Source organism: Anolis carolinensis, unplaced genomic scaffold, assembly GCF_035594765.1.
Source record: "Anolis carolinensis isolate JA03-04 unplaced genomic scaffold, rAnoCar3.1.pri scaffold_7, whole genome shotgun sequence".
In the NCBI taxonomy this organism is placed as follows: domain Eukaryota; kingdom Metazoa; phylum Chordata; class Lepidosauria; order Squamata; family Dactyloidae; genus Anolis; species Anolis carolinensis.
In genome coordinates this window covers 28,365,822-28,510,000 of record NW_026943818.1, presented here as the reverse complement: position 1 = coordinate 28,510,000, position 144,179 = coordinate 28,365,822, and the positions used below count along the sequence as shown (strand labels likewise).

The 144,179-nt window shown below is 35.5% G+C and overlaps 5 protein-coding genes across 12 annotated transcripts in view; 2 read left to right on the top strand and 3 right to left on the bottom strand.

Moving 5' to 3' along the window:
* The window catches only part of trpv2 (transient receptor potential cation channel subfamily V member 2), a 52,957-nt gene extending 535 nt beyond the window's left edge, over positions 1-52,422 (bottom strand). The window contains exons 1-15 of one of the 3 annotated variants that reach the window (XM_062960355.1): positions 52,206-52,422; positions 37,624-37,822; positions 34,419-34,552; positions 28,008-28,160; positions 24,363-24,503; positions 14,909-15,207; positions 14,649-14,825; positions 11,668-11,826; positions 11,398-11,493; positions 9,711-9,781; positions 5,676-5,841; positions 5,489-5,555; positions 4,346-4,659; positions 4,126-4,247; positions 2,182-2,270 (exon numbers count right to left, since the gene is read on the bottom strand). In XM_062960355.1, the coding sequence (XP_062816425.1) occupies positions 2,182-2,270; positions 4,126-4,247; positions 4,346-4,659; positions 5,489-5,555; positions 5,676-5,841; positions 9,711-9,781; positions 11,398-11,493; positions 11,668-11,826; positions 14,649-14,825; positions 14,909-15,207; positions 24,363-24,503; positions 28,008-28,160; positions 34,419-34,552; positions 37,624-37,799 (2,164 nt within the window). In that variant the 5' untranslated portion in view covers positions 37,800-37,822; positions 52,206-52,422. Of the gene's footprint in view, positions 1-2,181; positions 2,271-4,125; positions 4,248-4,345; positions 4,660-5,488; positions 5,556-5,675; positions 5,842-9,710; positions 9,782-11,397; positions 11,494-11,667; positions 11,827-14,648; positions 14,826-14,908; positions 15,208-24,362; positions 24,504-28,007; positions 28,161-34,418; positions 34,553-37,623; positions 37,823-44,157; positions 44,660-52,205 lie in introns of those variants that run through there. The other 2 variants (XM_062960354.1, XM_062960356.1) reach the window with 2 other exon arrangements.
* A 13,966-nt stretch (positions 52,423-66,388) lies between these two features.
* Positions 66,389-73,628, bottom strand: ubb (ubiquitin B). Its single transcript, XM_062960351.1, has 2 exons — positions 73,471-73,628; positions 66,389-68,601 (listed from the first exon to the last, which is right to left on the bottom strand). The coding sequence occupies exon 2, from the start codon at positions 68,594-68,596 to the stop codon at positions 66,539-66,541; it is 2,058 nt and encodes a 685-aa protein (XP_062816421.1). The 5' UTR covers positions 68,597-68,601; positions 73,471-73,628; the 3' UTR covers positions 66,389-66,538.
* Positions 73,629-74,052: 424 nt separating this feature from the next.
* cenpv (centromere protein V) lies at positions 74,053-114,645 on the top strand. 3 transcript variants are annotated; one of them, XR_010000280.1, is made up of 6 exons: positions 74,053-74,227; positions 80,449-80,548; positions 88,623-88,723; positions 105,322-105,420; positions 107,183-107,297; positions 114,450-114,467. XR_010000280.1 is itself a non-coding variant. In XM_062960353.1 (5 exons), the coding sequence occupies exons 1-5, from the start codon at positions 97,732-97,734 to the stop codon at positions 114,614-114,616; spliced, it is 504 nt and encodes a 167-aa protein (XP_062816423.1). In that variant the 5' UTR covers positions 97,591-97,731; the 3' UTR covers positions 114,617-114,645. The 3 variants fall into 3 exon arrangements, 1 of the variants encoding a protein (XP_062816423.1); XR_010000281.1 differs by lacking the exon at positions 105,322-105,420 and having other exon boundaries at positions 74,064-74,227; positions 114,450-114,473; XM_062960353.1 differs by lacking the exons at positions 74,053-74,227; positions 80,449-80,548; positions 88,623-88,723 and adding exons at positions 97,591-97,784; positions 105,589-105,658 and having other exon boundaries at positions 114,450-114,645.
* A 2,262-nt stretch (positions 114,646-116,907) lies between these two features.
* Positions 116,908-136,581, bottom strand: pigl (phosphatidylinositol glycan anchor biosynthesis class L). The gene is made up of 7 exons (XM_062960352.1): positions 135,988-136,581; positions 133,457-133,556; positions 131,427-131,517; positions 128,578-128,645; positions 122,694-122,725; positions 122,393-122,526; positions 116,908-118,082 (listed from the first exon to the last, which is right to left on the bottom strand). The coding sequence occupies exons 1-7, from the start codon at positions 136,325-136,327 to the stop codon at positions 117,984-117,986; spliced, it is 864 nt and encodes a 287-aa protein (XP_062816422.1). The 5' UTR covers positions 136,328-136,581; the 3' UTR covers positions 116,908-117,983.
* A 1,954-nt stretch (positions 136,582-138,535) lies between these two features.
* Positions 138,536-144,179, top strand: part of ncor1 (nuclear receptor corepressor 1) — a 129,183-nt gene continuing 123,539 nt past the window's right edge. For all 4 annotated transcript variants that reach the window (XM_062960721.1, XM_062960720.1, XM_062960719.1 and 1 more), the window contains exon 1: positions 138,536-138,640. The gene's annotated coding sequence lies outside the window, so the exon portion shown is untranslated. The remainder of the gene's footprint in view (positions 138,641-144,179) is intronic.

Here is a 144,179-nt window from a genome sequence, read left to right as displayed (position 1 = left end):
AGTGGTAAATTTCAGAGATAAAAATAGATACCGATAAAATTACATTACCGTATATACTCGAGTATAAGCCGACCCGAATATAAGCCGAGGCATCTAATAAACTGGGAAAACATTTACTCCAATATAAGCCGAGGGTGGTAAGTTTCAGAAATAAAAATAGATACCGATAAAATCACATTACCGTATATACTCGAGTATAAGTCGACCCGAATACAAGCCAAGGCACCTAATTTTACCACCAAAAAAACTGGGAAAACATTGACTCCAGTATAAGCCGAGGGTGGTAAGTTTCAGAAATAAAAATAGATACCGATAAAATGAAATTACCATATATACTCAAGTATAAGCCGACCCGAACATAAGCCAAGGCATCTAATAAACTGGGAAAACATTGACTCCAATATAAGACGAGATTAGAAAATTTCAGAAATAAAAATAGATACCGATAAAATCACATTACCGTATATACTCGAGTATAAGCCGACCCGAATATAAGCCGAGGCATCTAATTTTACCACCAAAAAACTGGGAAAACATTGACTCCAGTATAAGACGAGATTAGAAAATTTCAGAAATAAAAATAGATACCGATAAAATCACATTACCGTATATACTCGAGTATAAGCCGACCCGAATATAAGCCGAGGCATCTAATTTTACCACCAAAAAACTGGGAAAACATTGACTCCAGTATAAGACGAGATTAGAAAATTTCAGAAATAAAAATAGATACCGATAAAATCACATTACCGTATATACTCGAGTATAAGCCTACCCGAATATAAGCCAAGGCATCTAATAAACTGGGAAAACATTGACTCCAATATAAGCGGAGGGTGGTAAATTTCAGAAATAAAAATAGATACCGATAAAATGACATTACCGTATATACTCGGGTATAAGCCGATCCGAATATAAGCCGAGGCACCTAATTTTACCACAAAAAAACTGGGAAAACATTGACTCCAGTATAAGTCGAGGGTGGTAAGTTTCAGAAATAAAAATAGATACCGATAAAATTACATTAATTGAGGCATCAGTAGGTTAAATGTTTTTGAATATTTACATCAAGCTCAAATTTAAGATAAGACTGTCCGGCTTTAAGGTAAGACTGTCGAACTCTGATCAAATTCTCATTTTCTTCAATGTAAATGTTCTTATGTATCCTTTTAATAACAATAGAGTAAAATAATAAATGCGATAATAATAAGATGAGAGTGAAATAATAAATGTATTATTAATAATAATAAATACAGGAAAATAATACATGTAATAATAATAATAATAATAACAACAACAACAATAATAGAGTTTAATAATGCATGTAATAATAACAACAACAACAATAATAGAGTAAAATAATACATGTAATAATAATAATAATAAAGACAGGAAAATAATACGTGTAATAATAAATAGAGTAAAATAATACATGTAATAATAATAATAAGATCCGAGTGAAATAATAAATGTATTATTAATAATAATAAATACAAGAAAATAATACATTTAATAATAATAATAATACTAATAACAACAACAATAATAAAAATAATACATGTAATAATAATAATAATAAATACAGGAAAATAATACGTGTTATAACAAATAGAGTAAAATAATACATGTAATAATAATAATAAGATCAGAGTGAAATAATAAATGTATTAATAAAAATAAAATAAAATAAATGTAATAGTAGCAACAGTAATAGAGAAAATAATAAATGTAATAATACCAATAATAATAGAGAAAAATAATAAATGTACCATATATTCTCGAGTATAAGCTGACCCAAATATAAGCCAACCAGGACCCTCACCCGAGTATAAGCCGAGGGGGGCTTTTTCAGTCTTAACAAAAGGGCCGAAAAACTAGGCTTATACTTGAGTATATACAGTAATTCTGCAAGGCACTTTGGTTTTTCGGTTGTTAGACTGTTCTCTGAAGAGGTGTTTTTCTGTCGCCCAAAAATACATCCACTTTCCCATAGAACAGCTTGTTTTACATCATTCACTCAAGAGACAAAACCAAATTGACTTTGGTTAAAAAAAAATAACGTATTTGGTTTACTCACAACCTTCATGTGTTCAGCATATGTTGGAAATAGCAACGTTTCCCAAAAGCGTCAATATAATTATTATAAAAACCCAGCCTGTGTACTGAGAAGAACGCACTCACTTTTTTCACTCGAAAACCCAGAATCCGCCGGGTCTTCTTTCAGGACGCCCAACTCTTTCTTCCAGTCCGCCCAGTTCAGCTCCTCGACCCTAGAACACAGACGAAAAAAACGAGTAGTGACCGATTTCTGCCACGCAAGTTGTGTGTTAATACGAATGCAATATACCACAATTGTTTTTGGGCAACAACTCCCATCATCCCGGATCGCCACGAGCCTTGGCTTCTCGGAGCCGACTTCCGGGAAACTTCCTCAAAATATCCGGCGAGAGCAAATCTGGCATTTCCGGTGAGTTAACGGCAAAAATACAATTCAGGACAGACAACAGATCGAGGTATTTGTCGGCATTTTCCCAACTTCGGCGTCCTGGAGGTTGTGCTCGATTCCGCCGTCTATGACGACCACGATGAGCTCCTGATCATGTTGGTAAAATGTAGTGATTCCCAAAGTGGGAATACAGTTAAGGGTCTTCAGGAAAGGAAGAGCCGAGAACTATATTGTGAACTCTATAGTTTAAAATGTTGCTGGCTACTATACAGATAGGACTGCATATTATACAGACCAAAATACTACTGAATTCTATTTCAGTTAGGGCTTGGAATTCAGACTGTTAGGAACTGTGTTTTGAAAAGGAAGCCTCTTTGAGGAAATACAGTTAAAGGCCTTCAGTAAAGGAAGAGCTGAGAACTATATTGTGAACTCTATAGTTTAAAGTGTTGCTGGCTACTATACAGATAGGGCTGCATATTATCCTGACCAGCGGGTCCTCAAAATACTAATGAATTCTATTTCGGTTAGGGCTTGGAATTCAGACTGTTTTGAAAAGGAAGCCTCTTTGAGGAAATACAATTAAAGGTCTTCAGGAAAGGAAGAGCTGAGAACTATATTGTGTATTGTGAACTCTATAGTCTAGACTTTCGTCTAGAGCAGTGATTCCCAAAGTGGGCGCTACCGCCCCCTGGTGGGCGCTGCAGTGATCCAGGGGGGCGGGGATGGCACCTATTAGGACACAGGGGCGGGGCCAGGGGAGGGGCGTGGCTTCTTCCCAAGAGCCCGAGACAGGGCTGAGCACCTGAGGCGCCCGTTAGGACATGGGAGCGGAGCTAGTGGGCGTGGCTTCTTCCCAAGAACCTGAGACAGGGCTGAGCCTCTATACCTCTCCTGAAGTGCTTGTTAGGACACAGAGGGCGGAGCTAGGGAAGGGGGCGGGGCCTCTTCCAAGAGCCTGAGACAGGGCTGAGCCTCTATCCCTCTCCTGAGAGGCCTTTTAGGACTAAAGGGCGGGGCTAGAGAAGGGGGCGGGGCCTCTTCCCAAGAGCCTGAGACAGGGCTGAGCCTCTATACCTCTCCTGAGGCGCTTGTTGGGACACAGAGGGCGGAGCTAGGGAAGGGGGCGGGGCCTCTTCCAAGACCCTGAGACAGGGCTGAGCCTCTATACCTCTCCTCAGAGGGCGGAGCTAGAGGAGTGGGCGTGGCTTCTTCCCAAGAGCCCGAGACAGGGCTGAGCCTCTATACCTCTCCTCAGAGGGCGGAGCTAGAGGAGTGGGCGTGGCTTCTTCCCAAGAGCCCGAGACAGGGCTGAGCCTCTATACCTCTCCTGAGGTGCTTGTTGGGACACAGAGGGCGGAGCTAGGGAAGGGGCGGGGCCTCTTCCAAGAGCCTGAGACAGGGCTGAGCCTCTATACCTCTCCTCAGAGGGCGGAGCTAGAGGAGTGGGCGTGGCTTCTTCCCAAGAGCCCGAGACAGGGCTGAGCCTCTATACCTCTCCTGAGGTGCTTGTTGGGACACAGAGGGCGGAGCTAGGGAAGGGGCGGGGCCTCTTCCAAGAGCCTGAGACAGGGCTGAGCCTCTATACCTCGCCTGAAGTGCTTCTTGGGACTCAGAGGGCGGAGCTAGGGAAGGGGGCGGGGCTTATTTTATATTGGAGCTGCTCAGAATCCACTTACCGGAAACACCACCGCCGGTCTTTCTTCCCGTCCGAGCCGACGGCGACGAAACACCCGGCTCTCGGCGCCTTCTTCCAGAACCAGAACCAGTTCTTCTCGATCTCCAGAATGGCGATCGCTCTCTGCAGTTACACAAGGGAGGAAAGCGAGAGTAGTCACGTCTTGGCCTCCAACGTTTTGGGCCTGCCTTGATCGCGGCAACGAGGGCAGCCCGACTCGCCTGGAGCTTCCAGACGCTTTGGCTGAAGCCGGAGACGTTGGTGACGGTCTCGCTCATGAGTGCGATGAGCATGTTGAGCAGGAGGATGTAGGTCAGGACCACGAAGAGGAGCAGCAGCAGCATCACCAGGTACTTGAAGCGGACGTTCTCGTGGAACTCCAGCTCGCCCATCCCGATGGTGAACTTGAAGAGCTCCAAGGACGTCGTGAGCAGCCCGGTGTAGCGAACTTTGTCTCCGTCGTCACCGCCGGCCGGGACGAGCGACGCGTTTGGGGCTGCTCCATGGGGAGCCGTCCCGGTGAGGATGACGAGGGCTGGGAGGAGGAGACAAACATTTAGTGGCCTCTCCTACAACACCATGGATAATGTGGACGAGGGGTTGGCTCCGGAACTAGAACCCAATTGGTGAAAAAATGGCTCAAAGTCGGGATCAGCCATGAAAGCTGTGCAATTTGGTGGTTGGATTTTATTTATTTATTTTAAAATAATTTTTATTACTGCATTTTCTTAATAGTGGTAGGTTAAGGATAAAAATGGAGAGGAAAAAAAACCCATGAATATTAAATACTAGCTGTGCCTGACCACGCGTTGCGGTGGCGTAGTCTGGTAGTATGAAAAATAAAGTATATTTTTGAAAGCTTAAGAAGGGGAAAGCTGCTGAAATACTCGTATGCCTTCCAAGGGTGGAAGCAGGGGCCATTCCGCGCATGCGCACATAGCTTTTTTTGGATTCTGGGATTTTGAGGGACATGGACTTGGAATTGTGTTTCGGTTTTGTCGTCTAAACACAGAAGGGAGGACCATGTGTTTTGTTGCCAAGTTTCGTGGTTCTGAGTTTTGTAGTTTCGCTGTTTTCATTAAGGTAGAAATGGACAGAACAGATTTATATATATATATAGATTGACAATACACAGCGATGAAAAAAAATTCTAAGAAAATCAAGAAGAAGAAAAAACCAACAAAAAAGGGGGAAGAAAGAAGAATAAAATAATAAAAAGGGAGTATAATTTTTAATCAGCTCCCAGTCTTATTTTTGTCTTTTTCTATGTCTAGCATTCCTAGAAGGAAAATATTTGGGATCGGATATTATTTTGACCAGAAAATTGCGCTGAACCCTCCTTGACAAAACGAGTCGTGACTGACCTGTGGCGAAGCCGAAAAGGAAGATGACATAGACCATCAGGAAGTGGAGGAGATCCCTGAGGATGGCCTGGAAGGGAGAGCACAACGAACTGGATTCACAAATCCTTCCACAACGACATTTTGTGCCACCCGTTTTCTGTCGAGCTGGAGGATTTTAGTAGGGATTTGGTTTCCCTCAACGACTCACCTTCTGTATCATGACGATGTAGATCCCCGTCTGCTGGAAACCACGCGTGTAATACAACATGTTGACCCAGCCCAGCAGCAGAGAGAACACCATCAACGGGACGTATTCCTCCAACCCGGAGAGGTACGTAATGGCCGAAAGGAGCAAGGCCAGCGATTGCAGAAACCTGGAACAAGGAGGAGAAAGCTTCCTTACCACCATCAACCATAGTTTGTATTAACCATAGTTCGTTGTTACTCGTCTTCCCATTCACTGAATAACATTCCTTGCGAGACGAGTATTTTGCGCTGAATAGCATTCCTTGGAAGGAGAGCGTTTTGCATTAATTGTTGTGATTGGTATGTATTTCATATTGTTGTATTTTATTGTATACTAGCTGTGCCCGGCCACGCGTTACTGTGGCGAAGTCTGGTGGTATGAGAAATAAACTATTGAGGAATTGGTGGTAGTTAAGGTCAAGGGTAAAGGTTTTCCCCGGACATTAAGTCCATTATAAATGGGTTATATAGCTGTGTGGAAGGGCCTTGAGTCTACACTGCCATATAATCCAGTTAAAATAAGATAATTTGTGGAAGAGGCCTAAGTGAGGCCTAACTCTGCCTGTCCCCTGGGCTGAGTGGGTTGCAAGGAGCCCAAGTGGGCGGAGCTTAGCCTTCTAACTGGCAGCAATTGGATAAAAACAAGTCTTCCTCTCCCTCTAATTAGGACTTTATTTTTCTTTTCTTTTTGTTGTATCAACCTAGAGGCGTGGATAATGGGTTGTGTTGTCAATTTTCGAGGTTGTGGGGTGTTTAGTTTTGTTGTTTTGGTGGTCGCCAGGATTCCATCACTCTTTTATATATATAGATGGTTGGGCCTGATCCTGATGTGGGTCACCCCAAGTTCCACCGGGGAGATGGTGCGGGATACAAGAATAACGTTATTATTATTATTATTATTATTATTATTATTATTATTATTATTATTTCACTGAATAGCATTCCTTGGAAGGAGAGTGTTTTGCATTAATTGTTGTGATTGGTATGTATTTCATATTGTTGTATTTTATTGTATACTAGCTGTGCCCGGCCACGCGTTGCTGTGTCTGAGTCTGGTGGTGTTGGTCAGTCTACATTCGGTTGTATTGATGCTGTGACCTCCACCCTTCGTTATATTCACATTAGTAGTAGTATTTGAAGTCTGTTACCTTCTTCAATTTTTGTGTTGATTGATCATTGCGTGATAATTCCAATATACTAGCTGTGCCCGGCCACGCGTTGCTGTGGCGAAGTATGGTGGTATGGGAAATAAAGTATTGAGGATGTGATGTCTCAGGTACCTTTGGCCCCTGACCCCGCAGCCATTACTGATCAAGCGGCTGAGGACTTTTCCCCAGCCCAACAAGTCTCTCTCTGTCGGGTTCTCTTCTCCCAGTTGTGTTGTGGGTCCGTCTTCCAAAGAAAAGCAACAAGACACACGCGGGTAGATTCCAACAGGAATTAAAATATTATCATTAGAAGGAAGCGATCTGCGATGGGGATGGCACGGCTACTTGTGGCTAGACAAAGCTAGAATAGATAAACAATTTGGCAACCATTTTATCAGAGCGGCACTATTGGCAACTTGGCAAAAATACAAGAGATCTTTTTATGAGAAAACTCCACTCTGGTTGTGTCCGTTAGAGGCAACGCAACGTAGATTACTTGGCTGGCAAAAATGGCCGACGTACTCGGAAATTATTAAGAAAACAGAGGCGGGGATGTCTATACCCCCTATGAAAGATTGGGAGGATATTAAAAAAGAATACAAGAATGTTACATGGCTACAATATCACCAATTAAAAGAATATTACAAAAAAGATAAAATATTAGGTTTCAGTACAAATTTCTGGGACAATCTGCTGAAAAGGGAGAAAAAAATTATAACAATCCTTTATAAAAAAAATTGCTTGAATGGATTCCAACAGGTTTTTATTGTACCGAATGCCAGAACCTTCTTTTGTCCCACATATATAGGGGCTCCCACACACCAGAGGGTAATTGATGTTTTATGGCTGGCATCTGTTCCTTGTCAGCCAACCAGAGATGTCAAGGATTGGAGATCATGACACTCTCCCTTTCCAGATGCCATCGATTGGTGTTGTGCCAAATCCAATTAAGACCGGCCTTGAGCCAGAGGCAACTCTCTCAGATTCTCCGGAGAACTCAGTGTTTGATAGGAGACTTTCTTTTCAAACAGATTGGTCTCGGAGGCAGACTCTCCGCAGGAGTGCTAGATTAGCAGAACGGAGTGATTGTGTTTGAATCCACAAACTGAGCCTATTCCCTTGGGAAGATTAAGAGAGGCTGACATTCTGGCAGGTTGTTGTTACCAGTTCATTCTCTTGGGAAAATGGGGAGTCAAGCACCTGTTTCGGGGAGCTCGTGAACTTCCATAAACGTTCTGTGCACAGGTTACCTGTGGCGGAGTCAACGTGACTGTTGGATAGCAAACTTCGAGTCTTGTTCCTGCCTGCCGGCGCGCTTACTCTTGAGAAGACCGGGAGTTGCGTCCCCATACTTGCCAAGTGTGGACTGCGTTTAGATCCACCACGAACAACCTTGCCTTGCCTTGAAACCATGCTCTGGACATTTATTCCAAGAACTTCCCTGGAAGACTTTGCTCATTCCCCACTCAAACTGCCTGAGAGTTTGAGTGTGTTTCGGTTATTGGATTTAAAACTTTGAACTCTAATACTGGACATTGAATCTCATCTTATCGGATTATATTTCACCTTTCCTCAAAGGACAATAGCTGGACTACATACTCTGCTTAATTTTGTTTGTTTCTTTTATTTCTTTAATAAAAATATTAGATGGTTTATTGGCCTACGAGTTGATTTCCAGTGTTCGCACAGCCTAGAGGTGTTACAGAGGATAAAGGTGTGGAGTCCAGATAATCCAGTTAAAGCAGATAATATAAGATTATAAATGGGTTATATAGCTGTGTGGAAGGGTCTTGAGTCTACACTGCCATCTAATCCAGTTAAAATCTGATAATGTTTATTTTATAGGCAGTGTGGAAGAGGCCTAAGTGAGGCCTAACTGTGCTTGTCCCCTGGGCTGAGTAGGTTGCTAGTGGGTGGAGCTTAGCCTTCTAACTGGCAGCAATTGGATAAAAACAATTATTCCTCCCCCTCTAATTAGGACTTTATTTTTCTTTTCTTTTTGTTGTATCAACCTAGAGGCGTGGATGATGGGTTGTGTTGTCAATTTTCGAGGTTGTGGGGTGTTTAGTTTTGTTGTTTTGGTGGTCGCCAGGATTCCATCACTCTTTTATATATATAGATTGTTGGGCCTGATCCTGATGTGGGTCACCCCAAGTCCCACTGGGGAGATAGTGCGGGATACAAGAATAAAGTTATTATTATTATTATTATTATTATTATTATTATTATTATTATTTCACTGAATAGCATTCATTGGAAGGAGAGCGTTTTGCACTGAATCGCATTCCTTGCGAGACGAGTGTTTTGCGCTGAATAGTTGGGCCTGGTCCCCCAGTTGCCTCGGGGAGATGGGGCGGGATACAAGAATAAAGTTATTATTATTATTATTATTATTATTATTATTATTATTATTATAGCATTCGTTGGAAGGAGAGCATTTTGCACTGAATAGCATTTCTTGCAAGACGAGTGTTTGCACTTAATAGCATTCATGGGTAAAATCGTGTATTGCACCGAATAGCATTTGATGGAAGGAGTGTTTTGCACTGAATAACATTCCTTGGAAGGAGAGTATTTTGCACTGAATAACATTCCCTGGAAGGAGAGTATTTTGCACTGAATAGCATTTGTTGCAAAACAAGCTCTATTCCTGGCTCTGAACGTCACACCAACCCATCATTTTAACAAACCACGGGTCATGATCAGAGGAAGGTTCGTGCCTCAAAACAAAATGGATTTCAATTTTGAAAAAGAGGGATTTCTTTGCAAAGTACGAATACGATCAGAAAGAGCGAGCTTTCATATCTGGAATCACCTCCTCCCAGGTACGAATCGCCCAATGAACTTACAAAAATATGTCAATACAGCCGTCCATCAGAAGGCTTTTCCACAACCGCCGTCTCCTCCACAAGTAAAGACTCTGAAAGGGAACAAACTAAAATTAAAATTAGATCAGGACACAGGGAGATTCCCAGAAGACCCGAACGGCTAAGGATCCTGGAAGGCAATGTTCAATATAGACATAAAATTATGCTGTTTTCCCTAACTACCTGATAACGGCTTCTTTTCTGCCATCAATTTACAAAGGGGATTATCAACTCTTGCCACCACTATTTGGAAGATTTAGCCACGAGCTACTTAGAGAGGAGACTTTTATTTTTCTTCCTTCTTCTTGTTTATTCTTAATGCGTGTATATATGACAGACTGAGATGTTTGAGAGAACAATAACAAGTTTATTCAGGCACAAGCTTAATGGTTACAATAACTTCTCTTCTTGTTTGAGGCACGTTACTGAACAGTTGCAAAACTATATTGAGGTGTTCCAAACTTCTTAAAATGTCAGTTCTTTCTCCACTAGCAGACTACCTTAAAATAAGTCACCAAACTTATTTTATTCCTGATCCCCTAACTTAGAATCAGCCTTCCTTGAGCTTCAACAGAGCCCAGACTACCTAAAATAAGTCACCAAACTTATTTTAGAATTGACTCAAAATCCCACATTTGAGCCACCCTGATCCTCCAACTGAGAATCAGACTTCCCTGTACCTTATCAGGGCACAGACTACCTAAAATAAGTCACCAAACTTATTTTAGAATGGACTCAAATCCCAAATGTGAGCCACCCTGATCCTCCAACTGAGAATCAGACTTCCCTGTACCTTATCAGAGCACAGACTACCTAAAATAAGTCACCAAACTTATTTTAGAATTGACTCAAAATCCCACATTTGAGCCACCCTGATCCTCCAACTGAGAATCAGACTTCCCTGTACCTTATCAGAGCACAGACTACCTAAAATAAGTCACCATTTATTTTAAAATCGACTCAATTAAACTCTTGAGTCTCCCTGATCCCCTCAACTGAGAATCAGACTTCCCTGTACCTCATCAGAGCCCAGGCTACCTAAAATAAGTCACCAAACTTATTTTAGAATTGACTCAAAATCCCACATGTGAGCCACCCTGATCCTCCAACTGAGAATCAGACTTCCCTGTACCTCATCAGAGCCCAGGCTACCTAAAATAAGTCACCAAACTTATTTTAGAATTGACTCAAAATCCCACATTTGAGCCACCGTGATCCTCCAACTGAGAATCAGACTTCCCTGTGGTTCGCTGACCACAGACACTGACTGACTTTCCCTCCAAATTCTGCTCTCTTCAGCTAACCCAGTTGGCTCCGCCCCCTTCTCCAAGGCTGAGTAACTGAAATATTAACCCTTTTTAAAACACAGTTAAGCATGGCTTCTATAACTTTTTAAAAAAACCACACTTCATTACAACAGGGTAATCACCTTCAGGGCTTAAAATCTTGTGCTGGCTCACAGGCCTAGCGGTGCCATGATCCGCTTCCTCGTTGACATTGGGAGCAGGCACAATCATGTCCAATACACGTGGACACGTTTACCGCAAGGGTTTAAAAATCGCCCAACTATATCTGGCTCAAGACTTACAGGGGTTCCCATTGCAAAAATGGTACATTGTTACGGACTGCAAGTCCCAGAAGGCTGAGGATCACACCCAGGATACTTTACCTGAGCCAAGAAGAGGTAGATGCCTCCAAAGAGGACGAGCAGTTGTCCGAGGAGCCACCAAATATCCCCGGCCCTTGGTGTCACCGGAAACGGGGGCTGAGAAAAGACAAGAGCGGCGAGAAAGTGAGGAGATACCATAGGTGCGATTTCACAGAGACCATGACAAAGAAAGTGAACAGAACGTCAACTATTCCGGGAGAATGGCATCAATGTCGGGGAAGAACGAGCCCCGGGACTCCATAGTCGTGTCTTCTCGGCCTCGGATCTTACCTTCCCTTCCAGCGGGCGGTGGTAAGCGATGGCCGAGAAGACCGCCATGAACACCGTGTAAGAGAAGAAGCTGATGTAGAAGCGCCAGGCGGCAAAGGAATCCCATTTGTGCTGCAGGAGCTTGTTCACCGGCTCCAGGACCACCATCTTGTACCGGTTCTGCAGGTCGGAAAAATATTTATTTATTTACAGTATTTATATTCCGCCCTTCTTTCTCACCCCGAAGGGGACTCAGGGCGGATTACAATGAACACATATATGGCAAACATTCAATGCCAACAGACAAACAACATACATTAGACAGACTCAGAGGCATTTTTTAAAAAACATTTTTCCAGCTTCACGATTCCGGCCACAAGGGGAGCTGTTGCTTCACCGTCCAGTAGTGGCTGTACTTCCTCATTCCTTTCCTCGTGTTTTGTTGGCAGTTTTATGGTGTTGTAAATATCAATTGAAATGCCGCACAGCAGTTGATACTGTCAGGGGATGATGGGTAGCAGAGTGTAGTCCAAAAAATTCACCATCCTTCTCCAGACTGTCTCCTGGTGTGGAAAAACAGCACTAGACAAACACACTCCAGCAGACGAGGGTTCGGTTGGAAATCCAACGGCAATATATCTTTATTTACATGACTATATACAAACAGAGCAAATCAGTCCTTCTCTCCATGAGTGCCCTTGCCGAAGTGACTCATGCACACACAGACACACTGCTCTACTGCTCTCGGAAAACTCCTCTGCATTCCACAGGACAAGAAAGAAAGTCCCGGTCAAAACAAACTTGACCCCATTGGTCCTGTGATACGTCAATCATAGCAGACTCTCATTAACTCCATAACTGCTGAAATGCCTTGCCGAAAAAACTAACACATAAGGTATTTCTAATAACCCAGATTGATTTTAACATTTCACAAAACACAATACCCTGACAGACACTTGTACACTGACACACATATATATATATATATATATATATATATATATATATATATATATATATTAGCTGTGCCCGGCCACGCGTTGCTGTGGCAAAGTGGTGGTGGTATTGGTTAAAAATTGTTGTGTAATTTTTATTTGACGTTATTTGCATTTTTTATTAATTTTATTGTAAGTTATATTTTTATTTATTATATTTTATTATTTTCTTGTCTTATTTTTAGTTATTTTCTGTTATTATAGTATTTTATTGTATCAATTTTTAGTGTTCTTTTTATTATTTTTTAATTGGGTTGCTAGGAGACCAAGTTGGAGGAGCTTAGCCTTCTAACTGGCAGCAATTGGATAAAAGCAATTATTTCTCTCTCTCTAATTAGGACTTTATTTTTCTTTTCTTTTTGTTGAATCAACCGAGAGGCGTAGATGATGGGTTGTGTTGTCAAATTTCGAGGTTGGGGGGCCTGTAGTTTTGTTGTTTTGTGGGTCGCCGTGATGCCATCACTCTTTTATATATATATATATATATATATATATATATATATATATATGACCATTCTTGTACCGGTTTGCACCTTTTACCTTTGTCAACTCGATATAGACACAGGGTCTATTCCCATCCCAATTTGCACTTCCAGAATTTGCAGCACTTTATCAGTCACCTTGTGTCTACAATATTTATATGGTGCACTTTACCCAGTCTACTTTTACAATCTCTCAGTTTTAATCCATGTTTTTATTAGTTCTTGTTTTTTATTGGCTAATGTTTAATTTTTTTTATTGTGCAAGTTGTTGTCTATTGCTGTGTTTTATACTGCTACTGTTTTTATTCGGGCTTGGCTCCATGTAAGCCGCCCTGAGTCCCCTCCGGGGAGATGGAGGCGGGGTATAAAAATAAAGTTATTATTATTATTATTATTATTATTATTATTATTATATATATATATATACTAGCTGTGCCCGGCCACGCGTTGCTGTGGCAAAGTGGTGGTGGTATTGGTTAAAAGTTGTGGAATTTTTATTTGACATTATTTGTATTTCTTTAATTAATTTTATTGTAACTTATCTTTTTTATTTATTATATTTTATTATTTTGTTGTATTATTTTTAGTTATTTTGTTATAGTATTTTATTGTATTAATTTTTTAGTGTTTTTAATTATTTTATTTTTATTATTTTTTATTGTATTATTTGTATTTATTTTATTTTTTATTCTTTTATTAACACTGGGCTGTGTGGGTTGCTAGGAGACCAAGTGGGCGGAGCTTAGCCTTCTAAATTGGCAGCAATTGGATAAAAGCAATTATTTCTCTCTCTCTAATTAGGACTTTATTTTTCTTTTCTTTTTTGTTGTATCAACCTAGAGGCGTGGATGATGGGTTGTGTTGTCAAATTTCGAGGTTGGGGGGCCTGTAGTTTTGTTGTTTTGTGGGTCGCCGTGATGCCATCACTCTTTTATATATATAGATGGATAAAAGCAATTATTCCTCTCTCTCTAATTAGGATTTTATTTTTCTTCTCTTTTTGTTGTATCAACCTAGAGGCGTGGATGATGGGTTGTGTTGTCAAATTTCGAGGTTGGGGGGTCTGTAGTTTTGTTGTTTTGTGGGTCGCCGTGATGCCATCACTCTTTTATATATATAGATGGATAAAAGCAATTATTCCTCTCTCTCTAATTAGGATTTTATTTTTCTTCTCTTTTTTTTGTATCAACCTAGAGGCGTGGATGATGGGTTGTGTTGTCAAATTTCGAGGTTGGGGGGTCTGTAGTTTTGTTGTTTTGTGGGTCGCCGTGATGCCATCACTCTTTTATATATATAGATGGATAAAAGCAATTATTCCTCTCTCTCTAATTAGGATTTTATTTTTCTTCTCTTTTTTTTGTATCAACCTAGAGGCGTGGATGATGGGTTGTGTTGTCAAATTTCGAGGTTGGGGGGCCTGTAGTTTTGTTGTTTTGTGGGTCGCCGTGATGCCATCACTCTTTTATATATATATATATATATATATATATATATATATATATATATATGAGAGAGATGCTCTCACCGGTGTATCGCTGCTGTAGGCGAGGATTTCCAGCACGGAGTTTTTCTCGAAGCTGTCGATGGAAGACAAGTCGTAGAGCGAGACCTGAACCGGCCCGTAGGTCCATTCGGTGAACTTGCGCGAAAGGTGCCGGAACTCGGGATCCGTGACTTCCCGTTGGATGATGTGCTTGAAGATCTAGGGAAAGAGAACCCTTGAGGGTCACCACCCTCAGTCCGAAAGACTAAGGCCGCTTACGTAGCGAAACAACTCTCGCTCACCTCCACCTTCCCGGTCTTGACGGCCATCTTGAGAGGGGTCATCCCTTCCAGGTTGACCACTTCCTCCAGCCGCAGGGAAGGGTCGGCCCGGGCTCCTTCCCGAAGGAGGGCGTCGTACATCCGGACCACCATCTCCGTGTTGCGCTCCGTGTCGTCGGCCACCATCACCAAGGCGTGGAGGACCGTGTTGCCCAGAGAGTCCTGAGCGGTCAGTTGGGCCTCTTGGTGCCCGTGGTGGAGGAGGAAGCGGATCACGTCCAGCTGGTTGGTGCAGGCCGCCAAGGAGAGGGGAAGCTCACCTGGACAAGGAGGGAGGTGTAAAGAAGTGTGATTTTTTTTAGTTTACAGATAATAATAATAATAATAAAACTTTATTTATACCCCGCCACCATCTCCCCAATGGGGACTCGGGGCGGCTTACGTGGGGCCATGCCCGGGAAAAATACAATATAACACAATATAAAAACAACATATCATAATACAATTACAACAATACAATAAAGAATCATATACAGTACAACACAAAATCCAAAGAGCAGTATAACAGGGCAGGCCGCACTGACACTCAGTTAAAACTCGGGGTGAGAAAAGGATAAGAAAAAGGATAAGAATAAAACCACAGGGAACTAGGAAAAGATAGCAGACAGTCTAGATCAGGGGTCCCCAAACTTTTTAAGCCGAGGGCCGGTCCACAATCCTTCAGACTGTGGAGGGGCCGGATTATCATTTGAAAAAAAAATACAAACAAATTCCTATGCATACTGCATATGTCTTATTTGTAGTGCAAAAACAACAACGAAAGAACAATACAATAATTAAAAATAAAAACAATTTTAACCAATGGATTTCCCTATTAGGATTTCAATGGAAAGTGTGGGCCTGCTTCTGGCCAATGAGATAGTCAAGTTAATTAGGATTGTTGTTGTTGTGTGCCTTCAAGTCATTTCAGACTTTGGGCGAGCCTAAGTCTAAAATTTATTATTTATTTATTTACTGCATTTATTTACTACATTTGTATCCCACCCTTCTCACCCCAAAGGGGACTCAGAGTGGCTTACAAATTATATGTACATACAATATATTATATTATTAGCATAGCACAATATTAGCATTATATATTACTATATTGAACGATACCACTATACTGTAATATTATTAGTAATATTATATGTAATATAGAATATATAATTAATATTATTATATGGTATTATTATTAGTGTTATATTGTATTACATTATAATATTATTATCAATATTATATGTACATACAATATATTATATTATTAGCATAGCACAATATTAGCATTATATATTACTCTATTGAATGATACCACTATACTGTAATATTATTAGTAATATTATATGTAATATAGAATATATAATTAATATTATTATATGGTATTATTATTAGTGTTATATTGTATTACATTATAATATTATTATCAATATTATATGTACATACAATATATTATATTATTAGCATAGCACAATATTAGCATTATATATTACTCTATTGAACGATACCACTATACTGTAATATTATTAGTAATATTATATGTAATATAGAATATATAATTAATATTATTATATGGTATTATTATTAGTGTTATATTGTATTACATTATAATATTATTATCAATATTATATGTACATACAATATATTATATTATTAGCATAGCACAATATTAGCATTATATATTACTCTATTGAACTATACCACTATACTGTAATATTATTAGTAATATTATATGTAATATAGAATATATAATTAATATTATTATATGGTATTATTATTAGTGTTATATTGTATTACATTATAATATTATTATCAATATTATATGTACATACAATATATTATATTATTAGCATAGCACAATATTAGCATTATATATTACTATATTGAATGATACCACTATACTGTAATATTATTAGTAATATTATATGTAATATAGAATATATAATTAATATTATTATATGGTATTATTATTAGTGTTATATTGTATTACATTATAATATTATTATCAATATTATATGTACATACAATATATTATATTATTAGCATAGCACAATATTAGCATTATATATTACTCTATTGAACTATACCACTATACTGTAATATTATTAGTAATATTATATGTAATATAGAATATATAATTAATATTATTATATGGTATTATTATTAGTGTTATATTGTATTACATTATAATATTATTATCAATATTATATGTACATACAATATATTATATTATTAGCATAGCACAATATTAGCATTATATATTACTCTATTGAACGATACCACTATACTGTAATATTATTAGTAATATTATATGTAATATAGAATATATAATTAATATTATTATATGGTATTATTATTAGTGTTATATTGTATTACATTATAATATTATTATCAATATTATATGTACATACAATATATTATATTATTAGCATAGCACAATATTAGCATTATATATTACTATATTGAACTATACCACTATACTGTAATATTATTAGTAATATTATATGTAATATAGAATATATAATTAATATTATTATATGGTATTATTATTAGTGTTATATTGTATTACATTATAATATTATTATCAATATTATATGTACATACAATATATTATATTATTAGCATAGCACAATATTAGCATTATATATTACTATATTGAATGATACCACTATACTGTAATATTATTAGTAATATTATATGTAATATAGAATATATAATTAATATTATTATATGGTATTATTATTAGTGTTATATTGTATTACATTATAATATTATTATCAATATTATATGTACATACAATATATTATATTATTAGCATAGCACAATATTAGCATTATATATTACTATATTGAACGATACCACTATACTGTAATATTATTAGTAATATTATATGTAATATAGAATATATAATTAATATTATTATATGGTATTATTATTAGTGTTATATTGTATTACATTATAATATTATTATCAATATTATATGTACATACAATATATTATATTATTAGCATAGCACAATATTAGCATTATATATTACTATATTGAACTATACCACTATACTGTAATATTATTAGTAATATTATATGTAATATAGAATATATAATTAATATTATTATATGGTATTATTATTAGTGTTATATTGTATTACATTATAATATTATTATCAATATTATATGTACATACAATATATTATATTATTAGCATAGCACAATATTAGCATTATATATTACTCTATTGAACTATACCACTATACTGTAATATTATTAGTAATATTATATGTAATATAGAATATATAATTAATATTATTATATGGTATTATTATTAGTGTTATATTGTATTACATTATAATATTATTATCAATATTATATGTACATACAATATATTATATTATTAGCATAGCACAATATTAGCATTATATATTACTCTATTGAACGATACCACTATACTGTAATATTATTAGTAATATTATATGTAATATAGAATATATAATTAATATTATTATATGGTATTATTATTAGTGTTATATTGTATTACATTATAATATTATTATCAATATTATATGTACATACAATATATTATATTATTAGCATAGCACAATATTAGCATTATATATTACTCTATTGAACTATACCACTATACTGTAATATTATTAGTAATATTATATGTAATATAGAATATATAATTAATATTATTATATGGTATTATTATTAGTGTTATATTGTATTACATTATAATATTATTATCAATATTATATGTACATACAATATATTATATTATTAGCATAGCACAATATTAGCATTATATATTACTATATTGAATGATACCACTATACTGTAATATTATTAGTAATATTATATGTAATATAGAATATATAATTAATATTATTATATGGTATTATTATTAGTGTTATATTGTATTACATTATAATATTATTATCAATATTATATGTACATACAATATATTATATTATTAGCATAGCACAATATTAGCATTATATATTACTATATTGAACGATACCACTATACTGTAATATTATTAGTAATATTATATGTAATATAGAATATATAATTAATATTATTATATGGTATTATTATTAGTGTTATATTGTATTACATTATAATATTATTATCAATATTATATGTACATACAATATATTATATTATTAGCATAGCACAATATTAGCATTATATATTACTATATTGAACGATACCACTATACTGTAATATTATTAGTAATATTATATGTAATATAGAATATATAATTAATATTATTATATGGTATTATTATTAGTGTTATATTGTATTACATTATAATATTATTATCAATATTATATGTACATACAATATATTATATTATTAGCATAGCACAATATTAGCATTATATATTACTATATTGAACGATACCACTATACTGTAATATTATTAGTAATATTATATGTAATATAGAATATATAATTAATATTATTATATGGTATTATTATTAGTGTTATATTGTATTACATTATAATATTATTATCAATATTATATGTACATACAATATATTATATTATTAGCATAGCACAATATTAGCATTATATATTACTATATTGAACTATACCACTATACTGTAATATTATTAGTAATATTATATGTAATATAGAATATATAATTAATATTATTATATGGTATTATTATTAGTGTTATATTGTATTACATTATAATATTATTATCAATATTATATGTACATACAATATATTATATTATTAGCATAGCACAATATTAGCATTATATATTACTATATTGAACTATACCACTATACTGTAATATTATTAGTAATATTATATGTAATATAGAATATATAATTAATATTATTATATGGTATTATTATTAGTGTTATATTGTATTACATTATAATATTATTATCAATATTATATGTACATACAATATATTATATTATTAGCATAGCACAATATTAGCATTATATATTACTCTATTGAACTATACCACTATACTGTAATATTATTAGTAATATTATATGTAATATAGAATATATAATTAATATTATTATATGGTATTATTATTAGTGTTATATTGTATTACATTATAATATTATTATCAATATTATATGTACATACAATATATTATATTATTAGCATAGCACAATATTAGCATTATATGTTACTATATTGAACGATACCACTATACTGTAATATTATTAGTAATATTATATGTAATATAGAATATATAATTAATATTATTATATGGTATTATTATTAGTGTTATATTGTATTACATTATAATATTATTATCAATATTATATGTACATACAATATATTATATTATTAGCATAGCACAATATTAGCATTATATATTACTCTATTGAACGATACCACTATACTGTAATATTATTAGTAATATTATATGTAATATAGAATATATAATTAATATTATTATATGGTATTATTATTAGTGTTATATTGTATTACATTATAATATTATTATCAATATTATATGTACATACAATATATTATATTATTAGCATAGCACAATATTAGCATTATATATTACTATATTGAATGATACCACTATACTGTAATATTATTAGTAATATTATATGTAATATAGAATATATAATTAATATTATTATATGGTATTATTATTAGTGTTATATTGTATTACATTATAATATTATTATCAATATTATATGTACATACAATATATTATATTATTAGCATAGCACAATATTAGCATTATATATTACTCTATTGAACTATACCACTATACTGTAATATTATTAGTAATATTATATGTAATATAGAATATATAATTAATATTATTATATGGTATTATTATTAGTGTTATATTGTATTACATTATAATATTATTATCAATATTATATGTATATACAATATATTATATTATAAAACTGAGGGCGGGGGCCAGGTAAATGACCTCGGAGGGCCGCATCCGGCCCCCGGGCCTTAGTTTGGGGACCCCTGGTCTAGAGGATAAATAATGGGGTGTAACAAAAGCATGTAACAGTTACTCTCCGAAAGCACATCGGAAGAGCCATGTTTTTAGATCTTTCCTAAAGTCTGAAAGAGTGGGGGCTTGCCTGATTTCAATGGGCAATGAGTTCCATAAACGGGGGGCCACAGCAGAAAAGGCCCTCTCCCTTGTTCCCACAAGGCGGGTCTGGGATACAGGCAGTGGCGACAGGAGGGCCTCCCCTGACGATCGCAGAGATCGGGCAGGTTTATGGTAGGAGATACGGTCACGAAGGTAGGTGGGTCCCAAACCGTTTAGGGCTTTATATATGATGGTCTGCACCTTGAATTGGGATCGGAACATGAACGGAAGCTATAGATAAGCTTGTGGTTGCAATATATAGACGTTTCAGGATCTTGAGTTACAGTGCAGTCTTATTTGTATGAATATTTCTTAAACAACTTCTCTTCAAACAACAGTGATCTAACTATCACTTTAACAATCAAGCCGTGGATTGATCTTTTTTCTTTTTTTTTTTTTGACCGAATCCCTCTTGACTAAACTCCCAGTCAGCTTATATCCTCAGCCTTTCCCTGAATGACAATAAGCTGCCGTCTGCTTGTGTGAACAAGCCTTAATTTCCCAGCTTTTCTAAGCTGTCAAAGAGCAACCTCTCTTCAGCTGATTCAAACAGCCACTAACTTCTTCAAAAGTCGAACAGCAACTAACTTTTTTTTAAAAAGGGTTTAAGCTTTAACTGCCAACTAAGCCACGCCCCCTTCTCCAGAGAGAGGCTATGTTGCTATGGCAACCTGTTGTATACTGTTTCCAGCTGGCTTCTATGCGAATATAATATATAACTCCTTCTTTTTTTTTTAACAAACAAATAAAATCATATTAATAATAATTTCTGTTAACTCATAACATCCTTACAGTCTGTGTTTGTAATTCACAGTTTGTAATTGCAGTTAAGACTGATTCTCAGTTGGAGAATCGGGGTGGCTCAAAGGTTGGATTTGAGTCAGTTTAAAATAAGTTTGGTGACTTATTTTAAGGTAGTCTGTAATTGGAGGAATTGCAGTTAAGACTGATTCTCAGTTGGAGAATCAGGGTGGCTCAAAGGTTGGATTTGAGTCAGTTTAAAATAAGTTTGGTGACTTATTTTAAGGTAGTCTGTAATTGGAGGAATTGCAGTTAAGACTGATTCTCAGTTGGAGAATCAGGGTGGCTCAAAGGTTGGATTTGAGTCAGTTTAAAATAAGTTTGGTGACTTATTTTAAGGTAGTCTGTAATTGGATGAATTGCAGTTAAGACTGATTCTCAGTTGGAGAATCGGGGTGGCTCAAAGGTTGGATTTGAGTCAGTTTAAAATAAGTTTGGTGACTTATTTTAAGGTAGTCTGTAATTGGATGAATTGCAGTTAAGACTGATTCTCAGTTGGAGAATCGGGGTGGCTCAAAGGTTGGATTTGAGTCAGTTTAAAATAAGTTTGGTGACTTGTTTTAAGGTAGTCTGTTTTCAGATAAGGAACAGATAGTCTGTGGTTGTAATTCACAGGGTGAAAGCAGTATAGAAAGAAGTGGAGAAAGGAGTGACATTTTAGGAAGCTTGAATCACCTCATTCTGTTATTGCAACTGTTAAGGAAAGTGCCTCTAAGTGAGAATTGTAGCTATTAAGCTTGTGCCTGAATAAACTTGTTGTTGTTCTCTCAAACATCTCAGTCTCTGTCATACATACACACATCATGTCAGGGGATGATGGGATGCAGAGTGAATTCCAAAATTCATCATCCCGGTCTCACCTCCTTCTCCAGACTGTCGGAGAAACAGCACTGGTCAAACAAACACTCCAGCAGGCGAAGTCCAACTGTTGATTAACTTTATTTACATGTCTATTTACAGTTTGCATTTCTCGGCTTCAGGGCATAGCATTCATAGTCCATCTTCAGCGAATGCTCAAGCCGAACTCCACAGATAAGATAAACAACATTCCTCAGTCCGGAGGAAGGCCGGAAATCAAACCTCATAGGTCACCGTAATCAACAACAGGCTGTCAGTCAAAACTAGCCTGCTGTTAACTATTTCATTACTGAAAATACACACTCTAGCTCATCAGCAGTAAACACTTGATTTACATTTCATACAAATACAACCATACTCCAACACATCAAGAATAAACAAGGAGAAAAATAAAGGAAGAGGAGGAAGGAAAGAGTGAAAGAAAGCAAAACAGAAGGGAAGAAGAAAGGAAGGAAGAGCGGACAGGAAGGAAAGAAGGAAAAAGGAAGAAGGAGAAAGAAGGAATTATTATTATTATTATTATTATTATTATTATTATTATTATTCATACTTTTCTGTTTTGTTCTGAAAAGAACTAGAGCTAGGACAGTGTTTCCCAAAGTCCAGGGGGGCGGTGATGGCACCTATTAGGACACAGGGGCGGAGCTAAGGAAGGGGGCGGGGCCTCTTCCCAAGAGCCTGAGACAGGGCTGAGCCTCTATCCCTCTCCCGAGAGGCCTTTTAGGACTAAAGGGTGGGGCTAGGGGTGGGGGCGGGGCCTCTTCCCAAGAGCACGAGACAGGGCTGAGCCTCTATACCTCTCCCGAGAGGCCTTTTAGGACTAAAGGGCGGGGCTAGAGAAGGGGGCGGGGCCTCTTCTCAAGAGCCTGAGACAGGGCTGAGCCTCTATCCCTCTCCCGAGAGGCCTTTTAGGACTAAAGGGCGGGGCTAGGGGAGGGGGCGGGGCCTCTTCCCAAGAGCCTGAGACAGGGCTGAGCCTCTACATTTCTCCTGAGAGGCCTTTTAGGACTAAAGGGCGGGGCTAGGGGTGGGGGCGGGGCCTCTTCCCAAGAGCCTGAGACAGGGCTGAGCCTCTACATTTCTCCCGAGAGGCCTTTTAGGACTAAAGGGCGGGGCTAGAGAAGGGGGCGGGGCCTCTTCCCAAGAGCCTGAGACAGGGCTGAGCCTCTACATTTCTCCTGAGAGGCCTTTTAGGACTAAAGGGCGGGGCTAGGGGTGGGGGCGGGGCCTCTTCCCAAGAGCCTGAGACAGGGCTGAGCCTCTACATTTCTCCTGAGAGGCCTTTTAGGACTAAAGGGCGGGGCTAGGAGTGGGGGCGGGGCCTCTTCCCAAGAGCCTGAGACAGGGCTGAGCCTCTACATTTCTCCTGAGAGGCCTTTTAGGACTAAAGGGCGGGGCTAGGAGTGGGGGAGGGGCCTCCTTCCAAGAGCCTGAGATAGGGCTGAGCCTCTATATTTCTCCTGAGAGGCCTTTTAGGACTAAAGGGCGGGGCTAGGGTTGGGGGCGGGGCCTCTTCCCAAGAGCCTGAGACAGGGCTGAGCCTCTTGTTAGAACACGGGGCGGAGTATAGAGGCCCCGCCCCCTCCTCTAGCCCCGCCTCCTGTGTCCAGGACAGAGGTAGAAGCTCAGCCCTGCCTCAGAGCTCGTAACTCCGCCCATCCCAGTTTACGTACCGAAGTAGAAGCAGGCGCCCTTCTCCTTCCGGTGGAAGAACTGGCCGCAGGCTTTGGCGTGGACGTCGGCCCCGTTCTCCACCAGCAGCTGGACCAAGGCCAGGCTCCGCTTCTCGATGGCGATGTGGAGCGGCGTGTGGCCTGCGGAGACCAGACAGGCATCGTCACCCTCCTTGTTCCTGCCTTATCCCTGTCGTTTCCCAATTGGTTCTATCATCAAAACATGGGACCGCAAGGTCAAGAGTTGGAGCCAGCCCGGGTCGGAGTAAGCTCCTGACCATTGGTAGTCTAGCTTGCCGCCCACCTAAGCAGCTCAAAATCAGATGTGTCTAGGTCCCGCTTTATGAGGGGAGGCTAATTTAGCTTCATTTACGGCACTATAACACTGCCGGTGAGCGAGTGAAGAGCTCCCGACCATTAATAGTCTAGCTTGTGGTTGACCTATACAGCTGAAAGACCACTTCATGCGGGTGGAAATCAGATGTGTCTAGGTACCGCTTTATGAGGGGAGACTAATTTAGCTTCATTTAGGACACCGTAACCTAAGCAGCTCGGAATCAGATATGCGTAGGTACCACTTTATGAGGGGAGGCTAATTTAACTTCATAACCTAAGCAGCTTTAAATCAGATGTGTCTAGGTACTGCTTTATGAGGGGAGGCTAATTTAACTTCATAACCTAAGCAGCTTGAAATCAGAGGTGTCTAGGTCCCGCTTTATGAGGGGAGGCTAATTTAACTTCATAACCTAAGCAGCTCGGAATCAGATGTGTCTAGGTACCGCTTTATGAGGGGAGGCTAATTTAGCTTCATTTAGGACACCATAACCTCAGCAGCTCGAAATCAGATATGTCTAGGTCCCGCTTTATGAGGGGAGGCTAATTTAGCTTCATTTAGGACACCATAAAACTGCCGGTGAGCGAGTGAAGAGCTCCTGACTGTTTAATAGTCTAGCTTGCTGCCAACCTAAGCAGCTCAAAATCACTTTATGAGGGGAGGCTAATTTAACTTCACTTAGGACACCGTAACCTAAGCAGATCGAAATCAGATATGCGTAGGTACCACTTTATGAGGGGAGGCTAATTTAACTTCATAACCTAAGCAGCTTGAAATCAGATGTGTCTAGGTACTGCTTTATGAGGGGAGGCTAATTTAGCTTCATTTAGTACACCATAACCTAAGCAGCTCGGAATCAGATGTGTCTAGGTCCCGCTTTATGAGGGGAGGCTAATTTAGCTTCATTTAGGTCACCATAGTCTGATTCTCAGTTGGAGGATCAGGGTGGCTCACATGTGGGATTTGAGTCCATTCTAAAATACGTTTGGTGACTTATTGTAAGCAGTCTGTGCTCTGATGAGGTACAGGGAAGTCTGATTCTCAGTTGGAGGATCAGGGTGGCTCACATTTGGGATTTGAGTCCATTCTGAAATAAGTTTGGTGACTTATTGTAAGCAGTCTGTGCTCTGATGAGGTACAGGGAAGTCTGATTCTCAGTTGGAGGATCAGGGTGGCTCACATGTGGGATTTGAGTCCATTCTAAAATAAGTTTGGTGACTTATTGTAAGCAGTCTGTGCTCTGATGAGGTGCAGGGAAGTCTCATTCTCAGTTGAGGGAATCAGGGAGGCTCAAGAGTTTAATTGAGTCAGTTTAAAATCAGTTTGGTGGCTTATTTTAAGTTGAGAAAGCAGTGACATTTTAGGAATCTTGAATCACCTCATTCTGTTATTGCAACTTTTTCAGTAACGTGCCTCAAACAAGAAGAAAAGTTATTGTAACCATTAAGCTTGTGCCTGAATAAACGTGTTATTGTTCTCTCAAACATCTCAGTCTGTCATATATACACACATCAAGAATAAACAAGAAGAAGAAAGAAAAATAAAAGTCTCCTAGTGGCTACGTATTCTATAGTGGTGGCAAGAATTGATCATCCCCTTAACATCTGATGGCCGCATTATAAACATTTTTACCTCTGGCGGCAGCGTTTAATAAATGGTGGCAGCGGATATAGTTATCTATATATATAAAATGATAAAGTTGTTTGCGCAGTGACTATAACAACAAAACTAAACATCCCAGAAATACGAAATTTCGCAACACAATGCAAAAGGCTTGCCTCCAGGTTACAACAACACAACCACACCACAAAACCACAATCCAGACCCACAACACTCACAACAACGCATCATGCAATAACAACACAACTAAACGCCCCAGAAATACAAAACTTGGCAACACAATGCAAAAGCCTTGCCTCCCAGTTGTAACAACACAACCACACCACAAAATCACACAGGACCCACAAAACTCACAACAACGCATCGTGACTATAACAACACAACTAAACACCTCAGAAATACGAAACTTGGCAACACAACGCAAAAGCCTTCCCTCCAGGTTGTAACAACACAACCACACCACAAAACCACAATCCGGACCCATAAAACTCACAACAACGCATCGTGACTATAACAACACAACTAAACACCTCAGAAATACGAAACTTGGCAACACAACGCAAAAGCCTTCCCTCCAGGTTGTAACAACACAACCACACCACAAAACCACAATCCGGACCCATAAAACTCACAACAACGCATCGTGACTATAACAACACAACTAAACGCCCCAGAAATACGAAACTTGGCACACAACTAAACGCCCCAGAAACATAAAACTTAACAACACAACGCAAAAGCCTTGCCTCCCGGTTGTAACAACACAACCACACCACAAAACCACAATCCGGACTCACAAAACTCACAACCATGCATCGTGACTATAACAACACAACTAAACGCCCCAGAAATATAAAACTTGACAACACAACGCAAAAACCTTGCCTCCCAGTTGTAACAACACAACCACACCACAAAACCACAATCCAGACCCACAAAACTTACAACAACGCATTGTGACGATAACAAATACAAAATTTGACAACACAACTCATCCACCTCCCCAATCCCTACATTCACACTTGGCCTCCAAAAAAACAATGACAATAATAACAATGACAACAACAACAACAACAAGAATCAACACCATCACAGGCAAGAAACAGCCAGGCACTGAGGCTGAGAGGCCAGTCAGTGCTACACTGGGCCTCCAAAAAACAATACAGTAGCATCTCACTTATCCAACCTTCATGACCACAACAACAACAATAATAATAATAAACACCTACACAGGCAAAACAAAAAAAGGACTATTGTAGCACAATAAAAATATAAACCGCACTCAGCAGAATCAGACATTACAATTAACAACAAACCAAAGACAATAGGGATCTCAAGCAATTATCAATCAACACAAAAATTGAAGAAGGAAACAGACTTCAAATACTACTGCTAATGTGAGTATAAAGAAGGTGGAGGCCACAGCATCAATACAACCTCATGTAGACTGACCAACACCACCAGACTCAGACACAGCAACGCCTGCCCGGGCACAGCTAGTAAATATATATAGTTAAATAATTAAAAACAACCTCCATCTCCACATCTCCACAAATTGGTGGCAGAGGTGGGATTAGAAAAGGATTCCCCCCTGCCTGAGTTCACCACAATTAGTGGGAAGAGAGAGCTGGGCTTACGGTCTAACAACCGAAAACCGCCCAGGGTCATCAGCATAGCCGTGTCATCCTCACCTTTGTAGTAGTTGTCGGTGCAGGCGGTGTTGATCAGCGGGCGCGGGTTCTGCATCTCCCGGTCGATTTTTAGCAGCAACGGGATGGTGGGGTTGTCCCCGTTCCGCAGGTTCAGCAGGGCCTTCATCAGGCAGGTCTTGCCCGTCTTGCCGTCTGGGAGGGAGACAAGATCCCGACATTGCTCTGACCCGTGTTTGTTGTGTGTACGTTTACAACGGAGTCTGTGGCGGCTTTCTGATTGGCCACCTGTCAAGATCGCCAATCTTTGACATCTCCGGTCAGCTGACAAAGAACAGATGCCAGCCATAAAACCTCAATTTCCCTCTGGTATGTGAGAGCCCCCATATAAATGGCCCAAAGAGAAGGTTCTGCTATTCTGTACAATAAAAACCTGTTGGAATCTATCAGCGTGTGTCTTGGTGCTTTCTTCTAGTGGAAGACTTACCCACAGCACAATTGGGAGAAGAGAACCTAACAATCCATAAAACCTCAATGACCCTCTGCTATGTGAGAGCCCCTATATAAATGGGCCAAAGAGAAGGTACAATAAAGCCTGTTGGGATATACCAGCATGTGTCTTGGTGCTTTCTTCTAGTGGAAGACTGACCCACAGCAAAACTGGGAGAAGGGAACCTAACAATCCATAAAACCTCAATGACCCTCTGGTATGTGAGAGCCCCTATATAAATGGGCCAAAGAGAAGGTACAATAAAGCCTGTTGGGATCTACCAGCGTGTGTCTTGGTGCTTTCTTCGAGTGGAAGACTTACCCACAGCACAACTGGAAGAAGAGAACCTAACAATCCAGAAAACCTCAATGACCCTCTGGTATGTGAGAGCCCCTATATAAATGGGCCAAAGAGAAGGTTCTGCTATTCTGTACAATAAAAACCTGTGGGAATCTACCAGCGTGTGTCTTGGTGCTTTCTTCTAGTGGAAGACTGACCCACAGCACAACTGGAAGAAGAGAACCTAACAATCCATAAAATCTCAATGACCCTCTGGTATGTGAGAGCCCCTATATAAATGGGCCAAAGAGAAGGTACAATAAAACCTGTTGGAATCTACCAGCGTGTGTCTTGGTGCTTTCTTCTAGTGGAAGACTGACCCACAGCACAACTGGAAGAAGAGAACCTAACAATCCATAAAACCTCAATGACCCTCTGCTATGTGAGAGCCCCTATATAAATGGGCCAAAGAGAAGGTACAATAAAACCTGTTGGAATCTACCAGCGTGTGTCTTGGTGCTTTCTTCTAGTGGAAGACTGACCCACAGCACAACTGGAAGAAGAGAACCTAACAATCCATCAAACCTCAATGACCCTCTGGTATGTGAGAGCCCCTATATAAATGGGCCAAAGAGAAGGTACAATAAAACCTGTTGGAATCTACCAGCGTGTGTCTTGGTGCTTTCTTCTAGTGGAAGACTTACCCACAGCACAACTGGAAGAAGAGAACCTAACAATCCAGAAAACCTCAATGACCCTCTGGTATGTGAGAGCCCCTATATAAATGGACCAAAGAGAAGGTTCTGGTATTCTGTACAATAAAAACCTGTGGGAATCTACCAGCGTGTGTTTTGGTGCTTTCTTCTAGTGGAAGACTGACCCACAGCACAACTGGAAGAAGAGAACCTAACAATCCATAAAATCTCAATGACCCTCTGGTATGTGAGAGCCCCTATATAAATGGGCTACAGAGAAGATTCTGGTATTCTGTACAATAAAAACCTGTGGGAATCTACCAGCGTGTGCCTTGGTGCTTTCTTCTAGTGGAAGAATTACCCACAGCACAACTGGAAGAAGAGAACCTAACAATCCATCAAACCTCAATGACCCTCTGGTATGTGAGAGCCCCTATATAAATGGGCCAAAGAGAAGGTTTTGGTATTCTGTACAAATTGTCGGGTTCTCTTCTCCCAGTTGTGCTGTGGGTAAGTCAAGACCAGAAAAAGCACCAAGACACACGCTGGTCAGATTCCAACAGGTTTTATTGTACAGAATACCAGAACTTTCTCTTTGGCCCATTTATATAGGGGCTCTCACATACCAGAGGGTCATTGAGGTTTTATGGCTGGCATCTGTTCTTTGTCAGCCGGATTGGAGATCATGACAGACCACCAGGAATGACGGACCTGGCCCAAACTTGGCACACTTCACCCCCATGACCCATTTTATGTCCTGGTGCCGTTTGGGGATGATGGGCCATGGATGATGGGATTTGCAGTACTTTCTAACGCTTCACCTCCCACAGACCACTGCGACCCCCACCAATGACTGATCAAGACCAAACTTGGCACACAGAGCCCTCATGACCCACTCTACATCCTGGTGCGGTTTGGAAGGCTTCGGACCATGGATGATGGGACTTGCAGTATCCTGACTCACTTCCCGAGACCACTGTGACCCCCACCAATGACTGATCAACCTCAAACTTGGCACACAGAGCCCCCATGACCCACTCTACATCCTGGTCTGGTTTGCAAGACTTTGGACCATGGATGATGGGATTTGCAGTACCTTCACTCACTTCCCGAGACCACTGTGACCCCCACCAATGACTGATCAAGACCAAACTTGTCACACAGAGCCCTCATGACCCACTCTACACCCTGGTATGGTTTGGAAGACTTTGGACCATGGATGATGGGACTTGCAGTACCTTCACTCACTTCCTAAGGCCACTGCAATTGCCACAAGTGACTGATCAAGAGCAAACTTGGCACACAGAGCCCCCATGACCCACTCTACATCCTGATGTGGTTTGGAAGACTTTGGACCATGGATGATGGGACTTGCAGTATCCTGACTCACTTCCCGAGACCACTGTGACCCCCACCAATGACTGATCAACAACAAACTTGGCACACAGAGCCCTCATGACCCACTCTACATCCTGGCAGTGTTTGGAGATGGATGGACCATGGATGATGGGAATTGCAGTATCCTGACTCACTTCCCGAGACCACTGCGACCCCCACCAATGACTGATCAACACCAAACTTGTCACACAGAACCCTCATGACCCACTCTACATCCTGGTGCGGTTTGGAAGAGTTTGGACCATGGATGATGGGACTTGCAGTACCTTCACTCACTTCCTGAGGCCACTGCAATTGCCACAAGTGACTGATCAAGACCAAACTTGGCATACAGAGCACCCATGACCAACTCTATACTTTGGTGAGGTTTTGAGGATGATGAACCATGGATGATGGGAATTGCAGTATCTTCACTCATTTCCCGAGACCACTGCGACCCTCACCAATGACTGATCAAGACCACACTTGACACATAGAGACCCCATGATCTCCTTTATATCCTGGCAGTGTTTGGAGGGGGATGGACCATGGATGATGGGACTTGCAGTATCCTGACTCACTTCCCGAGACCACTGCGACCCCCACCAATGCCTGATCAAGACCACACTTGACACATAGAGTCCCCATGATCTCCTTTATATCCTGGCAGTGTTTGGAGGGGGATGGACCATGGATGATGGGACTTGCAGTACCTTCACTCACTTCCCGAGACCACTGCGACCCCCACCAATGACTGATCAAGACCACACTTGACACATAGAGTCCCCATGATCTCCTTTATATCCTGGCAGTGTGTTGGAGAGGGATGGACCATGGATGATGGGACTTGCAGTATCTTCACTCACTTCCCGAGACCACTGCGACCCCCACCAATGCCTGATCAAGACCAAACTTGGCACACAGAGCCCTCATGACCCACTCTACATCCTGGTGCGGTTTGGAAGAGTTTGGACCATGGATGATGGGACTTGCAGTACCTTCACTCACTTCCTGAGGCCACTGCAATTGCCACAAGTGACTGATCAAGACCAAACTTGGCATACAGAGCACCCATGACCAACTCTATACTTTGGTGAGGTTTTGAGGATGATGGACCATGGATGATGGGACTTGCAGTATCTTCACTCACTTCCCGAGACCACTGTGACCCCCACCAATGCCTGATCAAGACCACACTTGACACATAGAGTCCCCATAACCTACTTTACATCCTGGCAGTGTTTGGAGGGGGATGGACCATGGATGATGGGAATTGCAGTATCTTCACTCACTTCCCGAGACCACTGTGACCCCCACCAATGACTGATCAACCACAAACTTGTCACACAGAGCCCTCATGACCCACTCTACATCCTGGTGCGGTTTGGAAGAGTTTGGACCATGGATGATGGGACTTGCAGTACCTTCACTCACTTCCTGAGGCCACTGCAATTGCCACAAGTGACTGATCAAGACCAAACTTGGCATACAGAGCACCCATGACCAACTCTATACTTTGGTGAGGTTTTGAGGATGATGGACCATGGATGATGGGACTTGCAGTATCTTCACTCACTTCCCGAGACCACTGTGACCCTCACCAATGACTGATCAAGACCACACTTGGCATACAGAGCACCCATGACCAACTCTATACTTTGGTGAGGTTTTGAGGATGATGGACCATGGATGATGGGAATTGCAATATTTTCGCTCACTTTCAGAGATCAGTGCGACCCCCACCAATGACTGATTAAGACCAAACTTGTCACACAGAGCCCTGATGACCCACTCTACATCCTGGTGCGGTTTGGAAGAGTTTGGACCATGGATGATGGGACCTGCAGTATCTTCACTCACTTCCCGAGACCACTGCAACCCCCACCAATGACTGATCAACCACAAACTTGGCACACAGAGCCCTCATGACCCACTCTACATCCTGGTGCGGTTTGGAAGACTTTGGACCATGGATGATGGGACTTGCAGTATCCTGACTCACTTCCCGAGACCACTGCGACCCCCACCAATGACTGATCAACAACAAACTTGGCACACAGAGCCCTCATGACCCACTCTACATCCTGGTGTGATTTAGAAGACTTTGGACCATGGATGATGGGACTTGCAGTATCTTCACTCACTTCCCAAGATCACTGCGACCCCCACCAATGACTGATCAAGACCACAGTTGACACATAGAATCCCCATGACCCACTCTACATCCTGGTGCGGTTTGGAAGGCTTTGGACTATGGATGATGGGACTTGCAGTATCTGCACTCACTTCCCGAGACCACTGCAGCCCCCACCAATGCCTGATCAAGACCACACTTGACACATAGAGTCCCCATGATCTCCTTTATATCCTGGCAGTGTTTGGAGGGGGATGGACCATGGATGATGGGACTTGCAGTATCTTCACTCACTTCCCGAGACCACTGTGACCCTCACCGATGCCTGATCAAGACCACACTTGACACATAGAGTCCCCATGATCTCCTTTATATCCTGGCAGTGTTTGGAGGGGGATGGACCATGGATGATGGGACTTGCAGTACCTTCACTCACTTCCCGAGACCACTGCGACCCCCACCGATGCCTGATCAAGACCACACTTGACACATAGAGTCCCCATGATCTCCTTTATATCCTGACAGTGTTTGGAGGGGGATGGACCATGGATGATGGGACTTGCAGTATCCTGACTCACTTCCCGAGACCACTGCGACCCCCACCAATGACTGATCAACACCAAACTTGTCACACAGAACCCTCATGACCCACTCTACATCCTGGTGCGGGGTGGAAGAGTTTGGACCATGGATGATGGGACTTGCAGTACCTTCACTCACTTCCTGAGGCCACTGCAATTGCCACAAGTGACTGATCAAGACCAAACTTGGCATACAGAGCACCCATGACCAACTCTATACTTTGGTGAGGTTTTGAGGATGATGAACCATGGATGATGGGAATTGCAGTATCTTCACTCATTTCCCGAGACCACTGCGACCCTCACCAATGACTGATCAAGACCACACTTGACACATAGAGACCCCATAACCTACTTTACATCCTGGCAGTGTTTGGAGAGGGATGGACCATGGATGATGGGACTTGCAGTATCCTGACTCACTTCCCGAGACCACTGCGACCCCCACCAATGCCTGATCAAGACCACACTTGACACATAGAGTCCCCATGATCTCCTTTATATCCTGGCAGTGTTTGGAGGGGGATGGACCATGGATGATGGGAATTGCAGTATCCTGACTCACTTCCCGAGACCACTGCGACCCCCACCAATGACTGATCAACACCAAACTTGTCACACAGAACCCTCATGACCCACTCTACATCCTGGTGCGGTTTGGAAGAGTTTGGACCATGGATGATGGGACTTGCAGTATCTTCACTCACTTCCCGAGACCACTGCGACCCTCACCGATGCCTGATCAAGACCACACTTGACACATAGAGTCGACATATTGGAGTTGAAGTTCACCCGCACCAACTAAAGCCAAGTGACACTGGATCGAGACTAAACTTGGAACAAAGGCAAACAGTTCCGTTCTCAAATAACCCGGGCACCGCCGGGTCCGAAACTCACCCCGGTATTCCGAGTTGGTGAGGAACTTGGAGGTCCTCTGCAGGTATTCCTTCAGGCCGTCCAGCTCTTCGGGATTTCCCTTCACCACGGCGGAGAAAAGACGCTCGCGGTCGAAGCGCCCGGGCTCCTTCGGGCTACGGGAAAGTTCCGGAATGAGCCGAATCCTACATACATACGACCTTACAAAGGCAAACGACTTCACACCCACATACAATTATTTGGAAGCATATAGATGAGGATGATGATATATCTATACCTATATACCTATATACATCCCTATATATCTATATCTATATCTGTATCTATATCTATATCTATATAACATTGCCTATTCATGATATATATAATAGAGAAGGAGAGAGAGCAGATAGATGTCATCCATATATATCTATATCTATATCTGTATCTATATCTATATCTGAATAACATTGCCTATTCATGATATATATAATAGAGAAGGAGAGAGAGCAGATAAATGTCATCCATATATATCTATATCTATATCTGTATCTATATCTATATCTATATAACATTGCCTATTCATGATATATATAATAGAGAAGGAGAGAGAGCAGATAGATGTCATCCATATATATCTATATCTATATCTGTATCTATATCTATATCTGAATAACATTGCCTATTCATGATATATATAATAGAGAAGGAGAGAGAGCAGATAAATGTCATCCATATATATCTATATCTATATCTGTATCTATATCTATATCTATATAACATTGCCTATTCATGATATATATAATAGAGAAGGAGAGAGAGCAGATAGATGTCATCCATATATATCTATATCTATATCTGTATCTATATCTATATCTGAATAACATTGCCTATTCATGATATATATAATAGAGAAGGAGAGAGAGCAGATAAATGTCATCCATATATATCTATATCTATATCTATATCTATATCTATATCTATATCTATATCTATATCTATATAACATTGCCTATTCATGATATATATAATAGAGAAGGAGAGCAGATAAATGTCATCCATATATATCTATATCTATATATCTATATCTATATAACATTGCCTATTCATGATATATATAATAGAGAAGGAGAGAGAGCAGATAAATGTCATCCATATATATCTATATCTATATCTGTATCTATATAACATTTCCTATTCATGATATATATAATAGAGAAGGAGAGAGAGCAGATAAATGTCATCCATATATATCTATATCTGTATCTATATCTATATCTATATTACATTGCCTATTCATGATATATATAATAGAGAAGGAGAGAGAGCAGATAGATGTCATCCATATATATCTATATCTATATATCTATATCTATATAACATTGCCTATTCATGATATATATAATAGAGAAGGAGAGAGAGCAGATAGATGTCATCCATATATATCTATATCTATATCTATATCTATATAACATTTCCTATTCATGATATATATAATAGAGAAGGAGAGGGAGCAGATAGATGTCATCCATATATATCTATATCTATAGCTATAGCTATATAACATTGCCTATTCATGATATATATAATAGAGAAGGAGAGAGAGCAGATAAATGTCATCCATATATATCTATATATCTGTATCTATATAACATTTCCTATTCATGATATATATAATAGAGAAGGAGAGAGAGCAGATAAATGTCATCCATATATATCTATATCTATATCTATATCTATATAAAATTGCCTATTCATGATATATATAATAGAGAAGGAGAGAGAGCAGATAGATGTCATCCATATATATCTATATCTATATCTGTATCTATATCTATATCTATATAACATTGCCTATTCATGATATATATAATAGAGAAGGAGAGAGAGCAGATAGATGTCATCCATATATATCTATATAACATTGCCTATTCATGATATATATAATAGAGAAGGAGAGAGAGCAGATAGATGTCATCCATATATATCTATATCTATATCTATATCTATATATCTATATCTATATAACATTGCCTATTCATGATATATATAATAGAGAAGGAGAGAGAGCAGATAAATGTCATCCATATATATCTATATCTATATCTATATAACATTGCCTATTCATGATATATATAATAGAGAAGGAGAGAGAGCAGATAAATGTCATCCATATATATCTATATCTATATCTGTATCTGTATCTATATCTATATCTATATCTATATCTATATCTATATCTATATAACATTGCCTATTCATGATATATATAATAGAGAAGGAGAGAGAGCAGATAGATGTCATCCATATATATCTATATCTATATCTATATCTATATAACATTGCCTATTCATGATATATATAATAGAGAAGGAGAGAGAGCAGATAGATGTCATCCATATATATCTATATCTATATCTGTATCTATATCTATATAACATTGCCTATTCATGATATATATAATAGAGGAGAGAGAGCAGATAAATGTCATCCATATATATCTATATCTGTATCTATATCTATATCTATATAACATTGCCTATTCATGATATATATAATAGAGAAGGAGAGAGAGCAGATAAATGTCATCCATATAGATCTATATCTATATCTGTATCTATATCTATATTACATTGCCTATTCATGATATATATAATAGAGAAGGAGAGAGAGCAGATAAATGTCATCCATATATATCTATATCTATATCTGTATCTATATCTATATCTATATAACATTGCCTATTCATGATATATATAATAGAGAAGGAGAGGGAGCAGATAGATGTCATCCATATATATCTATATCTATATCTATATCTATATAACATTGCCTATTCATGATATATATAATAGAGAAGGAGAGAGAGCAGATAAATGTCATCCATATATATCTATATCTATATCTATATCTATATAACATTGCCTATTCATGATATATATAATAGAGAAGGAGAGAGAGCAGATAAATGTCATCCATATATATCTATATCTATATCTATATCTATATAACATTGCCTATTCATGATATATATAATAGAGAAGGAGAGAGAGCAGATAAATGTCATCCATATATATCTATATCTATATCTGTATCTGTATCTATATCTATATCTATCTAACATTTCCTATTCATGATATATATAATAGAGAAGGAGAGAGAGCAGATAGATGTCATCCATATATATCTATATATAGTCACACCCCTCCTTGAGTTTGAAGGCGTCCGTTAAGTGCCTGGTGCTGACCTGGGGAGCCCATCGCGGTAGTTGAGGTTGACCCTGATCCGTGGGGACGGAGGGGCCTCCTTCTGGAAGGGGGTCTCCAAGGGGCCGGGACCCCCCTCGCCCTCCTCCGAAGGCCCCTCGGCCCGACTGATGGTCCCGTCGTCCGTCTCCAGCACCGGAAGAAGGTCCCTCGACATCCTCTATCTTCTGGTCCAAGTCCCTGGCGAGGAGACAGAGGAGAGGCGGATGCCCGCCATAGATGTGGGTGAAACGTCAGGAGAGAATGCTTCTGGAACCCGGCCAGACAGCCCGGAAAACTCTCAACAACCCTAATATAATATAATATAATATAATATAATATAATATAATATAATATAATAATATCTATATATATAAAAGGCTAATGACGTTTCGGCCTAGGACAAAACAACAAAAGTACACATCCCAGAAACACTAAACTTGGCAGCACAACCCCTCATTCATGACAGCCCGGAAAACTCTCAACAACCCTAATATAATATAATCTAATCTAATCTAATATAATATAATATAATATAATAATATCTATATATATAAAAGGGTAATGGCGTTTCGGCCTAGGACAAAACAACAAAAGTACACATCCCAGAAACACTAAACTTGGCAGCACAACCCCTCATTCATGACAGCCCGGAAAACTCTCAACAACCCTAATATAATATAATATAATATAATATAATATAATATAATATAATATAATATAATATAATAATATCTATATATATAAAAGGGTAATGGCGTTTCGGCCTAGGACAAAACAACAAAACTACACATCCCAGAAACACTAAACTTGGCAGCACAACCCCTCATCCATGACAGCCCGGAAAACTCTCAACAACCCTAATATAATATAATATAATATAATATAATATAATATAATATAATATAATATAATATAATATAATATAATATAATATAATAATATAATAATATCTATATATATAAAAGGCTAATGACGTTTCGGCCTAGGACAAAACAACAAAAGTACACATCCCAGAAACACTAAACTTGGCAGCACAACCCCTCATTCATGACAGCCCGGAAAACTCTCAACAACCCTAATATAATATAATATAATATAATATAATATAATATAATATAATATAATAATATAATAATATCTATATATATAAAAGGGTAATGGCGTTTCGGCCTAGGACAAAACAACAAAACTACACATCCCAGAAACACTAAACTTGGCAGCACAACCCCTCATCCATGACAGCCCGGAAAACTCTCAACAACCCTAATATAATATAATATAATATAATATAATATAATATAATATAATATAATATAATATAATATAATAATATAATATAATATAATATAATCTATATATATAAAAGAGTGATGGCATCAGGGCAGTGGACAAAACAACAAAAGTACAGGCCCCACAACCTCGAAATTTGACAACACAACCCATCATCCATGCCTCCAGGTTGATACAACGAAAAGAAAAGAAAAATAAAGTTCTAATTAGAGGGAGAGCAATAATTGTTTTTATCCAATTGCTGCCAGTTTAGAGGGCTAATCTCTGCCCACTTGGTTGCCTAGCAACCAAGGGACAGCCAGGTTTCAGTTAGGGGACAGGCAAATTTAGGCCTCACTTAGGCTTCTTCCACAGATTATCTGATTTTAACTGGATTATATGGCAGTGTAGACTCAAGGCCCTTCAACACAGCTATATAACCCATTTATAATCTTATATTATCTGCTTTGCACTGGATTATTCTGACTCCACACTGCCATATCATCCACTTCAGTGGGCATTTTATACAGCTGTGAAGAAGGGGCCTCAGATAATCCAGTTCTGAGCAGATAATATAAGATTATCAATATACAGTAGAGTCTCACTTATCCAACATAAACAGGCCGGCAGGATAAGTGAATATGTTGGATAATAAGAAGGGATTCAGGAAAAGCCGATTAAACATCAAATTAGGTCATCGTTTTACAAATTAAGCACCAAAACATCATATTATACAACAAATTTGACAGAAAAATTAGTTCCATGCGCAGTAATGCTATGTAGTAATTACAGTAGAGTCTCACTTATCCAAGCCTCGCTTATCCAATGTTCTGGATTATCCAACGCATTTTTGTAGTCAATGTTTTCAATATATTGTGATATTTTGGTGCTAAATTCATAAATACAGTAATTACTACATAGCATTACTGTGTATTGAACTACTTTTTCTGCCAAATTTGTTGTCTAAGATGATATTTTGGTGCTTCATTTGTAAAATCATAACCTAATTTGATGTTTAATAGGCTTATCCTTAATGCCTCCTTATTATCCAACATATTCGCTTATCCAATATTCTGCCAGCCTGTTTATGTTGGATAAGTGAGACTCTACTGTACTGTATTTACAAATTTACCACTACAATATCACAATGAATTTAAAACACTGACTACAAAAACATTGATTATGAAAAGGCAGACTGCGTTGGATAATCCAGAACATTATATAAGTGAATGTTGGATAAGTGAGATTCTACTTTAATATGAAATAATTACTGGGATAGAATAATGCAGAACAATATAATCTCTAAAACCAGGACAGTAAATAAACAGGGGAATTCCACACAGGAAACAATCAGGGCCAGCTAACACCTCCCAACAAAGTATTCCCATCATCAAAGTCTGGCAAATCCTCTGTTTTCTCAGGGCCACAGACAGTAGAAGCACATAAAATATCGCAAACAACACCACTCTGAAAACAAGGGAATTCCACACAGGAAACAATCAGGGCCAGCTAACACCTCCCAACAAAAAATTCACTCAGGGAGGAAGCAGCCAGGCTTTAACGCTGCAAGGCCATTACATCCTAATCATTTTTCCTAATTGCAGCATTCATACTTGTCTCCAACAGACAAAAAAAACCAATCAGAAATATTGTATATTCACAACCTTTAGGAAATAATATCCCCTGATGGCGCAGCGTGTTAAAGCGCTGAGCTGCTGAACTTCTGGACCGAAAGGCCACAGGTTTGAATTGGGGGAGCGGAGAGAGCCCCCACTGTTAGCCCCAGCTTCTGCCAACCCAGAAGTTCAAAAACATGCAAATGTGAGTGCATCAATAGGTACTGCTCTGGCGGGAATGTAACGCCGCTCTATGCAGTCATCCCACATGACCTTGGAGGAGTCTACGGACAACGCTGGCTCTTCGGCTTAGAAATGGAGATGAGCACCAACACTCTGAGTCAGACATAACTGGACTTAATGTCAGGGGAAAACGTTTACCCTTGACCTTAACTACCACCAGTTCCTCAATACTTTATTTCCCAGAACACCATATTTTGCCACAGCAACGCGTGGCCGGGCACAGCTAGTATAATATAATATAATAATATCTATATATATAAAAGGGTAATGGCGTTTCGGCCTAGGACAAAACAACAAAAGTACACATCCCAGAAACACTAACCCCTCATCCATGCCTCTATGTTCATACAACAAAAAGCTCCAGCTACTCCAGAAAACAGCCAGGCTTTGAGACTGCAAGGCTATTCACTGCTATTCCACCTGGCAAACAAAGGATTCCCATAAGCCATAGCAATGCGTGGCCGGGCAAAGCTAGTATAATAATATAATATAATATCATATCATAATAATGTAATATAATACAATATTATAATATAATATAATGTAATATAATATAATGTAATAATAATGTAATATAATATAATATTATAATATAATATCATATCATATCATATCATAATATAATATAATAATATCTATATATATATAAAAGGGTAATGGCGTTTCGGCCTAGGACAAAACAACAAAAGTACACATCCCAGAAACACTAAACTTGGCAGCATAACCCCTCGTCCATGACAGCCTGGAAAACTCTCAACAACCCTAATATAATATAATATAATATAATATAACAATATAATAATATCTATATATATAAAAGGGTAATGGCGTTTCGGCCTAGGACAAAACAACAAAACTACACATCCCAGAAACACTAAACTTGGCAGCAGAACCCCTCATCCATGCCTCTACGTTCATACAACAAAAAGCTCCAGCTACTCCAGAAAACAGCCAGGCTTTGAGACTGCAAGGCTATTCACTGCTATTCCACCTGGCCAACAAAGGATTCCCATAAGCCACAGCAACACGTGGCCGGGCAAAGCTAGTATAATAATATAATATAATATTATAATAATATAATATAATATCATAATATCGTAATATTATAATGTAATACAATATAATAATATAATATTATATTATAATATAATACAATACAATATAATAATCTCCCTTCAATCTCTGAAATACCATTATTATTATTATTATTATTGTTATTGTTATTATGGTTCGAAACGGTTTTCAAAGACAGCGAAAGGATGTTGTTGGGGTAGGAACGGCGGTCATATAATATTAACATTATTATCGTTGTTGTTGTTGTTGTGGTATAATAATAATAATAATAATAATAATATTGATATGGTTTGAAACAGCTTTCAAAGATGGCGAAAGGATGTTGTTGGGTAGGAAAGATGGTCTTATAATAATAACATTATTATTATTATTATTATTATAAGGATGTTGTTGGGGTAGGAAAAGTGGTTATATAATACTAACATTATTATTATTATTATTATTTATTCAAAGGATGTTGTTGGGGTAGGAAAGGTGGTCATATAATACTAACATTATTATTATTATTATTATTATTATTATTATTTTATTATGACACAGCAAACAAGATAGATATGCTGGATTTTGTATAATAAAATCACAAGTCGAACACTTCCCAATTATTATTATTATTATTATTATTATTATTATTATTATTATTATTATAAGGATGTTGTTGGGGTAGGAAAAGCGGTCATATAATACTAACATTATTATTATTATTATTATTTATTCAAAGGATGTTGTTGGGGTAGGAAAGGCGGTCATATAATACTAACATTATTATTATTATTATTATTATTATTTATTCAAAGGATGTTGTTGAGGTAGGAAAGGCGGTCATATAATACTAACATTATTATTATTATTATTATTATTATTATTTATTCAAAGGATGTTGTTGAGGTAGGAAAGGCGGTCATATAATACTAACATTATTATTATTATTATTATTATTATTTATTCAAAGGATGTTGTTGAGGTAGGAAAGGCGGTCATATAATACTAACATTATTATTATTATTATTATTATTATTTATTCAAAGGATGTTGTTGAGGTAGGAAAGGCGGTCATATAATACTAACATTATTATTATTATTATTATTATTATTATTATTATTATTATTATTATGACACAGCAAACAAGATAGATATGCTGGATTTTGTATCATAAAATCACAAGTCGAACACTTCCTAATTATTATTATTATTATTATTATTATTATTATTATTATTATTATTATAAGGATGCTGTTGGGGTAGGAAAGGCGGTCATATAATACTAACACTATTATTATTATTATTATTATTATTATTATTATTATTATTATTATTATTATTTTATGACACAGCAAACAAGATAGACATGCTGGATTCCGTATCACAAAATCACAAGTCGAACACTTCCCAAGTGTCTAGGACTGTATGATGTATTATTATTATTATTATTATTATTATTATTATTATTATTTTATTATGACACAGCGAACAAGATAGACATGCTGGATTTTGTATCATAAAATCACAAGTCGAACACTTCCCTATTATTATTATTATTACTATTATTATGGTATGACAATCGTAATAATAATAATAATAATAATAATACAGTAGAGTCTCACTTATCCAACATTCGCTTATCCAACGTTCTGGATTATCCAACGCATTTTTGTAGTCAATGTTTTCAATATATCATGATATTTTGGTGCTAAATTCGTAAATACAGTAATTACTACATAGCATTATTGCGTATTGAACTACTTTTTCTGACAAATTTGTTGTATAACATGATGTTCTGGTGCTTAATTTGTAAAATCATAACCTAATTTGATGTTTAATAGGCTTTTCCTTAATCTCTCCTTATTATCCAACATATTCGCTTATCCAACATTCTGTCAGCCCGTTTACGTTGGATAAGTGAGACTCTACTGTAATAATAATATGGTTCGAAACGGCTTTGAAAGATGGCGAAAAGATGTGCTTTGAGAGCATACATAGCTCTTAAAAGCATTTGATCAATAAATCATTAGTCCTCCGCTAATGGACTATTATTCATAATGGATAATGCTTGTCCGTCCTCCCAGCAAACCTTTAACCCTTTCTTCCTGGGTTCCTAATACCATTTCCTCGTTGTTTCCGCTATAAAAATATGGGGAAAAAATTATTAAAACAGCACAAGACACATTCGGGCAGCAGGAGACCCGTAGGTGCAATTTCACCGAGACCACGATGGAGAAAAGGACGTTCTTTTCGTATTTTTGTGCCGTAGGGCAATTGATCCTATCAATAGATCCCTGTTCCGTTGTTCGGACCCCGCCCTGGAAATAATGAGATGACAAAGATATACTTGCTTTGCAAAGCGGATCCTCCCGGAATGGATTCGGAGGCAGAGATGAAACCGATGCGTCTAAGAGAAGAATCAATTCGGAAGACGATTGTTATTGTCTGGAAGACAGAAAAATAAACGAGCAAAAGGGAAGAGAAGCCGACAAGTGGAGTCCTCCTGGTAGCGTCTGAACACGGAATTATATATATATATGGCATGTCCGATCAATGAAAAAAATGTTTCAATTCTCGTTTCTAAAGTAGGGGGCGCTGGCGCTTCGATATAGAAAGTATTTCCGATTTTTTTTCACCCAAAAATTTCGGATATTTCCGAAAATTCGTAATGATTCTAAATGTTTCTAAAATGCGTGTCCGCCCCACAATATCATAGATATTAGGCATGTCCGATCAATGAAAAAAATGTTTCAATTCTCGTTTCTAAAGTAGGGGGCGCTGGCGCTTCGATATAGAAAGTATTTCCGATTTTTTCACCCCAAAATTTCGGATATTTCCGAAAATTCGTAATGATTCTAAATGTTTCTAAAATGGCGGACGCGAAAAAAAAGGAACCCGGGGTGGGGGTGGGGGGGGGTGGGACTTTTACACGGCTCTCCCATCTTCATTTCTTGAGCTATCCTCATCAAATTTGCCATGCTCCCATTCAAGGTAGGTTGCAGAAACAAACAAAACATTTAAAAGAGAACTGGCTCAAACTCATACATAGGTGGTATTTAACACCAAAAAAGGTTGGTCTAATGTATAAAAATACAAACAACAAATGCTGGAGGCGTAAAACCCAAACAGGTTCCTACTTCCATATGTGGTGGAAATGTAGGAAGCTAGAAAGATTCTGGACTGTAATCCTGGAGGAGAGTAATGTAATTTTAAAGACTAAATTTGTTAAAAAAACCAGAACTGCTCTTGTTAGGTTTATATGACCCTAGGGATAAGATTGATCCTAATACAGACAAACTTTTTACTTTTTTTATCACTGCAGCAAGACTCGCGATCGCAAGACTCTGGAAATCTACACAAACACCAACAAAAGAATTATGGTTAGATAAACTATTGGAGATCAAAAATATGGATCAACTATCTTTTCTGATCAAAAGAACTAATGGAACAATATTGAAAGCTACTGACTGGACCAACTTTGAGGACTATTTAAAGAATAAAATACAAATAAGTAAAGATTGATCTAAAGATTTGAGAAGAACTAAAGATGGAAGTCAATTCACCCCTCCACCCCGCCTCCCTTACACAGTTATTGTTGTATTGTTCTATTGCCAATGTATGTTTGTTTGTTCGTTGAGAAAAATCACAATAAAAAAAAAATTAAAATTAAGATTTCATTGGAAAAATAATGTATCAAATGTAATAAACTAAATTGCCTGAAAAAATTTTTTTTTTTAAAAAAAATATTTTTTAAAAAAATTTTGGGGGGAAAAAATAACGAAACATTAAGAGACAATTAGAGAATGGGCCGACGATGGTTTGAATTACATTGCTGGTTGTGCTGTGAGGCAATGTCTCGGAATGCGTATCAAAAAGCGAGAACAATCCGAAATAATTCCGATATACGATTCAAAATGATTTTTTGGACATGTCTAATATATATATATATAGGTAATGAAATTTTGGCCTAGGACAAAACAACAAAACACCCCACAACCTCGAAAATACTAATAATATTACACCATAATGTTATAGTACAATATAGTACAATGCTTATATTGTGCTATAATAATTATAATATACTGTATATACATATAATATTGATATTATAATGTACAGTAGAGTCTGACTTATCCAACGTTCTGGATTATCCAACGCATTTTTGTAGTCAATGTTTTCAATACATTGTGATATTCTGGTGCTAAATTCGTAAATACAGTAATTACTACATAGCATTATTGCGTATTGAACTACTTTTTCTGACAAATTTGTTGTATAACATGATGTTCTGGTGCTTAATTTGTAAAATCATAACCTAATTTGATGTTTAATAGGCTTTTCCTTAATCTCTCCTTATTATCCAACATATTCGCTTATCCAACATTCTGTCAGCCCGTTTACGTTGGATAAGTGAGACTCTACTGTAATAATAATATGGTTCGAAACGGCTTTGAAAGATGGCGAAAAGATGTGCTTTGAGAGCATACATAGCTCTTAAAAGCATTTGATCAATAAATCATTAGTCCTCCGCTAATGGACTATTATTCATAATGGATAATGCTTGTCCGTCCTCCCAGCAAACCTTTAACCCTTTCTTCCTGGGTTCCTAATACCATTTCCTCGTTGTTTCCGCTATAAAAATATGGGGAAAAAATTATTAAAACAGCACAAGACACATTCGGGCAGCAGGAGACCCGTAGGTGCAATTTCACCGAGACCACGATGGAGAAAAGGACGTTCTTTTCGTATTTTTGTGCCGTAGGGCAATTGATCCTATCAATAGATCCCTGTTCCGTTGTTCGGACCCCGCCCTGGAAATAATGAGATGACAAAGATATACTTGCTTTGCAAAGCGGATCCTCCCGGAATGGATTCGGAGGCAGAGATGAAACCGATGCGTCTAAGAGAAGAATCAATTCGGAAGACGATTGTTATTGTCTGGAAGACAGAAAAATAAACGAGCAAAAGGGAAGAGAAGCCGACAAGTGGAGTCCTCCTGGTAGCGTCTGAACACGGAATTATATATATATATGGCATGTCCGATCAATGAAAAAAATGTTTCAATTCTCGTTTCTAAAGTAGGGGGCGCTGGCGCTTCGATATAGAAAGTATTTCCGATTTTTTTTCACCCAAAAATTTCGGATATTTCCGAAAATTCGTAATGATTCTAAATGTTTCTAAAATGCGTGTCCGCCCCACAATATCATAGATATTAGGCATGTCCGATCAATGAAAAAAATGTTTCAATTCTCGTTTCTAAAGTAGGGGGCGCTGGCGCTTCGATATAGAAAGTATTTCCGATTTTTTCACCCCAAAATTTCGGATATTTCCGAAAATTCGTAATGATTCTAAATGTTTCTAAAATGGCGGACGCGAAAAAAAAGGAACCCGGGGTGGGGGTGGGGGGGGGTGGGACTTTTACACGGCTCTCCCATCTTCATTTCTTGAGCTATCCTCATCAAATTTGCCATGCTCCCATTCAAGGTAGGTTGCAGAAACAAACAAAACATTTAAAAGAGAACTGGCTCAAACTCATACATAGGTGGTATTTAACACCAAAAAAGGTTGGTCTAATGTATAAAAATACAAACAACAAATGCTGGAGGCGTAAAACCCAAACAGGTTCCTACTTCCATATGTGGTGGAAATGTAGGAAGCTAGAAAGATTCTGGACTGTAATCCTGGAGGAGAGTAATGTAATTTTAAAGACTAAATTTGTTAAAAAACCAGAACTGCTCTTGTTAGGTTTATATGACCCTAGGGATAAGATTGATCCTAATACAGACAAACTTTTTACTTTTTTTATCACTGCAGCAAGACTCGCGATCGCAAGACTCTGGAAATCTACACAAACACCAACAAAAGAATTATGGTTAGATAAACTATTGGAGATCAAAAATATGGATCAACTATCTTTTCTGATCAAAAGAACTAATGGAACAATATTGAAAGCTACTGACTGGACCAACTTTGAGGACTATTTAAAGAATAAAATACAAATAAGTAAAGATTGATCTAAAGATTTGAGAAGAACTAAAGATGGAAGTCAATTCACCCCTCCACCCCGCCTCCCTTACACAGTTATTGTTGTATTGTTCTATTGCCAATGTATGTTTGTTTGTTCGTTGAGAAAAATCACAATAAAAAAAATTAAAATTAAGATTTCATTGGAAAAATAATGTATCAAATGTAATAAACTAAATTGCCTGAAAAAAAATTTTTTTTTTAAAAAAAATATTTTTTAAAAAAATTTTGGGGGGAAAAAATAACGAAACATTAAGAGACAATTAGAGAATGGGCCGACGATGGTTTGAATTACATTGCTGGTTGTGCTGTGAGGCAATGTCTCGGAATGCGTATCAAAAAGCGAGAACAATCCGAAATAATTCCGATATACGATTCAAAATGATTTTTTGGACATGTCTAATATATATATATATATATATATATATATATAGGTAATGAAATTTTGGCCTAGGACAAAACAACAAAACACCCCACAACCTCGAAAATACTAATAATATTACACCATAATGTTATAGTACAATATAGTACAATGCTTATATTGTGCTATAATAATTATAATATACTGTATATACATATAATATTGATATTATAATGTACAGTAGAGTCTGACTTATCCAACGTTCTGGATTATCCAACGCATTTTTGTAGTCAATGTTTTCAATACATTGTGATATTCTGGTGCTAAATTCGTAAATACAGTAATTACTACATAGCATTACTGCATATTGAACTACTTTTTCTGTCAAATTTGTTGTATAACATGAGGTTTTGGTGCTTAATTTGTAAAATCATAACCTAATTTGATGTTAATAGGCTTTTCCTTATTCTCTCCTTATTATCCAACATATTAGCTTATCCAACATTCTGCCGGCCCATTTATGTTGGATAAGCGAGACTCTACTGTAATACAATAATATATTATATATTAATATTATGCTATGCTAATATATTGTATATACATATATTGACCATATTATGTAATCTATATATATAAAAGGGTAACGAAATTTCGGCCTAGGACAAAACAACAAAACTAAACACCCCCCAACCTCGAAAATTGACAGCACAACCCCTCATCCACGCCTCTACGTTCATACAACGAAACGAAAAGAAAAATAAAGTCCTAATTAGAGGGAGAGGAATAAATGTTTTTACCCAATTGCTGCCAGTTAGAAGGCTAAGCTCCACCCACTTGGTCTCCTAGCAACCCACTCAGCCCAGGGGACAGGCAGAGTTAGGCCTCACTTAGGCCTCTTGCACACTGACTATAAAATACAGATTATCTGATTGGGATTAAATGGCAGTGTAGACTCAAGGCCCTTCCACACAGCTATATAACCCATTTAGAATCTTATATTATCTGCTTTGAACTGGATTATCTTGACTCCACACTGCCATATAATCCACTTCAGTGTGCATTTTATCCAGCTCTGTAGAAGGGGCCTCATATAATCCAGTTCTAAGCAGATAATATAAGATTATAAATATACAGTAGTCTCTCACTTATCCAACATAAACAAGCTGGCAGAACGTTGGATAAGTGAATATGTTGGATAATAAGAAGGGATTCAGGAAAAGCCGATTAAACATCAAATTAGATTATGATTTTACAAATTAAGCACCAAAACATCATGTTATACAACAAATTTGATAGAAAAAGTAGTTCAATAGGCAGTAATGCTATGCAGTAATTACTGCATTTATGAATTTAGCACCAAAATATCATAATGAATTTAAAACATTGACTACAAAAACATTGTAGTTTTAAAAGGCAGACTGCGTTGGATAATCCAGAACACTGGATCAGCGAATGTTGGATAAGTGAGATTCTACTGTAATATGAAATAATTACTGTGGTCATCCAGTCCAACCCAATACTGCCATGGAGGACACAATCCAAGCACTCCCAACAGATGGCCACCCAGCCTCTCAATACTACTACTACTACTACTACTACTACTAATAATAATAATAATAATAATAATAATAATAATAATAATAATAATAATAATAAACATAATCATACAATCCTAAGGTTTGGAGAGACCCCTAAGGATCATCCAGATCAACTTCCTTCTACCATGCAGGAGGACACAATCCAAGCACTTCTGACAGATGGCCATCCAGCCTCTACATAATAATAATAATAATAATAATAATAATAATAATAATAATAATAATAATAACAACAACATCATACAATCCTAAGGTCTGGAGTGACCCCTAAGGATCATCCAGATCAACTTCTTTCTACCATGCAGGAGGACACAATCCAAGCACTCCTGACAGATGGCCATCCAGCCTCAACATAATAATGATGATGAAGATAATAATAATAATAATAATAATAATAATAATAATAATAATAATAATAGCATAGAATCCAAGAGTTTGGAGAGACCCCTAAGGGCCATCCAGCCCAACCCTTTCTACTATGCAGCAGGACACAATCCAAGCGTTCACAACACATGGACAACGTATAAATACTATACAATACTACACAGGGACAGAGACCCCCTCTACCCTCACCACTTTCACAGTACACAAACAACCAAATGCATACTAAACATAAAGACAACCATACAACAGACATTCAATACCACCACTACCTCAACAAGTTCTCACCAACACCACCAGACACCACAGCAACGCGTGGCCGGGCATAGCTAGTAAGATTATAAATGGGCTATATAGCTGTGTGGAAGGGCCTTGAGTCTACACTGCCATATAATCTAGTTAAAATCAGACAATCTGTATTTTATAGGCAGTGTGGAAGAGGCCAAAGTGAGGCCTAACTCTGCCTGTCACCTGGGCTGTGGGTTGCTAGGAGACCAAGTGGGCGGAGCTTAGCCCTCTAACTGGCAGCAATTGGATAAAAACAATTATTCCTCTCCCTCTAATTAGGACTTTATTTTTCTTTTCTTTTTGTTGTATGAACGTAGAGGCATGGATGAGGGGTTGTGCTGCCAAGTTTAGTGTTTCTGGGATGTGTAGTTTTGTTGTTTTGCCCTAGGCCGAAATTTCATTACCCTTTTATAGATATAGATATAGACTAGGCCGAAATCTCATTACCCTTTTATATATATAGATGTGGAAGAGGCCTAAGTGAGGCCTAACTCTGCCTGTCCCCTGGGCTGATATAGATATATATAGATATAGACTAGGCCGAAATTTCATCACCCTTTTATATATATAGATATAGACTAGGCCGAAATCTCATTACCCTTTTATATATATAGATGTGGAAGAGGCCTAAGTGAGGCCTAACTCTGCCTGTCCCCTGGGCTGATATAGATATATATAGATATAGACTAGGCCGAAATCTCATTACCCTTTTATATATATAGATGTGGAAGAGGCCTAAGTGAGGCCTAACTCTGCCTGTCCCCTGGGCTGATATAGATATATATAGATATAGACTAGGCCGAAATCTCATTACCCTTTTATATATATAGATGTGGAAGAGGCCTAAGTGAGGCCTAACTCTGCCTGTCCCCTGGGCTGATATAGATATATATAGATATAGACTAGGCCGAAATCTCATTACCCTTTTATATATATAGATGTGGAAGAGGCCTAAGTGAGGCCTAACTCTGCCTGTCCCCTGGGCTGATATAGATATATATAGATATAGACTAGGCCGAAATCTCATTACCCTTTTATATATATAGATGTGGAAGAGGCCTAAGTGAGGCCTAACTCTGCCTGTCCCCTGGGCTGATATAGATATATATAGATATAGACTAGGCCGAAATCTCATTACCCTTTTATATATATAGATGTGGAAGAGGCCTAAGTGAGGCCTAACTCTGCCTGTCCCCTGGGCTGATATAGATATATATAGATATAGACTAGGCCGAAATTTTATTACCCTTTTATATATATAGATAGATATAGACTAGGCCGAAATTTTATTACCCTTTTATATATATAGATATAGACTAGGCCGAAATCTCATTACCCTTTTATATATATAGATGTGGAAGAGGCCTAAGTGAGGCCTAACTCTGCCTGTCCCCTGGGCTGATATAGATATATATAGATATAGACTAGGCCGAAATTTCATTACCCTTTTATATATATAGATATAGACTAGGCCGAAATTTTATTACCCTTTTATATATATAGATATAGACTAGGCCGAAATTTCATTACCCTTTTATATATATAGAAATACACCAAGTCCTATCACAACATATCTATCTATCTATCTATCTATCTATCTATCTATCTATCTATCTATGTATCTAGCATTCCACTATCTATCTCTTTCATCTATCTATTCTTTTCCTTCCTTCCTTCCTTCTCTCCTTCTTCTTCTTTCTTTGGATCCTCGAAACCAGGACTCGGGTTCTACGTTCTACGTACTTACTTTTGTGATGGTTAGAACGGCGAGGCCTCTCGTTTCTCGGCCTCGGAAGGGAAAAAATAATAAACGCCGATGGAAATGATTACGCAGTTGTGCGGAGAAGGCCTCTTTCCTCTCTTCGGGGACGGATATTGTGAACATCTGTTGGGCAGGAAGTAAGAGAGCGTGAGACAGCAAGGCTTGGCTTTTATCTCATCATTCATATATATATATATATATATATATATATATATATTCAAATTCTTCTGCCGCTGGCTGTGGTTTTAGCCCATGGGTTCGTCACAAGAGCCAACCCAGAAGAGTCAGGCGGAGAAAGTTCCGTTATTCTAACTGTTGTGTTTTTACGACTCTCGAGAGATCAAAAGGGGAAGGAAACGAGAAGAGCCGAACAAGTCTCATGATCATATAATAATAATAATAATAATAATAATAATAATAATAATGATACGATCAAGACCTCAAATCATACCCTATGCACCCTCGCAGTGATGTTGACCGGCTATATCTGCCTAGAAGATCAGGGGGCAGAGGACTCTTGCAAGTCAAACAAGCACTCAAAGAAGAGGAACATGCCCTGGCAGAATATGTAAAGCAAATTTTGGATTGAAGTCCAAAATCAGAAACTCCTCAAAGCACAGCAGACAAACAGCCAGTACAAGAAAACCGCACTACAAACTAGAGCAGAATAAGTACAAGAAAACCGCACTACAAACTAGAGCAGAATAAGTACAAGAAAACCGCACTACAAACTAGAGCAGAATCAGTACAAGAAAACCGCACTACAAACTAGAGCAGAACCAGTACAAGAAAACCGCACTACAAACTAGAGCAGAATCAGTACAAGAAAACCGCACTACAAACTAGAGCAGAATAAGTACAAGAAAACCGCACTACAAACTAGAGCAGAATCAGTACAAGAAAACCGCACTACAAACTAGAGCAGAATCAGTACAAGAAAACCGCACTACAAACTATTTTATTTATTTATTTATTTACATTACTTTTACCCCTCCTTTCTCTCCTAGGAGACTCAAAGCGGCTTACAGTAAATAGGCAAAAATTCAATGCCTAAAAGCAATGTAAAAACAACAATTCATATAAAACAATCTACAAAACAACAGTTCATATAAAACAGATACCATTACAAAATAAAAACATATTATATAAAATTTTAAGAATGTCCAAGATTAAAATCCATTCATCCAGAATCCTCAAGTCTTCGTACAGGTCATGTAAAGTCCATGTTCTCATTCATTAAAAGCTTGTGTGCACAACCATGTCTTTAAGGCTTTCCTAAAGCCTAGGAGAGTTGGTATCTAGAGCAGAATAAGTACAAGAAAACCGCACTACAAATTAGAGCAGAATCAGTACAAGAAAACCGCACTACAAATTAGAGCAGAATAAGTACAAGAAAACCGCACTACAAATTAGAGCAGAATAAGTACAAGAAAACCGCACTACAAACTATAGCTGGCAGCTGGCACAACAAAACACTGCAAGGAAAGTTCCTTGACAAAATTGAAGGAAAAGCTGATAAGGAGAAGACCTGACTCTGGCTCACGAATGGGACCCTGAAGAAGGAGACAGAAGGCCTGATCCTTGCAGCCCAGGAGCAAGACATCAGGACAAAGGCCATTCAGGCCAAGATTGAAAAATCAGCTGATGACCCAAAATGCAGACTGTACAAGGAAACCAACGAAACCATGGATCATCTCCTCAGCTGCTGTAAGGAAATCGCACAGACAGACTACAAACAGAGGCACAACTATGTGGCCCAAAGGATTCATTGGAACTTATGCCTCAAGTCCCACCTCCCAGCAGCAAAGACCTGGTGGGATCACAAACCAGCAAAAGTATTGGAAAATGAGCACGCAAAGATACTGTGGGACTTCCGAATCCAGACTGACAAAGTTCTGGAACACAACACACCAGACATCACAGTTGTGGAAAAGAACAAGGTTTGGATCATTGATGTCGCCCTCCCAGGTGAAAAACAACACGAAAACTCAGCCGCTCTCAGGACCTCAAGACTGAACTTCAAAGACTCTGGCAGAAACCAGTGCAGGTGGTCCCGGTGGTGATCGGCACACTGGGTACCGGGCCAAAAGATCTCAGCCGGCGTTTGGAAACAATAGACATTGACAAAATCACGATCTGCCAACTGCAAGAGGCCACCCGACTGGGATCTGCAGCATCATCTGAAAATACATCACAGAGTCCTAGACACTTGGGAAGTGTTCGACTTGTGATTTTGTGATACGAAATCCAGCATGTCTATCTTGTTTGCTGTGTCATAATAAAATAATAATAATAATAATAATAATAATAATAATAATAATAATACATGACACAGTCCTAGACACTTGGGAAGTGTTCAACTTGTGATTTTGTGATACGAAATCCAGCATATCTATCTTGTTTGCTGTGTAATAATAATAATAATAATAATAATAATAATAATAATAATAATAATAATACATGACACAGTCCTAGACACTTGGGAAGTGTTCAACTTGTGATTTTGTGATACGAAATCCAGCATATCTATCTTGTTTGCTGTGTAATAATAACAATAATAATAATAATAATAATAATAATAATAATAATAATACATGACACAGTCCTAGACACTTGGGAAGTGTTCAACTTGTGATTTTGTGATACGAAATCCAGCATGTCTATCTTGTTTGCTGTGTCATAATAAAATAATAATAATAATAATATCCTACTGCAATTGCACCCACAACACCACCACTATGAGTAGAAATACCCTAGGTGCAATTTCACAGAGACCACGATGGAGAAAATTATATTTTAATAATAATGGAGACAATTACGTTTTAATAATAATAATAATAATAATAATGATGATGATGGAAGTTTTGGAAACAAGGAGGAGTCCAGGCCTGGTTTGTTTGTTTGTTTACTTCCCTAGAAACGGGAACGAATCCAGCCCGTTCAAAGCAGGATATGATGATGATATTACTATATTAATATTGTATATTATTGTATTATTATTTTATGTTTATATTATGTACAGTTATTATATATTATTGTGTTCTATTTTAAAATATTATTGTTTGTATTAATTATATACTATTATTTTATTACTACAGTATATTATTGTATTTTTATATCATCTTGATATATACAATATTATAGTTTATTAGTTTGTATATTGTTTATATTATCTGCTATAAAATATATTGTAATGTTTATATATTATATATTATTGTTACAGTATTTATATTATACTGTTTGTATTATACTATATACTATACTAGCTGTGTTGGTCAGTCTACATTCGGTTGTATTGATGCTGTGACCTCCACCTTTTTTATACTCACATTAGTCGTAGTATTTGAAGTCTGTTACCTTCTTCAATTTTTGTGTTGATTGATAATTTCTTGAGAGTTTTGTGGGTCCGGATTGTGGTTTTGTAGTGTGGTTGTGTTGTTACAACCGGGAGGGAAGGCTTTTGCATTGTGTTGCCAAGTTTCGTATTTCTGGGGCGTTTAGTTGTGTTGTTATAGTCATGATCCATTGTTGTGAGTTTTGTGTGTCTGGATTGTGGTTTTGTAGTGTGGTTGTGTTGTTACAACCGGGAGGGAAGGCTTTTGCATTGTGTTGCCAAGTTTCGTATTTCTGGGGCGTTTAGTTGTGTTGTTATAGTCATGATCCATTGTTGTGAGTTTTGTGTGTCTGGATTGTGGTTTTGTAGTGTGGTTGTGTTGTTACAACCGGGAGGGAAGGCTTTTGCATTGTGTTGCCAAGTTTCGTATTTCTGGGGCGTTTAGTTGTGTTGTTATAGTCATGATCCATTGTTGTGAGTTTTGTGTGTCTGGATTGTGGTTTTGTGGTGTGGTTGTGTTGTTACAACCGGGAGGGAAGGCTTTTGGATTGTGTTGTCAAGTTTTGTATTTCTGGGGCGTTTAGTTGTGTTGTTATAGTCACAATGCGTTGTTGTGAGTTTTGTGGGTCCGGATTGTGGTTTTGTGGTGTTACAACCGGGAGGGAAGGCTTTTGTGTTGTGTTGCCAAGTTTCGTATTTCTGGGGTGTTTAGTTGTGTTGTTATAGTCACGATGCGTTGTTGTGAGATTTGTGGGTCCGGATTGTGGTTTTGTGGTGTTACAACCGGGAGGGAAGGCTTTTGCGTTGTGTTGCCAAGTTTTGTATTTCTGGGGTGTTTAGTTGTGTTGTCATAGTCACTATGCGTTGTTGTGAGTTTTGTGGGTCCGGATTGTGGTTTTGTGGTGTGGTTGTGTTGTTACAACCAGGAGGTAAGGCTTTTGCGTTGTGTTGCCATGTTTTGTATTTCTGGGGCGTTTAGTTGTGTTGTGCAAACAACTTTATCCTTTTATATATATATAAATTATATATCATTGTATTACTATATATTTATATTACATCTATATATATAAAAGAGTGATGGAATCCTGGCGACCTACAAAACAACAAAACTAAACACCCCACAACCTCGAAAATTGACAGCACAACCCCTCATCCACGCCTCTAGGTTGATACGACAAAAAGAAAAATAAAGTCCTAATTAGAGGGAGAGGAATAATCGTTTTTATCCAATTGCTGCCAGTTAGAAGGCTAAGCTCCACCCACTTTGTCTCCTAGCAACCCACTCAGCCCAGGAGACAAGCAAAGTTAGGCCTCACTTTGGCCTCTTCCACACTGCCTATAAAATACAGACACCACCAGACAACGCCACAGCAACGCGTGGCCGGGCACAGCTAGTATTATATATTATTGTATCATTATCTTTGTATTATATTTTTATTATATTGTTTATATTATATATTACTAACTGTGCCCGGCCACGCGTTGCTGTGGCAAAGTGGTGGTGGTATTGGTTAAAAATTGTTGTGTAATTTTTATTTGACGTTATTTGCAATTTTTTATTAATTTTATTGTAAGTTATCTTTTTATTTATTATATTTTATTGTTTTCTTGTATTATCTTTAGTTATTTTCTGTTACTATAGTGTTTTATTGTATTAATTTTTAGTGTTTTTTATTATTTTTTATTGAGTTGCTAGGAGACCAAGTTGGAGGAGCTTAGCCTTCTAACTGGCAGCAATTGGATAAAAGCAATTATTCCTTTCTCTCTAATTAGGACTTTATTTTTCTTTTCTTTTTGTTGTATCAACCTAGAGGCGTGGATGATGGGTTGTGTTGTCAAATTTCGAGGTTGGGGGGCCTGTAGTTTTGTTGTTTTGTGGGTCGCCGTGATGCCATCACTCTTTTATATATATAGATAGATGGCACATTGCCTGTTGTGGGGTTTGGCCTTTTTTTGGTGTTGTGGTTGTGTTTTTTGTGTGATTGTGTTGTAACTTACTGGAGGCAGGGATGATGGATTGTGTTGCCAATTTTAGAGTTTGGTGGGTGTTGGGTTTTGTTGTTTTGTGAGTTGCCGTGATGCCAAAAGCCTTTTATATATATAGACTAGCTGTGCCCTGCCATGTGTTGCTGTGGCGAAGTCTGGTGGTATGGGAAATAAAAGTATTACTACATGTCAGACTTTGGGGACTGCAAGGAGCGCCATTACCTTCCCGGCAAAGAGGTACCTATTGCTCTACTCACCTCAGCATGCTTTCCAACTGCTCGGTGGGCAGAAGCTGGGGCTAACGGCGGGAGCTCACTCCACTCCCTGGATTCAAAGTCCCGGTGGGGGTCGCAGCACCAGTGAAGCCATTCAAGTTGGCCAACGATGGAGTCCTTTAGGTATGAAGCAGCCAGGCTTTGAAGCTGCAAGGCTATTTAAACTGGGTAACAATGAGATTGTTCTGGCCTTGTCTCGGGTTTTTTTTGGATGGCCACTCGTTGGAAACGTGAGGAGTATGGTGGCCAAATTTGGTGTGATTTGGCCCAGGGGTTTTGTTGTTATCTCAGTCCGAATGGGTTGACTCTGTGGTCCCAATGCACCGTGACTGTGCACTATCGGGCACAAGACTCTCATGAAAGAGGCAAATCGATTGCTCTGGATTCGAGGGAAAGCCTGCAGCATTTAACCACTTTGAAGGCCCCACGTTCTGGGAAAACGGCATTGCAAGCAGACCGTAAAGGAATGTAAACCACCCCAGAAAAGCATCCGCTTAAATACACAAGCTTGTTATTTATAGCCCTAAGTAAATATGCAAGTCACGTTTGTTATTACAAAACAGAAGGGGCCCCTTGGTGTTCTCTAGCTAACGGAGGCCCGGTTATACAAGCCAAGCCAAGATTATATTATATATTAATACAACATAATAATATGCTATACTAATATATTGTATATACATATAAAATTAATATTATAATGTAATATATTATATAATATTATGCCGTACTAATATATTGCATATACAAATAAAATTAATATTATGTAATACAATACATATGCTATACCTATATTGTATATACAGTAGAGTCTCACTTATCCAACATAAACGGGCCGGCAGAACGTTGGATAAGCGAATATGTTGGATAATAAGGAGAGATTAAGGAGAAGCCTATTAAACATCAAATTAGGTTATGATTTTACAAATTAAGCACCAAAACATCATGTTTTACCACAAATTTGGTAGAAAAAGTAGTTCAATATGCAGTAATGCTACGTAGTAATTACTGTATTTACGAATTTAGCACCAAAATATCACGATGTATTGAAAACATTGACTACAAAAATGCGTTGGATAATCCAGAACGTTGGATAAGCGAGTGTTGGATAAGTGAGACTCTACTGTACATATAAAATTAATATTATAAAGTAATACATTGTATAGTATTATGTTATACTAATATATTGTATATACTGTACATATAAAACATTATGTAATACAATATATAATATTATGCTATACCAATATATTGTATATACATATAAAATTATTATAATATAATACACTATATTATATAATAATATTATGCCATACTAATATATTGCATATACAAATAAAATTAATATTATGTAATACAATACATATTATGCTATACCTATATTGTATATACATATAAAATTAATATTATAAAGTAATACATTGTATAGTATTATGTTATACTAATATATTGTATATACTGTACATATAAAACATTATGTAATACAATATATAATATTATGCTATACCAATATATTGTATATACATATAAAATTATTATAATATAATACACTATATTATATAATAATATTATGCCATACTAATATATTGCATATACAAATAAAATTAATATTATGTAATACAATACATATGCTATACCTATATTGTATATACATATAAAATTAATATTATAAAGTAATACATTGTATAGTATTATGTTATACTAATATATTGTATATACTGTACATATAAAATATTATGTAATACAATATATTATATAATATTATGCTATACGAATATATTGTATATACATATAAAATTATTATAATATAATACACTATATTATATAATAATATTATGCCATACTAATATATTGCATATACAAATAAAATTAATATTATAAAGTAATACATTATATAGTATTATGCTATACTAATATATTGTATATACATATATAATTGATATTGTAATGTAATATATTATATAATAATATGCTATAGTAATATATTGTATATACATATAAAATTGATATTGTCATCAGGGGATATTATTTCCTAAAGGTTGTGAATATACAATATTTCTGATTTTTTTTTTGTCTGTTGGAGGCAAGTATGAATGTTGCAATTAGGAAAAATGATTAGGATGTAATGGCCTTGCAGCTTTAAAGCCTGGCTGTTTCCTCCCTGAGTGAATTTTTTGTTGGGAGGTGTTAGCTGGCCCTGATTGTGTCCTGTCTGGAATTCTCTTGTTTTCAGAGTGGTGTTGTTTGTGATATTTTATGTGCTTCTACTGTCTGCGGCCCTGAGAAAACAGAGGATTTGCCAGACTTTGATGATGGGAATACTTTGTTGGGAGGTGTTAGCTGGCCCTGATTGTTTCCTGTCTGGAATTCCCCTGTTTATTTTCTGTCCTGGTTTTAGAGATTATATTGTTCTGTTTTATTATACCACATTAATTTTTATATATTCTGATTTTAGTGTTTTTGAATACTTGGAACCAGATTGTATTCATTTTCACGGTTGACCGCAACATAATAATAATAATAATAATAGTAGTAGTAATGATAGTAATAATAATGACTTTGGTAATACACAGTGCTTCACTCACTTCTCAGCTTCCTTTCTGGAAGAATCCTTTCTTGGGAGGTGTTAGCTGGCCCTGATTGTTTCCTTTGTGGAATTTCCAATTTCCCTGCTTTCAGAATGTTGCTCTTTATTTACTGTCCTGGTTTTGGAGATTATATTGTTCTGCATTATTCTATCCCAGTAATAATTTCATATTAGAGTAGAATCTCACTTATCCAACATTCGCTTATACAATGTTCTGGATTATCCAACGCAGTCTGCCTTTTCGTAATCAATGTTTTTGTAGTCGGCGTTTTAAATTCATTGTGATATTTTAGTGGTAAATTTGTAAATACATTACAGTAGAGTCTCACTTATCCAACATAAATGGGCCGGCAGAATGTTGGATAAGCGAATATGTTGGATAATAAGGAGGGATTAAGGAAAAGCCTATTAAACATCAAATTAGGTTATGATTTTACAAATTAAGCACCAAAACTAATAATATTACACCATAGTGGTATAGTACAATATAGTCATATACAAGGCTTATATTGTGCTATAATAATTATAATATACTGTATATACATATAATATTGATATTATAATGTAATACAATCTAATAGTAATATTACATGTAATATTACTAATAATATTACACCATAGTGGTATAGTACAATATAGTCATATACATGGTTTATATTGTGCTATAATTATAATATACTGTATATACACATAATATTGATATTATAATGTAATACAATCTAATAGCAATATTACATGTAATATTACTAATATTACACCATAGTGCTTATATTGTGCTATAATTATAATACACTGTATATACATATAATATTGATATTATGACGTAATACAATCTAATAGTAATACACTATGACAACTGTATATTTTATATTACGTGTAATATTATACAATAATCATAACTGTTTTAAACTATTTTTAAATGTTCAATATTTATTTATATCTTATTACTTTTGGACATGGTTAGGCTTTGTGTTATAGGAGTTGTAGTTCACCTACACCCAACTATGAACCCAAATGAACTTGCCATGCATACTTGACATGCCCAGATTTGAATACTGGTGGGTTTTGGGAGGAAAATTGGCCTGGATTTACTGGGATTTATAGTTTACCTGGGCATTTGGGAATAGAACATATTGGACAAGTTTGTGGAAGGGAGTTATAGTTCACATGCATCCAGAAAAACAGTGACTCCCACCGACAATGGACCAGGACCAAACTTGCCACACAGAGGCCCCATCACCAATAGAACATATTGGACAAGTTTGCGGAAGGGAGTTATAGTTCACATGCATCCAGAAAAACAGTGACTCCCACCGACAATGGACCAGGACCAAACTTGCCACACAGAGGCCCCATCACCAATAGAACATATTGGACAAGTTTGCGGAAGGGAGTTATAGTTCACATGCATCCAGAAAAACAGTGACTCCCACCGACAATGGACCGGGACCAAACTTGGCACAGAGAAGCTTCATGACCAACTGAACATACTGCAGGGGTTTGTGGGAATGGGCCTTGATTTTGGGAGTTGTAGTTCACCTGCATCCAAAGAGCACTAAACCTAGCCTCTGACAGATCTGGACCAAATTTGGCAGACTCAACATAGCCTGCTGTGGATACGGACATGTGTTTCAGGACAATTGCCCCAGGAATCTGGGAGTTGTAGTACTCCATCTCCACCCAGAGAGCAGCCAACGACAAATCTCGACCACACTTGGGACACAGACTTTGAATACTGCCAATAGATGTGGGCAAAACGTCAGGAGAGAATACTTCTGGAACATGGCCATACAGCCTGGAAAACGCACAACCACCCTGTTATCAATTATATTCAGTAACTTCCTCTATTTACTTTTTAATTAATTCCAACCAACATACCCATGTGTGTGATATTTCACCGCAACAGCCCTATTAATGCGGACACATTCAACCAGGAAACCTTTGTTCCCACAGATCCTATCTAAATGCCACTTTAAAACTATATGCCATCAGTGATTCTGCATATTGCTTAATACAGTAGAGTCTCACTTATCCAACACTCGCTTATCCAACGTTCTGGATTATCCAACGCATTTTTATAGTCAATGTTTTCAATACATCGTGATATTTTGGTGCTAAATTCGTAAATACAGCAATTACTACAGAGCATTAATGTGTAATAAACTACTTTTTCTGTCAAATTTGTTGTATAACATGTTTTGGTGCTGAATTTGTAAAATCCTAAGCTAATATGATGTTTAATAGGCTTTTCCTTAATCCCTCCTTATTATCCAAGATATTCACTTATCCAAGCTTCTGCTGGCCTGTTTAGCTTGGATAAGTGACTCTACTGTATTTATTATTACATGTATTATTTTCCTGTATTTATTATTATTGCATGTATTATTTTAGTCTATTATTATTGTTATTATTATATGTATTATTTTTCTCTATTATTATTACATGTATTATTCTTCTCTATTATTGCTACTATTACATTTATTTTACTCTATTTTTATTAATACATGTATTATTTTACTCTCACCTTCTTCAATGTAAATGTGCTTATGTATCCTTTTCATAATAAGAGTAAAATAATAAATGTAATAAGACTAATAGTCAAATAATAAATGCAATGATACAGTAGATTCTCACTTATCCAAGCTAAACGGGCCAGCAGAAGCTTGGATAAGTGAATATCTTGGATAATAAGGAGGGATTAAGGAAAAGCCTATTAAACATTAAATTAGGTTATGATTTTACAAATTAAGCTCCAAAGCATCATGTTATACAACAAATTTGACAGAAAAAGTAGTTCAATATACAGTAATGTTATGTTTTAATTACTGTATTTACAAATTTAGCACCAAAATATCATGATATATTGAAAACATTGACTACAAAAATGGCTTGGATAATCCAGAGGCTTGGATAAGTGAGACTCTACTGTAAATGTAATAATATCAGAGTGAATACATGTATTAAAAGTAATAAAAATAGAGTAAAATAATAAATGTAATAAGACTAACAAATAGTCAAGTAATAAATGCAATAATAATAATATCAGAGTGAAATAATACATGTATTAATAGTAATAAAATAGAGTAAAATACTAAATGTAATAATACCAGTAATAATAAATGTACCATATATACTTGAGTATAAGCCAACACGAATATAGGCTAACCAGGACCCTCACTCGAGTATAAGCCGAGTGGGGGCTTTTTCAGTCCTAAAACAGGGCTGAAAAACTAGGCTTATACTCGAGTATATACAGTAAATGTTTTTATTAGTTCTTGTCATTTGTTTTTATTGGCTAATGTTTAAATTTTTATAATTGTGCATGTTTTTTGTCTATTGTTGAGTTTTATATAGTTACAGTAGAGTCTCACTTATCCAACGTAAACGGGCCGCCAGAACGTTGGATAAGCGAGTATGTTGGATAATAAGATTAAGGAAAAGCCTATTAAACATTAGGTTATGATTTTACAAATTAAGCTCCAAAGCATCATGTTATACAACAAATTTGACAGAAAAAGTAGTTCAATACGCAGTAATGCTATGTAGTAATTACTGTATTTACGAATTTAGCACCAAAATATCATGTATTGAAAACACTGACTACAAAAATGCGTTGGATAATCCAGAATGTTGGATAAGTGAGACTCTACTGTAATTTGTAAGCCGCTGTAACCCTTTGGGACGAGAAGGGCAGGATATAAATGTAGTAAATAAATAAATGTATAATTTCTTATAATTGTGCATGTCTCCACAGGGAGATGGTGGCGGGGTATAAAGTTTGATTATTATTATTATTTTGTCTATTGTTTTTCATATTGCTACCGTGTTTCCCCGAAAATAAGATAGTGTCTTATATTAATTTTTGCTCCCAAAGATGCACTAGGTCTCATTTTTCCATGAAGAATTCACCATTATTGGTGAACGAAAAAAATGAACATTACATACTGTACAGTAGTTATCACAAACCAGCATAACCAGACAAGCTGTGAATCCTATAATTTGTTACCATTATTTCCATGTAGGCCGGGCTGTAGTGCAGGCTGGTTAGCAGCCCGCTGCAACAAATCACTCTGACCAAGCGGTCATGAGTTCGAGGCCCGCCCGTGCCTGTTAATGGCATTGAATGTTTGCCTTTGTGTGCTGTAAATAGATAGATAATATCACCTTCTTCAATGTAAATGTGCTTATGTATCCTTTTCATAATAATAGAGTAAAATAATACATGTAATAAGACTAACAAATAGTCAAATAATAAATGCAATAATAATATCAGAGTGAAATAATACATTTCTGGGTCTGAATATATTGCATAAGATTTCCCTAGCCTAAAATGATGCATTTTAATATATTGGGTTTATGGTTCTTGTCCCCTTGATCTGGTCATATAAGTGTTATTTCTTGTTATAATTGTATTTTTTACTTTGTTTAATAATGTGTTATTATGTTGTTATGTAATGTTTGTGTTGCTTTTATGACTGTAAACTGCCCTGAGTCCCATCCGGGAGATAAGGCGGTATATAAATAAAGTTTATTATTTATTATACATGTATTAACAGTAATAAAAATAGAGTAAAATAATAAATGTAATAATACCAATAATAATAAATGTACCATATATACTTGAGTATAAGCCAACACGAATATAGGCTAACCAGGACCCTCACTCGAGTATAAGCCGAGTGGGGGCTTTTTCAGTCCTAAAACTAGGCTCATACTCGAGTATATACAGTAAATGTTTTTATTAGTTCTTGTCATTTGTTTTTATTGGCTAATGTTTACATTTTTATAATTGTGCATGTTTTTTGTCTATTGTTGTGTTTTATATTGTTACAGTAGAGTCTCGCTTATCCAACGTAAATGGGCCGGCAGAACATTGGATAAGCGAATATGTTGGATAATAAGGAGAGACTAAGGAAAAGCCTATTAAACATCAAATTAGGTTATGATTTTACAAATTAAGCACCAAAACATCATGTTAGACAACAAATTTGACAGAAAAAGTAGTTTAACATGCAGTAATGCTATGTAGTAATGACTGTATTTACGAATTTAGCACCAAAATATGTATTGAAAACACTGACTACAAAAATGCGTTGGATAATCCAGAACGTTGGATAAGTGAGACTCTGTTTTGGCTAATTGTTTTATTGCTTTGTTACTGTTATTTGTTTGTTTTATCGGGCCAGGCCCCATGTAAGCCGCCCCGAGTCCCTTCGGGGAGATGGGGCAGGGTATAAAAATAAAGTTATTATTAATGTTTAAATTTTTATAATTGTGCATGTTTTTTGTCTATTGTTTTTATTCGTGCTTGGCCCCATGGAAGCTGCTCCGAGTCCCTTCGGGGAGATGGGGCGGGGTATAAAAATAAAGTTATTATTATTGTTTAAATTTTTATAATTGTGCATGTTTTTTGTCTATTGTTGTTTTTATTCGTGCTTGGCCCCATGGAAGCTGCCCCGAGTCCCTTCGGGGAGATGGGGCGGGGTATAAAAATAAAGTTATTATTATTATTAATGTTTAAATTTTTATAATTGTGCATGTTTTTTGTCTATTGTTGTGTTTTATATTGTTATTGTTTTTATTCGGGCTTGGCCCCATGTAAGCCGCCCTGAGTCCCCTTTGGGGAGATAGAGGCGGGGTATAAAAATAAATTATTATAAATGTCAGAAATGCCATATCCTTAAGTGCATGGCATAATCAACCCTTTATTTACGTAATTAATGGAGTGATTTAAAGTTTGGTACAATTATTCGCTTATCCAAGCTTCTGCTGGCCCATTTAGCTTGGATAAGTGAGACTCTACTGTATTATAAATGTCAGAAATGCCATATCCTTAAGTGCATGGCATAATCAAGCCTTTATTTACGTAATTAATGGAATGATTAAAAGTTTGGCGTTTTGGAAAAGGTCATGCCAAGACCACAAATTCTATCTCTGGACCCTTTTAGTTTTTCCCCCCCCTGTGCTTGCTAACACACAGACCAGGGAGCAATGTGCAACGGAAAACTTTTATTAGCATTTACACAAACAAGTCTAGAGAGGTTACGGGAACCTTGCATTCACCTTACAATATTAAAGACAGGGAAACTGCTACAGTGCAAACAAATGCTATTGGCAACTTGCAAAGGTGTTCGTGAACCTAACAGCCGCCCCGGAGGCGCAGCACCAGGTGGAGGGTGGACTCCTTCTGGATGTTGTAGTCGGAAAGAGTGCGGCCATCTTCGAGCTGCTTCCCGGCAAAGATGAGCCTCTGCTGGTCTGGGGGGATGCCTTCCTTGTCTTGGATTTTCGCCTTCACGTTCTCAATGGTGTCGCTGGGCTCGACTTCGAGAGTGATGGTCTTGCCGGTGAGGGTCTTCACAAAAATCTGCATCCCTCCCCGGAGACGAAGTACAAGATGGAGAGTGGATTCTTTCTGGATATTGTAGTCGGAGAGAGTGCGGCCATCTTCAAGCTGCTTCCCGGCGAAAATCAATCTCTGCTGGTCTGGAGGAATGCCTTCTTTGTCTTGGATTTTGGCCTTGACGTTCTCAATGGTGTCACTCGGCTCGACTTCGAGAGTGATGGTTTTTCCAGTCAAGGTTTTGACAAAGATCTGCATGCCTCCCCTCAAACGCAGGACAAGGTGGAGAGTGGATTCCTTCTGGATGTTATAATCTGACAGAGTGCGGCCATCTTCAAGCTGCTTCCCGGCGAAAATCAACCTTTGCTGATCTGGAGGGATGCCCTCTTTGTCTTGGATTTTCGCCTTAACATTCTCAATGGTGTCACTTGGTTCCACTTCGAGAGTGATGGTCTTGCCAGTGAGGGTCTTCACAAAGATCTGCATGCCTCCCCGGAGACGTAGCACTAAGTGGAGAGTGGATTCTTTCTGGATGTTGTAGTCGGACAGAGTACGGCCATCTTCAAGCTGTTTGCCGGCAAAAATCAATCTCTGTTGGTCTGGCGGGATGCCCTCTTTGTCTTGGATTTTTGCTTTCACATTCTCAATGGTGTCGCTTGGTTCCACTTCGAGAGTGATGGTTTTTCCAGTCAGGGTCTTCACAAAGATTTGCATGCCTCCCCTGAGCCTCAGGACAAGGTGGAGGGTTGACTCTTTCTGGATATTGTAGTCTGAAAGGGTACGGCCATCTTCAAGCTGCTTCCCGGCGAAAATGAGCCTTTGCTGATCTGGGGGGATGCCTTCTTTGTCTTGGATTTTTGCTTTCACATTCTCAATGGTGTCGCTTGGTTCCACTTCGAGAGTGATGGTTTTTCCAGTCAAGGTCTTCACGAAAATCTGCATGCCTCCCCTGAGCCGCAGCACTAAGTGGAGGGTGGATTCTTTCTGGATATTGTAGTCGGAGAGAGTACGGCCATCTTCAAGCTGCTTCCCGGCGAAAATGAGCCTTTGCTGATCTGGGGGGATGCCTTCTTTGTCTTGGATCTTGGCCTTGACGTTTTCAATGGTGTCACTTGGTTCCACCTCTAGAGTGATGGTCTTGCCCGTCAAGGTTTTGACAAAAATCTGCATGCCTCCCCTCAAACGCAGCACAAGGTGGAGGGTTGACTCTTTCTGGATGTTATAATCTGACAGAGTACGGCCATCTTCAAGTTGCTTCCCGGCGAAAATCAACCTCTGCTGGTCTGGGGGGATGCCCTCTTTGTCTTGGATCTTGGCCTTGACGTTTTCAATAGTGTCACTGGGTTCCACCTCTAGAGTAATGGTTTTGCCAGTCAGGGTCTTCACAAAGATCTGCATGCCTCCCCGGAGCCGCAGCACAAGATGGAGAGTGGACTCTTTCTGGATGTTGTAATCTGAGAGAGTGCGGCCATCTTCAAGCTGTTTGCCGGCGAAGATCAACCTCTGCTGGTCTGGGGGGATGCCTTCTTTGTCTTGGATCTTGGCCTTGACGTTTTCAATAGTGTCGCTTGGTTCAACCTCCAGGGTGATGGTCTTGCCAGTCAAGGTTTTCACGAAAATCTGCATACCTCCCCTCAAACGCAGCACAAGGTGAAGAGTGGACTCTTTCTGGATGTTGTAGTCGGAAAGAGTGCGGCCATCTTCAAGCTGTTTGCCGGCGAAGATCAACCTCTGCTGGTCTGGGGGGATGCCCTCTTTGTCTTGGATCTTGGCCTTGACATTCTCAATGGTGTCACTTGGCTCCACCTCTAGAGTGATGGTCTTGCCAGTCAAGGTCTTCACAAAGATCTGCATTTTAACTGCAATAGAAAGAAGGGGAAGTAAGATTCAGATCAGATTTAACTGCCTATGTTCATCTTACAGCAATGCATACGGAAATATCTTTAAGCACCCAACTTGTTTTGAGATACAATAGAGCAGGGGTCCCCAAACTAAAGCCCGGGGGCCGGATATGGCCCTCCAAGGTAATTGACCTGGCCCCCGCCCTCAGTTTTAGATTTAGACTTGACCAAAGTCCGAAATGACTTGAAGGCACAACAACAATCCTACTTAACTTGACTCTCATTGGCCAGAAGCAGGCCCACACTTCCCATTGAAATCCTGATAGGTTTATACAATATGTTGGTTAAAATTGTTTTTATTTTTAAATATTGTATTGTTCTTTAATTTACTAATACTGTGCAATCCTAATAATGTAATATACATGATATACACAATATATTGTGTACACATATTATATTGATAATAATATTATAATCTAATACAATATAATATTTATTTATTACAGTATTTCTACTCCTCCCTTCTCACCCAATAGGGGACTCAGGGTGGCTAATAATAATAATACAATATAATACTGTATAATAATATTAATTATATATTATATATTAAATGTAATATTACTAATAATATTATGGTATAGTACAATATAGTAATACTAGCTGTGCCCGGCCACGCGTTGCTGTGGCGAAGTATGTTGGTATGGGAAATAAAGTATTGAGGAATTGATGGTAGTTAAGGTAAAGGTGTGGAGTCCAGATAATCCAGTTAAAGCAGATAATATAAGATTATAAATGGGTTATATAGCTGTGTGGAAGGGCCTTGAGTCTACACTGCCATGTAACGCAGTTAAAATCAGATAATTTGTATTTTATAGGCAGTGTGGAAGAGGCCTAAGTGAGGCCTAACTCTGCCTGTCCTCTGGGTGAGTGGGTTGCTAGGAGACCAAGTGGGCGGAGCTTAGCCTTCTAAATGGCAGCAATTGGATAAAAACAATTATTCCTCTCCCTCTAATTAGGACTTTATTTTTCTTTTCTTTTTGTTGTATCAACCTAGAGGCGTGGATGATGGGTTGTGTTGTCAATTTTCGAGGTTGTGGGGCCTGTAGTTTTGTTGTTTTGTCTGCTGCCCTGATGCCATCACTCTTTTATATATATAGATATGTTAATATTGTGCTATGCTAATAATATAATATATTGTATGTACATACAACTTGTAAGCTGCTCTGAGTCCCCTTCTGGGTGAGAGAGGGTGGGGCATAATTGTAGCAAATAAATAAATAAATAAATGTTGTTGGGGGTTTTTTTTGCACTACAAATAAGAATGTGCATAGGAATTTATATATATATATTTAATGATATTTCCGCCCCTCAACAATATGAGGGGCCATGAACCTCCAAACTTAAAAAGTTTGAGGACCCCTGCAGTCGAGTCTCACTTATCCAACATAAACGGGCCAGCAGAACGTTGGATAAGTGAATATGTTGGATAATAAGGAGGGATTAAGGAAAAGTCTATTAAACATCAATTTAGGCTATGATTTTACAAATGAAGCACCAAAATATCATGTTATACAACAAATTTGACAGAAAAAGTAGTTCAATATGCAGTAATGCTATGTAGTAATTACTGTATTTACGAATTTAGCACCAAAATATCACGATGTTTTGAAAACACTGACTACAAAAATGTGTTGGATAATCCAGAATGTTGGATAAGTGAGACTCTACTGTACTGTAATTGGTATCATTATATGAGCAACATGTCCTGTGTTCCAGGCATTTGAGTCATGGCTACTCAAAATCCTGGAAAACACCAAACTGGCATTCAAAAGAGCTGCAGTAGTAGAGCATATCATCTATCATGTTCTGCTAAAGCCTCATATCTGGGCCCCAGCTGTTGCAATTTAAATCTGTTTTTCTTTCATAATGTCCTCTGACAACCCATTTTAAGGTTTAAGCAGACAAAACTGCCATCCTATGCTCTGTCAGCTGCCAGTGAGTCACAGGCAGACTTTTGACAATGCAATCTGATCCAATTCATCCCCCACAAAGTGCCACATCATTCCCATTTCTTCCACTTTGAGAATGTTCCTGAAAGCAGGACTTTCAAAACAGACACCCCATAGCAATGACTCACTATCCTATTCAGGGCTCTCGAGAGGAAAGCAGAACATATGTAATACATGATCAATCAGAGGGGATATGACCTTGCACAGCCATGTTTTATTGCTATTGTGTTGTATTGTATATTTGTTTAGAATATAAGCCGCTCCGAGGCCCAGAGCAAATAAAATTAGACAAATAAAATAAAGCCCAGAAAATATGGGCGTTATTAAATGTAAACCCCCAGTATAAAGGTGTTATTACTTCAAAGCAAGAAATCAAAAAATGGTTATTAAAATTACTGTACAGGATGCAATGGCAATGCAAATCAAACCTATAAACAAAGGAGCAATTAAGTTAAACCCAAAAAAACAAAGGGGTTATTAAAATTACTGTATAGGGTGCCATGTCTTGGCCTTCAACTCCCAGAAATCCTAACAGCTGGTAAATTGGCTGGGATTTCTGTGAGTTAAAGTACAAAACATCTAAGGGCCCACAGATCAAGATTCTTTAGAGGAAGACACAATCTGATCCCTCCCAGCAGATGGCCACCCAGCTGTTTATAGAATCCTAGAGCAGGAAGGGCCGCCCAGTCCAAACCTCTTAATATAAATAATAATAAAACTATTTCTGTACTGCCATATCTCCCCGAAAGGACTCAGGAGGCTTCCAATAAACCTCCTTGTGCCTTAGAGGAAGGCACAATTTGATCCCTCCCAGCAGATAGCCACCCAGCCTGTTTATAAAATCCTAGAGAAGGAAGGGCCGCCCAGTCCAAACCCCTTGCGTCTTAGAGGAAGGCAGAATTTGATCCCTCCCAACAGATGGCCACCCAGTCCAAACCTCTTAATATAAGTAATAACAAAACTATTTCTGTACTGCCATATCTCCTCGAAGGGACTCGGGAGGCTTCCAATAAACCTCCTTGGGGATATAAATGCTTGTAACAAATAACATTAAAAAAAATCAGATCCCTCCCAGCAGATAGCCACCCAGCCGGTTTATAGAATCCCTAGAGCAGGGAGGGCCACCCAGTCCAAACTCCTTAATATAAATAAAAATAATAAAACTATTTCTGTACTGCCATATCTCCCCGAAGGGACTTGGGGGGCTTCCAATAAACCCCCTTGCGCCTTAGAGGAAGGCAGAATTTGACCCCTCCCAGCAGATGGCCACCCAGCCGGTTTATAGAATCCCTAGAGCAGGGAGGGCCACCCAGTCCAAACCCCTTAATATAAATAAAAATAATAAAACTATTTCTATACTGCCATATCTCCCCGAAGGGACTTGGGGGGCTTCCAATAAACCTCCTTGTATCTTAGAGGAGGACACAATTTGATCCCTCCCAGCAGATAACCACCCAGTCCAAACCCCTTAATATAAATAAAAATAATAAAACTATTTCTATATTGCCGTATCTCCCCGAAGGGACTCGGGAGGCTTCCAATTTGATCCACCCAGCCTGTTTATAGAATCCCTAGAGAATGGCCGCCCAGCCCAACCTCCTTGCGTCTTAGAGGAAGGCACAATTTGATCCCTCCCAGCAGATAGCCACCCAGCCTCTGTTTATAGAATCCCTAGAGAAGGAAGAGCCGCCCAGCCCAACGCCCTTGTGCTTTAAGAGCAGTATTTGCTCAACTTTATCAATATTATGATGTAATACAATGTAATAATTATTATAATTCATTATTATAATTGTATATTTATATTACATGCAATATTACTAATAATATTGCGATATAGTTGTATAATATAATATATTGTATGCATATATACTTGTAAACCGCCCTGAGTCCCCTTCGGGGTGAGAAGGGCGGTACAGTAGAGTCTCACTTATCCAACATAAACGGGCCAGCAGAATGTTGGATAAGCGAATATGTTGGATAATAAGGAGAGATTAAGAAAAAGCCTATTAAACATCAAAATACGTTATGATTTTACAAATTAAGCACCAAAACATCATGTTATACAACAAATTTGACAGAAAAAATAGTTCATTACACATTAATGCTATGTAGAAATTACTGTATTTATGAATTTAGCACCAAAATATCACGATGTATTGAAAACATTGACTACAAAAATGCATTGGATAATCCAGAACGTTGGATAAGTGAGTGTTGGATAAGTGAGACTCTACTGTATATAAATGTCGCAAATAAATAAAATAAATAAACTTCCGGGTCCCTCATATTGAAAAAAAGCGAGTTCTTTTTTTCCAGTCTGGAAACTGAAGCTGCTGCACTGCTTCGAAGGCGCCGCTAGGGGGGAGCGCGTGACGTCACGCGCGGCGGCCAATCAGCGCCCGAGCCCCGACCTCCTTCCTCCTTCTCCTCCCGCCGCCATTTTGTCCCCTTCCAACCACCTCCTTCTTAAGCGGCCATTATTACTTCGGGAGGGAAGGAAGAAAAGAAGAGCCTGGTTTTGTGCGGCCTCACCGTCCCGCTCGGCTCCCTCCGCCCAAAGGCCGCCCCATCGCCGCGGGAAAGGCCAGGCCTGAGGCCGAGGCCCGGCTCCGTCACTATAGGCCTCAACAGCCGCCATAATGGCGCCGCCATGACAGTTTTCCCTGAGGGGAAAAAAAAAACCACACAATAGGGGCCTACCGTCGCCATTGTTTAATATTTTCACAAAATTAGCATATTTACGTCATCAGACTTGTCCCTTAGACAATAAAAACACAGTATATATTCAAATAAGTTTTACAATTAGCATATATACGTCACCAAAGTTGTCCCAAAACAATAAAAACCCGCCCTAGAATAACTATTTAATGTTTCTTACCACTCTGTGAAGCGTTTTCCCCCTCAAAAAAATATAAATCGACCGTATTCTCAAGTCAACGCGCCTCCGAATCCCGTCCGTCTAATGCCGCCCAGCAATGGTGCCGGCCTATTTATAGTCCTAAGCCACGCCCCTTTCGCGTCACTCCGGAATCCTTCCGCTCGGAGGGAAACAAAATAGTCCCTCCGTTCCAAACGGTTAAAGGCGCCATTTGTTTTTAAAAAGCAGCGTTTTATTATCTTAATTAGACACTGAAAGGCAGCGTTGACGTCTCCTTAATGCTTTTTTGTGTTAAAAAAGGGGGAATATTTAATCCAAGCGCGGAAGGATATCACAAAAGAACGAAGTGAAGCAGCTGAGAAGAAGAGGAGGCGGAGGGATCGAGAAGGAGGCGGGATTTAAGGAGCTTCTCGGTTCGTGATTGGTAGGAAAAGTCGCGATGTGGGCTCTGATTGGTAGGAAAGGGAGCGACCTGAGCTCTGATTGGCCAGCTCGTGATTAGGATACGGGACTGACTGGAAAGCTCTGGAAGGAGCAAGACGAAAGGAGGGGGAGGGGGGTAAATCGAGCCCGCTGATTGGCCCGCTCTGACGTCACCCTGTTGCTAAGGCAGATTAGGGGGGTTTCTGCACATGCGCAGAACGAGATTAGTAGGCCTGAGGGGGCGAAGGCGGTTATTTGGGGGGCGATTTTTGGCGGGAAAGCAGTTCCCTCAGGTTTTTGAACGAAGGAAACAGGAAATATGGTTATTATATAAGTAAGTATAGCCTGGAATATATTATTATTATTATTATGTTAAAGTGGACAATAGTTTGGTCCAATTCCATTGTTAATGGAGTTCAAATTGCTCATGGATTTAAGGCGAACTATACATCCCAAGGCCTACAACTCCCAATTTCCCTCAAAACCCACCACTATTTACATATCTGCTTATCCGGTGTCTGTGCCAAGTGTGGTCCAGATCCATTGTTGTTTGGGTTCGTGGATGTGGTGAACGACAACTCCCATAAATCTCATTGAACATCGAGAAAGCCAAAAACAAGGTCGCAACAACATCTGTTATAGAACTCCAATATGCCGATGATAACGTAGTAATAATCATAATTATTATTATTATCTATGAGTTTCCTCTGGGAGAGGAAAGCTGGATTTTATTATGATAATAATAATAATAATAATGATTACAGTATTTATGAGTCTCTAGGAGATGAACAGAGGATTTTATTATGATAATAATAATAATTATTATTATTATCTATGAGTCTCCTCTAGGAGAGGAACACAGGATTTTATTATGATAATAATAATTATTATTATTACAGTATTATCTATGAGTCTCTAGGAGAGGAACACAAGATTTTATTATGATAATAATAATAATTATTATTATTACAGTATTATCTATGAGTCTCTAGGAGAGGAACACAGGATTTTATTATGATAATAATAATAATTATTATTATTATCTATGAGTCTCCTCTAGGAGAGGAACACAGGATTTTATTATGATAATAATTATTATTATTATCTATGAGTCTCTAGGAAAGGAAAGCGGCATATTACGTATGATGATGATAATAATAATAATAATCTATGAGTCTCCTCTAGGAGAGGAAAGCGGGATATGATGATGATGATGATGATGATAATAATTATTATTATCTATGAGTCTCTAGGAGAGGAAAGCGGGATTTTATTATGATAATAATAATAATAATTATTATTATTATCTATGAGTTTCCTCTGGGAGAGGAAAGCTGGATTTTTTTATGATAATAATAATAATAATAATAATTACAGTATTATCTATGAGTCTCTAGGAGAGGAACACAGGATTTTATTATGATGATAATAATAATAATAATTATCTATGAGTCTCCTCTAGGAGAGGAAAGCGGCATATTACGTATGATGATGATGATGATAATAATAATAATAATCTATGAGTCTCCTCTAGGAGAGGAAAGCAGGATATTATTATGATAATAATAATAATAATAATTATTATTATCTATGAGTTTCCTCTGGGAGAGGAAAGCTGGATTTTATTATGATAATAATAATAATTGTTATTATTATTACAGTACAGTAGAGTCTCACTTATCCAACACTCGCTTATCCAACGTTCTGGATTATCCAACGCATTTTTGTAGTCAATGTTTTCAATACATCATGATATTTTGGTGCTAAATTCGTAAATACAGTAATTACTACATAGCATTACTGTGTACTGAACTACTTTTTCTTTCCAATGTTGTTGTAGAACATGATGTTTTGGTGCTCAATTTGTAAAATCATAACCTATTTTAATGTTTAATAGGCTTTTTCTTAGTCTCTCCTTATTATCCAACATATTCGCTTATCCAACATTCTGCCAGCCCGTTTATGTTGGATAAGTGAGACTCTACTGTATTATCTATGAGTCTCTAGGAGAGGAACACAGGATTTTATTATGATAATAATAATAATTATTATTATTATCTATGAGTCTCCTCTAGGAGAGGAAAGCGGCATATTACGTATGATGATGATAATAATAATAATAATCTATGAGTCTCCTCTAGGAGAGGAAAGCAGGATATGATGATGATGATGATAATAATTATTATTATCTATGAGTCTCTAGGAGAGGAAAGCGGGATTTTATTATGATATTATTATTACAGTATTATCTATGAGACTCTAGGAGAGGAACACAGGATTTGATTATGATAATAATAATAATTATTATTACAGTATTAACCATGAGTCTCTAGGAGGGGAACACAGGATTTTATTATGATAATAATAATAATAATTATTATTATTACAGTATTATCTATGAGTCTCTAGGAGAGGAACACAGGATTTTATTATGATGATAATAATAATAATTATTACAGTATTATCTATGAGTCTCTAGGAGAAGAACACAGGATTTTATTATGATAATAATAATTATTATTATCTATGTGTCTCTAGGAGAGGAAAGCGGGATTTCATAATAATAATAATAATAATAATAATAATAATAACCTATGAATCTCTAGAAGAGGAAAGCAGGATTTTATTATGATAGTAATAATAATTATAATTATCTATGAGTCTCTAGGAGAGGAAAGCGGGATTTTATGATAGTAATAATAATAATTATTATCTATGAGTCTCTAGGAGAGGAAAGCAGGATTTTATTATGATAATAATAATAATAATAATAATAATAATAATAATCCATGAGTCTCCTCTAGGAGAGGAAAGCAGGATATTATTATTATTATGATAATAATAATTATTATCATTTATGAGTCTCCTTTAGGAGAGGAAAGCAGGATATTATTACAATTATGATGACAATAATATGAATCTATGAGTCTCCTCTAGGAGAGGGAAGCGGGATAATATTACAATAATAGTAATAATAATAATAATAATAATAATAATAATAATAATAATAATAATAGTAATGTATGAGTCTCCTCTAGGAGAGGAAAACAGGCTACTAGCTTAGAACTTTGAGACATACTGTGAACCCAAAGAAGCTCACTTTACTAATGTGAGTCAATATTATCATTATCCTATACAAAACTATATATTCCACAATAGGTTGAGAACGGATCCCTGGAAAATTCCAGGACATTCAGTGATTAGCTCTGGAGCACTGAACGTATTCTCTTGCAGATTGTGGGCAACGAATGGAACAGCAAACAGCAGCTGACGTTGTTATTGCAACGTTGGCAGAAAACTGAGACCTCATGACCGGCTTTGATGGCGTCGGTGGATTTTGGTTTCCCAGAAGGGCAGACGGGGACTCTGCTTACAGTCAGGGAACTGTAAGAAGAGTCTTAATCCTGTATTTCCACAGGAGCCTGGTTGGAAATACTGTATTTGATTTGTTTCAGTTCTTGTGGGAAGTCAAAGAAGACATATGTTGCCTTTTTGTCTGCATTTCCTTCCCCTTTTGGGTTACGATGTTGCCCTCGGTTTCCCTTTTGGAGCCCTTGGCCTTCTGTAACATTGTACATATTAGTCCAGTGCTCAGACTATTGCCTTCTTGGTTATATAATAATAATAATAATAATAATAATAATAATAATAATAATAATAATAATACAACAGGAAAAACTCAGCCGCTATCAGGACCTCAAGATTGAACTTCAAAGACTCTGGCAGAAACCAGTGCAGGTGGTCCCGGTGGTGATGGGCACACTGGGTGCCATGCCAAAAGATCTCAGCCGGCATTTGGAAACAATAGACATTGACAAAATTACGATCTGCCAACTGCAAAAGGCCACCTTACTGGGATCTGCACGCATCATCCGAAAATACATCACACAGTCCTAGACACTTGGGAAGTGTTCGACTTGGGATTTTGTGAAACGAAATCCAGCATATCTATCTTGTTTGCTGTGTCATACAACGTCGTTGTGTCAATAATAATAATAATAATAATAATAATATCTCAGATTATTATTATTATTATTGAGCATGGAGCAAAATTATTATTAATATTATATATTATTATTATTGAGGCTTTAAACTATATTATATATAATAATAATAATAATAGTAATATAGCTCAGAAGCAGACAATAGCATTGAGCTATATTATTATTATTGAGCATTGAGCTTTATTATTATTATTATTATTAGTGAGGCTTTAAGCTTTATAATAATAATAATAATATAGCTAAGAAGCAAACAATAGCATTGAACTATATTATTATATATTATTATTGAGCTGTATATATATAATATAATAATGTAGTTAAGAAGCAGACAATAGCATTGAGCTATATTATTATTATTATTATTATTGAGCATTGAGCTATATTATTATTATATATGATTATTATTTAGGCTTTAAGCTATATTATATATAATAATAATATAGCTAAGAAGGAAACAATAGCATTGAGCTATATTATTAGTATATATAATTATTATTTGGGCTTTAAGCTATATAATATATAATAATAATATAGCTAAGAAGCAATCAATAGCATTGAGCTATATTATTATTATATATAATTATTATTTGGGCTTTAAGCTATATAATAATAATAATAATAATAATAATAATAATAATAAAGCTAAGAAGCAGACAATAGCATTGAGCTATATTATTATTACTACTGAGCATTGAGCTATATTATTATTATTATTGAGCATTGAGCTATATTACTATTATATATGATTATTATTTAGGCTTTAAGCTATATTATATATAATAATAATATAGCTAAGAAGCAATCAATAGCATTGAGCTATATTATTATTATATATGATTATTATTTAGGCTTTAAGCTATATTATATATCATAATAATAATATAGCTAAGAAGCAGACAATAGCATTGAGCTATATTATTAATATATATGATTATTTAGGCTTTAAGCTATATTACATATAATAATAATAATATAGCTAAGAAGCAGACAATAGCATTGAGCTATATTATTATTATTATTACTGAGCATTGAGCTATATATTTATTATTATTATTGACACAACGACGTTGTATGACACAGCAAACAAGATAGATATGCTGGATTTCGTTTCACAAAATCCCAAGTCGAACACTTCCCAAGTGTCTAGGACTGTGTGATGTATTTTCGGATGATGCGTGCAGATCCCTTAGGGTGGCCTTTTGCAGTTGGCAGATGGTGATTTTGTCAATGTCTATTGTTTCCAAATGCCGGCTGAGATCTTTTGGCACGGCACCCAGTGTGCCCATCACCACCGGGACCACCTGCACTGGTTTCTGCCAGAGTCTTTGAAGTTCAATCTTGAGGTCCTGATAGCGGCTGAGTTTTTCCTGTTGTTTTTCTTCAATGCGACTGTCACCTGGGATGGCAACATCAATGATCCAAACCTTGTTCTTTTCCACAACTGTGATGTCTGGTGTGTTGTGTTCCAGAACTTTGTCAGTCTGGATTCGCACAGTAGCTTTGCGTGCTCATTTTCCACAACCTTTGCAGGTTTGTGATCCCACCAGTTCTTAACTGCAGGGAGGTGATACTTGAGGCATAAGTTCCAATGAATCATTTGGGCCACATAGTTGTGCCTCTGTTTGTAGTCTGTCTGTGCAATTTTCTGACAGCAGCTGAGGATATGATCCATGGTTTCATCGGTTTCCTTGCACAGTCTGCATTTTGGGTCATCAGCTGATTTTTCAATCTTGGCCTTGATTGTATTTGTCCTGATGTCTTGCTCCTGGGCTGCAAGGATCAGGCCTTCTGTCTCCTTCTTCAGGGTCCCATTTGTGATCCAGAGCCAGGTCTTCTCCTGATCAGCTTTTCCTTCAATTTTGTCAAGGAACTTTCCATGCAGTGTTTTGTTGTGCCAGCTTGTCAGCTCTAGTTTGTAGTGCGGTTTTCTTGTACTGGTTTTTTGTCTGCTGTGCTTTGAGGAGTTTCTGATTTTTGACTTCAACCAAAGCAGGTTCTTCACTTTGCTTGACATCTTCTGCCAGGGCATGTTCTTCTTCTTTGACTGCTTGCTTTACTTGTAAGAGTCCTCTGCCCCTTGATCTTCTAGGCAGATACAGCCGGTCAACATCACTGCGAGGGTGCAGTGAATGATGAATGGTCATGAGTTTTCTTGTTTTTCTGTCCAAATTGTCCAGTTCCGCCTGTGTCCAGTTTATGATGCCAGCAGTATATCTTATGACAGGTATGGCCCAGGTGTTTATGGCCTTGATGGTGTTGCCTCCATTGAGCTTGCTTTTGAGAATTTTTCTGACCCTTTGTGTGTATTCTTCGCTGACCACAGTCTTCACATGTTCATACTTGATGTTGTCCAGCTGTAGTATGCCCAGATATTTATAGGCCTCTGGCTGGTGACACTTTATTGTTTGGCCATTGGGCATATTGATATTATTATTATTATTATTATTATTATTATTATTATTATTATTATTATTGATACAAAGATACAGCTTTGGTTGGGTGTTTGTCAGTCCCTTGGGCAACACTTGTTTTCTTCTTGTTTTCCCTGCAGACGGAAGCTGACGACGGGTTCTCATTACACAAACGCCAACCGGGAACTGAACTCTTTCTTGGACAAGCCCGGGCCTGTCTTTCTGGAATCGGAACAACAGGTCATGCTTTTCTCTGCCAAAATCACACTTAGATGCAGGAGAAAGAGATCTCCATCTTGTTAATGCCCAACAAAGCCAAGCAGAAACAAAACGGTGTGCTTTTGGGGGCATTTTTCTCCCGTTCTTTCTGCTTGAATCACCAAGACGGGCGCCCGGCCCAGAAACTTTGCTCTGCTGAGTCACGCAAAAAAGAGCACGGCCTCGGCACAGATAAAACACGGGATGTGGGCGAAGGCTTTTTAATTCCTGATAGTTTGAGGCAAAGGTTATCTTTAGAAGGAGACTCTGGACCCTGGAATGTTCCACTCCCTCTTGCTTTCCTCCCTTTCTTTACTAATTGGGATATTTTCAGAGATATAATAATAATAATAATAATAATAATAATAATAATAATAATAATAATATATTGCTATATCAGTAAGGGGAGGGCATTGCAAATGAGATTACACAGCCACATTTATTGGAGGTTGGGGCCTGAGAGCGCCATAAAAGAAAAGAAACAACAAAAACAATTTGAATTAAAAAATTTAAAAAAATCCTATTATTATTATTATTATTATTACTGTATTATTATTTTGTTTTTGTTTTTATCAGGACAGGACATTTACCACCCACGAACAAAAAGTATCACCCAGGAACAGAATAATAATAATAATAATATATTGCTATATCAGTAAGGGGAGGGCATTGCAAATGAGATTACACAGCCACATTTATTGGAGGTTGGGGCCTGAGAGCGCCATAAAAGAAAAGAAACAACAACAACAATTTGAATTAAAAAATTTAAAAAAATCCTATTATTATTATTATTATTATTATTATTATTATTACTGTATTATTATTTTGTTTTTGTTTTTATCAGGAAAGGACATTTGCCACCCACGAACATAAAGTATCACCCAGGAACAGAATAATAATAATAATAATAATAATAATACTGTATTTATAAATTATATACCCTGTTTCCCTGAAAATAAGACATCTCCAAAAAATAAGACCTAGCAGAGGTTTTACTGAATTGCTAAATATAAGGCCTCCCCCAAAAGTAAGACCTAGCAAAGTTTTTTTTTGGAAGGATGCCCGGCGCCCACCAAACAAAACACCAGAACTTGCAGGATCGGTAAATGCACATACCAGTTGTACATGGAAATAATGGTAATAATATATTAATGTTATATTATTTATATTTATACAGTAGTAACAAGAAATTATTGTCAGGAGTCATATTTTGTCTGGTTTGGTTATGTTGGTTTGTGATGACAACTACTGTACAGTATATTGTTTTGTTCAACAATAAATGTGAATTCTTCTTCATGGAAAAAATAAGACATCCCCTAAAAATAAGACCTAGCACAGCTTTAGGAGCAAAAAATAATATAAGACACTGTCTTATTTTCGGGGAAACACGGTATATTTATTTTTATTTATTTATAAATAACATATTTTATTTTTTATTTATAAAGAATATATTTATATTTTTATTTTTATTTATGAATCATATATTTATTTTTATTTGTTTATAAAACATATATTTATTTATTTTTATTTATAAATCATATATTTGTTTTTATTTATATTGATTTATGAATCATATATTTATTTTTATTCATATTTATTTATTTATAAATCATATATTTATATTTATATTTATATTTATTTATATTTATCATATATTTATTTTATTTTTATTCATTTATTAATCATATATTTCTTTTTATTTATATTTATTTATAGATCATATATTTCTTTTTATTTATATTTATTTATAAATCATATACAGTAGAGTCTCACTTATCCAACACTCGCTTATCCAACGTTAATATTTTACTACTTATATGTATGTGTGTGTATATATAATAATAATAATAATACATGCTATTGTTATAGTACTACTATTATGTTATTATTACCCACAATGGTACAGTATTAATATTTTACTACAGTAGAGTCTCACTTATCGAACATAAACAGGCCGGCAGAATGTTGGATAAGCGAATATGTTGGATAATAAGGAGGCATTAAGGAAAAGCCTATTAAACATCAAATTAGGTTATGATTTTACAAATGAAGCACCAAAACATCATGTTATACAACAAATTTGACAGAAAAAGTAGTAATGCTATGTAGTAATTACTGTATTTACGAATTTAGCAGCAAAATATCACGATGTACTGAAAACATTGACTACAAAAATGTGTTGGATAATCCAGAACATTGGATAAGCGAGTGTTGGATCAGTGAGACTCTACTGTAATATATAATTAATATTATTATATTGTATTATTAGTATAATATTGTATTGTATAATATAATATTGTATATATTGTATTATTATTGTATAGAATATTATATATTAGTATAATATATGTATATATACACACTTGCGTATATACAGATATACAATTTACAATAATATATAATACTAGCTATGCCCGGCTTGTATTTACATCAAGCTCAAATTTAAGGTAAGACTGTCCAACTCCGATCAAATCATGATTCTCATCTTCTTCAATGTAAATGTGCTTATGTATCCTTTTAATAACAATAGAGTAAAATAATACACATAATAATAATAATAATAATAATAATAATTATTATTATTATTATTACAGGAAAATAATACAAGTAATAATAAATAGAGGTTAAATGTTTTTGAATATTTACATCAAGCTCAAATTTAAATTAAGACTGTCCAACTCCGATCAAATCATGATTCTCATCTTCTTCAATGTAAATGTGCTTATGTATCCTTTTAATAACAATAGAGTAAAATAATACACATCATAATAATAATAATAATAATAATAATAATAATAATAATAATTACAGGAAAATAATACAAGTAATAATAAATAGAGGTTAAATGTTTTTGAATATTTACATCAAGCTCAAATTTAAATTAAGACTGTCCAACTCTGATCAAATCATTATTCTCATCTTCTTCAATGTAAATGTGCTTTATGTATCCTTTTAATAATAATAGAGTAAAATAATACATGTAATAATAAATAGAGTAAAATAATAAATGCAATAATAATAATAAGATCAGAGTGAAATAATAAATGTATTAATAATAATAAAAATAGAGTAAAATAACTGTAATAGTAGCAACAAATAATAAATGTAATACAGTAGAGTCTCACTTATCCAACACTCGCTTATCCAACGTTCTGGATTATCCAACGCATTTTTGTAGTCAATGTTTTCAATACATCGTGATATTTTGGTGCTAAATTTGTAAATACAGTAATTACTAAATAGCATTACTGTGTATTGAACTACTTTTTCTGTTAAATTTGTTGTATAACATGATGTTTCGGTGCTTAATTTGTAAAATCATAACCTAATTTGATGTTTAATAGGTTTTTCCTTAATCTCTCCTTATTATCCAACATATTCGCTTATCCAACATTCTGCCGGCCCGTTTACGTTGGATAAGCGAGACTCTACTGTAATACCAATAATAATAGAGAAAAAAAATAAATGTACCATATCTTCTCGAGTATAAGCTGACCCACATATAAGCCAACCAGGACCCTCACCCGAGTATAAGCCGAGGGAGGCTTTTTCAGTCTGAAAAACCAGGCTTATACTCGAGTATATACAGTAATAATAGAAATAATAATAATAATAGAATTGTATTGGAGGACCTAGGGATTCCTAGTGAGGATTAGAAATCTCTTCAATAGAGATTCTAAAACACCCCTGTAGAGACTTGATGTGGCAGAGAATGGAATCCCTTCAGATCCCACCGCTGCCACCAATTTATGTGAGGAGCTGGGATGGAACCCTTTTGATCCCACACACGCACACACACAGATACCACCACTTAATAAAGATGTTTTATAAGAGATGATATTAATTAATTATTTGTTTGATTATCTTCTTCTTCTCTGCCACCAATGGAGACGTCAGGCAGATGGTACTGGTTCTTATAAGCTTTCTCTATTTGTTCCACTTCGGGTGTTGATGTTACTTTACTTAATATGAGAGTATGACAGAGGCTTATTTAGAATAAAATCAAAACAAGTTTATTGCAGGTACAGAGCTTGATGGTTTCAGATAACTTGCTAAAGGCACTTCGCTTAATTAATGGTTACAAACAAATATGAGGTGGTTAAACTTTCAAAAATACTTCTTTCTCTGGATTACACTAAACCCTGATCCTACTGGATCCCCTGGGATTAATTTCTCTAATCCACAGGCTCTATAAAAGACCCTAGACAAATCACCTAACTTGCCTAGTCTGGTCCAACCTAAATCTGACTCAAATCTTTCTATTTAAGCCAGTCTGATTCTCCACACAAGGATCAGATCCTTCTCTGTGACTAGAGAATCACCAACTCCTAAAATAAATCCTTTTATTTTAGGCCTGACTCAAATTCTTCTGAGTCACCCTGATTCTCTACCTGAGAATCAGTTCTTTCTCTGTGACTAGAGAATCACCAACTCCTAAAATAAATCCTTTTATTTTAGGCCTGACTCAAATTCTTCTGAGTCACCCTGATTCTCTACCTGAGAATCAGTTCCTTCTCTGTGACTAGAGAATCACCAACTCCTAAAATAAATCCTTTTATTTTAGGCCTGACTCAAATTCTTCTGAGTCACCCTGATTCTCTACCTGAGAATCAGTTCCTTCTCTGTGACTAGAGAATCACCAACTCCTAAAATAAATCCTTTTATTTTAGACCTGACTCAAATTCTTCTGAGTCACCCTGATTCTCTACCTGAGAATCAGTTCCTTCTCTGTGACTAGAGAATCACCAACTCCTAAAATAAATCCTTTTATTTTAGGCCTGACTCAAATTCTTCTGAGTCACCCTAATTCTCTACCTGAGAATCAGTTCCTTCGCTGTGACTAGAGAATCACCAACTGCTGGGTTTTCAAACATTCCCCTTTTCCTTTCCAAGAGGCGGTTGGCTCCGCCCCTGTTGCTATGGTAACCTGTTCTAGCATTCTAAGATGGCTACCTTCCCCCATACATATGGTCAACTGAAATACTCACCATTTTAAACTTAGCCAAACCTGACTGTTTAAACAAATCAAATACACACATCATCTATATACAAAATATAATTATACACTTCTTTACAACCCCAAAAAGGGGGAAATGTGGAAGGAGATCCACCCAATGAGGACTAGAAACTTTTAATTGGGAAAACAGATCTGGAAAGAAGGCGAGGAAGAGATGACCTTTTTTCTTGAGTGCAAACCAAAGGCAAGGGCGTTGGGCCGGTTTCTGAATCACATGCCCTGGGTGCGGGTTATGTATTTTATTCCGAACACGGAAAGTGACTCACGTTGGACATTATTCATCCTTGGGGTGGATTCAAGGTGCTTTCAGAACCGGATTGACAGGAAATGCCTTGTATCTCTCTCCCTGAAAGAGCTAAACAAGTGTATACACACACACATATATATATATATTAAAATACATTTTGTATCTATCCCTCTGGCTGATACTTTGTCTTTAAAGAGAAATTGTTAGTTTTCTATCATGAGACTATGTAATTATTTTCCTCCTTTTTTTGATGCTTAGGATAATTTGTTTCCCTCTCCCTTCAGAGTTGTTGTTGTTTATTATTGTTGTTATTATTAATATATATATTGGGTTGTTGTGTGTCTTTCGGGCTGTGTGGCCATGTTCCAGAAGCATTCTCTCCTGACGTTTCGCCCACATCTATGGCAGGCATCCTCAGAGGTTGTGAGGTAACCTCACAACCTCTGAGGATGCCTGCCATAGATGTGGGCGAAACGTCAGGAGAGAATGCTTCTGGAACATGGCCACACAGCCCGAAAGACACACAACAACCCTGTGATCCTGGCCATGAACGCCTTCGACAACACAATATATATATTGTTTACAATATATACAGTAGAGTCTCACTTTTCCAACGTAAACGGGCCGGCAGAACGTTGGATAAGCGAATATGTTGGATAATAAGGAGAGATTAAGGAAGAGCCTATTAAACGTCAAATTAGGTTATGATTTTACAAATTAAGCACCACAACATTATGCTATTCAACAAATTTGATAGAAAAAGTAGTTCAATACACAGTAATGCTATGTAGTAATTACTGTATTTACAAATTTAGCACCAAAATATCACGATGTATTGGAAACATTGACTACAAAAATGCGTTGGATAATCCAGAACGTTGGATAAGCAAGTGTTGGATAAGTGAGACTCAACTGTATGATGTATATACGTATAATATTGATAATAATGCTATAATGTAATACAATACAAAACTAATACTACTACAATATAATAAAATTATATATATATATATATATATATATATATATATATATATATATATATAAAAATAATTATTCAATGCCCAGACTACTGTCCATGTCGTTAAATAATAATAATATAATTCAATGCCCAGACTATTGTCTATGTAATTATAGAATAATAATAATTCAATGCCCAGACTATTGTCCATGTAGTTATATAATATTAGTAATAATAATGCTTCAATGCCCAGACTATTGTCCATGTGGTTAGATTATTATTATTAATAATAATAATAATTCAATGCCCAGACTATTGTCCATGTAGCTATATAATATTAGTAATAATAATGCTTCAATGCCCAGACTATTGTCCATGTGGTTAGATTATTATTATTATTATTAATAATAATAATTCAATGCCCAGACTATTGTCCATGTAGTTATATAATATTAGTAATAATAATGCTTCAATGCCCAGACTATTGTCCATGTGGTTATATTATTATTATTATTAATAATAATAATAATTCAATGCCCAGACTATTGTCTATGTAATTATATAATAATAATAATTCAATGCCCAGACTATTGTCTATGTAGTTATATAATAATAATAATAATAATAATAATAATAATTCAATGCTCAGACTATTGTCCATGTAATTATATAATAGTAATAATTTAATGCCCAGACCATTGTCTATGTAGTTATATAATAATAATAATAATAATAATAATAATTCAATGCTCAGACTATTGTCCATGTAATTATATAATAGTAATAATTCAATGCCCAGACTATTGTCTATGTAGTTATATAATAATAATAATAATAATAATAATAATAATAATAATTCAATGCTCAGACTATTGTCCATGTAATTATATAATAGTAATAATTCAATGCCCAGACTATTGTCCATGTAGTTATATAATGTAATATAATAATAATAATAATAATAATAATAATAATAAATGCTCAGACTATTGTCCATGTAATTATATAATAGTAATAATTCAATGCCCAGACTATTGTCCATGTAGTTATATAATGTAATATAATAATAATAATAATAATAATAATAATTCAATGCTCAGACTATTGTCCATGTAATTATATAATAGTAATAATTCAATGCCCAGACTATTGTCCATGTAGTTATATAATGTAATATAATAATAATAATAATAATAATAAATGCTCAGACTATTGTCCATGTAATTATATAATAGTAATAATTCAATGCCCAGACTATTGTCCATGTAGTTATATAATGTAATATAATAATAATAATAATAAATGCTCAGACTATTGTCCATGTAGTTTAATAATAATAATAATAATAATAATAATAATTAAATGCCCAGACTATTGTCCATGTGGTTATATAATAATAATAATAATAATAATAATAATAATTCAATGCCCAGACTATTGTCCATGTAGTTACATAATATAATAATAATAAAAAATGCTCAGACTATTGTCCATGTAGTTAAATAATAATAATAATAATAATAATGCAATGCCCAAACAATTGTCCATGTAGTTTAATAATAATAATAATAATAATAATAATAATGCAATGCCCAGACTATTGTCCATGTAGTTACATAATAATAATAATAATAATAATAATAATAATAATAATAATAATAATAATATATGTGAGGTCTGTTGGAAACTAGGCAAGTGGGGTTTGTTTATATATTTATATTTATTTATATATCTGTGGAATGATGCCCAGGCTGGGAGAAAGAACTCTTGTCTGTTGGAAATGTGAATGTTGCCATTGGCCGTCCTAATTTGTTGTCTCCCTGTTCTCCAGGTTCGGCTTCCGGGGATGATGGGATATCCGGTGCCAATTATATCAACGTGACTTCATTGCCCCATTAAACATAGGACTGGAAAAACATGCTGTGACTCTCTGTAAGTAACTATATATTATGAACATGTGGGAGATCTTGGCATCTGCGTCACTTTTTATGCAAGGCCTTGGCATTGGGCGGGACCCAAGAGGCCATCTAGTCTGACCCCATTCGGGCAAAACAGGAAAACAACTGCCTTTGGAATTGATTAAATAATTAAATGACTATTAATAATACAATAGTTAATCGGCAGTGTCGACGAGGGTCTTGCCCCGAATGTTGGGAGTTGTGATACTAGGAGTTGTGGTCCCAACACTGATGGGAGTTGTTGTCCAGTTAAGAAAAATGACTTGTCCCCAAATGCTGGGAAGTTATTGCCTGAACAGTGATGGGAGTTGTAGTCCAATTAAGAAAAAAGCCATAATTTTGCAATATATATAGTTTAAACTAGCTGTGCCCGGCCACGCGTTGCTGTGGCAAAGTGGTGATGGTATTGGTTAAAAATTGTGTAATTTTTAATTGATGTTATTTGCAATTTTTTATTAATTTTATTGTAAGTTATCTTTTTTATTTATTATATTTTATTATTTTGTATTATTTTAGTTATTTTCTGTTATTATAGTATTTTATTGTATTAATCTTTTAGTGTTTTAAATTATTTTTAGTGTTTTTATTATTTTTTATTGGGTTGCTAGGAGACCAAGTTGGAGGAGCTTAGCCTTCTAACTGGCAGCAATTGGATAAAAGCAATTATTCCTCTCCCTCTAATTAGGACTTTATTTTTCTTTTCTTTTTGTTGTATCAACCTAGAGGCGTGGATGATGGGTTGTGTTGTCAAATTTCAAGGTTGGGGGGCCTGTAGTTTTGTTGTTTTGTCGGTCGCCGTGATGCCATCACTCTTTTATATATATAGATAACAAAAATGTATAATTGTAATATATAACTGTATTTAATAAATCAAAAACTATTTACTACCGTTATTTCCATGTACAACCATCTATGGTACCTCTTGCAGTTTCCATGCTGATTTCTCTCTGTTGTAGTTTCAATGTAGTCATGAATAATGAATAATATAATAATAATATAATAATAATAATATAATAATATACTACAATAATAATAGAATGATATAATGATAATCTCTCTCTCTCTCTCTCTATATATATATATCTATGTATATAAAAGAGTAATGAAATTTCGGCCTAGGACAAAACAACAAAACTACACATCCCAGAAACACTAAACTTGGCAACACAACCCCTCGTCCAGGCCTCTACGTTCATACAACAAAAAGAAAAGAAAAATAAAGTCCTAATTAGAGGGAGAGGAATAATTCTTTTTATTACTAATACTAATAATAACATCATCATACAATCCTAAGGTTTGGAGTGACCCCTAAGGATCATCCAGATCAACTTCCTTCTACCATGCAGGAGGACACAATCCAAGCACTCCTGACAGATGGCCATCCAGCCTCAACAAGTTCTCACCAACACCACCAGACAAGCCACAGCAACGCGTGGCTGGGCATAGCTTTTATATATATATATATCTATATCTATATATCTATATCTATATCTATATATATATATCTATATAAATGAAAGAGTGATGGCATCACGGCAATTCACAAAACAACAAAAGTACAGGCCCCCCCAACCTCAAAAGTTGACAACAAAACCCATCATCCACGCCTCAAGGTTGATACAACAAAAAGAAAAGAAAAATAAAGTCCTAATTAGAGGGGGAGGAATAATTGCTTTTATCCAATTGCTGCCAGTTTAGAGGGCTAATCTCTGCCCACTTGGTTGCCTAGCAACCAAGGGACAGCCAGGGTTCAGTTAGGAGACAGGCAGATTTAGGCCTCACTTAGACTTCTTCCACAGATTATCTAATTTGCACTGGATTATATGGCAGTGTAGACTCAAGGCCCTTCCACACAGCTCTATAACCCATTTATAATCTTATATTATCTGCTTTGCACTGGATTATCTTGAGTCCACACTGCCATATAATCCACTTCAGTGTGCATTTTATCCAGCTGTGAAGAAGGAGCCTCATATAATCCAGTTCTGAGCAGATAATATAAGATTAGAAATATAGAGTCTCACTTATCCAACGTAAACAGGCCGGCAGGATAAGTGAATATGTTGGATAATAAGAAGGGATTCAGGAAAAGCCAATTAAACATCAAATTAGGTAATCGTTATACAAATTAAGCACCAAAACATCATATTATACAACAAATTTGACAGAAAAAGTAGTTCCATGCGCAGTAATGCTATGTAGTATTTACAGTAGAGTCTCACTTATCCAACACTCGCTTATCCAACGTTCTGGATTATCCAACGCATTTTTGTAGTCAATGCTTTCAATATATCGTGATATTTTGGTGCTAAATTCATAAATACAGTAATTACTATATAGCATTACTGTGTATTGAACTACTTTTTCTGACAAATTTGTTGTCTAACATGATGTTTTGGTGCTTAAATTGTAAAATCATAACTTAATTTGATGTTTAATAGGGTTATCCTTAATTCCTCATTATTCAACATATTCGCTTATCCAACGTTCTGCCGGCCCGTTTATGTTGGATAAGTGAGACTCTACTGTACTGTATTTACAAATTTACCACTAAAATATCACAATGAATTTAAAACACTGACTACAAAAACATTGATTATGAAAAGGCAGACTGCGTTGGATAATCCAGAACATTGTATAAGCGAATGTTGGATAAGTGAGATTCTTCTTTAATATGAAATAATTACTGGGATAGAATAATGCAGAACAATATAATCTCTAAAACCAGGACAGTAAATAAACAGGGGAATTCCACACAGGAAACAATCAGGGCCAGCTAACACCTCCCCACAAAGTATTCCCATCATCAAAGTCTGGCAAATCCTGTTTCCTCAGGGCCACAGACAGTAGAAGCACATAAAATATTGCAAACAACACCACTCTGAAAACAAGGGAATTCCAGACAGGAAACAATCAGGGCCAGCTAACACCTCCCAACAAAAAATTCACTCAGGGAGGAAACAGCCAGGCTTTAAAGCTGCAAGGCCATAACATCCTAATCATTTTTCCTAATTGCAGCATTCATACTTGCCTCCAACAAACAAAAAAAACCAATCAGAAATATTGTATATTCACAACCTTTAGGAAATAATATCCCCTGATGGCGCAGCGTGTTAAAGCGCTGAGCTGCTGAACTTCTGGACCGAAAGGCCACAGGTTTGAATTGGGGGAGCGGAGAGAGCCCCCACTGTTAGCCCCAGCTTCTGCCAACCCAGAAGTTCGAAAACATGCAAATGTGAGTGCATCAATAGGTACTGCTCCGGCGGGAAGGTAACGCCGCTCCATGTAGTCATCCCACATGACCTTGGAGGAGTCTACGGACAACGCCGGCTCTTCGGCTTAGAAATGGAGATGAGCACCAACCTCCAGAGTCAGACATGACTGGACTTAATGTCTGGGGAAAACCTTTACCCTTGACCTTAACTACCACCAATTCCTCAAGACTTTATTTCCCAGAACACCAGACTCAGACACAGCAACGCGTGGCCGGGCACAGCTAGTCTATATATAAATGTGCATAATTCCCATGGAGTAATCAACAAAACCACTGGACCAAATCACACCAAATTTGGCCACAAAAGACATAGTCATCCAATCAATCTGCAGGCGGCAGCGTGGCAGCAAAAATGGCTAGGCGTGTCAGTGGCCATCATAGGTTGGCCATCACTATGCTAGATCATTATATGTTTTTTTTCCCCGTGTCAAGAGCAACCAGAGTTGCTTCTGGAGTGAGAGAATTGGCCGTCTGCAAGGACGTTGCCCAGGGGACGCCAGGATGGTTTGATGTTTTTACCATCCTTATGGGAGGCTTCTCTCATGTCCCCGCATTATATAATAATAATAATATTATATTATAATATTACATTTAATATGTAATATATAATTAATATTATTATATTGTATTATTATTATTAGTATAATATTGTACTACATTATAATGTCGATGTTATATGTATATAAAATATATTATATATTTATAAATTTTTGTATACTAGCTGTGCCCGGCCACGCATTGCTGTGGCGTTGTCTGGTGGTGTTGGTAAGAAATTGTTGATGTAGTGGTGGTATTGAATGTCTGTTGTATGGTTGTCTTTATGTTTAGTATGCACACTGAAGTGGATTATATGGCAGTGTGGAGTCAAGATAATCCAGTTCAAAGCAGATAATATAAGATTCTAAATGGGTTATATAGATGTGGAAGGGCCTTGAGTCTACACTGTCATATAATCCAGTTAAAATCTGATAATCTGTGGAAGAGGCCTAAGTGAGGCCTAACCGTGCCTGTGCCCTGGGCTGAGTAGGTTGCTAGGAGACCAAGTGGGCGGAGCTTAGCCTTCTAAATGGCAGCAATTGGATAAAAACTATTATTCTTCTCCCTGTAATTAGGACTTTCTTTTTCTTTTCTTTTTGTTGTATCAACCTAGAGCTGCGGATGATGGGTTGTGTTGTCAAATTTCGAGGTTGGGGGGCCTGTAGTTTTGTTGTTTTGTCCGCTGCCCTGATGCCATCACTCTTTTATATATATAGACTAGCTGTGCCCGGCCACGCGTTGCTGTGGCAAAGTGGTGGTGGTATTGGTTAAAAATTGTTGTGTAATTTTTATTTGACGTTATTTGTATTTTTTATTAACTAGCTGTGCCCGGCCACGCGTTGCTGTGGCGTTGTCTGGTGGTGTTGGTGAGAAATGGTTGAGGTCGTGGTGGTATTGAATGTCTGTTGTATGGTTGTCTTTATGTTTAGTATGCATTTGGTTGTTTGTGTACTGTGAAAGTGGTGAGGATAGAGGGGGTCTATGTCCCTGTGTAGTATTGTATAGTATGTATACGTTGTCCATGTGTTGTGAACGCTTGGATTGTGTCCTGCTGCATAGTAGAAAGGGTTGGGCTGGATGGCCCTTAGGGGTCTCTCCAAACTCTTGGATTCTATGCTATTATTATTATTATTATTATTATTATCATCATCATCTTTATCATCATTATTATGTAGAGGCTGGATGGCCATCTGTCAGAAGTGCTTGGATTGTGTCCTCCTGCATGGTAGAAGGAAGTTGAGCTGGATGATCCTTAGGGGTCACTCCAAACCTTAGGATTGTATGATGATGTTATTATTTTTATTATTATTAGTATTAGTATTGAGAGGCTGAATGGCTATCTGTTGGGAGTGCTTGTCTTGTGTCCTGCATGGCAGAATTGGGTTGGGCTGGATGGCCTTTAGGGGTGTCTCCTAACTGTCTGATGCTATGATTCGATGTGTATTATTATTGTGCAGATATTGGATGGCCATCTGTCAGGAGTGATTGGATTGTGTCCTACTGCATGATATAAGGAAGTTGATCTGGATGATCCTTGGTGGGATCTGCTAACCTTAGGGCGGAACTTATCCTTGTAACTGGCAGCAATTGGATAAAAACAATTATTCCTCTCTCTCTAATTAGGACTTTATTTTTCTTTTCTTTTTGTTGTATCAACCTAGAGGCGTGGATGATGGGTTGTGTTGTCAAATTTCGAGGTTGGGGGGCCTGTAGTTTTGTTGTTTTGTCCGCTGCCCTGATGCCATCACTCTTTTATATATATAGATTTTATTGTAAGTTTTTATTGTATCTTTTTATTTATTATATTTTATTATTTTCTTGTATTATTTTTAGTTATTTTCTGTTATTATAGTATTTTATTGTATTAATCTTTTAGTGTTTTTAATTATTTTTAGTGTTTTTTATTATTTTTTATTGGGTTGCTAGGAGACCAAGTTGGAGGAGCTTAGCCTTCTAACTGGCAGCAATTGGATAAAAGAAATTGGGGGGCCTGTAGTTTTGTTGTTTTGTCGGTCGCCGTGATGCCATCACTCTTTTATATATATAGACTAGCTGTGCCCGGCCACGCGTTGCTGTGGCAAAGTGGTGGTGGTATTGGTTAAAAGTTGTTGTGGAATTTTTATTTGACGTTATTTGTATTTTTTTAAATTAATTTTATTGTAAGTTATCTTTTTATTTATTATATTTTATTATTTTCTTGTATTATTTTTAGTTATTTTCTGTTATTATAGTATTTTATTGTATTAATCTTTTAGTGTTTTTAATTATTTTTTTAGTGTTTTTTATTATTTTTATTGGGTTGCTAGGAGACCAAGTTGGAGGAGCTTAGCCTTCTAACTGGCAGCAATTGGATAAAAGAAATTATTCCTCTCTCTCTAATTAGGAATTTATATTTCTTTTCTTTTTGTTGTATCAACCTAGAGGCGTGGATGATGGGTTGTGTTGTCAAATTTCGAGGTTGGGGGGCCTGTAGTTTTGTTGTTTTGTCGGTCGCCGTGATGCCATCACTCTTTTATATATATAGACTAGCTGTGCCCGGCCACGCGTTGCTGTGGCGTATGGGAATTCTTTGTCAGGTAGGTGGAATAACAGTGAATAGCTTTGTAGCCTGAAAGCCTGGCCATTTTCTTATGGGAATCCTTGTTTGGTGAGGTGGAATAGAAAGGAATAGGCTTGCTGCTTGGAAAGTTAGGTAGTTGCCTTTTAGGGGGGTAGAATTGTAATGAATAGCCTCGGTGGTTCAAAGCCTGGGTGCTTGCTATCTAGTGGAAATCTTTGGTTGGTCAGCTTCAGAGTAGTATCACTGTTTCAAAGCCTGGTCGCCTTTTATGAAGGTTAATCTTTTATTGGTGTGGTTGAATTGCACTGAATATCCTTGCAGCTCCAATGTCTGGCTGTATTTATTATTTTGTATTATATATATAGATTACAAAATATAGAAAGCATGGCACATTGCCTGTTGTGGGTTTTGGCCTTTTTTTGGTGTTGTGGTTGTGTTTTTTGTGTGATTGTGTTGTAACTTACTGGAGGCAGGGATGATGGATTGTGTTGCCAATTTTAGAGTTTGGGGGGTGTTGGGTTTTGTTGTTTTGTGAGTCGCCGTGATGCCAAAAGCCTTTTATATATATAGATTACAAAATATAGAAAGCATGGCACATTGCCTGTTGTGGGTTTTGGCCTTTTTTTGGTGTTGTGGTTGTGTTTTTTGTGTGATTGTGTTGTAACTTACTGGAGGCAGGGACGATGGATTGTGTTGCCAATTTTAGAGTTTGGGGGGTGTTGGGTTTTGTTGTTTTGTGAGTCGCCGTGATGCCAAAAGCCTTTTATATATATAGATTACAAAATATAGAAAGCATGGCACATTGCCTGTTGTGGGTTTTGGCCTTTTTTTGGTGTTGTGATTGTGTTTTTTGTGTGATTGTGTTGTAACTTACTGGAGGCAGGGATGATGGATTGTGTTGCCAATTTTAGAGTTTGGGGGGTGTTGGGTTTTGTTGTTTTGTGAGTCGCCGTGATGCCAAAAGCCTTTTATATATATAGATTACAAAATATAGAAAGCATGGCACATTGCCTCTTGTGGGTTTTGGCCTTTTTTTGGTGTTGTGATTGTGTTTTTTGTGTGATTGTGTTGTAACTTACTGGAGGCAGGGATGATGGATTGTGTTGCCAATTTTAGAGTTTGGGGGGTGTTGGGTTTTGTTGTTTTGTGAGTCGCCGTGATGCCAAAAGCCTTTTATATATATAGATTACAAAATATAGAAAGCATGGCACATTGCCTGTTGTGGGTTTTGGCCTTTTTTTTGGTGTTGTGGTTGTGTTTTTTGTGTGATTGTGTTGTAACTTACTGGAGGCAGGGATGATGGATTGTGTTGCCAATTTTAGAGTTTGGGGGGTGTTGGGTTTTGTTGTTTTGTGAGTCGCCGTGATGCCAAAAGCCTTTTATATATATAGATTACAAAATATAGAAAGCATGGCACATTGCCTGTTGTGGGTTTTGGCCTTTTTTTGGTGTTGTGGTTGTGTTTTTTGTGTGATTGTGTTGTAACTTACTGGAGGCAGGGACGATGGATTGTGTTGCCAATTTTAGAGTTTGGGGGGTGTTGGGTTTTGTTGTTTTGTGAGTCGCCGTGATGCCAAAAGCCTTTTATATATATAGATTACAAAATATAGAAAGCATGGCACATTGCCTGTTGTGGGTTTTGGCCTTTTTTTTGGTGTTGTGATTGTGTTTTTTGTGTGATTGTGTTGTAACTTACTGGAGGCAGGGATGATGGATTGTGTTGCCAATTTTAGAGTTTGGGGGGTGTTGGGTTTTGTTGTTTTGTGAGTCGCCGTGATGCCAAAAGCCTTTTATATATATATAGATTACAAAATATAGAAAGCATGGCACATTGCCTGTTGTGGGTTTTGGCCTTTTTTTTGGTGTTGTGATTGTGTTTTTTGTGTGATTGTGTTGTAACTTACTGGAGGCAGGGATGATGGATTGTGTTGCCAATTTTAGAGTTTGGGGGGTGTTGGGTTTTGTTGTTTCGCCGTGATGCCAAAAGCCTTTTATATATATAGATTACAAAATATAGAAAGCATGGCACATTGCCTGTTGTGGGTTTTGGCCTTTTTTTTTGGTGTTGTGATTGTGTTTTTTGTGTGATTGTGTTGTAACTTACTGGAGGCAGGGATGATGGATTGTGTTGCCAATTTTAGAATTTGGGGGGTGTTGGGTTTTGTTGTTTCGCCGTGATGCCAAAAGCCTTTTATATATATAGATTACAAAATATAGAAAGCATGGCACATTGCCTGTTGTGGGTTTTGGCCTTTTTTTTGGTGTTGTGATTGTGTTTTTTGTGTGATTGTGTTGTAACTTACTGGAGGCAGGGATGATGGATTGTGTTGCCAATTTTAGAGTTTGGGGGGTGTTGGGTTTTGTTGTTTTGTGCGTCGCCATGACGCCATCACTCTTTTATATATATAGATTTTATATATATAAATAATACTATGCGACATAGTGTAATCAAGGGTGCCCTCTGGTGCCCGGAACCTGGAATGGCAGCCTCAGGAAGTGGACGTGGCCTAGGTTCAGCTGGAATTCGAACCCAAGTCCAACTCCCCAGCCCCCTTGGCCCTCAATCCCAAGGCCCGCTCTTCTCGGTGGGGTCTCTTCGTAGGGCTTTGCCATGGACTCGGGTCCGAGGCCGAGAGACGGGGCCTCGCCTGGGGCCGCTTCCGGGTGAGTTTCCCACAAGACAAAGCCAAATCTGTCCCTCTCTCAGGCCGCAAAAATGAAGGGAGGAAGGAAAGCTTTCCTGGCCAGAATCACTGGGTTGCTGTGAGTTTTCTGGGCCAGGTTCCAGAAGCATTCCCTCCTGACGCTTCCAGAAGCATTCTCTCCTGAGGCAAGTGGACTCATTAATAAATAAAAATATTATTAATAAACAAGTAAAAATATTAATGATAAATAAATAAAAATAAATATATGTTTTATTTATAAATAAATGAAAATAAATATACAGTAGAGTCTCACTTATCCAACGTTCTGGATTATCCAACGCATTTTTGTAGTCAATGTTTTCAATACATCGTGATATTTTGGTGCTAAATTCGTATATACAGTAATTACTACATAACATTACTGCGTATTGAACAACTTTTTCTGCCAGATTTGTTGTATAACATGATGTTTTGGTGCTTAATTTGTAAAATCATAACCTAATTGGATGTTTAATAGGCTTCTCCTTAATCTCTCCTTATTATCCAACGTATTCGCTTATCCAACGTTCTGCCGGCCCGTTTATGTTGGATAAGCGAGACTCTACTGTAAATCAAAGCAAAACATGTTTTATTGATTAGCCCATCGGCCGTATCAAAACATTTAACACATACATACAACATAAAAAGAAGTTAAAATAAACAAGCTGTTAACAAAACCCCGTTCAGGTCAAAAATAAATATAAATACGGTAGAGTCTCACTTATCCAACATAAGGGATAATAAACTCTTGTCTTCTTGAGGCTAGTGGGGATGTTGCCATTGGGCAGCTTGTTTAGCATTGAATAGCCTTGCAGCTTCAAGGCCTGGCTGCTTCCTGGCTGCAAAGTCAATCACTGAGGGTATCTGCACAGAGGTCGGCTGGAAATGCGGCAAGTGGACTCTGTCATGATGTCCAGGGAGGGAGAAAGGACTCTTGCCATTAACCGCCTTGATTAACATTGAATGGCTCTGCAGCTCCAAGGCCTGGCTGCTTCCTGGCTGCAAAGGCAATCACTGAGGGTATCTGCACAGAGGTCGGCTGGAAATGCGGCAAGTGGACTCTGTCATGATGTCCAGGGAGGGAGAAAGGACTCTTGCCATTAACCGCCTTGATTAACATTGAATGGCTCTGCAGCTCCAAGGCCTGGCTGCTTCCTGGCTGCAAAGGCAATCACTGAGGGTATCTGCACAGAGGTCGGCTGGAAATGCGGCAAGTGGACTCTGTCATGATGTCCAGGGAGGGAGAAAGGACTCTTGCCATTAACCGCCTTGATTAACATTGAATGGCTCTGCAGCTCCAAGGCCTGGCTGCTTCCTGGCTGCAAAGGCAATCACTGAGGGTATCTGCACAGAGGTCGGCTGGAAATGCGGCAAGTGGACTCTGTCATGATGTCCAGGGAGGGAGAAAGGACTCTTGCCATTAACCGCCTTGATTAACATTGAATAGCCTTGCAGCTTCAAGGCCTGGCTGCTTCCTGGCTGCAAAGTCAATCACTGAGGGTATCTGCACAGAGGTCGGCTGGAAATGCGGCAAGTGGACTCTGTCATGATGTCCAGGGAGGGAGAAAGGACTCTTGCCATTAACCGCCTTGATTAACATTGAATGGCTCTGCAGCTCCAAGGCCTGGCTGCTTCCTGGCTGCAAAGGCAATCACTGAGGGTATCTGCACAGAGGTCGGCTGGAAATGCGGCAAGTGGACTCTGTCATGATGTCCAGGGAGGGAGAAAGGACTCTTGCCATTAACCGCCTTGATTAACATTGAATGGCTCTGCAGCTTCAAGGCCTGGCTGCTTCCTGGCTGCAAAGTCAATCACTGAGGGTATCTGCACAGAGGTCGGCTGGAAATGCGGCAAGTGGACTCTGTCATGATGTCCAGGGAGGGAGAAAGGACTCTTGCCATTAACCGCCTTGATTAACATTGAATGGCTCTGCAGCTCCAAGGCCTGGCTGCTTCCTGGCTGCAAAGGCAATCACTGAGGGTATCTGCACAGAGGTCGGCTGGAAATGCGGCAAGTGGACTCTGTCATGATGTCCAGGGAGGGAGAAAGGACTCTTGCCATTAACCGCCTTGATTAACATTGAATAGCCTTGCAGCTTCAAGGCCTGGCTGCTTCCTGGCTGCAAAGTCAATCACTGAGGGTATCTGCACAGAGGTCGGCTGGAAATGCGGCAAGTGGACTCTGTCATGATGTCCAGGGAGGGAGAAAGGACTCTTGCCATTAACCGCCTTGATTAACATTGAATGGCTCTGCAGCTCCAAGGCCTGGCTGCTTCCTGGCTGCAAAGGCAATCACTGAGGGTATCTGCACAGAGGTCGGCTGGAAATGCGGCAAGTGGACTCTGTCATGATGTCCAGGGAGGGAGAAAGGACTCTTGCCATTAACCGCCTTGATTAACATTGAATGGCTCTGCAGCTCCAAGGCCTGGCTGCTTCCTGGCTGCAAAGGCAATCACTGAGGGTATCTGCACAGAGGTCGGCTGGAAATGCGGCAAGTGGACTCTGTCATGATGTCCAGGGAGGGAGAAAGGACTCTTGCCATTGGCCGCCTTGATTAACATTGAATGGCTCTGCAGCTCCAAGGCCTGGCTGATTCCTGCCTGGGGTTGGGGGGAGGAATCCTTTATCAAGGGCCATGAAAGGCCCTGCAGAGTAACTCAACCAGAGGAGTCGGCCATAGCAGAGCATTGGATGAACCAGCCTGGACGCAGAATACAGTAGAGTCTCACTTATCCAACGTTCTGGATTATCCAACGCATTTTTGTAGTCAATGTTTTCAATATATCATGATATTTTGGTGCTAAATTCGTAAATACAGTAATTACTACATAGCATTAATGTGTAATGAACTACTTTTTCTGTCAAATTTGTTGTATAACATGATGTTTTGGTGCTTAATTTGTAAAATCATAACCCAATTTGATGTTTAATAGGCTTTTCCTTAATCCCTCCTTATTATCCGAGATATTCGCTTATCCAACATTCTGCCGGCCCGTTTATGTTGGATAAGTGAGACTCTACTGTATGTGATTTATACATAAATAAAAATAAAAATAAGATTTATAAATACAGTTGAGTCTCACTTATCCAACACTCGCTTATCCAACATTCTGGATTATCCAACGCATTTTTGTAGTCGATGTTTTCAATATATCATGATATTTTGGTGCTAAATTTGTAAATACAGTAATTACTACATAGCATTAATGTGTAATGAACTACTTTTTCTGTCAAATTTGTTGTCTAACATGATGTTTTGGTGCTTAATTTGTAAAATCATAACCCAATTTGATGTTTAATAGGCTTTTCCTTAATCCCTCCTTATTATCCAAGATATTCGCTTATCCAACATTCTGCCGGCCCGTTTATGTTGGATAAGTGAGACTCTACTGTATATGATTTATACATAAATAAAAATAAAAATAAGATTTATAAATACAGTAAATATAAATAAAAATATATTATTAATAAATAAAAATATGATTTATAGATAAATACAAATAAAAATATGGTTTATAAATAAATAAAAATAAAAATATGATTAACAAATAAAAATAAAATAAAAATATCATTAATAAATACATAAAAATAAATATGATTCATAAATAATATAAATACAATCAATATATCTATATATATAAAAGGATAAAGTTGCGGGCGCAGTGACTATAACAACAAAACTAAACATCCCAGAAATACGAAACTTGGCAACACAATGCAAAAGGCTTGCCTCCAGGTTACAACAACACAACCACACCACAAAATCACAATCCAGACCCACAACACTCACAACAACGCATCATGCGATAACAACACAACTAAACGCCCCAGAAATACAAAACTTGGCAACACAATGCAAAAGCCTTGCCTCCCAGTTGTAACAACACAACCACACCACAAAACCACACAGGACCCACAAAACTCACAACAACGCATCGTGACTATAACAACACAACTAAACGCCCCAGAAATACAAAACTTCGCAACACAATGCAAAAGCCTTCCCTCCAGGTTGTAACAACACAACCACACCACAAAACCACAATCCAGACCCACAAAACTCACAACAATGCATCGTGACTATAACAACACAACTAAACGCCCCAGAAATACGAAACTTGGCACACAACTAAATGCCCCAGAAATACAAAACTTGACTACACAACACAAAAGCCTTTTCTCCTGGTTGTAACAACACAACTACACCACAAAACCACAATCCGGACCCACAAAACTCACAACAACGAATTGTGACTATAACACAACTAAACGCCCCAGAAATACAAAATTTGACAACGCAAAAGCCTTGCCTCCCAGTTGTAACAACACAACCACACCACAAAACCACACTGGACCCACAAAACTCACAACAGTGCATCGTGACTATAACAACACAACTAAACGCCCCAGAAATACAAAACTTGGCACACAACTAAACGCCCCAGAAATACGAAACTTCGCAACACAATGCAAAAGCCTTCCCTCCAGGTTGTAACAACACAACCACACCACAAAACCACAATCCAGACCCATAAAACTCACAACAACGCATTGTGACTATAACAAATACAAAATTTGACAACACAACTCATCCACCTCCCCAATCCCTACATTCACACTTGGCCTCCAAAAAAACAATTACAATAATAACAATGACAACAACAACAACAATAAGAATCAACACCATCACAGGCAAGAAACAGCCAGGCACTGAGGCTGAGAGGCCAGTCAGTGCTACACTGGGCCTCCAAAAAACAATACAGTAGCATCTAACTTATCCAACCTTCATGACCACAACAACAACAACAATAATAATAAACACCTACACAGGCAAAACAAAAAAAAAACTATTGTACCACAATAAAAATATAAACCGCACTCAGCAGAATCAGACATTACAACTAACAACAAACCAAAGACAACAGGGATCTCAAGCAATTATCAATCAACACAAAAATTGAAGAAGGTAACAGACTTCAAATACTACGACTAATGTGAGTATAAAGAAGGTGGAGGTCACAGCATCAATACAACCTCATGTAGACTGACCAACACCACCAGACTCAGACACAGCAACGCGTGACCGGGCACAGCTAGTTGTTTATAAATGAAAATAAATAAATATATGATTCATAAATAAACAAAAATAAATATATATGATGTGCCCGGCCACACGTTGCTGTGGCGTTGTCTGGTGGTGTTGGTGAGAAATTGTTGAGGTAGTGGTGGTATTGAATGTCTGTTGTATGGTTGTCTTTATGTTTAGTATGCACACTGAAGTGGATTATATGGCAGTGTGGAGTCAAGATAATCCAGTTCAAAGCAGATAATATAAGATTCTAAATAGGTTATATAGCTGTTTGGAAGGGCCTTGAGTCTACACTGCCATATAATCCAGTTAAAATCTGATAATCTGTGGAAGAAGCCTAAGTGAGGCCTAACTCTGCCTGTCCCCTGGGCTGAGTGGGTTGCTAGGCGACCAAGTGGGCGGAGCTTAGTCTTCAAACTGGCAGCAATTGGATAAAAACTATTATTCCTCTCCCTGTAATTAGGACTTTATTTTTCTTTTCTTTTTTGTTGTATCAACCTAGAGCCGTAGATGATGGGTTGTGTTGTCAAATTCCGAGTTTGGGGGGCCTGTAGTTTTGTTGTTTTGTCTGCTGCCCTGATGCCATCACTCTTTTATATATATAGAAGATATATCTATAGAATGATGTCCAGGGTGGGAGAAAGAGTTCTTGTCTGTTCCGAGTTGCAGTTGGCCATCTCGATTAGCATTGAATAACCTTACAGCTTCGAGGCCTGGCTGCTTCCTGCTTGGAGGGGGGGGCGGCATCCTTTGTTGCTAGGTGTTTAGCTGGCCCCTAGTCTTCTGAGTGTTGTTATAATAAAATAATAATAATAATAATAATAATAATAATAATAATAATAGAACTTTATATACTGAGGGTGCCTGCCATAGATATGGGTGAAATGTCAGGAGAGAGTGCTTCTGGAAACTCAGAGCAACCTAATAATAATAATAATAATAATAATAATAATAATAATAATAATAATATAATACGAAATTCAGCCTATCTTGTTTGCTGTGTCATAAAATAATAATAATAATAATAATAATAATAATAATAATAATAATAATAATAATAATAATAATAATACATCACACAGTCCTAGACACTTGGGAAGTGTTCGACTTGTGATTTCGTGATACGAAATCCAGCCTATCTATCTTGTTTGCTGTGTCATAATAATAATAATAATAATAATAATAATAATAATAATAATAATAGTAATACATGACACAGTCCTAGACACTTGGGAAATGTTCGACTTGTGATTTTGTGATACGAAATCCAGCATATAGATCTTGTTTGCTATGTCATAATAAAATAATAATAATAATAATAATAATAATAATACATCACACAGTCCTAGACACTTGGGAAGTGTTCGACTTGTGATTTTGTGATACGAAATCCAGCCTATCTATCTTGTTTGCTGTGTCGTAATAAAATAATAATAATAATAATAATAATAATAATAATAATTGTGCGGTTTTCTGGCATTGTATATTTTTGCCGCTTCTGTGACTGTTCATTTGGGTTTTGATGATTCCGTAGCCCACTTGTCGATGGATGTCCAGAATCAGCAGCATCCACCGCGGTCCTTTTTATCCTGGGCGACGACCGAGCCAGTATAGACTTCGTTTGGGTTTGATTCTCCATAATGCTAATGCAATTAAGGCCAAGATTGAAAAATCAGCTGATGACCCAAAATGCAGACTGTGCAAGGAAACCGACGAAACCAGTGATCATATCCTCAGCTGCTGTAAGAAAATTTCACAGACAGACTACAAACAGAGGCACAACTATGTGGCCCAAAGGATTCATTGGAACTTATGCCTCAAGTACCACCTGCCAGCAGCAAAGAACTGGTGGGATCACAAACCTGCAAAAGTATTGGAGAATGAACACGCAAAGATACTGTGGGACTTCCGAATCCAGACTGACAAAGTTCTGGAACACAACACACCAGACATCACAGTTGTGGAAAAGAAAAAGGTTTGGATTATTGATGTTGCCATCCCAGGTGAAAAACAACAGGGAAAACTCAGCCGCTCTCAGGACCTCAAGATTGAACTTCAAAGACTCTGGCAGAAACCAGTGCAGGTGGTCCCGGTGGTGATGGGCACACTGAAAGATCTCAGCCGGCATTTGGAAACAATAGACATTGACAAAATCACGATCTGCCAACTGCAAAAGGCCACCCGACTGGGATCTGCAGCATCATCTGAAAATACATCACACAGTCCTAGACACTTGGGAAGTGTTCGACTTGTGATTTTGTGATACGAAATCCAGCATGTCTATCTTGCTTGCTGTGTCATAATAAAAGAATAATAATAATAATAATAATAATAATAATAATAATAATAATAATAAGGAAGGAGAAGAAAAGAGAAGGAAGGAAGGACGGGGTGTTGTTGTGCTCACTCTGCCTGGCTTGTCTTTGCAGGGCTCATCCGGGGCTGGTGAGGCACACGGGGGGCTGCCACTGCGGGGCCGTCCGCTTTGAGGTCTGGGCCTCGGACGCCCTCCACGTCTTCGACTGCAAGTGAGTCAAGCCGGGCCCCGCCCCACAATTGAGGCGCTGGCGGAATACACCGCGGCGCCCCTGGTTGCGTATTATTTATTACGTGGTTGCTGGGCGATGATGAGGAAAAAGGAACCCTCCTTTTCCTCACGGATGTCCTTCCCTTCCCTTTCCTCACCTTGTCCCCAGCTGCAGCATCTGCGTCAAGAAGCAAAACAAGCATTTCATTGTCCCGGCCTCGCATTTCAAGCTCCTGAAGGTTGGTTGCCGGGCAGAATAGGGGGACGCAGCAACGGGTGGGGGGGGGAGGGGATTAGAGTGTAGGGACCCCCAAAAAACAGTTGATTTGTTGGGATGCTGCTTCTTCCAACCCTTGAAAATTCCCTGCATGCTTTTGTTACCTCCCCACTTTAATGCCGTTCCTATTTATCTACTCACGTACCATATATCCTCGAGTATAAGCCGACTCGAATATAAGCCGAGGCACCTAATTTTACCACCAAAAACCTGGGAAAACATTGACTCCAGTATAAGCCGAGAGACCAATAAAATTACATTAATTGGGACTCTACTGTAATATAATAAATACAATCTATATATATAAAAGAGTGATGGCATCACGGCAGCGGACAAAACAACAAAAGTAAACACCCCACAACCTCGAAAATTGATATCACAACCCCTCATCCATGCCTCTAGGTTGATACAACAAAAATAAAATAAAAATAAAATCCTAATTAGAGGGAGAGGAATAATTGTTTTTATCCAGTTAGAAGGCTAAGCTCCGCTCACTTGGTCTCCTAGCAACCCACTCAGCCCAGGGGACCCTTTACCTTAATTACCACCAATTCCTCAATACTTTATTTCCCATACCACCATACTTTGCCACAGCAACGCGTGGCCGGGCACAGCTAGTCTATATATATAAAAGAGTGATGGCATCATGGCGACCGACAAAACAACAAAACTACAGGCCCCCCAACCTCGAAATTTGACAACACAACCCATCATCCATGCCTCTAGGTTGATACAACAAAAATAAAAGAAAAATAAAGTCCTAATTAGAGGGAGAGGAATAATTGCTTTTATCCAATTGCTGCCAGTTAGAAGGCTAAGCTCCTCCAACTTGGTCTCCTAGCAACCCAATAAAAAATAATAAAAAAACACTAAAAAATAATTAAAAACACTAAAAGATTAATACAATAAAATACTATAATAACAGAAAATAACTAAAAATAATACAAGAAAATAATAAAATATAATAAATAAAAAGATAACTTACAATAAGATTAATTAAAAAATACAAATAATGTCAAATAAAAATTACACCACAATTTTTAAGCAATTGATTTGTAAGCCACTCTGAGTCCCCTTCGGGGTGAGAAGAGCGGGATATAAATGTAGTAAATAAAATAAACAATAATAATAATAATAATAGGGACGCAACAACTGGGGGGGGGTTGGATTAGAGTGTAGGGACCCCAAAAAATAGTGAGATCTGTTGGGATGCTGCTTCTTCCACCCACTGAAAATCCCCTGCGTGCTTTTGTTACCTTCCCACTTTAATGCCGTTCCTATTTATCTACTCGCGTATCTGTTTCCGAACTGCTAAGATAGCCCGAAGCTGGGCTAAAGGTCGGGAGCTCACCCTGACCCGGGCTTCGAAGTCTTGACATTCCAAGAGCTTGTGCTTGTATGTCAAAGCGATGGCTCTTAACTCAAAACACTCTTAAATTGGAGTTTCCACTGTATGTCACAAGGTTGGTTCTGTTCCCTTTCCCAGGGTGCCGACAACCTGAGCACCTACACCTTCAACACCCACCGGGCCCGGCACTCCTTCTGCAAGACCTGCGGCGTCCAGAGCTTCTACACCCCTCGCTCCAACCCCGACGGATACGGTACTTTGTGTTTTTTATATTTAAATATTATATAATATTATTATTATTATCAACACAACGCCGTTGTATGGCACAGCAAACAAGATAGATATGCTGGATTTCGTTTCGCAAAACCACAAGTCGAACACTTCCCAAGTGTCTAGGACTGTGTGATGTATTTTCGGATGATGTGTGCAGATCCCAGTAGGGTGGCCTTTTGCAGTTGGCAGATGGTGGTTTTGTCAATGTCTATTGTTTCCAAATGCCGGCTGAGATCTTTTGGCACGGCACCCAGTGTGCCCATCACCACCGGGACCACCTGCACTGGTTTCTGCCAGAGTCTTTGAAGTTCAATCTTGAGGTCCTGAGAGCGGCTGAGTTTTTCCTGTTGTTTTTCACCTGGGATGGCAACATCAATGATCCAAACCTTGTTCTTTTCCACAACTGTGATGTCTGGTGTGTTGTGTTCCAGAACTTTGTCAGTCTGGATTCGGAAGTCCCACAGTATCTTTGCGTGCTCATTTTCCAAGACTTTTGCAGGTTTGTGATCCCACCAGTTCTTTGCTGCTGGGAGGTGGGACTTGAGGCATAAGTTCCAATGAATCATTTGGGCCACATAGTTGTGCCTCTGTTTGTAGTCTGTCTGTGCGATTTTCTTACAGCAGCTGAGGAGATGATCCATGGTTTCGTCGGTTTCCTTGCACAGTCTGCATTTTGGGTCATCAGCTGATTTTTCAATCTTGGCCTTAATTGCATTTGTTCTGATGGCTTGCTCCTGGGCTGCAAGGATCATCATCATCATTATTATTATTATTGTTGTTATTATTATTATTATTATTATTATTATTATTATTATTATATATTGTACTAGCTGTGCCCGGCCACGTGTTGCTGTGGCAAAGTATGGTGGTATGGGAAATAAAGTATTGAGGAATTGGTGGTAGTTAAGGTAAAGGTTAAAGGTGTGGAGTCCAGATAATCCAGTTAAAGCAGATAATATAAGATTATAAATGGGTTATATAGCTGTGTGGAAGGGCCTTGAGTCTACACTGCCATATAATCCAGTTAAAATCAGATAATCTGTATTTTATAGGCAGTGTGGAAGAGGCCTAAGTGAGGCCTAACTCTGCCTGTCCCCTGGGCTGAGTGGGTTGCTAGGAGTCAAGATAATTCAGTTCAAAGCAGATAATATAAGATTATAAATGGGTTATTTAGCTGTGTGGAAGGGCCTTGAGTCTACACTGCCATATAATCCAGTTAAAATCTGATAATTTGTATTTTATAGGCAGTGTGGAAGAGGCCTAAGTGAGGCCTAACTCTGCCTGTCCCCTGGGCTGAGTGGATTCCTAGGAGTCAAGATAATTCAAAGCAGATAATATAAGATTATAAATGGGTTATATAGCTGTGTGGAAGGGCCTTGAGTCTACACTACCATATAATCCAGTTAAAATCAGATAATCTGTATTTTATAGGCAGTGTGGAAGAGGCCTAAGTGAGGCCTAACTCTGCCTGTCCCCTGGGCTGAGTGGGTTGCTAGGAGTCAAGATAATTCAGTTCAAAGCAGATAATATAAGATTATAAATGGGTTATTTAGCTGTGTGGAAGGGCCTTGAGTCTACACTGCCATATAATCCAGTTAAAATCTGATAATTTGTATTTTATAGGCAGTGTGGAAGAGGCCTAAGTGAGGCCTAAGTCTGCCTGCGCCCTGGGCTGAGTGGGTTGCTAGGAGAGCAAGTGGGCGGAGCTTAGCCTTGTAACTGGCAGCAATTGGATAAAACAATGATTCTTCTCCCTCTAATTAGGACTTTATTTTTCTTTTTTTGTTGTATCAACCTAGAGGCATGGGTGATGGGTTGTGTTGTCAATTTTCGAGGTTGTGGGGTGTTTAGTTTTGTTGTTTTGGCGGTCGCCAGGATTCCATCACTATATATATATCTATATCTATATCTATATCTATATCTATATCTATATATATATATATATATATATAGGGATGTTTTGAAATAAAAATAACATCTTAGGCAGAATGGACATTTTTATTACTGAAATTCTCCCTAGTAGTGATAATTTTAAGTACTTCCATTTTTCTCAATCCTTTTTTATTTCTCTCCATATGAGGTCATAATTATTTTCTAATAACTGAGAGTTTCTAGCTGTTATCGTTATACCTAAGTATTTTATTTTTTTCCTAATCTGTATCCCTGAAATATCTGTTAATTCTTCTTGTCTTTTTTTTTAGACATATTTTTTGGCAATATCATGGTCTTGTCTGTATTTATTTTTAGTCCTGAAATTTCTCCAAATTCTCTTATTTTGAGTAGCCACTGTTGAATTGTCTTTATTGGATCGTCAATTATACTAATGAGATCATCCGCAAAGGCCCTAATTTTGTAATTGTGTTTTTTAATTTGACACCTTTCAATTTCGGATCTTCTCTGATATTATTTAATAAAATTTCCAGTGAAAAGATAAATAGCAGATAGATAGATAGATGTTGTATAAAATATACAGTAGAGTCTCACTTATCCAACACTCGCTTATCCAAGCCTCTGGATAATCCAAGCCATGATTGATACTTTGTGTTTTTTATATTTTAATATATTATTATTATATATTGTATGTTGTATATAATATATATTATATGTTGCACATTATACGTATATATTATATTATTATATATTATTATTATTATATATTGTATGTTATATATATAAACTAGCTGTGCCCGGCCACGCGTTGCTGTGGCGAAGTCTGGTGTTCTGGGAAATAAAGTCTTGAGGAATTGGTGGTAGTTAAGGTCAAGGGTCAAGGTTTTCCCCAGACATTAAGTCCAGTCGTGTCTGACTCTGGGGGTTGGTGCTCATCTCCATTTCTAAGCCGAAGAGCCGGCGTTGTCCGTAGACTCCTCCAAGGTCATGTGGGATGACTGCATGGAGCGGCGTTACCTTCCCACCGGAGCAGTACCTATTGATGCACTCACATTTGCATGTTTTTGAATTTCTGGTTGGCAGAAGCTGGGGTTAACAGTGGGGGCTCTCTCCGCTCCCCCAATTCAAACCTGCGACCTTTCGGTCCAGAAGTTCAGCAGCTCAGCGCTTTAACACGCTGTGCCATCAGGGGATATTATTTCCTAAAGGTTGTGAATATACAATATTTCTGATTGGTTTTTTTTGTTTGTTGGAGGCAAGTATGAATGCTACAATTAGGAAAAATGATTAGGATGTAATGGCCTTGCAGCGTTAAAGCCTGGCTGTTTCCTCCCTGAGTGAATTTTTTGTTGGGAGGTGTTAGCTGGCCCTGATTGTTTCCTGTCTGGAATTCCCTTGTTTTCAGAGTGGTGTTGTTTGCGATATTTTATGTGTTTCTACTGTCTGTGGCCCTGAGAAAACAGAGGATTTGCCAGACTTTGATGATGGGAATACTTTGTTGGGAGGTGTTAGCTGGCCCTGATTGTTTCCTGTCTGGAATTCCCTTGTTTTCAGAGTGGTGTTGTTTGCGATATTTTATGTGCTTCTACTGTCTGTGGCCCTGAGAAAACAGAGGATTTTCCAGACTTTGATGATGGGAATACTTTGTTGGGAGGTGTTAGCTGGCCCTGATTGTTTCCTGTCTGGAATTCCCTTGTTTTCAGAGTGGTGTTGTTTGCGATATTTTATGTGCTTCTACTGTCTGTGGCCCTGAGAAAACAGAGGATTTTCCAGACTTTGATGATGGGAATACTTTGTTGGGAGGTGTTAGCTGGCCCTGATTGTTTCCTGTCTGGAATTCCCTTGTTTTCAGAGTGGTGTTGTTTGCGATATTTTATGTGCTTCTACTGTCTGTGGCCCTGAGAAAACAGAGGATTTTCCAGACTTTGATGATGGGAATACTTTGTTGGGAGGTGTTAGCTGGCCCTGATTGTTTCCTGTCTGGAATTCCCTTGTTTTCAGAGTGTTGTTGTTTGCGATATTTTATGTGCTTCTACTGTCTGTGGCCCTGAGAAAACAGAGGATTTGCCAGACTTTGATGATGGGAATACTTTGTTGGGAGGTGTTAGCTGGCCCCGATTGTTTCCTGTGTGGAATTCCCCTGTTTATTTACTGTCCTGGTTTTAGAGATTATATTGTTCTGCTTTATTCTATCCCAGTAATTATTTCATATTAAAGAAGAATCTCACTTATCCAACATTCGCTTATACAATGTTCTGGATTATCCAACGCAGTCTGCCTTTTCATAATCAATGTTTTTGTAGTCAGTGTTTTAAATTCATTGTGATATTTTAGTGGTAAATGTGTAAATACAGTACAGTAGAGTCTCACTTATCCAACATAAACGGGCCGGCAGAACGTTGGATAAGCGAATATGTTGGATAATGAGGAATTAAGGATAACCCTATTAAACATCAAATTAAGTTATGATTTTACAAATTAAGCACCAAAACATCATGTTAGACAACAAATTTGGAAGAAAAAGTAGTTCAATACACAGTAATGCTATATAGTAATTACTGTATTTATGAATTTAGCACCAAAATATCACGATATATTGAAAGCATTGACTACAAAAATGCGTTGGATAATCCAGAACGTTGGATAAGCGAGTGTTGGATAAGTGAGACTCTACTGTAAATACTACATAGCATTACTGCGCATGGAACTACTTTTTCTGTCAAATTTGTTGTATAATATGATGTTTTGGTGCTTAAATTGTATAACGATTACCTAATTTGATGTTTAATTGGCTTTTCCTGAATCCCTTCTTATTATCCAACATATTCACTTATTCAACGTTCTGCCGGCCTGTTTACGTTGGATAAGTGAGACTCTACTGTATATTTCTAATAATATATTATCTGCTCAGAACTGGATTATCTGAGGCCCCTTCTTCACAGCTGTATAAAATGCACACTGAAGTGGATTATATGGCAGTGTGGACCCAAGATAATCCAGTGCAAAGCAGATAATGTAAGATTATAAATGGGTTATATAGCTGTGTGGAAGGGCCTTGAGTTTACACTGCCATATAATCCAGTGCAAATCTGATAATCTGTGGAAGAAGCCTCAGTGAGGCCTAAATCTGCCTGTCCCCTAACTGAACCCTGGCTGTCCCTTGGTTGCTAGGCCACCAAGTGGGCAGAGATTAGCCCTCTAAACTGGCAGCAATTGGATAAAAAAATTATTGCTCTCCCTCTAATTAGGACTTTATTTTTCTTTTCTTTTTGTTGTATCAACCTAGAGGCATGGATGATGGGTTGTGTTGTCAAATTTTGAGGTTGGGGGGCCTGTACTTTTGTTGTTTTGTGAATTGCCGTGATGCCATCACTCTTTTATATATATAGAAGGTATAGTAAAGGTATATTATATGTTGCACATTATACTATTATTATTATTAATATTAATAATAATAATAGTATAATGTGCAACATATAATATACCTTTACTGTACCTTTACTATAATATATAACATACAATATATAATAATAAAGTAGAGTCTCACTTTTCCAAGCCTCTGGATAATCCAAGCCATTTTTGTCGTCAATGTTTTCAATATATCGTGATATTTTGGTGCTAAATTCGTAAATACAGTAATTGCAACATAACATTACAGTGTATTGAACTACTTTTTCTGTCAAATGTGTTGTATAACATGATGTTTTGGTGCTTAATTTGTAAAATCATAACCTCATTTGATGTTTAATAGGCTTTTACTTAATCCCTCCTTATTATACAAGATATTCGCTTATCCAAGCTTCGGCCGGCCCGTTTAGCTTGGATAAGTGAAACTCTACTGTAATAATATTAATATATACTGTATATATTATTATTATTATTATTATTATTATTATTATTATTATATATAATATGTTGTATATTACATTATTATGTATCATTTCGGATTTATGTATTATCTATTATTATTATTATTATTATTATTATTATTAATCATTTCGGATTTATGTATTATCTATATTATCATCCACCCTGAGTTGGGGGGGATGGTGGCAGGATAGATATTATTATTATTATTATTATTATTATTATTATTTTATTATGACACAGCAAACAAGATAGATATGCTGGATTTTGTATCACAAAATCACAAGTTGAACACTTCCCAAGTGTCTAGGCCTGTGTGATGTATTATTATTATTATTATTATTATTATTATTATTATTATTATTATTTTATTGTATGACACAGCAAATGAGATCTATATGCTGGATTTATTATTGTTATTATTATTATTGTTATTATTGTATTAATAATAATAATAATAATAATAATAATAATAATAATAATAATAAGTTTATTTATATCCTGCCTCCATCTCCCCCGAAGGGGACTCGGGGCGGCTTACAGCACAATCGGATACAAAACAATACAAAATTAAATATGAAATATTGTATGACACAAAAACAGGTATGCTGGATGTCGTATCACAAAATCACAAGTTGAACACTTCCCAAGTGTCTAGGACTGTGTGATGTATTATTATTATTATTATTATTATTATTATTATTGAATTGATCTTTATTATTATTCTTCTTCTTTTATTATGACACAGCAAACAAGATAGACATGCTGGATTTCGTATCACAAAATCACAAGTCAAACACTTCCCAAGTGTCTAGGCCTGTGTGATGTATTATTATTATTATTATTATTATTATTATTATTATTATTATTTATTGTATGACACAGCAAACAAGATAGATATGCTGGATTTCGTATCACAAAATCACAAGTCAAACACTTCCCAAGTGTCTAGGCCTGTGTGATGTATTATTATTATTATTATTGAATTGGTCTTTATTATTAATATTATTATTATTATTATTATTATTTTATTGTATGACACAGCAAACAAGATAGATATGCTGGATTTCGTATCACAAAATCACAAGTCAAACACTTCCCAAGTGTCTAGGCCTATGTGATGTATTATTATTATTATTATTATTATTATTATTGAATTGTTCTTTATTATTATTATTCTTTTATTATGACACAGCAAACAAGATAGACATGCTGGATTTCGTATCACAAAACCACAAGTCAAACACTTCCCAAGTGTCTAGGACTGTGTGATGTATTTTCAGATGATGCGTGCAGATCCCAGTCGGGTGGCCTTTTGCAGTTGGCAGATGGTGATTTTGTCAATGTCTATAGAAACAATTTCTTATTATTGTAGGTGTTGCTCCGCATTGCCTGGACGAGGGCACGGTGCGCATGGTCATGGTCGAGGCCATCAACGGCAAGGAGTGGGAGAAGGCCGTGGGTGCCCACCCCACCCTCCGGAGCATGTCCACACCTGACGCCTCCCCATTGGGCACCGAGGCCCCTTCCCATTCCAAATAAAAGGTGCTACTTTTGTAAATCGACAAAAATATTGTGCTTGCTTATTGCCTATGTTTTGTTTGCACTTGTATTTTGTGTCTCACCTTGAGTGTTTTGTGAGCCGCCCTGAGTCAATAGTTTTATTATTATTATTATTATTATTACTGTATTATTTTATTATGACACAGCAAACAAGATAGATATGCTGGATTTCGTATCACAAAATCACAAGTCGAACACTTCCCAAGTGTCTAGGACTGTGTGATGTATATTATTATTATTATGATTATTATGATTATTATGATTATTATTATTCTTATTATTCTTATTATTATTTTATTGTATGACACAGCAAACGAGATTGATATGCTGGATTTCGTATCACAAAATCACAAGTCGAACACTTCCCAAGTGTCTAGGACTGTGTGATGTATTATTATTATTATTATTATTATTATTATTATTATTATTATTATTATTTTATTATGACACAGCAAACGAGATTGATATGCTGGATTTCGTATCACAAAATCACAAGTCGAACACTTCCCAAGTGTCTAGGACTGTGTGATGTATTATTATTATTATTATTATTATTTTATTATGACACAGCAAACGAGATTGATATGCTGGATTTCGTATCACAAAATCACAAGTCGAACACTTCTCAGGTGTCTAGGACTGTGTGATGTATTATTATTATTATTATTATTATTATTATTATTATTTTATTATGACACAGCAAACGAGATTGATATGCTGGATTTCGTATCACAAAATCACAAGTCAAACACTTCCCAAGTGTCTAGGACTGTGTGATGTATTATTATTATTATTATTATTATTATTATTATTATTATTTTATTATGACACAGCAAACGAGATTGATATGCTGGATTTCGTATCACAAAATCACAAGTCGAACACTTCCCAAGTGTCTAGGACTGTGTGATGTATTATTATTATTATTATTATTATTATTATTATTATTATTATTATTATTTTATTATGACACAGCAAACGAGATTGATATGCTGGATTTCGTATCACAAAATCACAAGTCGAACACTTCCCAAGTGTCTAGGACTGTGTGATGTATTATTATTATTATTATTATTATTATTATTATTATTATTATTATTATTTTATTATGACACAGCAAACGAGATTGATATGCTGGATTTCGTATCACAAAATCACAAGTCGAACACTTCTCAGGTGTCTAGGACTGTGTGATGTATTATTATTATTATTATTATTATTATTATTATTTTATTATGACACAGCAAACGAGATTGATATGCTGGATTTCGTATCACAAAATCACAAGTCAAACACTTCCCAAGTGTCTAGGACTGTGTGATGTATTATTATTATTATTATTATTATTATTATTATTATTTTATTATGACACAGCAAACAAGATAGATATGCTGGATTTCGTTTCGCAAAATCACAAGTCGAACACTTCCCAAGTGTCTAGGACTGTGTGATGTATTATTATTATTATTATTATTATTATTATTATTATTATTATTATTATTTTATTATGACACAGCAAACAAGATAGATATGCTGGATTTCGTATCACAAAATCACAAGTCGAACACTTCCCAAGTGTCTAGGACTGTGTGATGTATTATTATTATTATTATTATTATTATTTTATTATGACACAGCAAACGAGATTGATATGCTGGATTTCGTATCACAAAATCACAAGTCGAACACTTCTCAGGTGTCTAGGACTGTGTGATGTATTATTATTATTATTATTATTATTATTATTATTATTATTTTATTATGACACAGCAAACGAGATTGATATGCTGGATTTCGTATCACAAAATCACAAGTCGAACACTTCCCAAGTGTCTAGGACTGTGTGATGTATTATTATTATTATTATTATTATTATTATTATTATTATTATTACTGTATTATTTTATTATGACACAGCAAACAAGATAGATATGCTGGATTTCCTATCACAAAATCACAAGTCGAACACTTCCCAAGTGTCTAGGACTGTGTGATGTATTATTATTATTATTATTATTATTATTATTTTATTATGACACAGCAAACAAGATAGACATGCTGGATTTCGTTTCACAAAATCACAAGTTGAACACTTCCCAAGTGTCTAGGACTGTTGTTATTATTATTATTATTGTTATTATTATTATTATTATGGCTATTATTACTATTATTATTATTAGAGTCATATAATTGGAAGAGGCTCCAAAGGCCATTCAGTCTAACCTCTCTTCCTGCCAAGGGACTGGATAAAGCACCAAGACACATGCTGGTAGATTCCAACAGGTTTTATTGTACAGAATACCAGAACCTTCTCTTTGGCCCATTTATATAGGGGCTCTCACATACCAGAGGGTCATTGAGGTTTTTATGGCTGGCATCTGTTCTTTGTCAGCGCTTGCCCTGTGTCCGGGGATGTCAAAGATCAGAGATCATGACATCATTATTGTACAGAATACCAGAACCTTCTCTTTAGCCCATTTATATAGGGGCTCTCACATACCAGAGGGTCATTGTGGTTTTATGGCAGGCATCTGTTCTTTCTTTCTTTCTTTATTTACATCATTTATATTCCGCCCTTCTCACCCCGAAGGGGACTCAGGGCGGATCACATTACACATATTAGGCAAACATTCAGTGCCTTTTTAACACAGGACAAAGACAAACAAACATAGCTCCGAGCGGGCCTCGAACTTATGACCTCTTGGTCAGTGACTCATTGCTCTCCCGTCTGCGCCACAGCCCCGGGCTGTCAGCGCTTGCCCTGTGTCTGGAGATGTCAAAGATCAGAGATCATGACATCATTATTGTACAGAATACCAGAACCTTCTCTTTGGCCCATTTATATAGGGGCTCTCACATACCAGAGGGTTATTGAGGTTTTATGGCTGGCCCGTTTTATGGCTGGCATCTGTTCTTTGTCAGCCGACGGGAGATGTCAAAGATTGGAGATCGTGACATAACAGGTTTTATTGTACAGAATACCAGAACCTTCTCTGTAGCCCATTTATATAGGGGCTCTCACATACCAGAGGGTAATTGAGGTTTTATGGCTGGCATCTGTTCTTTGTCAGCGCTTGCTCTGTGTCCGGAGATGTCAAAGATCGGAGATCATGACAGGTGTGTGTTGTCGAAGGCTTTCATGGCCAGAGTCACTGGGTTGTTGTGCATTTTCCGGGCTGTGTGGCCATGTTCCCGCAGCATTCTCTCCTGACGTTTTGCCCACATCGATGGCAGGCATCCTCAGAGGTGGTGAGGCTTGCCTTCGCGTGGTTGTTGCCACGGGATGAGTTTCCGCGGAGGGTCGGCAAGTCTGTCTGGTGATGGCGGGACCTCTTTTGCCCCTCGGTCAGAGGTAGTTGAGCGAGTTGATGACCATGTAGCGGGAGAAAGCGACGTAGAGGCGGCGGAACCAGAGGAGCTGGCTGCGGTGGCATCGCATGGCCCTCTGGAAGGGAAGCCGGACACAGGCACCTTGTTATCCGCTATTATTATTGTAATATCGACTGCCACCAATTTGGAAAGATGCAACCACCAAAGACACAGGGAGATGTTTACTTTTACTTTAAAGGGTAGCGTAACGTGGTTTAGAATATAGGCAACAGAGGCTTAGATGTCGGAAGAACAATAACAAGTTTATTCAGGCACAGAGCTTAGTGGTTACAAGGTTGTTTCTCACTTAGAGGTATTCTTATTAACAGTTACAATACTAGAATGAGATGAATCAACTCTCTAAAGTATCACTTCTTTTACTTAAAAGTAGTTAAAACTTCTTCCTCTGCTACTTTTAAACTCTGAGTCCAGCTGGTATTGGTTCCCAAAGTCTAAAACTTGGACTTTAAACCACAGTCACCCCTGTGATATACTATCACAGATTCTCTGTGCCTTTCCAGGACACAGACTACATTAAATAAGTCACCAAACTTATTTAAAACCGACTCAAAATGAACAATTGAGTCTCCTTGATCCCATCAACCTGGAATCAATCTTCCCTGTGCCTCATCAGAGCACAGACCACATTAAATAAGTCACCAAACTTATTTAAAAACCGACTCAAAATGAACAATTGAGTCTCCTTGATCCCATCAACCTGGAATCAATCTTCCCTGTGCCTCCTCAGAGCACAGACCACATTAAATAAGTCACCAAACTTATTTAAAAACCGACTCAAAATGAACAATTGAGTCTCCTTGATCCCATCAACCTGGAATCAATCTTCCCTGTGCCTCATCAGAGCACAGACCACATTAAATAAGTCACCAAACTTATTTAAAAACCGACTCAAAATGAACAATTGAGTCTCCTTGATCCCATCAACCTGGAATCAATCTTCCCTGTGCCTCATCAGAGCACAGACCACATTAAATAAGTCACCAAACTTATTTAAAAACCGACTCAAAATGAACAATTGAGTCTCCTTGATCCCATCAACCTGGAATCAATCTTCCCTGTGCCTCATCAAAGCACAGACTGACGGACTTTTTAAAACTCTGCACTTCTTCCAGTTGGAAGTTGGCTCCGCCTACTTCTCCACGGCAACCAGCCTCTGAGTGCTGAGATGCAATAACTGTGATACTTACCCTTTTTAAAACATAAACACACAATTAAACATAACATCTGTAAACCAAAATACGTACTACATTACAATTATTATCCACTATAGTTATTATCCACTATTATTATTATTATTGGACTCAGATAATATCACTATGATATTATTATTATTGTTGTTGTTGTTATCTATTATTATTATTGGACTCAGATAATATCACTATGATATTATTATTGTTGTTGTTATCTATTATTATTATAGGACTCAGATAATATCATTATGATATTATTACTATTATTGTTGTTATCTATTATTATTATTGGACTCAGATAATATCACTATATTATTATTGTTGTTGTTATCCATTATTATTATTATTATTATTAGACTCAGATAATATCACTATGATATTATTATTGTTGTTGTTTATCTATTATTATTATTGGACTCAGATAATATCACTATGATATTACTATTGTTGTTATCTATTATTATTATTGGACTCGTAATATCACTATGATATTATTATTGTTGTTGTTATCCATTATTATTATTAGACTCAGATAATATCACTATGATATTATTATTATTGTTGTTGTTTATCTATTATTATTATTAAACTCAGATAATATCACTATGATGTTGTTGTTGTTGTTGTTATCCATTATTATTATTATTATTATTAGACTCAGATAATATCACTATGATATTGTTATCTATTATTATTGGACTCAGATAATATCACTATGATATTACTATTATTGTTGTTATCTATTATTATTATTATTGGACTCGTAATATCACTATGATGTTGTTGTTGTTGTTATCCATTATTATTATTATTATTATTATTAGACTCAGATAATATCACTATGATATTGTTATCTATTATTATTGGACTCAGATAATATCACTATGATATTACTATTATTGTTGTTATCTATTATTATTATTGGACTCGTAATATCACTATGATATTATTATTGTTGTTGTTATCCATTATTATTATTATTATTAGACTCAGATAATATCACTATATTGTTATTGTTATCCATTATTATTATTATTATTATTATTATTATTATTAGACTCGGATAATATCACTATGATGTTGTTGTTATCCACTATTATTATTATAAGACTCAGATAATATCACTATGATATCGTTGTTGTTGTTATCCATTATTATTATTAGACTCAGATAATATCACTATGATATTATTGTTGTTGTTGTTCTCTATTATTATTATTTGACTCAGATAATATCACTATGATATTACTATTATTGTTATTATTGGAATCGTAATATCACTAGGATATTATTATTATTGTTGTTATCCATTATTATTATTGGAATTGTAATATCACTATGATATTATTATTATTATTGTTGTTATCCATTATTATTATCGGAATTGTAATATCACTATGATATTATTATTATTGTTGTTGTTGTTAAACATTATTATTATTATTATTATTATTATTATTTTAAGACTCAGATAATTTCACAATGATGTTGTTGTTGTTGTTCTCTATTATTATTATTTGACTCAGATAATATCACTATGATATTACTATTATTGTTGTTATCTATTATTATTATCATTGGAATCGTAATATCACTAGGATATTATTATTGTTGTTGTTATCCATTATTATTATCGGAATTGTAATATCACTATGATATTATTATTGTTGTTGTTGTTATCCATTATTATTATCGGAATTGTAATATCACTATGATATTATTATTATTGTTGTTGTTGTTAAACATTATTATTATTATTATTATTATTATTATTATTATTATTTTAAGACTCAGATAATTTCACAATGATATTGTTGTTGTTGTTGTTCTCTATTATTATTATTTGACTCAGATAATATCACTATGATATTACTATTATTGTTGTTATCTATTATTATTATTATTGGAATCGTAATATCACTAGGATATTATTATTATTGTTGTTATCCATTATTATTATTATTGGAATTGTAATATCACTATGATATTATTATTATTATTATTATTATTTTAAGACTCAGATAATTTCACAATGATATTATTGTTGTTGTTGTTCTCTATTATTATTATTTGACTCAGATAATATCACTATGATATTACTATTATTGTTATTATCTATTATTATTATTATTGGAATCGTAATATCACTAGGATATTATTATAATTGTTGTTATCCATTATTATTATTGGAATTGTAATATCACTATGATATTATTATTGTTGTTGTTGTTATCCATTATTATTATCGGAATTGTAATATCACTATGATATTATTATTATTGTTGTTGTTGTTAAACATTATTATTATTATTATTATTATTATTATTATTTTAAGACTCAGATAATTTCACAATGATATTGTTGTTGTTGTTGTTCTCTATTATTATTATTTGACTCAGATAATATCACTATGATATTACTATTATTGTTGTTATCTATTATTATTATTATTGGAATCGTAATATCACTAGGATATTATTATAATTGTTGTTATCCATTATTATTATCGGAATTGTAATATCACTATGATATTATTATTATTATTATTATTATTTTAAGACTCAGATAATTTCACAATGATATTGTTGTTGTTGTTGTTCTCTATTATTATTATTATTGGAATCGTAATATCACTAGGATATTATTATTGTTGTTGTTGTTATCCATTATTATGATTGCAATCGTAATATCACTATGATATTATTATTATTGTTGTTGTTATCCATTATTATTATCGGAATTGTAATATCACTATGATATTATTATTATTGTTGTTGTTGTTAAACATTATTATTATTATTATTATTATTTTAAGACTCAGATAATTTCACAATGATATTGTTGTTGTTGGTATCCACTATTATTATTATTATTATTATTATTATTATTAGTTTAAGACTCAGAAAATATCACAATGATATTGTTGTTGTTGGTATCCACTATTATTATTATTATTATTATTATTATTATTATTAGTTTAAGACTCAGAAAATATCACAATGATATTGTTGTTGTTGGTATCCACTATTATTATTATTATTATTATTATTATTATTATTATTATTATTAGTTTAAGACTCAGAAAATATCACAATGATATTGTTGTTGTTGGTATCCACTATTATTATTATTATTATTATTAATATTATTATTAGTGAATTGGATTAAGCCCCACCTTGGCCCGGTCGGCCTCTTCTTGCGTCAGCACAAAGAGCACATCGGGGCCTCGCACCCAGGCCACGGGGAGATCCAGGAGGGAGGCGTATTTCCGGAAAAGGGGGACCGTCTCCAGGGTGAGCACCTGGCAGCCTGGGCAAAAGAGAAAGAAGGTGGATAGGTATTATTATTATTATTATTATTATTATTATTATTATTATTATTAATAATAATCCTTGGGACACTGGCTTCAAAGTCAACCCACTGCTGTATAGAGAGAACCCACTAGGGGGTGCTGTTGGGCCATGGAGTTAACATACCTTTTGGAAGCTTCCCCTCTGATATTAGGAACCTGTTGAAAAAAGAAATAATAATAATAATAATAATAATAATAATAATAATAATAATAATAATAATTTTATTTTTATACCCCACCCCATCTCCCCAAAGGGACTCGGGGCAGCTTACATGGCGCCAAACCCAGGCCAAACAGGCAATACAAAGCACAACAATAAAACAAATCATAAAACTAATGAGGTCACATAAAATAGACATACCTTGATAAATAGTGGCCATAAGATTTAAAAAAATACAATATAATATATAATTAATATTATTATATTGTATAATTAGTATTATATCGTATTACAATATAATATTATGAATATTACAGTAGAGTCTCATTTATCCAACGTTCTGGATTATCCAACGCATTTTTGGAGTCAATGTTTTCAATATATCGTAATATTTTGGTGCTAAATTCGTAAATACAGTAATTACAGTAGAGTCTCACTTATCCAAGCCTCGCTTATCCAACATTCTGGATTATCCAACGCATTTTTGTAGTCAATGTTTTCAATGTACAGTAGAGTCTCACTTATCCAACACTCGCTTATCCAACGTTCTGGATTATCCAACGCATTTTTGTAGTCAATGTTTTCAATGTATCATGATATTTTGGTGCTAAATTCGTAAATACAGTAATTACTACATAGAATTAATGTGTAATGAACTACTTTTCCCGTCAAATTTGTTGTATAACATGATGTTTTGGGGCTTCATTTGTAAAATCATAACCTATTTTGATGTTTAATAGGCTTTTTCTTAATCTCTCCTTATTATCCAACATATTCATTTTTCCAACATTCTGCCGGCCCGTTTATGTTGGATAAGTGAGACTCTACTGTATATTGTACTGTATCAATATATTGTAATATTATTAGTAATATTACATGTAAAATATAATATATAATTAATATTATTATGTTGTATAATTAGTATTATATCGTATTACAATATAATATTATGAATATTATATGTATATACAATATGTTATAATTATTATATATTATTGTAAATGTTGAGGCCAATTTCCCTCAAAACCCACCAGTATTTGTATTTGGGCATATCGAGTATGTAAACATAATAAACATAATAATAATATAAAATAGTAAAAAGACAATAATACTGTACTTTGATAAATAGTGGCAATAAGATTTAAAAAATACAATAATATAATAATAATATAAAAGTAAAAAGACAATAATACTGTACTTTGATAAATAGTGGCCATAAGATTTAAAAAATACAATAATATAATAATAATATAAAATAGTAAAAAGACAATAATACTGTACTTTGATAAATAGTGGCAATAAGATTTTTAAAAATATGATAACATAATAATATAAAATAGTAAAAAGACAATAATACTGTACTTTGATAAATAGTGGCAATAAGATTTAAAAAATATGATAACATAATATAAAATAGTAAAAAGACAATAATACTGTACTTCGATAAATAGTGGCAATAAGATTAAAAAAATACGATAACATAATAATAATATAAAATAGTAAAAAGACAATAATACTGTACTTGATAAATAGTGGCAATAAGATTTTAAAAAATACGATAACGTAATAATAATATAAAATAGTAAAAAGACAATAATACTGTACTTTGATAAATAGTGGCCATAAGATTTAAAAAATACGATAACATAATAATAATATAAAATAGTAAAAAGACAATAATACTGTACTTGATAAATAGTGGCAATAAGATTTTAAAAAATACGATAACGTAATAATAATATAAAATAGTAAAAAGACAATAATACAGTAGAGTCTCACTTATCCAACATAAACGGGCCAGCAGAACGTTAGATAAGTGAATATCTTGGATAATAAGGAGGGATTAAGGAAAAGCCTATTAAACATCAAATTAGGTTATGATTTTACAAATTAAGCACCAAAACATCATGTTATACAACAAATTTGAAAGAAAAAGTAGTTTAATACGCAGTAATGCTATGTAGTAGTTACTGTATTTACAAATTTAGCACCAAAATATCACAATGTATTGAAGAGATGTTTCGGTGCTTAATTTGTAAAATCATAACCAGATTTGATGTGTAATAGGCTTTTCCTTAATCCCTCCTTATTATCCCACATTTTTGCTTCTCCAACGTTCTACCGGCCCGTTTATGTTGGATAAGTGAGACTCTACTGATTTTTGATAAAATATCAAAAATACAATACTATAATAATACAATAAATATATAATAATATAATAATATAAAATATCAAAAATGCAATAATAATACAATATAAAATAATAAACATACAATAATATTATATAAAATATCAATACATTATATAAAAATATAAAATAGTAAAAATACAATAAAATAATGATATAAAATAAAATACAAAACAAAATAATGAAAAGTACTATAATAACATAAAATAATAAAAATACAATAATATTATATAAAATATCAATACATTATATAAAAATATAAAATAGTAAAAATACAATAAAATAATGATATAAAATAAAATACAAAACAAAATAATAAAAAGTACTGTAATAACATAAAATAATAAAAATACAATAATACAAAATGGTAAAAATACTATATTACAATAATAATATAAAATATCAATAATACAATAATATAATAATATAAAATATCAAAAATACAATACTATAATATAATAATATTAAAATAATAAAAACACAATAATATAATAATACCAATATACAATGCTATAATAATAATATAAAATATCAATACATTATATAAAAATATAAAATAGTAAAAATACAATAATATAATAAGAATATAAAATATGAAAAGTACTATAATAGCATAAAATAATAAAAATACAATAATATAAAATGGTAAAAATACTATATTACAATAATTACATAAAATATCAAAAATACAATAATATAATAATAAAATATCAAAAATACAATATTATAATATAATAATATAAAAATAAAAACACAATAATATAATAATACATACAATGCTATAATATGTGTGTGTGTGTATATATATATATTTATATATACAATATAATTTACAATAATATATAATAATTATAACATATTGTATATACATATAATATTCATAATATTATATTGTAATACGGTATAATACTAATAATACAATACAATAATATTACAATATATTGATACTGTACAATATAGTAATTTATTACCAGTATTGTACTATGCTAATATAATAATGTATGTAAATTTAATTTGTAAGCCGCTCTGAGTCCTCTTCGGGGTGAGAAGGGCGGCATATCAATGTAGCAAATAAATAAATATAATAATAATATAAAACAGGGGTCCTCAAACCTTTTAAGCAGAGGGCCGGTCCACAATCTTTCAGACTGTTGAGGGGCCGAATTATCATTTGAAAAAAAATACAAACAAATTCCTATGCACACTACACATGTCTTATTTGTAGTGCAACAACAACAACAACGAAAGAACAATACAATATTTAAAAATGAAAACAATTTTAACCAACATAAACCTATCAGGATTTCAATGGAAAGTGTGGGCCTGCTACTGGCCAATGAGATAGTCAAGTTAATTAGGATTGTTGTTGTTGTTGTTGTGTGCCTTCAAGTCATTTCAGACTTTGGCTGAGCCTAAGTCTAAAATTAATTATTTATTTACTGCATTTATTTACTACATTTATATCCCACCCTTCTCACCCTGAAGGGGACTCAGGGCAGCTGTATGTACATACAATATATTATATTATTAGCATAGCACAATATTAGCATTATATATTACTATATTGAACTATACCACTATACTATTATATAATACGTAATATATAACATATAATTAATATTATTATATGGTATTATTATTAGTATTATATTGTATAACATAATATTATTATCAATATTATATGTATATACAATATATTATTTTATTAAAACTGATACAAAAATATTATATTATAAAACTGAGGGCGGGGGCCAGGTCAATGACCTTGGAGGGCCGCATCCGGCCCCCGGGCCTTAGTTTGGGGGCCCCTGATATAAAATATCAATACATTATATAAAAATATAAAATAGTAAAAATACAATAAAATAATGATATACAATAATAACAGTGCTGGTAATGTAGAATTATACTGATATAAAATGACAAGGAGGAGTGTGGTGGAAGCCTATTCTAGCAGGGCATTAGAGGGCTTTTCAAGGAGTGGATCTCTTTAAATAGAAAGTGGGCCTTGGTGACGGGGTTATTGGGAAACGGCTCCTGGCAGCGCACGAGTGCATGCGTGTTTGCAGGAGCGGCCGGGCCTGGCGCCCTTCCAACCAGGGCAGAGGTTGCCGCTGTGTTTCCCAACGGCTGGGCTCGCTTTCGGACTCCCTGCGGTTTGGGGCTTCCATTCCCAAAGAGGAAATTGACAGAGTACACCGAGTCCCCGCTCTCTATTTTTCTGCTCACAAAATCGATTCTGTAGGTCTGTCTTTGAGTTGAGTGCGTCTGTAAGTCGGAACAGGGACATTTCCAAACTATAACTCCAGCCAATAATAATAATAATAATAATAATATTGCAGCCCAGGAGCAAGCCATCAGGACAAAGGCAATTCAGGCTTTGCAATTGTATGATTTAAAACAAAGCAATTATCAATAGTTGATCTATTCTGCCTGAAGCCAGCCTGTTCTTCAACGAGGATATGTTTTTCTTTTTCCCAGCATTCAGCTCTGTTCAGGAGATATCTGGCATATATCTTGGCCACAATATCAATTAGGCTAATTGGCCTGTAGGAACCAGGGTCTTTTTTGTTCCCTTTTTTGTAAACCGGGACAACTATAGCCATCTTCCATCCAACTGGAATCTGGCAGATGTTATTTATGTGTGTAAATATTGGACACAGGTGGAACTGGACAATTTGGACAGAAAAACAAGAAAACTCATGACCATTCATCATTCACTGCACCCTCGCAGTGATGTTGACCGGCTTTATCTGCCTCGAAGATCAGGGGGCAGAGGACTCTTGCAAGTAAAACAAGCAGTCAAAGAAAAAGAACATGCCCTGGCAGAATATGTCAAGCAAAGTGAAGAATCTGCTTTGATTGAAGTCAAAAATCAGAAACTCCTCAAAGCACAGCAGACAAAAAACCAGTACAAGAAGACTGCACTACAAACTAGAGCTGACAAAAAATAGTACAAGAAAACCGCACTACAAACTAGAGCTGACAAAAAAAAAAACAGTACAAGAAAACCGCACTACAAACTAGAGCTGACAAAAAACCAGTACAAGAAAACCACACTACAAACTAGAGCTGACCAAAAAACAGTACAAGGAAACCGCACTACAAACTAGAGCTGACAAAAAAAACCAGTACAATAAAACCGCACTACAAACTAGAGCTGACCAAAAAACAGTACAAGGAAACCGCACTACAAACTAGAACTGACAGCTGGCACCACAAAACATGGCATGGAAAGTTCCTTGGCAAAATTGAAGGAAAGATACCGTGGGACTGGGTTGTTGTATGTCTTTCGGGCTGTGTGGCCATGTTCCGGCGAAACGTCAGGAGAGAATACTTCTGGAACATGGCCACACAGCCCGAAAGACATTCAACAACCCAGTCCCACGGTATCTTTCCTTCAATTTTGTCAAGGAACTTTCCATGCCATGTTTTGTGGTGCCAGCTGTCAGTTCTAGTTTGTAGTGCGGTTTTCTTGTACCGGTTTTTTGTCAGCTCTAATTTGTAGTGCGGTTTTCTTGTACAGCCAAATAGATATACAGGCCGTCCCTGACTTACAAACGACTCGTAGTTATGTCGAAGGCTTCCAAACAGGGACCGGGGGCCTTTGCGAATGGCCGGGAAGCTCTGGGTCTCAACACGGGGCATCAAGAGACATACCTGACCGCGGCGTAGAGGGATTTGTGGTTGGCGTGAGCGCTGACCCCTCCCGCGTCGAAGGTCACCACCTGGGCGGGAGATAGAAGGAGCAGACATGTATGTTTTCGTTGCGGAATATATATTTCTAAGGTATATATTAGTCCGGAGATGCGTTGGAAGCCTTGTTACGGGGATCCCATCAGGTTGGCTGGCTTAAGTCCAAGTTCGACCCTTTTCCGCCTGAGGAAGGCACCATCTGATCCCTCCCGAGAGATGCCCATCCAGCTTTTCTTTATAGAATCCTAGAGCGGGAAGGGACACCCAGCCCGACCCAATTCTCCCGTAGAGTAAGGCACCATCCGATCCCTCCCAACAGCCTACGAATCATATAGGAGATAATAACAATAACAATAATAATAATAATAATAATAATAATAATGCCATAAATATAATAAACATATTGATAATATAACAATAATAGAGAAAACTAGCTGTGCCCGGGCCACGCGTTGCTGTGGCAAAGTGGTGGTGGTATTGGTTAAAAATTGTTGTGTAATTTTCATTTGACGTTATTTGCATTTTTTTATTAATTTTATTCTAAGTTATATTTTTATTTATTATATTTTATTATTTTCTTGTATTATTTTTAGTTATTTTCTGTTATTATAGTATTGTATTGTATCAATTTTTTAGTGTTTTTTATTATTTTTTATTGGGTTGCTAGGAGACCAAGTTGGAGGAGCTTAGCCTTCTAACTGGCAGCAATTGGATAAAAGCAATTATTCCTCTCTCTCTAATTAGGACTTTATTTTTCTTTTCTTTTTGTTGTAGCAACCTAGAGGCATGGATGATGGGTTGTGTTGTCAAATTTCGAGGTTGGGGGGCCTGTAGTTTTGTTGTTTTGTGGGTTGCCGTGATGCCATCACTCTTTTATATAAACTGCCGTTTAGTTGAAAAAGTGTAGAGTTTAAAAAAGAAAGTCAGTCTGTGCTCTGAGGAGGCACAGGGAAGATCGATTCCAGGTTGATGGGATCAAGGAGACTCAATTGTTCATTTTGAGTCGGTTTTAAAAAGTTTGGTGACTTATTTAATGTAGTCTGTGTCCTGGTAATATATCATAGTGATATTATCTGAGTCCAATAATAATAATAATGGATAACAACAACAACAACAATATCATAGCGATATTATCTGAGTCCAATAATAATAATAGATAACAACAACAATGATAATATCATAGTGATATTATCTGAGTCCAATAATAATAATAATAGATAACAACAACAACAACAATAATATCATAGTGATATTATCTGAGTCCAATCATAATAATAGATAACAACAATAATAATATCATAGTGATATTATCTGAGTCCAATAATAATAATAGATAACAACAATAATAATAATAATATCATAGTGATATTATCTGAGTCCAATAATAATAATAATAGATAACAACAACAACAATCATGATAATATCATAGTGATATTATCTGAGTCCAATAATAATAATAATAGATAACAACAACAACAACAATAATAATATCATAGTGATATTATCTGAGTCCAATCATAATAATAATCGTGGATAATAATTATAGTGGATAATAATTGTAATGTAGTACGAATTTTGGTTTACAGATGTTATGTTTAATTGTGTGTTTATGTTTTAAAAGGGTAAGTATTACAGTTATTGCATCTCAGCACTCAGAGGCTGGTTGCCATGGAGAAGTAGGCGGGGCCAACTGCCGTTTAGTTGAAGAAGTGTAGAGTTTAAAAAAGAGAGTCAGTCTGTGCTCTGAGGAGGCACAGGGAAGATTGATTCCAGGTTGATGGGATCAAGGAGACTCAATTGTTCATTTTGAGTCGGTTTTAAATAAGTTTGGTGACTTATTTAATGTAGTCTGTGCTCTGAGGAGGCACAGGGAAGATCGATTCCAGGTTGATGGGATCAAGGAGACTCAATTGTTCATTTTGAGTCGGTTTTTAAATAAGTTTGGTGACTTATTTAATGTGGTCTGTGCTCTGATGAGGCACAGGGAAGATTGATTCCAGGTTGATGGGATCAAGGAGACTCAATTGTTCATTTTGAGTCGGTTTTTAAATAAGTTTGGTGACTTATTTAATGTGGTCTGTGCTCTGATGAGGCACAGGGAAGATTGATTCCAGGTTGATGGGATCAAGGAGACTCAATTGTTCATTTTGAGTCGGTTTTAAATAAGTTTGGTGACTTATTGAATGTAGTCTGTGCTATGAGGAGGCACAGGGAAGATCGATTCCAGGTTGATGGGATCAAGGAGACTCAATTGTTCATTTTGAGTCAGTTTTTAAATAGGTTTGGTGACTTATTTAATGTGGTCTGTGTCCTAGAAAGGCACAGAGAATCTGTGATAGTATATCACAGGGGTGACTGTGGTTTGAAGTCACTGCATAGTCCAAGTTTCAGATGTTGGGAACCAATCCCAGCTGGACTCATAGAGTTTAAAAGTAGCAGAGGAAGACGTTTTAACTACTTTAAGTAAAAGAAGTGATACTTTAGAGAGTTGATTCATCTCATTCTAGTTTTGTAACTGTTAATAAGAATACCTCTAAGTGAGAAACAACATTGTAACCACTAAGCTCTGTGCCTGAATAAACTTGTTATTGTTCTTCCAACATCTAAGCCTCTGTCGCATATATTCCTTAGACGTTCTTAGATCTTTACAAGGCCAAATGAGGAGAAAAAAAAAAACGAAAGAGGAAACCAAAGTGCTTCTCCTTCCTCGCCGGTCTGGTTTTGCTCCGACCGACGCGAGGCCGAGCCCTGAGGATATGGAGGAAAGGTCGGGGAGGGAGATCTAACGCTGAAGTATCCAGAGTTTCCTTACCAGGCCGATGCGGTGAGCCTCGATTTGCTCCAGGATCAGGGCGGAGAGCAGCACCACGTCCCACTCGACGGAAGGGTGGTCGGGGAGGTCCCTGCGGAAATGATAATAATAATAATAATATTGTATTTATTTCCCACCTCTCCTTTTAGTTCGGGGCCTTCACATTGTCATTTTCTCCAATCTTTGGCATCTCCGGTCGGCTGACAAAGAACTGATGCCAGCCATAAAGCGGGCCAGCCATAAAACCTCAATGACCCTCTGGTGTGTGAGAGCCCCTATATAAGTGGGCCAAAGAGAAGGTTCTGGTATTCTGTACAATAAAACCTGTTATGTCATGATCTCCAATCTTTGGCATCTCCGGTCGGCTGACAAAGAACTGATGCCAGCCATAAAGCGGGCCAGCCATAAAACCTCAATGACCCTCTGGTGTGTGAGAGCCCCTCTATAAGTGGGCCAAAGAGAAGGTTCTGGTATTCTGTACAATAAAACCTGTTATGTCATGATCTCCAATCTTTGGCATCTCCGGTCGGCTGACAAAGAACTGATGCCAGCCATAAAGCGGGCCAGCCATAAAACCTCAATGACCCTCTGGTGTGTGAGAGCCCCTCTATAAGTGGGCCAAAGAGAAGGTTCTGGTATTCTGTACAATAAAACCTGTTATGTCATGATCTCCAATCTTTGGCATCTCCGGTCGGCTGACAAAGAACTGATGCCAGCCATAAAGCGGGCCAGCCATAAAACCTCAATGACCCTCTGGTGTGTGAGAGCCCCTCTATAAGTGGGCCAAAGAGAAGGTTCTGGTATTCTGTACAATAAAACCTGTTATGTCATGATCTCCAATCTTTGGCATCTCCGGTCGGCTGACAAAGAACTGATGCCAGCCATAAAGCGGGCCAGCCATAAAACCTCAATGACCCTCTGGTGTGTGAGAGCCCCTCTATAAGTGGGCCAAAGAGAAGGTTCTGGTATTCTGTACAATAAAACCTGTTGGAATCTACCAGCGTGTGTCTTGGTGCTTTTTCTGGTGGAAGACTGACCCAAAGCACAACTGGGAGAAGAGAACGCGACACAAATACCGTATATACTCAAGTATAAGCTGACCCGAATATAAGCCGAGGCACCTAATTTTTCCAACCAAAAACCGGGGAAAACATTGTCTCCAGTATAAGCCGAGATACCAATAAAATTACCGTATATACTCGAGTATAAGCCGACCCGAATATAAGCCGAGGCACCTAATTTTACCACCAAAAAACCTGGGAAAACATTGACTCCAGTATAAGCCGAGATGCCAATAAAATTACCGTATATACTCGAGTATAAGCCGACCCGAATATAAGCCGAGGCACCTAATTTTACCACCAAAAAACCTGGGAAAACATTGACTCCAGTATAAGCCGAGATGCCAATAAAATTACCGTATATACTCGAGTATAAGCCGACCCGAATATAAGCCGAGGCACCTAATTTTACCACCAAAAACCCTGGGAAAACATTGACTCCAGTATAAGCCGAGATGCCAATAAAATTACCGTATATACTCGAGTATAAGCCGACCCGAATATAAGCCGAGGCACCTAATTTTACCACCAAAAACCCTGGGAAAACATTGACTCCAGTATAAGCCGAGATGCCAATAAAATTACCGTATATACTCGAGTATAAGCCGACCCGAATATAAGCCGAGGCACCTAATTTTACCACCAAAAACCCTGGGAAAACATTGACTCCAGTATAAGCCGAGATACCAATAAAATTACCGTATATACTCGAGTATAAGCCGACCTGAATATAAGCCGAGGCACCTAATTTAACCACAAAAAACCTGGGAAAACATTAACTCCAGTATAAGCCGAGATACCAATAAAATTACCGTATATAATCGAGTATAAGTCGACCCGAATATAAGCCGAGGCACCTAATTTTACCAAAAAAAACTGGGAAAGCATTGACTCCAGTATAAGCCAAGAGTGGTAAATTTCAGAAATAAAAACAGATAATAATAATAATAATAATAATAACAACAATACCTGTGATCGATGAGGGTCACCTGGGAAGGTGGGATTCCCAGCACGGTGCAGCTCTCGCGAAGCTCGTCCTTGCGGATTTCGCCCTCCTTGTAATAGTTGCCTACCAATCCCAAAGGAAATAATAATAATAATAATAATAATGTAATATTAATGCAATAAATTTCATAAATATATTAATAATATAACAATGAATAATATCTAATAATAGAGGAAATAATAATAATGTAATACATATACTAAACATATATAAATATATTATGGTATTAATAATAATAATAATACTGTAGTAATAATTATTAATATATTGTATTACTAATATGGAAATAATATATATTAATAATATAATATACTGTAGTAATAATTATTAATATATTGTGATATTAACATATAATATTATATTACTGATATGTAATATATATTAATATATTATATACTGTAGTAATAATTATTAATATATTGTGATATTAACCTATAATATTATATTACTAATATGTAATATATATTAATATATTATAATATACTGTAGTAATAATTATTAATATATTGTGATATTAACCTATAATATTATATTACTAATATGTAAATATATTATAATATACTGTAGTAATAATTATTAATATATTGTGATATTAACCTATAATATTATATTACTAATATGTAATATATTAATATATTATAATATACTGTAGAAATAATTATTAATATATTGTGATATTAACATATTATATTACTAATATGTAATATATTATTACAATATACTGTAGAAATAATTATTAATATATTGTGATATTAACATATTATATTACTAATATATTAATATATTACAATATACTGTAGAAATAATTATTAATATATTGTGATATTAAAATATATTATATTACTTATATGTAAGTAATATATATTAATATATTATAATATACTGTAGTAATAATTATTAATATATTGTGATATTAACCTATAATATTATATTACTAATATGTAATATATTAATATAATATACTGTAGAAATAATTAATATATTGTGATATTAACATATAATATATTACTAATATGTAAGTAATATATATTAATATAATATACTGTAGTAATAATTATTAATATATTGTGATATTAACATATAATATTATATTACTAATATGTAATATATTAATATATTACAATATACTGTAGAAATAATTATTAATATATTGTGATATTAAAATATAATATTATATTACTAATATGTAAGTAATATATATTAACATATAATATACTGTAGTAATAATTATTAATATATTGTGATATTAACATATAATATTATATTAGTAATATGTAATATATTAATATATGCTGTAATAATTATTAATATATTGTGATATTAACATAATATTATATTATTAATATGTAAGTAATATATATTAACATAATATACTGTAGTAATAATTATTAATATATTGTATCACTAATATGTAAGTAATATATATCAATATATTATACTGTAGTAATAATTATTAATATATTGTATCACTAATATGTAAGTAATATATATCAATATATTATACTGTAGTCATAATTATTAATATATTGTATTACTAATATGTAAGTAATATATATCAACATATTATACTGTAGTCATAATTATTAATATATTGTATTACTAATATGTAAGTAATATATATCAATATATTATACTGTAGTCATAATTATTAATATATTGTATTACTAATATGTAAGTAATATATATCAATATATTATACTGTAGTCATAATTATTAATATATTGTATTACTAATATGTAAGTAATATATATCAATATATTATACTGTAGTCATAATTATTAATATATTGTATTACTAATATGTAAGTAATATATATCAATATATTATACTGTAGTCATAATTATTAATATATTGTATTACTAATATGTAAGTAATATATATCAATATATTATACTGTAGTCATAATTATTAATATATTGTATTACTAATATGTAAGTAATATATATCAATATATTATACTGTAGTAATAATTATTAATATATTGTGATATTAACATATAATAATATATTACTAATATGTAATATATTATTATAATATATACTAATAATTATTATGTACAATAAATATATCAATATATATTTTATAACAATATTAACGTGTTAATAATCTTAATCATAATAATAATTATTAATAGGGATAATTCAAATATCATTATTTTATATCCATTTTCATTACATTTAGTATTATTTATTTGATTGGATGAGGGCTGCTGACGTCACGCGCATCCCATAATACTAACCGGAAAAACCGGGAACTGACAGGGACTTGCGTGTACAAAATGGCCGTGACGCCGTGACGTCACCCCGCAAAGAAGAAGAAGAAGAAAAAGGAGGCGAGGGCCAATGAGAAAGGCAGGCGAGCGAGCGTTGCTAGGCTGCCGCGCTGACGGGCCAATGAGAAAGGCAGGCGAGCGAGCGTTGCTAGGCTGCCGCGCTGACGAGCCAATGAGAAAGGCAGGCGAGCGCTGACGTCACTGTTGCTAAGCGACCCTCACCTGAGGAGAGGCAGAGCAGCCGCCGCGGGGCCGGAGCCAGGCCGAGGATGGCGGGCGCGAAGAACATCGCCTCGTCATCAGGGTGCGCCGTCACGAACAGCGTCGCGGGAGGTCCGTCCGCTAAAAGCGCCCCCCGCTTGCCGTACAAACGGCGGCGCAGCCACCAACAAGTCGCCAGCCAGAGCGGAACGGCAACGGCGAGCAGCCACACGGGCGCCGCCATGATACCGGAAGTGTCAAAAAACGTCCGGCGGGAAACAGGAGTCGCGAAACCATCGTTCCGGAATATATAAAAAAATAGGTTTAGACTTTCAATACCACCCGGAAAACATACAACCATCAGACATATATTTTCCCCCTTTAAATAACAATGAATATCTCTGGGTTATACTATTAATATATTTATATTCATTGCATTAAAATAAAATAATGGAAAATAACAATAAAGTACAGTATGATAATAATGCAAAATAATACGACGTAATAAAACACAAAATAATAATAGGACATAATAATGGAAATAATAATAAATATAGTATAATAAAAATAATGCAAAATTATACGACGTAATAAAACACAAAATAATAATAGAACATAATATTGGAAATAATAATAAATATAGTATAATAAGAATCATGCAAAATAATACGACATAATAAAACATAAAATAATAATAGAACATAATATTGGAAATAATAATAAATATAGTATAATAAGAATAATGCAAAATAATATGACATAATAAAACACAAAATAATAATAGAACATTTTACTGGAAATAATAATAAATATAGTATAATAAAAATAATGCAAAATTATACGACGTAATAAAACACGAAATAATAATAGAACATAATAATGGAAATAATAATAAATATAGTATAATAAGAATAATGCAAAATAATACGACGTAATAAAACACAAAATAATAATAGAACATAATAATGGAAATAATAATAAATATAGTATAATAAGAATCATGCAAAATAATACAACATAAAACACAAAATAATAATAGAACATAATAATGGAAATAATAATAAATATAGTATAAGAATAATGCAAAATTATACGACGTAATAAAACACAAAATAATAATAGAACATAATAATGGAAATAATAATAAATATAGTATAATAATAATAATGCAAAATAATACGACGTAATAAAACACGAAATAATAATAGAACATAATAATGGAAATAATAATAAATATAGTATAATAATAATGCAAAATTATACGACGTAATAAAACACGAATAATAGAACATAATATAAGAATAATGGAAATAATAATAAATATAGTATAATAATAATGCAAAATTATACGACATAATAAAACACAAAATAATAATGGAACATTATATAGGAATAAAATAATGGAAATAATAATAAATATAGTATAATAAGAATAATGCAAAATTATACGACGTAATAAAACACAGAATAATAATAGAACATAATATAGGAATAAAATAATGGAAATAATAATAAATATAGTATAATAAGAATAATGCAAAATTATACGACATAATAAAACATAGAATAATAATAGAACATAATATAGGAATAAAATAATGGAAATAATAATAAATATAGTATAATAAAAATAATGCAAAATAATACAACATAATAAAACATAAAATAATAATAGAACATAACAATGGAAATAATAATAAATATAGTATAATAATGCAAAATAATACGACGTAACAAAACACGAAATAATAATAGAACATAATATAGGAATAAAATAATGGAAATAATAATAAATATAGTATAATAAGAATAATGCAAAATAATATGACATAATATTTCATAGCTCTATGTTCTCCTCCTTTAAAGTTATGGCGCTCTTTACTTTTCATACCTCTATGTTCTTTTCCTTTTAAAATAAGGGCGCTCTTTACTTTTCATACCTCTATGTTCTTTTCCTTTTAAAATAAGGGCGCTCTTTACTTTTCATACCTCTATGTTCTTTTCCTTTTAAAATAAGGGCGCTCTTTACTTTTCATACCTCTATGTTCTTTTCCTTTTAAATTAAGTTCGCTCTTTACTTTTCATACCTCTATGTTCTTTTCCTTTTAAAATAAGGGCTCTCTTTACTTTTCATACCTCTATGTTCCAATTCTTCAAAGCAGCGGCGTTCTTGGCTTTTCATACCTCTATGTTCCTCCTATCGCTCTCTTTCCCCCCTCCGCCTCCGCTCTGTTCTCCCATTGGTTGCTTCTTGGGAGGTCCCGCCTCTTTCCCCTTTCCTCGCTCCCTCATTGGCCGAGGCGCGTCCTGGCAGATATGTAGTGCACGGACGTTTCCTATCGTAGCGGCAATAAATACAAAACGAATACATAATCATATCATATTTACCGGAGATATAATAACAATATAAAATCAGAGATCTAATAACGATACGGTATGTAATATCCGGGCTTATTAATAATCGTTATTATTGTGTTGTTTGAATATTTGGTGAATGGACGTGCCAGGTTGGGCGACGGAAGGGAAGGGTTGTGTTATGGACCTGCCAGGACTTGGGGGCGGGGCAAGGGGCGTGGCCTGGCGCGCGAGGGAGGGAGGAGGGGGGAGAGCCGGGGAAGGGAACAGCCAAGATGGCGGCCGGGGCTGAGGCGAGCGAAGCGCCGCTGAGGAGAACGTAAGGCAAAGGCCTTGAGTTCATATTATTATTATTATTATTATATTATTTCATATTATATTATTATTATCATACATATTACATCGTAATTATAGTGTATTATTTTTATCATATTATTATTATTATTGTGTTATTTTTTCATTTTTTTTCATTATTTTTATTTTATATTATTATTATTTTACATTATTATTATACTTTATAATAATAAAGGTTCAGAAAGGCCTTTATATCATATTATTATCATACCTATTAATACGTTGCATCGTAATTATTGTGTATTATTTTTATCATATGATTATTATTGTGTTATTATTTCATATTATATTATTATCATACCTATTAGTATTATTTTTATCATATTATTATTATTGTGTTATTATTTCGTTATTACTTCATATTATTATTATACACATGATTTTGCATTATTATGTTGTTATTTTATATTATTATATAGTGTATTATTTTTATCATATTATTATTATTGTGTTATTATTTCATATTATATTATTATCATACATATTACATCGTAATTATAGTGTATTATTTTTATCATATTATTATTATTGTTTTATTATTTCATATTATATTATTATCATACCTATTATGTTGCATCACGTTTATATTATTTCATTATTACTTCATATTATTATACACATGATTTTGCATTATTATGTTGTTATTTTATATTATTATATAGTGTATTATTTTTATCTTATTATTATTGTGTTATTATTTCATATTATATTATTATCATACCTATTAATACGTTGCATCGTAATTATAGTGTATTATTTTTATCATATTATTATTATTGTGTTATTATTTCATATTATATTATTATCATACATATTACATCGTAATTATAGTGTATTATTTTTATCATATTATTATTATTGTTTTATTATTTCATATTATATTATTATCATACCTATTATGTTGCATCACGTTTATATTATTTCATTATTACTTCATATTATTATACACATGATTTTGCATTATTATGTTGTTATTTTATATTATTATATAGTGTATTATTTTTATCTTATTATTATTGTGTTATTATTTCATATTATATTATTATCATACCTATTAATACGTTGCATCGTAATTATAGTGTATTATTTTTATCATATTATTATTATTGTGTTATTATTTCATATTATATTATTATCATACATATTACATCGTAATTATAGTGTATTATTTTTATCATATTATTATTATTGTTTTATTATTTCATATTATATTATTATCATACCTATTATGTTGCATCACGTTTATATTATTTCATTATTACTTCATATTATTATACACATGATTTTGCATTATTATGTTGTTATTTTATATTATTATATAGTGTATTATTTTTATCTTATTATTATTGTGTTATTATTTCATATTATATTATTATCATACCTATTAAGTTGCATCGTAATTATCATGTATTATTTTTATCATATTATTATTATTGTGTTATTATTTCATATTATATTATTATCGTACCTATTAATACGTTGCATCGTAATTATTGTGTATTATTTTTATCATATTATTATTATTGTGTTATTATTTCATATTATATTATTATCATACCTATTAGTATTATTTTTATCATATTATTATTATTGTGTTATTATTTCATATTATATTATTATCATACCTATTAGTATTATTTTTATCATATTATTATTATTGTTTTATTATTTCATATTATATTATTAACATACCTATTACGTTGCATCGTAATTATAGTGTATTATTTTTACCATATTATTATTATTGTGTTATTATTTCATATTATATTATTATCATACATATTACATCGTAATTATAGTGTATTATTTTTACCATATTATTATTATTGTGTTATTATTTCATATTATATTATTATTATCATACATATTACATCGTAATTATAGTGTATTATTTTTATCATATTATTATTATTTTGTTATTATTTCATATTATATTATTATCATACATATTACATCGTAATTATAGTGTATTATTTTTATCATATTATTATTATTGTTTTATTATTTCATATTATATTATTATCATACCTATTATGTTGCATCACGTTTATATTATTTCGTTATTACTTCATATTATTATACACATGATTTTGCATTATTATGTTGTTATTTTATATTATTATATAGTGTATTATTTTTATCTTATTATTATTGTGTTATTATTTCATATTATATTATTATCATACATATTACATCGTAATTATAGTGTATTATTTTTACCATATTATTATTATTGTGTTATTATTTCATATTATATTATTATTATCATACCTATTACATCGTAATTATAGTGTATTATTTTTATCATATTATTATTATTGTGTTATTATTTCATATTATATTATTATTATCATACCTATTACATCGTAATTATTGTGTATTATTTTTATCATATTATTATTATTGTGTTATTATTTCATATTATATTATTATCATACCTATTAGTATTATTTTTATCATATTATTATTATTGTGTTATTATTTCATATTATATTATTATTATCATACCTATTACATCGTAATTATAGTGTATTATTTTTATCATATTATTATTATTGTTTTATTATTTCATATTATATTATTATCATACCTATTACATCGTAATTATTGTGTATTATTTTTATCATATTATTATTATTGTGTTATTATTTCATATTATATTATTATCATACCTATTAGTATTATTTTTATCATATTATTATTATCGTGTTATTATTTCATATTATATTATTATCATACATATTACATCGTAATTATAGTGTATTATTTTTATCATATTATTATTATTGTGTTATTATTTCATATTATATTATTATCATACCTATTATGTTGCATCACGTTTATATTATTTCGTTATTACTTCATATTATTATACTCATGATTTTGCATTATTATGTTGTTATTTTATATTATTATATAGTGTATTATATTTATATTATTATTATTATTGTGTTATTATTTCATATTATATTATCATACATATTACATCGTAATTATAGTGTATTATTTTTACCATATTATTATTATTGTTTTATTATTTCATATTATATTATTATTATCATACATATTACATCGTAATTATAGTGTATTATTTTTATCATATTATTATTATTGTGTTATTTCATATTATATTATTATCATACATATTACATCGTAATTATAGTGTATTATTTTTACCATATTATTATTATTGTGTTATTATTTCATATTATATTATTATCATACCTATTAGTATTATTTTTATCATATTATTATTATCGTGTTATTATTTCATATTATATTATTATCATACATATTACATCGTAATTATAGTGTATTATTTTTATCATATTATTATTATTGTTTTATTATTTCATATTATATTATTATCATACCTATTATGTTGCATCACGTTTATATTATTTCGTTATTACTTCATATTATTATACACATGATTTTGCATTATTATGTTGTTATTTTATACTATATAGTGTATTATTTTTATCATATTATTATTATTGTTTTATTATTTCATATTATATTATTATCATACATATTACATCGTAATTATCGTGTATTATTTTTATCATATTATTATTATTGTGTTATTATTTCATATTATATTATTATCATACATATTACATCGTAATTATAGTGTATTATTTTTATCATATTATTATTATTGTGTTATTATTTCATATTATATTATTATCATACCTATTACATCGTAATTATAGTGTATTATTTTTATCATATTATTATTATTGTGTTATTATTTCATATTATATTATTATTATCATACTTATTACATCGTAATTATAGTGTATTATTTTTATCATATTATTATTATTGTGTTATTTCATATTATTTTATTATTATCATACATATTACATCGTAATTATAGTGTATTATTTTTATCATATTATTATTATTGTGTTATTATTTCATATTATATTATTATCCTACCAATTACATCATAATTATAGTGTATTATTTTTATCATATTATTATTATTGTGTTATTATTTCATATTATATTATTATCATACATATTACATCGTAATTATAGTGTATTATTTTTATCATATTATTATTATTGTTTTATTATTTCATATTATATTATTATCATACCTATTATGTTGCATCACGTTTATATTATTTCGTTATTACTTCATATTATTATTATACACATGATTTTGCATTATTATGTTGTTATTTTATATTATTATATAGTGTATTATTTTTATCATATTATTATTATTGTGTTATTATTTCATATTATATTATTATCATACCTATTACGTTGCATCGTAATTATAGTGTATTATTTTTATCATATTATTATTATTGTGTTATTATTTCATATTATTTTATTATCATACCTATTATGTTGCATCGTAATTATCGTGTATTATTTTTATCATATTATTATTATTGTGTTATTATTTCATATTATTTTATTATCATACCTATTACGTTGCATCGTAATTATCGTGTATTATTTTTATCATATTATTATTATTGTGTTATTATTTCATATTATATTATTATCATACATATTACATCGTAATTATCGTGTATGATTTTTATCATATTATTATTATTGTGTTATTATTTCATATTATATTATTATTATCATACATATTACATCGTAATTATAGTGTATTATTTTTATCATATTATTATTATTGTGTTATTGTTTCATATTATATTATTATTGTCATACATATTACATCGTAATTATAGTGTATTATTTTTATCATATTATTATTATTGTTTTATTATTTCATATTATATTATTATCATACCTATTACGTTGCATCGTAATTATCGTGTATTATTTTTATCATATTATAATATTACCATATTATTCCTTGAGAGGAAAGTGGGATATTATTATTATTATTATTATTATTATTATTATTATTATTATTATTGATCTTTGAGTCTCCTCGAGGAGATGGAAGTGGATTATTATTATTATTATTATTATTGATGTCTTTGAGTCTCCTTGAGAGGAAAGTGGGATATTATTATTATTATTATTATTATTATTATTATTATTATTATTATTGATCTTTGAGTCTCCTCGAGGAGATGGAAGTGGAATATTATTATTATTATTATTATCATCACTGTTATTATTATTATTATTATTGATGTCTTTGAGTCTCCTCGAGGAGATGAAAGTGGATTATTATTATTATTATTATTGATGTCTTTGAGTCTCCTTGAGAAGGAAGTGAGATATTATTATTATTATTATTATTATTATTATTATTATTGATCTTCGAGTCTCCCTGAGGAGATGGAAGTGGATTATTATTATTATTATTATTATCACTGTTATTGTTATTATTTTTGAGGTCTTTGAGTCTCTTTGAGAGGAAAGTGGGATATTATTATTATTATTATTATTATTATTATTATTATTGATCTTCGAGTCTGCTCAAGGAGATGGAAGTGGAATATTATTATTATTATCATCACTGTTATTATTATTATTATTATTATTATTGATGTCTT

Bases quoted from the DNA above. Each gene is read 5' to 3' on its own strand.
- ubb (XM_062960351.1), bottom strand. From the start codon at position 68,596: ATGCAGATCTTTGTGAAGACCTTGACTGGCAAGACCATCACTCTAGAG.
- cenpv (XM_062960353.1), top strand. From the start codon at position 97,732: ATGGACTCGGGTCCGAGGCCGAGAGACGGGGCCTCGCCTGGGGCCGCT. The intron at 97,785-105,321 runs GTGAGTTTCCCA...TTGTCTTTGCAG, and splicing joins TCGCCTGGGGCCGCTTCCGG to GGCTCATCCGGGGCTGGTGA. The intron at 105,421-105,588 runs GTGAGTCAAGCC...CCTTGTCCCCAG, and splicing joins CTCCACGTCTTCGACTGCAA to CTGCAGCATCTGCGTCAAGA.
- pigl (XM_062960352.1), bottom strand. From the start codon at position 136,327: ATGGTTGTATGTTTTCCGGGTGGTATTGAAAGTCTAAACCTATTTTTT. The intron at 133,557-135,987 runs GTGAGGGTCGCT...TGGGATTGGTAG, and splicing joins GCTGCTCTGCCTCTCCTCAG to GCAACTATTACAAGGAGGGC. The intron at 131,518-133,456 runs GTATTGTTGTTA...TCATTTCCGCAG, and splicing joins GTGACCCTCATCGATCACAG to GGACCTCCCCGACCACCCTT.